Source organism: Cygnus olor, chromosome 3 (genome assembly GCF_009769625.2).
Source record: "Cygnus olor isolate bCygOlo1 chromosome 3, bCygOlo1.pri.v2, whole genome shotgun sequence".
In the NCBI taxonomy this organism is placed as follows: Eukaryota; Metazoa; Chordata; class Aves; order Anseriformes; family Anatidae; genus Cygnus; species Cygnus olor.
Window position 1 is genome coordinate 31,740,935 of NC_049171.1, and position 121,896 is coordinate 31,862,830.

Below are 121,896 nucleotides of genomic sequence, written 5' to 3' on the forward strand. Positions count from 1 at the left end.
CGGGAGCCCTGGGGAGAGAAGAGACGAGGCCGTGCCGTACACCCAACAAAACTGCACCTTGCTCTTTGAATGGTCACTGATTTCCTTTCTGCTCACACTGCCGATTTCGCAAGTACAGTTTCTATTTTGTCCAACTGTAAAAAGCTTAAAATGAAACTCTTCGAAGCGTATCTTTACAATCTAGTCTCTAAGGCATTTTGGTAGTCTTTAAATTGAAAAGTGCTACATTAAGACTAGGTTATTAGTAATAATTACACACTACAATCTTGCAAACCTCTGATTCCTTCATTCCCATCATCAAAGCTCTTTATATCGCAAGGTTTTTATTCATTTAATTGTAGCCTTACATTAAACATGTCCTGCGTTTTATCTAGCTTCAGTTCCTGGAACAATAGCTTATCCTTTCAATTATGTAACTTTCCAGTCCCTTTGTAGCATGAGAGAAAGACGAAAATGCTGAGTATTCAAAATAATTATATTGTTCCAAAGTAAAGAATCGCAGCACACTCTCCTCGAGATTCTTAATAAAGACCTAGCTGTAATTAAGCATTAGTAAGACCTATTAAAACATTAGTCTACTCAGAAAATTGGTATCCTCACAAAAGTTCATATCTTTGTTCTCCACTTTGATCACTGTAATATTAGATGTTTTCTATGCAAATTAACTGAATTTTCTTTCTGAAATGTCGCCCCCCTTTCAGCTTCCCATGATTAACTATAGCTTTGGCTTTCCAGTCAAAGTCAGTTTTGTCTCCTGTCTGCAGCTCCGTGCAATTTAAAACTGCCTCCTCACTTGGCCACTTTCACTGAGCTCTTAAACTTGGACAGTCTGCGACATCTCCCCTTGGATATCTCACCACGGAGTTAAAGGAGGAAAACCCAAACTCCTCATCTTTCAAATTCTCAAACTCTTTCACTCTCTGCTACTGTTGACGTGCCACTGTCACTGTGTCCCCCTGGACACTACACAGGGTTTATTTTTCTCCTTTCCAAACACCCACGCTACATGTAAAACCAGCAGCATCTCTTTCTCAAACATATTGCAGACTGGTGCTTTGCACACTGCCGCCTCATACAGCAGTGAATCCTACTGTAATTCTTTTCTCTTGATTCCTTTTACCTGTATTGCTCCTTCCAATCTACTGAAAAAGAGAGGAAAGACAATGTGTTTCTGAGCCAGCAGCCCAGCTGTCCCACCCTGCTAAAATTCTTCATGACTCCACCCTCTGAATCTGCTGCTGAATCTGAGGTGTTACACCTCACAGATGAGGCTTTGTATGATTTCACCTTGCCCTACTTTTCTGACTTTGTCACAGAACACATTGCCCTTATGCTTTTCATTCAAATACTCCCAGCTTTGAAGGTTCTCTTCTCTGCTGTGCCCACAAAAGACTGTTATCTTTTTTGCACATCATGCCTCATACATTCTGCTCTCAACCTGCAGTGAGATTGTGATTATGCTTAAAACCCTCCTCAAGACTTCGAATCATAGAATCACCTAGGTTGGAGAAGACCTCCAGGATCATCAAGTCCAACCATCACCCCAACCTACCGAGTTCTATCACTAAACCATCTCCCTTAATGCCACTTCACTGCTTTCTGCCGACTACATGCATAGCCCCCAAGAAGTCAGTCCATTAATGCATTAATAGCCAAGACACACTGAACGTCATTTTTTAAAATTATTGTTATTGTACTTACAGATTCAGCTTTAGTTACTATTTAGAAGCACAAAGCTGTGGTTTCTGTAACTACAGCATTGTGATTATTCATCTCACCATCACTGTGTTCATATTCCATCTGCTCCTTCATTCTTACAACTTGTTCTGAGTTTCATTTTAAACTCTTTGGGGCACAGATGATGTGTTTTGTGTATCCCAAGTCTTTACAATTCTAGGGATCTTGTTCCCAATTGAAGTTTCTAGGTGTCATCATATATGAAATTATATTGAGGGGGAAAAACAGTAACAGTTATTATGTTCCAGAGTAACAAAATAAGGCAAAATTAATAGTATCAAACAGGACTGATGTCTGAAGTGTGTTTCTGGACAAAAAGAAGTAAAGCTGATTCCTATTATTCTTATTAATCCCTAATACAAAATTCTAGGGTAAGTGATGTCCCACAGGTGCATTTGTACTGGTGGGCAAAGAAGTACCTGGGGCAGACGGACACACTACTGTACAGTGCTAAGCATATTTTGGTAGTACACTTCCAAGTGACTTGTTCCAAGTGTGATCATCCTTTCAGATGTGTCAAGATACTTTATATAATGTCAGTCAGCAGACCAAGCAATGCTGAAGCTATGTTATGTTATGTTTAAAGAGCTAGCATTTTTATGTGTTTTTAAAACATGAGATTGCTCTGTCTAGGTTCTGTGTCAAGCTGTTTACATCAGTGGACAACTTTCACAGAAGAGAGAAATGCACAGCCCAGCATGGAGCTCAGCATCCCATGAGAAGGAACAGGTTGTGACCAGTGGGCTGTCCTGCAGCATGCCTAAAGGGAGCAAGTCCTTAGGCAAAGACCATCTCTTGCAGCTTTGTCTGATGGGTATTTCAGGAATTAAAATAGTACTGAAAAAGCACAAATGGGATCTAAAGCTGTAGTAGAGCTGTAGCAGGCTGGAAGAGTGGTCTAGAGCCATATAACCACCAAAACCAAATGGACGGGCACTTGATGGTGCAGGAGAGCCCATACTGCCACAAGGGTCACATGTCAATGAGTACCATAAAAGGCAGGAGATAATCAAATCCATCACTGAATATGGCAAACCAATTTGGTTTTCTGTCAGGTGAAGTAGTGATGTCCGATGGTTTTAGCTTCTGAGGGCTCATGTGCATCAGTTGCTGTTAGAAGATGGGGCAGAAACCATGTGAGTCTCTTTGCATCTGGTCCCCTGAATTGAGGACTTGTCTGTTCTTATGTAGAAGCATTGGATTTACACCTGGGATAACTTTCCAATACTTTCCAAGATGTTATAAAAAGAAACAAAATGTCTTGGGTGAACTTTTGGCAAGTATGACTCTTCGAATGGGAATCAAGATTAGGGTTTAGAGACTGTATGGTTAGCTGGGATGGGCCCATTACATGTGCAAAAGGCTGCATGGAGGAGAAAGGTGCTCTGAAATGTTGATGTGCCGGAGTCAAAACCACCCCTGGAAGGGCAGCAAAAGGGGGATGCTGGGAGCCTGCAGCATCACTTGTGTGCTCCTGGGGTAGGGTATGAGGTAGATGTGGCACATTGCCACATCAGACCGCATGCTCTTACAACTATGTCCGTTTCACAAGGCTTCCTCTTGCCTTTGGTCTTAAGGAAGTGATCTCTATGCTACATGAGGGGATCATAGTCTGGACCAATACAGCCTTTCTTCCCCTTCCTAGCCTGCTTAATCATCTTGTTAATTGTGATAACATTTTGAGTTGATGTCCCACTGAAATAAAGGACAATTCACACCCCTTTCTTTTTATGACGTTAGTTTAAAGTGATGCATTAACTATTAGGATTTCCAACTGTTTATTAATCCCAATTAGTAAAAATAAACTCAGAGGTGTCATAACTCACCACTTTCTTTAGGTAAAAATATATACAACTTCTTGGTTTATAAGACCTTTTGTCCTAACTTTGTACTTTACTTTTAATAGGTGACAACTCTTTTCATGTTAGCCACATAAAATGGTGGCTACAGGAGAAGCATTAACACAGAGAGATCTCAAGAGGCTTTTTTACAGCTAAGGCTGAACAATAGGTTGGCTTCCAGATGTTGTTGAAGGCTTAGTACTAATCAAGTCATATCAAGACCATGCATTATCAAACACATCAATCAATATTGAAGACAGGAATTTTGTCAAAGCTTGTGCACAGATTATTTTTTAAAATAATTTCAATTTGTATAATTTTCCCTTTTTACAGAGCTGCTCTGGTTTTTGGTTGAACAGTTGGGAACAATTTTCCAGGCACATTATGCCTTATTTTTAAAACTAATCCCTGTGCTTTTTCTTCCAATGATTTTGCACATAAATGGTAATGTAAACAGGGATTTTCCACCACTGCCTGCAATTAAGCAGAGCACAATTTATAGGGAAAGGTCTTCTTTATTAGAGAAACAGATATAGTTGAAGAAAAGTTAGCTGGACAAGCTGTTCTGCTTGTAAGTCATTTTTTAGGTGATTAGAGATTAGAGGATTTGGGGAGCCCTGAAAGGAGACCTTGCCTAGCAAACAAGCTTTGGAGAGGGTTTAATGAGGGGAGAAGACTCTGGAGGTGTTATGGAAAGGAGTTGATGTTTGTTCTTCCCATGTACAAAATGAGCTTCTAAACCTCCCTAATCTCTCTAGAGTGCAGATGCTGTTTTGTGAGCTTTCCATTTTAACTATAGCCCGGTAACATTTTCTGCTAGCTGTTGTTCAGCTTAGTAAGGTCTGACCTTTTCTTTCAGATGAAAGCTGCAGCCAATCTAACTCTAAAAACGGATGGCAATTTACTTCAGTGCTATAACATACACCAGAATATAACATCTTAATAGCCAAATGTCCATAGAACACAATTATTTATGGTAACTAAAATTATATTTTGAAGGTGGTTCAGAGTATAGTCTTATTGGGATCCTCTTTATGAAAAAATTTTTGTCTTGGTGTGTTCTGTTCAGAAATGTGAGAGTTGTTCAACCATGTCCTGTCACTTGTTATCAAGTGAGATATTGCATAGAAGTGACAATTGTAAAAAGACAGGAAAATTATCAGCTTACCATAACTTTCTAGGGACAATAATATTTCCTTTTCCCCAAAGACACCCCGTTGCTCCTTGTGCCAGGGGCTGTTTCACCAGGGCCGTGGGAGGATGACAGGCCCAGCTGGGCACAGAAGCCTCTCCCACACCCCCAGGTCCCTAGGAGAGCCTTGCAGCACCAGCAGCAGGCTGTGAGGGCACCACAGGAGCTGCCCACAGGTCTCCTTCCAGATAGGAAGATGTCTCTTCAGCGGTACCTTTGTCCCAGCATTAATTATTTAGCTGTGTGCTGTCAATCCGGCTAGTGATGCCTCAGCCAAATCCCCAGTGAACGAGAAAGAAAGATGACACTTTCTCTTCTGTGTCCCTGGTGGACAATTCCATGTTGTGATGTATCAGCCCAGTATTTGCCTCTGCTATGTTTTCTTGTAGCCAAATGGTGCAGATTAACTCTGCAACTTGTGATGTGTGGAGTTACCCTGAGAGGAATAAGGAGGGTGCCAGTCTTGGTCGAGACTTTTTGCTTTCCCCCACACAATCCCTCTTTGGGGAAATTAGCTGAAGCTGATGAAGAGACACATGTGTGGTTTTGGATCTCTCTGCATCACCTGTGTATAGAGGGAAAAGGAGTACAACCCTGCCTGAACCCACAGCAGGAGGCAGCAGGCACGTGGTCCTCTTCCTCTGGCATCCTGCCTGTGGCAGTGGGTACATCTCTCAGCCACGTCCCTCCCAGTTCCTGCTTTATCACCTCTTTGGGACTGGGCGTGTTTCTGGCCCTGTGGTTGTTTTACTCGGGTCATCGATGTACCTATGCTGTTAAAGCAGCTAAGAAATGCTTAAAGGCTTGGCAACATAATGGTGAGCAAGGTTCAATTGTTAATGGGACCCAAATCCATTAACAGGGCCAGACCTAAATGCAGGACTATGTTTATTTGTAAAAAGGGTGTTTGGCCTTGCCCTCCTGGTGAAATCACATTTTATATTTACCATGCAGATCTAAGTAATGACACAGATCTCAAGGCAAGGGTGAAATAGTGCAAGTTTGATTTTCAGAAAGAAGTGCTCTACCTTCTGATGCTATTTGTTGCCATACTGGACAATGTTTTGGGGTTTCCATTAGCCATTACAAATCAGGGCAAAAACCACAGGACACATTCAAGGAAGCTGCAGGAATGAAAGAGGGGTCACAGCATCAACATTTTAGTCCAAATTTCATCTTTACCCTCCTCCTCTGCAACATCTGTGTGTCAAATGCAGCGGTTTGGTGTTCAGTCATCTTTGCTCAAAAGTGCCCAAACACTTTCAGATTTGAAAAATTACTTGCTTTTAATTTCTGAAACTATTTGGATAAGCTGTGATAGATCTGAAGTGATTTCAAATTATAAAGATGATTCAAACTTTGAAAGCATTCTAAAGCACACTTTAATAAATCTTTCCATTTCCTCTCCCGACTCCCTAAGCCCCCAGGGCCGGTGCGATAACCATTCCTTTCTCCAGCCTGCTTCACCCTTCAATGAAGCAGATTAATTTAATAACCTCGACATAGGGAATTTCGTATCTCTGTAATCCCTGGAAGTTGGAGCCCTCCACACATACACCCAAGACACTGGCAAATTGCAAGTTCCTTCAGAAGTGGAGCAAAAGAAAGGCCACGGGACGTCGCCACACACCCCCCTAGCTCCTGTGGGGTCTCTGCTGCTGCGGGCACTCAGCCGTGTGGATGGGGACTCAGATCCAAAGGTGCAGCACTCCCAGATGGACTGAAATGTGCAGGGGAGCTGAAGATGTTCAAGCACTGTGAGCATGTCCTTTGGACTTCATACTGCAATGGGAAAATAATTGAATTAGTCTGAGGCTTGGCTGATGCTGACATTTTCAGTGAGAGGACTCAGCTTGTAAGCCTCTGCAACCTTCAATCCTCACTGACATGAAATAATAGTTTGCTGCTTGCAGTATCTTATTCACTTAAAATTTCAGATACACTGTCTGAAGTATCTTGGGATCAAAAACACTCCCTAGATAAGCATAAGCTGCTAATATAGAAGGATGCTATTTGCTTTTTTGTGATGCCCTTTTCTCCACTCTCACTTTAAAATGAGTTTTGTGCTGGTGAAAAGCACCAGACTGACAGCTTTATAGGCTGCAGCTCTTATCCACATAACAAGTAGATTGCAAACAATGGGACTCTTGCTGTGCTTCTTCCCAAGCTAACCAAGCAAGGGCTTACCAGGCAGGGGCTGTCTTGCTGGACAAAAGTGAGTTTAATGCAACGCTCGTTCAATTTATGATCAGTTAGCAGAGGGTGTTAATTGGTATTGTAAAGTAAGCAGTAAGTTACCTGGAGACTGGAGTTAGAGCATATTAATGCTGAGGAGGGAAGCACCAGCACAATATTAGTCTCACCCAATTGTAAATATCCTCAGTATACAGATGAACTACTTATCCAGAATTCCTGCATAGTTCACAGGAAAACAAACAAACAAACAAACAAACAAAAACCCTCACAAAACAACAACAACAACAACAAGAACAAAACAAGAACATTCAGAATGACTTTTCTCAGGTAAATTGGATTATACAGGCCTCATTTCCCCATTTCTATGTAGATATCTACTTTGCAAGCACCTGAATTTGGATGGATGAATTCCATCCCAAATGACCTTCAGAAGGCCAGAAAACTAGCTGTTCCAGTCTAGACCAAATTCAAAGCTATGATTTAAATGGAAAAGAGAAAAAAAAAAAAAAAAGCACGCTCTGATTAAACTCTAATTTTGAAAGTTGTTCATAGTCCACTTGACATGCTAAAATGCCACTTCAGAATGGTTAATAATAATAATGATAATAAGCAAAAAGAAATATATTTTTCAGATGGAGTGCCATGTTTCGTGAATCTTAAAATGTCCCAAAACAGTTGCTATTAGTATTTCTTATTTTAATAATAAAACACTGCAGAGCGCCAGAAACATTCATGCAACTTCACTGAGAGATAAAATTGACAGGCCCTGACTCAAGAGCTTAAAATATTAATGAGACTGAACATAGGAATCAATTGCAATAAATGAGTGGATAAAGTAGGGCATGGAATAAAGTTCACAGCAGAATAATGGCATGAGAGAAGCATTTTGTGGTGGCTATACTTCTTTCGTTCCTCTTTGGCTCCTCCAGCTACTACTTCACACAAAGGGAGAAGGTAATAGAAAAAAGTCAAAGGACTTGCCCAGGAAGAAGTACCAGAATTGGGACTAGAAACCACAGTTCACCAGACCTACCTCAAATCACTGTACTGAATTACTCTCTGTGGAGTTCACAATAGTGGAACAAATAGAAGTCTGAAAGCACAGTAAGGTAAACTGTTCATCGCTCCTCTCTCTGTTCAAAGAGGTTAAAGCAACTTCAATAGAATTTCACTTAAATATTTGCATCCTGGTGGACAAATTTCAGTCCAGTGTAATTGGAAATGGCAGTTGAAAAACCTTGGTAAAAAGGTTTCAGTTGAGAAGGCTAACAGAAATCAGTAAAAACTGGCAAGACTAATGCAAGACTGTTTTACCTCCCGTCCCCACAGTAATTTTCCAACCCAACTATTGAATTTCTCAGCATATTCATTAGGTATCTCCTGAGGGACGCTGTGAAAGCTGGCATTCAGCTGCTCCAAAGGAGCTCTTATTGTTTGAACCAAGGAGAAACATGCGGCTCATGAACCCAAACCAAGCTTTTTTATTACTTTTTTTCCTTCTGAAATCTTTTTGAGATCTTTTGGACAATGTTTTTCTCATTTCAGAATTATGGATCAAATTTGCCTCAGGCTGCAATAGACAGTGGTTCCAATATGTTCTGTGAGAAGATGATTGATGAGGTGTCTGGGAGACCACACACTGAATTATGCAAGATCATCCAACCCTTCCCCAGTTAATTAAGACATCTTCTGGGCTGACCGGTCAATAAAACCCTTCACACACCATGGCAACCCTCTCCTCAGGTCTTTAAGAAAAACATCAGCGTTTGTGACCCTTTTATACTGGTAGCCTTTGAAGTGACCTAAAGTCATTATTAAAGGAATAAACACATGCCCTTCAGTCAGGGGTGACCATGTAGGGTTATGTGCATGGCTTCAATCAAAAGATGCACAAGAGACTGTGTGATAAGCCAGAGCAATTTTTTATAACTTTATTAGCAAGACGTGCACAGCAAGTGGCAAAGAGGGTAATAGTTGTGGCTGAAGAGACAATATGCAAACTGGGGATATTAAATGAACGAAACCATACGCCTTAAACAGATGGTGCAACCACCAAAATTCTTACAGGTAGGTCTACAACTTAAGGTTTGTCCTGACAGACTTATCTAGGGCAATTGCTCCTTTATTAAGGGCATGGAGGGAAGGACCTTGTGACACTTTATTTTGTGCTTTAGATTGATGTTTCTGAGTGTCATCAAGTGCTGCAGGAGAACCAGAGTATATCTAGCAGAACATTCAGGAGGAAAAGACACTCTGTGCTAGTGAGAAATTGTGTTTTGGGGGAGTCTAACTAAGGCCACAGTGCAATGAATGTGGAGGGAATTGATGGGTGAAGACGAGTGACAGGATGAACAGAGATGATGTGACTAAGGTATAGAGCACGTATATATACTTTACTTCCATATATCACATAGAAAACTGATTGTTTCTATGAAGCAGCAGAAATAGTTGTGCCTACATCTCTCAAAGAGCAAGTGAACTGGAATAATACATTGCTCTGCAGAATGAATTCTTTCAGCATGTTACAGAGAAGTTGTGAATAATGTTTTACCATCTGGAATCATATTTCTCCATATCTTAAATGTTAAAATGAAATTAATCAGTGAAATCTGAAATCAAAGCAGTCCACATTGCACAGCATTTCCTGTTGCTAGGCATCACTTGGTCATACTGCAATGGGAGGTGTTGTTTTGTTTCCAGCATCAGAAAAACGTGGTGAGATTTTCCCACCTTGTAAACATTTAATAAGGCAGTAGAACAAGCAAGCAGATGATGAAAAGAAGGCTGGATGGATCCATCATCCTTTTAAACCCCCAAAGAAAGCAATAACCCAAGCTGGGGAAACAGACTGTTTTCCATGATCATGTTTGTGCCTTTGTGCTACTGGTTTTGTTCTCAGGCTGGCAGGTTGGCTCCTATCTGCTTAACCTGGGCTTGAGCCCAGTAGCCTGGATTTCACTGTAGTATGTACTGCAGAAAATCATCGAGTTCCAACCTCAAAGCTACAGGAAATGTGGAAGCCACCTTTTTCTTGAAAGCTCAAAAATCATTCACCCTGACGGCTTTCAAACTGAAAATGGCTGGCTCTAGGTGCCAGCTACCAGTTCCTTCTCTCTTTTTCTCATCAGTAAAGGATGTTTTAGTACCATCTTTTCTCTTAGCTAATAACACTGTAATTGAGTCTTCTGTCAAGTGTCTGTTGGATAAACCAAATTCTTTGAGCTCTGTATGACTATCACTAAAAGTCTTTTGCTGTGGCTTCAAAATAGTCAAAATATCATCTCCAGCATTTTAACATCCTTGAAAAAAAAAAGGGCATTGAAAGTAGGACTCAGATAATCTAAATGCAGTTGACTAAAACCAAGGTGTCGAGTCTAAAATGATAGTTGGGGCTCTACCTCCAGTCAATGAAGAGAGACAGACAGTGCCAGGAGGCAGCTTATCCCAGCTCACTTAGGCACCTAGGATGGGGTGGTTGCCCCACGAAGGTGTCTAACTGAATACATAGGACGTCTGAACAGCTATACGCCTGTCTTTTAAATGGTGAGTGCTAGGTGAGATGGGTGACACCACAAATTCACGTAGCAGTCAGAGGAGATATCACCTCCCACTCATTCTTTACTTCCACTAATAATACACCCATCAGCTGAAGTAGCTTTTTCCACTCGGAATTTATATTCAGTTTCTCCTTTGCTGTGAGCCCTAAATCCATTTTTAGAGGCACATTTACAGCATGAGTTCTCACATTTTGTAAATAGGCCCATGCACTCCCGGCTTATGGATGTGTTATTTTTTATTTTTTATTTTTTTCATTCAGTTGCTACAGATATGCACGCTGTGTGAAGACCAGTTTGTCAGACAGGTCTGTCCTTACAGCTCTCACCAGCATGCCCCTGTGATGTTACATATGTATGTGTAGCAACACTTGATGCTGGGGTGAGCTCTGGAAATGCATCGTATAGTAGGACTTAGGGTGTTGTTAACAAAATTCACAGTGATGTATCCTGCTTTGGAGAGATCACAGAGTAAAACAAATTGCCTGTTGATCACTCCTTACAAATGATACAGCTTCCCATGTTGCTTTAGTTCTGAGGAGAAGGAGGCAAAGGAGCACACCTCAGGGAATGAGTTGGAAACTTGTCTTACACCAGTGCAGCACTTTGAAAGCAGACCACTATCACAGGCATGTGGGAGAGGATTTGAAGGAGAAAGGGACAGAGTACTCTCAGATCTGTTTGAACAATGACTACAGTAGGATGGCTTTTCTTAATCCTAGGCTTTGTACAGCAAGATTGCAGATGTTACAGTCTTGTCCGGACAAAGCAGCTGGAGAAATGACTCCAGCTGCTTTCACATAATCCTAGCAGTTTAAGCAGAAAATACCAAAAGTTTCTGATGTTAAAAATACACTCTGTGTACAAATAAGTCGGCTTGCAGAACTGTGGCTCTTTCTAAATGCTAGCGAGGACTAATGTTAATCAGACTGCAGCTCTTCACAGACAATGCTGAAAAAGCTCCTGCATTACCACACCAAAGTGAAGCTCATTTTGGTAGAAGAAATTTAACTAAAAATGTGTAAAAATGCTACTTCTTAAATCCACATTCTCAGATCTCTTTATCAGACATCATCACACTCGACAGTGATAATGTCAAAGCTAGAAAGAACACTGCTGAAAAATTTTCATGATTTGCAAGAGCAGTTCCCTCCTCCCTGGAAGGACTAAAGCTAGTCAGATGAACCTGAATCTATTGGAGCAACAGAAAGGTCAATTTGTACCTGACTTTTATCTTTCAGGAAGAGGATAGTTTTGTAGTGGGACTTCATGACAGTAGCTCTTTTGAGCATGTTACAAAATCACTTTTAAAAAAACTGCCTGTGTTTTGAAATCAGATTTGCCACTGGGGAAGTGTTTTGCTGTTAATTGGAAAGATGTTGTTGTAGAATTGAAGCAAAACTGAATTTAACTGAAAAGAAATCAATTTTGAATCATTAGTTCCTGTGTGTTCTTCAATGGGATCAGAAACACTGTTGTTTACATAAATGGCCAAATTGAGAAGCTAGAAATCTGAGCTATAATAATTTAATCCACCGTTTAATATTGCATTTAGCTCTAGCTTGTTGCTAGTCTTCATGGCTCTGTTGGTGCTTAATAATATTAGTGATAATAATAATAATAATAATAATAATAATAATAATAATAATAATATGGACAAACTACTGTTCTCTAAAAAAAAGGCTCTTTCTGCCCAAAAGAGGGTGAACTTGCCCAGGGGGCCCATTGGGAACATGCCTGGAAACCTGCTGCCTGACATGGGCCAAAACAGTTCATAGAATCATAGGATCGCAAAACGGTTTGGGTTGGAAGGGACCTTAAAGATCATCTAATTCCACCCCCCCTGCCATGGGCAGGGATGCCACCCACTAGATCAGGTTGCCCAAAGCCCCATCCAGCCTGGCCTTGAACACCTCCAGGGATGGGGCATCCACAGCTTCTCTGGGCAACCTGTGCCAGGGCCTCACCTCCCTCTGAGTAAAAATTTCTTCCTTATATCTAATCTAAATCTACCCTCCTTAAGTTTAAAACCATTACCCCGTGTCCTATCACTACACTTCCTGACAAAGAGTCCCTCTCCAGCTTTCTTGTAGGCCCCCTTTAGGTGCTGGGAAGATGCTATAAGGTCTTCCTGGAGCCTTCTCTTCTCCAGTCTGAACAGCCCCAGGTCTCTCAGCCTGTCCTCATAGGAGAGGTGCTCCAGCCCTTTGGTCATTCTCATGGCCCTCGTCTGGACTTGTTCTAATACTTCCATGTCCTTCTTGTGCTGGGGGCCCCAGGGCTGAACATAGCACTCCAGCTGGGGTCTCACGAGAGCAGAGCAGAGGGGGACAATCACCTCCCTCAACCTACTGGACAGGCTTCTTCTGATGCATCTCTCCACCCAGCCTGTATTTGTGCTTGGGATTGCCCTGACCCAGATGCAGAACCTTGCAATTGGCCTTGTTGAACCTCATGAGGTTCATATGGGCCCACCTCTCAAGCCTGCCTAGGTCCCTCTGGATGGCATCCCTTCCCTCCAACGTGTTGACCACATCGCACAGCTTGGTGTCATCATCAAACTTGCTGAGGGGACACTCAATCCCACTGTCCATGTTACTGACAAAGATGTTAACTTGTGCCAGTCCCAATACTGACACCCGAGAAACACCACTTGTCACTAACCTACGCTTGGACATCGAGCCATTGACCACAACTCTTTGAGTGTGGCCATCCAGCCAATTCCTTACCCACTGAGTGGTCCATCCATCAAATTCACTTCTATCCAATTTAGAGACAGGAATGTTGTGAGGGACAGTGTCAAAAGCTTTGCACAAGTCCAGGCAGATAGCATCAGTTGCTTTTCCCCTATCCACTGTGGTTGTAAGTCCATTATAGAAGGCCACCAAATTTTGTTGTGTGAAGTGTGCTAATAAGTATACAACAGAGATGGTCCCCTGGAGGGTGTCAAAGTCCCTTGTGTGCCTGGTCTGGTTTGATCTGGTAATGTATGTGCAGTCTGGAGGAGCTGAGAAGAAAGATTTTTCCCTTCTGAGCAAAACTAGATGAAAGACCAGATACAAAACCTGCTCACTGAGGAAATTTGGGTTCTACTTCTACTTCTATTGGCATCTGTTCAGACTTGCAGGATACAAATCTTCAATTAAGCCTGTCATTAATGAGCTAGTGATATGGAAATTCTTAGTTATTTGTAACAGAGAACTATACACAGAAACTTTGTAGTTAGAATATAGAGATGTTAAGGTTTATGTAAGTGGAGCTTTGGGGATGCTGAATAATGTTATCAGGCAGTATCCTATCCCTCTTGTTCTATATTCTAGTTGTGGAGCACAAGAGAGTTATATTTAGTTTTGATAAGGTGCTATTTAAAAGACTGTTTTAGTGGCTCCATCGTTTGTTTCTTAAAAATTAAATTCTGTTTCTATTTTAACAAAGAAAAAAATAGTGAAATAGTATTGACAAAGCAAATATCCCTAGGGAAGCATCTGACTGAAATTCCAGATGGAACCGAGACAGGAAAAATGCAGCTGTCCAAGTCTTAGACAAAGGGCCCTGATATGCAGAGATATTCTCATCTTTGCAGATATTTTCAGATTTCACATTTTTCACATATTCTCTGTTCACCTGTACAGTTTTATTTGCGCCAGAAAGCCCAGGCACAGAGCAGAGCAGCTATTGTACCAACACATAACAAAAAGATGATGCTTGTCCCAAGAGGCTGAGGATAAGAACTAAAATGTATGCATTTCAGCAGAACTTAATGAGATAAACCAGAGATGCATACTTTTCCTTGCAAACACTTCCTTAGGGATGTAAAGTTGGCCAACACAAACACCTAACTGTAAGGTTCTCCTGTAAAGGTTCACGAACCAGCTGTCTTCTTACCTAAAGGGAACAGTTTGCAAGACATACTTCTGGCTCCAACAATGCTTCCACAAACATCACAGAGTTTGGCCCCTTTCCACTTCAAAACCCTTGCTGTGACAGAAATATGGTCCTCGTGATCTACATCAACTGGCTATTAAGCATATGCCAATACCTTATATGAAGAGCCCAAAGATACTATGAAAGAAATACTCATCAGGATTGAGGAAGTACTCTTAGTACACTTGCCAGTTAACAACTGCTGGTTTATTTCTCCTTCTTCTCAGGAAACAGAGCTCTAGGGTGGCATTTGGCATTACTCATCCTCTGATAAGTGAGTGCTTGCAGCAGCAAGCCCACCCGGGCTGGGCAACCCTTCTGCTGTTAATTCAGGGGACAGGGTGCCGCCTTGCTGAAAAGCCTAAAAAATTTCCTTCACCAACTGCTTTTCCTTGAAAAACTCCCACCCAACTCATCAGCTCATGGCTTTGGAGCAGCCCACAGTCCAGAGGGATGTTGTGTTCAAGGGCTCATGAAACTGGTGGGAAACAATTGTATTTTACAATACTTTTCTGCTTGCCTTTGGAAGAGTTGCACATGATGAATGCCTTTTGTGTAAAACAAAGGAGTGGCACCACTAAATTGCTGAACGAAAAGGGTTTTGGGTACTGACACAGAATTATACCCCTGCCAGAAACAAGTGATATGCCATTTCAAGCAGTTTGATAGACATCATCTATAAACACTCCAGCACCTATAGAATCAGAGAATCACTTCTTGTTAGAGCTCCACACCAGGATCAGCCTTTTTCTGCTGGTAGCCAGCAAATATATACTTATGTATTTCTTTTCTCTAAATTTGTTTTTACCCAATTAGTTACTTCCTATATGACAGGCTAAGGATTATATATATTTCTTTCTTATTAAATCTATGCATTCACTTGTCAGGTGGATCAACAACAAAAAAGGTTATGCGTGTACAGTAATTGGTCTACACATGTAGGTCATGCCCCTGATTTGCTTCTGAATCTAGATTTTACTTCAAATATTTTTCTCAAGTTCCTTTGTGCTTTTTTCTGCTACCTGCTGTAAGAGTTAAACACTCAAATATCTTGCGATTTAGTCTGTGAACAGACGGGTTAGAATAAAGGAAAGCATTGAGAGAGACCAAATGAGCCAGCTTTCTGTCACTCTTTTCAGGCTGATTACAAGTCTCACACTGTGCTGTGCCCCCTCGGAGTATTTTACAAAAGATTTAAAATCTGTTGAAAAGGTAAATGAAATTCATCTAGGAAAAAAAATAAAAAAGATTTTTCTGACAGTCTTTGTTCTACCCAGATAAGGGGCTGCTGCTGTATCATTTACAGTCCTGGCGCACAGCAAAGCTTGTTGACATTCAGGATGGCGTTAATACAGTGTCACTGCACTTGGGAGACATCCCAGCCCACTCTACGCTCTTGTCATGTCCGAGTTGCCCTCCGCTCCAAATGCCTGCCACTGTTTTGTGGGAAGAATAAAAAAAAAGAGTTTTTCCAGCCTTTCCACAAACCATATAGGTTATTCTCTGGGAAGTCTCGTTAAGAATAAGAATTTAACCATCTTTCACTCGCTAGAGTTTATGACTAGGAAATAGGAGTGATTAAAAACTGTGTTAATATTATTTCAATCACTCATTTCTTTTAATCTTCTGCACATCAGAGATAGAATTGCTTTTCTTGAAGAACAAAGCATTCAAATACATATTTTCTATTTCCCCCCACTGTGTTAATGAAGCCGGGCAGGTTTTAGGGAAATCAAATTAGTCTCCTCTTTAAATATTCATTAATTTAAACAGGATGAGTGGAAAATTGGTCACTATCTATTCAGTAAATAACAGTCTCAAATTGGCTATATCCTTTTGATTGCTATGACCTTTTTAAAATAACATCAATTTCGTTATGTAGTGAAACATCGCATTGATACAATCACACTCGGGGCCATTAGTACAATTATTCTTCAGCTGTTTTCAGTAGGGCTCCTGCTCGAAAACTGATACCTTGATATGACCTTGTGCATACTTTGCAAATGCATTGAGTGATATTTCCCTGACTGTCAAACCAATAGCAGTTCTCAGGGAGCCTGCAGCCATAAATACTGCAAAACTCAAAACAAAAAAATGTAAATTTTTTGAGAAAATGTACTCTAAATCCTGTTTTTGATGAAACAGACACCTGGATGTGCAAGTGAGGGTCTTTGCTGTTATGTGGTTGCTTTTGAAAATGCCACTTACATGGCATATACCTATGTTACGGACCTGTCATATTTCTATTCCAGATTTCCTAGACAGAAGTTCATGAGGAAGCGCATGGAGTTGGCTGTGGCCAGGGTGTACCTGCCCTGACGCACATCTGCTCGAGTGACCAGTAAAGTAAGCTTGAGGTCTCCTCCATTATGTGGGCTTGCTGAGGAGGTACCGATCATCTGTCTAACACATGAGCTGTACGTCTGACGTCTTTCAAGTGCGTCCACCAAAGAGTTGAGCTGTGTATGTATAAGGGACATTGATCAGGACTTTGCGTAGGTTCTGAGAGGCTCCTGTCCTTAACTGACCACTGGAAATGTAGAAATCCAGGTGTCTTGAGTCTTCTTTTCCCACCCACGTGAAATTTTCTGGTTGGAAAAAGGAAATATCATGGAGAACCTTGAGAACAGCACTCTTACATACTATATGTAAAGTCAAGGAGACATTTGTGATAAGAATGAAAGATAAGCACACACAAACACCAAAAAGTCCTACAGCTGTCGTGCAGGATAATATCTTTGGAGTAATTTATAAACTAGTTCTCTGCAGTGATGCATATACTGCATGGTGTAGCTTACTGTGGTCTCCTCGGAAGTAAGAGTGAATGGGAGGCAAGGGGCAAGTGCAGGAACAAGAATCAGGGGAGGCAGGAACTGCAAAAAAATTAAACAAAACAAACAAACAAACAAAAAAACAAAACACCCCACAACTTCCCCACAAAAAAAAAAAAAAAAAGAAAAAACAAACAAACAAAAAAAAACACCACTGTGTTGAGTAATCAGGAAAGGTTTCCCAGAGCATGATATGATCATGTAGGGCTTCTCTAAATATGATCATGTAGGGCTTCTCTGAATGTTTGACAGTTGACTGTTCGTCAACAGTCCTTTAAGAAGCATTGCCATGAGGTTTGACACTGATCTAGGAGTTTCAGTGTGGCTGTGGGTTCCCCCATCACCTATAAGTTCCAATGCTATCTGTACTGGCAATGCTGCTCTCTCCTGCCACCTCATTTCTCAGAATCACAGAATCACAATCAGAACGGTTGAGGTGGGAAGAGACCTCTGGTGGTCAGCTGGTCCAACCCTTCTGATCAAGCAGGGACACCTAGAGGACATTGCTCAGGACCATGTTTTCCCTTAGCATGTCTATAGAGATTTCATGAATTATCTTATTCACCATTTTGTCCCAGAAATGAGTTTAAATTGGCTTTTATTTGATCCTAAAGTCCCTTTCAAATTTGCAGCTGTCCCAAATACAGCTCCCTCGCCCTTTCACTGCTGCAAAAATAATCTGTTTTCATCTTCACATCACATAGTGCCTGGTCAGGGAAGATTCTGAGCAATAGCATGAATCCCACTCTCAATTTGCAATTATTCTGTGGAATTTTTCTTAGTCATTTATTTATTGATCAATGGCTGCTTTTGTGTGATGATGAAGGCAACTGCCCAGTATGTTAAAATGAAAGTTCAGAAGACAAGTGAGAAACACATATGTAAATCACAAAAATAATCCTACTTCCTAATCTTTACAGGAATACACTTCTTCAATTGTAAAAAGAAAGAAGACAGGAATGCATCAGCTGAATTATTTATTTACAAAGTTAATACAAAACTTATTACAAAGTTTCCTATTCTATTTGTTGTACATATGATAGCCAACTACATACATACCTTATAGCAAATTGTACATAGCCAATGTACAATTACATATGTCTACATCTGCTTCTTTGAGCTACTGTGTATGAATGTGAACCTTCTTCAACAACTTTGAACAACTCCCATGTTCCTAAAAGTAAAAAATATCAATAAAATAATAAAACTAATCTTCCCCAAGTTGAGTCTGTTTTGCTCATGACTGTAATTGGTGAGCAATTTCCCCATCCTTATCTCAGCCCACAAGGGTTTTTTTTTCATTTTCTCCCCCCTGTCCTGTTGAGAAAGGAGAGTGAGAGAGCATCTGACAGTCAGCCAAGGTCAACCCACCACAGCGGAATATAGAAAAAATACATCAACTTTCACTCCCCTTGGTATTCACCCCAGAGAAATAATTAAAAATATACTTTTTTTTTTTTTTTTTTTTTTTTTTGCACATGACATTACTAATCCTTTGCTTCTTTTTCCCTACCTGCTTTCCTAGAGAGGCAGTGGATCTACGCATATTTGGTTCCTCCCTCACTAATGTTATCTGTGCTTACTGTTTTATCGATGAAGATCAGGAGCCTGGCAAAGCTCTAAGCCTTGACCTTCTGTCCCAAGGAGGGAGCGCTGTGGTGAAATGATGGGGAACTTGAAAGCAAATGAAGGTTTCCCAGGGATTGTTGGTAAACCAGGGGGACACTTCCTTGCCACAAGCAAAAAGCAATTATCCAGTCTGGAACTCAGGTGAATGTAGCAGCATTTTTGTTTGTTTTGCTTTACTGGGTCAAAACACGTAACAAAACCTCTTTTCTTGTCACTAGAGGTTTTCCATGTAATAGGCTGTCCACATAATTGTAGATAATATGTTGATGCTTTAGGAGTTTGTGGCAATTTAGGACACTGTATTGCTGCCATACATAGCACAAACATGATCTAGGTGACTTTTCTCTGTTCAATATTTCTTCGCAGGTCATATTTTTAGCCACCTCAACATTCTTTTTGCTCCACACATTCCTCAAAGTGTGAGTGAGGTACATTGATCGTATGTTGTCATCTCTTTCTCCCATCACTCCTAGTTCCAAACGTCTTCTCACTGGGTTGGCCAGTACGTTGGAAAAGATGTTTTTGCCCCACTTGATGAGGGAGATGCTATTTCTTCCAAAGAGTCCTTGACCTTCAGAAAGACTCCCAAGGTCTTGAAGCTGAGTCTTTGCTGTTGACACCAGTTGTGTAATCCATCGTCAACCTGCAGGATCCAGCCACTCTGCCTCAAGCCTTTCCCCTCACTGACAGGGCTGAGCAGATAGGCCCCTGAGCCCTTGGCAACGACTTCTGGAGCCACGAAGTCACACTTGATATGTTCCATGTTTCCCCTGGTATCACTGGTGCCCCCAGGGATGAGCAGCAGGGTGTAACAGCCCCAGAGCCAACAGGCCCTGACAGCCTCTCCACAGCACCCCATATCCAGGCCCCTAGCAAGCAGCCAACCTCCCAGCAAGCCTCCCCAGCAAACCTCCTCAAATGAACTTGTCTTCAGCTTTACCTCCAAATAGCTCCCAGGAGCCCCCAAAGATCCCAGAAGTTCTCAGATCTTGAAGCTGAGCCCAGGCCCTGCTGTTGGCGGCCTCTGTTAGCTATGTACAGCTCCTGCTTTGGCTCCCTGGCAATACTGTACACAGGCATAAGGGCAAGGGATTTGCACACCTGTGGTCTATGGAGCAGTAGGAGCTCTCTCCAATCCCCGCCCATCCCACCAGATGGCATGGGCAGTGCTGTGAGGACCTGCAACCTCACGGAGTGACCCAGGCTTGGCTGGCCAGCCCAGCTCTGGCCTACAACAGAGGAAGAGCCAGGCTGCATATGAAAAGAGAAGAGATTTTGTTTTGTTTTATTACCCTCTTCTTTCTTTTTTTTTTTTTTTCTTTTCATGACCTTTTTTGAATATAACACCCACACACCCCAGTAACGTTTTATTTTGAAAGGTTGGCAGGCTTTGCTGGTACTTGGCTAAAGGGAAAAGATACACAGGGGGCCGGGAAGTTGGGGGGAAGAGGATGAGGGGCTTCAGCAACAAGCTCATGTGCCATCATGTCCATCATGGATCTTCATCTTGTCCAAACATAGGTGAGAAGCTGCTGCCTTTGAGGCCTGATTGAAATCAGACAAGAAAACCAAAAAACTGTGAAGACCATGACCTTTCTGCTTGACAGAATCAAAAGGACAGTAGAATAAAAATAAAATAAATAAATAAATAAATAAAATCCACACAACATAGTTCAGAGTTCTGAAAAGAAGAAACAAACTGGAAAAGCGTGCAGGGGAAAGTTTTGGACTCACAGCACTTAAGTACAGGCTCAGTTTTGGATATATCAGTATCCCGCTGGTCTCAGATGGTCTTATTTGTGAACTGAAACACATGCACTCAAGTGCTCAGCATAGCCTGTGTGCTTCTCTTAACACCTGGAGACATCTCAAGCAAACAAAAATGCAATCAGTGGCATTTTTACAGCCCACACCAAGGCTTTTAAAAGGTAATGATTTTGAAAAGCTGGATGCAGAAGGCCCCAGGCTGGCTGGGGAGAGTGAGCTGCTGTTTTGTGAATGAGGTACGATAGTGGCTCATGATTCAGACATAAGCAGCTGAAGAGATGACCTTATTTTTACGTTGAAAAAAACTTTATCAGATGTGACTAATTGGAGGCTGGTGGCAGGGGAGAGCTTCGAGGCACAATAATTGTTTTTGTCTGATCAGAAGGATCAAAAGAGAATTCCTTAGAGAGCTAAATTCAAAAATGAGATTCCTGCGGTATGTAGATCTTAAGATTGATTTTTTCTGGACATGCCTGGACAAGGAGAAAAGAGCTGAATATGATTAAATGCAATCTTGCTGCCAAGGAGCTGAAGAATTTGTTCTCTTTATTACATGCTTTGTTCTATATAATGGTCACATTTCCATTTGCCTGCTCAACAGTTACACTTTAAAAAAAGATGCATCTATTTTGTTCCTTCAGGAACAGAGACCGTGCTATCTGGCTGTGAAGTGTCTCTGAGTATAGGAAGTTCAGGGTTTCAAGACCATATTGACCCTTTGCCTTATGGCTGAGGACACATAAAGACCTAAACACGGAGCCTCTCCTGTGGCGCTGTGGCATGCAAGCAGTAGGCCCTCAGTACTGAAGCTGAGGAGCAGGAGACCTTTGGGAAGCCCAGCACAGCCAGCTGCCACCACCAGCCTGCACGGCTCGTCCTCTGAAGCCTGTCACCTCAGGACTTGGGCCAGGGCATGGCTGAGCAGTCAGTGCCCTGGCTGAGCACTTCTGACTGGGGAAAAAGAGAAGATGCTGCTCTTGCCTTTATGTCCACACCTGACTGCACATGCTGGCATTTCCAAAATAGGTCTTCTCTCTTTTTTTTTTTTTTTTTTTTCTTTTTCCTGAATACTTCAAATCGTAATGCTACCAAACACAATATGAAGGGAATGAATTTGCAGTGATGCAGCATTGTACAAAACGCCCTTGAGAAACACATCCTAAGGAAACTTTTTGAGTATTATCTAGCCTCACAGGAGAAAAGCCCCAAGGAGGGGCAGATCCTGGTGCACACACCTGGGGCCTTCAGAGCAGGATGTGTCCCCTGCCCAGCAAGCACAGCTGGGATTCACTTCTTTAGGTTGTGCTTCAAAGTCTCCTGTTTTTGTCAGCTATGATGAGGTCCCACCAGGCAGGGACATAAAAACTGGTAAAGTGGGTGAAGCCAGTGATGCACCAAGAAATTCCTGGTCCTTTCTCTTGAAGACCAATATGACTTGATGCAGGAAGAAGAGAGATTTGAAAGGGCATTACTTCTACAAGGTTTCCTTCCCAGCACTCCTACTCTAGTAGCGCTCTTCCACCACCTTGAGAAAGGGATGCAGAATCCCTACCTGCATGAAGCACATACTTCAACAGAGTGTTTCTTTCTGAAAACTGTTCTCAGATCTTCCAACATGAAGGCAGTTGCTTTGAGTGGCTGAACCTGCAAACCTCACTCAGGATCCACTTTTCACAGGTGCCCAGATCCTGTGCAGCCCTTCAGAGCTGCTCCATCCCAGGCACACACCTGCTTTGCTCTGGGGCTATTCAGAGAAACAAGCATACTTCTCATAGTCTGTTTCTTTCATCCCTCTGTTGTTTCTGTCTCCGAACTCCTCCTTCTCAATGGATGCACAGCCTGCTCACACTGTATTGCTGAAAGGAACTGCTGAGATTCCCTCCTTACTTCTTATTTATCTCCCCCACAAAACATGATACAGATCTATGAAAGACGGTCTCCTTCTCAGTGTCCTCTTGGCATGCTAGTTACAAAGTAGTCTTCAGTGCTGAAGATATTTCCATTGTCATTGCAGGCTTTTCTAGAGGAATATCATATTAATGCCAGTGCTGGATCTTTGCATTCTTCTCTACTGCTGGTCTTATTACCTATTTCTGCCAGCTAAGAGCAGAAGAGCCAGCACCACTCTCTGTGGCTGCCCTTCCTCTTTTGAGACATTGCGCTCTGCGTGAGCCTTACATAAGGTGCATTTTTGTGTGCTGCTTAGCCAGGCACTCTATCTTCTTTGGCATTCAGTACCTTGGTACATTTTTCTTCAGCTGAACTAACAGGTTTTGTAAATTGATGAACTACAAATACCAGTGTTTTCAGCTGTGGAGTGAATCCCAGAATAGAGAATCAGTATTTTTCCATTAAAAAAAAAAAAAATAATTAAAATCTGATTTTCAAAGATGAAGAAAAGATTTGGAAAATATAGTAATTTATTAGAATAAAATGCTCTTTTTTTGTTCCACGTTATGGCATACAATTCTCTGTTGTTTTAGTACTGCAATCAATGACCAAAAATAGGTCAGGTCCCAAACTACGTATGACTGAAATGTTAAAAAATCAGAATAAAAGGGAGAAGAGGGAGGGAGGGAGGAAGGAAGATACCACTATTTGCCTTCCTTTCTAGCTCTGGTTTGACTAAATTCAGACTAAAAGATTTAAGTTTTCCTAATGCCCCACAAGAAGTAAAAGTATTCTAAAATAAGAATTGTACAGGTTGGGCTTTCACATAGTTACTAGGTCACAGGAGTCACGGTATCAGAAGAGAAGGAATTTATCCTTTGGCTGATCTGCAGGAAGGAGAAAAATGTTATCCCATTTCACAGACAAAGAACAGAAACATAACAGCCTAAACTCTGTGTTGTCTCACTGCAAGCTTCTAATGCAGATAGCTGTGTTAGAAGCAGTACTGTTCCCTTTAGCATCATAGAGAGAAACAGGCACCTCCAGAGAACAGTTTCGTGAGGCAGAAGTCACGCTACCTACATGAATATGCTCAGCATTGACAACTCCAGTTCTCCCACAGTCACAGATGAGAATCCCAAAACCACAAACTGGCTTAAATCGGAAGATTTAAGAAAATGCTCTCTGGGGCTGTTCTATTTTCTGTGGCTGTTAGGTAGAGGTGCTTCACAGCTTTTTCTTAACCATAAGGTCCAAAAAGTCTGCTTTTAGTATAATTTTAAGACTCTTGAGTAATCTCACATCTCTCGATGTTTTTTTAAGGAAGAAATGATGCAGCTCTCACAAGATTCATACTAAAGATGGTGAGCTGGCAACCGTAGATGGAGATCTGGCAACTTTATATCTCCGCTCTCCAAATGATAGATTTGAAATACCACTTTCTTCAGCAGGGCTTTCCTTGCCTGACTGAAAAATTTTCTGTTGTTGTTTCGTGTACACAGCCTGACCAACAAAGTGGTAATTCATGGCTGGCCGACTGGTATCAGATGCTCGTCCCGCTACATGTCCCTGCCAAGGCTCCTCGCACAATTCACTCTATTGAAAAGCCAGCTCATTTCCACTTGCAGCCAGCTCTATTCATATTCCTCTCAGAGTTAGTGACAATAAATATTATAAAATCACACAAATCCAGATGGTGTGGGTTGGAGTTGCCAGCTGTTCTGCCACTTGTGAATTGCCTCTCTTGTCCTGTAGCTTGGCTTTCACAGAAAGCATATCATCAGTTTCCTGTGGTCTCATTGCATTTCTTTACAAGCCATCCATCACCCACTCATCCTGAGATATTTTCAACTTTCACTGTAGATATATGAGACAGAGAGGAAAAGCAAATTGGGGCAGAAAATCAGCCACAGAAACTAAGGATTATTTTAATAGAGATCTTAACCTCCCATTAGCCAAGAGCATCCCAGTTTTCACCTGTGAAAAGAGACCACTTGAGGGGTTCAAATGATTTTTACTAATTCTGTTTTGCAGAAGACACACCTAAAAGAGAAACAAAGCTTCTCTAATCTTTCTGGTACTTATCACTGCAAAATCAAGAAGAAACTAGTGTCGAATGCAAACAGAAACTGAAATACTGCCATGACCTGTGTGAAGAGAGTTGCGTAAATGCTAGCCATTCGGATGATTATATTGTTTTAGCGTTGAGATTTCACTCTGTGTTATTATGCTTTGAGCCTGGGGTGGTGCCTGTAGGCTGGAGGCAGTCTCCAGCCGAGTGAGGTTACCCTCCAAATGGCCTCCAGATTTAGGAGAAAGGCTACAGCATAGCCATGGCTGGCAGTGCTGTCATTAGCATAGATGTGAACACAGATATGTGACTGCCATTGGTCTTGGTCCTCATATTGGCTGTCTTCCGAGTTTTCTTAAAAAGGGATGTGTGGATGCTCAGAGCTGCTGCTGTGGCTGGTGCCATGGTTTGGGGCCATGGTGGTGGGACAAAGGTGTTTGAGGAGGGAAGAAGACCCTTCAGAGTCCTCCAGACGGGTGTCTGAGGCCTGAAGTGTCTTACCAGCAGTCTGTCTCATTACATTTGCACATTACATATTTTAAGCTACTGTTTCACTTGTCGAGCCACAAAATCAAAAAATAACGATGTTTTTTGTTATTGCAGGTCCAGTCAAGCGATGAGCCCGATCACCCATCTCAGCAAAGAGCAAGGCCAGGTGCAGGCACGGCTGCAGCGTAGCTCAGGCAACGAGGAGAGCCTGAGCTTAACCACAGCTCCTGAGTGAAGCTGGGGAGGCCCCAGGCAGGCACCTCACAGCTTTCTCTCCCACTGCTCACAACAGTCTGATCCCTGACTACAGGGCTGTGGCAGATTGGAGCTGCCCTTAGCACAGGCACCCATACCCCTGGTGGGATACTGCAGAGCCTGGTGGGGCACCCAGGACCCTGAGCTCAAGTTGGACCCAAAAAAAATCAAGAATTGCAAGTAGAGGCAGTTGCTCCACTAGGGCCTACATGAGTGATAGCTGGCCCTTGAGGAAATCCTGCTCAGGATGGACTCAGGACTTTTTAATAACGCTTTTAGTTCACATTACAGGAAGGTGAAATTAGATTCACAGAACCATAAATGCATCAGGAATCTGAATGCAACATAAGCCTCTTCAGAAACATTCATCATTTCTACTTATCTCCAAGTCAGTGACATTTAGTCAGTTCTGGCTGAGTAAAACGAGGAGGAGAGTGCCCCCCTCCAGTCTGTACATAGCCCATCTCACAATAGCATGAAAGCTCCCCTTCTCATCCCTAAGTCATTATTTGAACAGCATCCTCAGGTCAGAAAACCTCCAATACAACAGGCTCCTTTCTGTGCCTTTTCTGTCAGCATCCCACCGTACAGATCACTGTAACATTTCACTAATTCCCATCTGCCTCCTGACACTGGAATTTTACCACTGGAGCCTGCACAGAATTGGGACATCAGGCTTCCAGAAAGTGTTTGACTTAACAGGTAAGACAATTTAGAGTTGGGCAGACACAGAACTGGAGCTGGCATGACATTTTTTAATTTTGTGTTTTTATTTCATACTGAAGCAGTCAGCTAGCATTCATTCACCAAAATCCTACTTTCCGCTTTGCTCTTAGGCTACTCACATTGAAAGACTGCGATTTATATAATCTCCCAAATTATTTCTGACAAGGTAAATTTACTCAGTGTAAATGGAAAAGTCGCTGGCACAACATTCACTCCGCCTCTGATTTTAGTAGACAATTTCCACAGCAATCACAGAATGGTTTGGGTTGGAAGGGACCTTAAAGACCATCTAGTTCCAACCCCCCTGCCATGGGCAGGGACACCTCCCACCAGACCAGGTTGCCCAAAGCCCCATCCAGCCTGGCCTTGAACACCTCCAGGGATGGGGCATCCACAGCTTCTCTGGGCAGCCTGTGCCAGGGCCTCACCACCCTCTGAGTGAAGAATTTCTTCCCAACATCCAATCTAAATCTCCCCTCTTTTGGTTTAAAACCATTCCCCCTTGTCCTGTCATTATCTGATTGAACAAAAAGTCACTCTCCATCTTTTTTATAAGGCCCCTTTAAGGGGGACTTTAAGGCTGCAATAAGGTCACCCCACAGCCTTCTCTCCTCCAGGCTGAACATCCCCAGCTCTCAGCCTTTCTTCATAGGAAGTGCTCCAGCCCTCTGATAGTCTTTGTGGCCCTCCTCTGCACCTGCTCTAACAGCCCCACATCCTTCTTGTGCTGGGGGCCCTAGACCTGGATGCAGCACTCCAGGTGGGGCCTCATGGGGTCAGAGCAGAGGGGCACAATCCCCTCCCTCCACCTGCTGGCCACCCCTCTGTTGGTGCAGCCCAGGACGCAGTTGGCCTTCTGGGCTGCAAGCACACACAGCTGGCTCATGTCAGGCTTTTTGTCCACCAGAATCCCCAAGTCCTTCTCTGCAGGGCTGCTCTCAATGAGTTCTTCTCCCATCCTGTCCTCATGTCTGGGATTGCCCTGGCCCAGGTGCAGCACCCTGCACTTGGCCTTGTACCTCATTTGGCTCACATGGGCCCACTTCTCAAGCTCGTCCAGGTCCCACTGGATGGCATCACTTCCTCCGGTTGTATCAAACAGAGGACTCAGCCTCTCTCCAGCAAAAATCCTTGAACTACACTGTGACTTTTATTATATAAATTTATCATCATTCTGAGTCTATATAAAAAGCTCTTTGTAAAGTCCTGGCCAAACTCTGCCTTGAATTTTCTTGGTAGGATGCTTGTTATCTCAGTAGCAGTGCAGCAAATGAGTCAGCAGACAATGTGCCACTGGGCATGTTACTTAATCATTCGCATCTGCTGCCTTTGGGGACACATCCGAAAGAGGCATCAGTGTTCTCGGTCATGCCCCAGGGAGGCACTTACCCTCTGTGAGTGTGACTCAGCAACATTTCTTAATTATCTGCGAGTTGCAGGAGATTTCAAGATTGAATTTTTGTCAGCAGCATTTTATCCAAAGCGGCGAAAAGCTTCTAAAAAAACACTACTGGGACGTATTCTTACTAGCTTTATGGCACTTGGCCTTCATTATCATAAACAAACTCTGATACCTGCGTAGTCTTTTGGAGAATTTCATGTAAAGCCACAGCAAGGCTCACTGCCATCACCTACACACACATCCTTAAAAGCAATGGCACTCCCCACCTAGGCTTGACCTGAGCTGGGCTCTTTATTTCCCTCACTGCTCCTCACTGTCAGCAAGGCTGAGCTGCATTGGCACATGGGTCGCAGGTTTGTTGTCAACTCATTGGGGGAACACAGCTTGGTGCCAGGTGTCTGCACATTTAGGGTTGGGATAATAGCAATGGACTTGTAAATATTGGCACCTGTTGAGGATGGAGGCCCCAGAAGCAGCTGGCAATACACCTATGGGCCATTACCCACCATTGGAAAAGTGCAACCTGGAGAACTGGGAAGAGACTGCTTTTGCTTTAGGAAATGCAGTAGCATCTGAACAAGGAAAGAAACAATGAAAAACAGGGAGAGGCTCCTGATGCGATCTGGAAAATTAGTGTCCCTGTTTGCCTCTCTCAACCTCTAGCCCAAGGTGGAGGGCTGAAAAATGCCTCAAAAGTCAATCACCTGATAAAAACCTTGAGGGTGGGGAAAAGAAAGGAGATGACCACCTCAGATTCAGCTGAGCCCATGAAGGACCATGGCCATCAGTGCCATTACATGTGCCAGCACCATGGTGTTGGGCACCCACATGGGGCATGATCGCCGAGCAGTGACAGCTGTGAGCACCTGGTGACAGTGGCAGGACGAGCAAGAACCAACCACCAGCATGGGGGATGCTCTTGATGCATGTCAGCACAGCAAAGGTTTGTTTTCCAGTTTAAATTGTTAAAAACTCCATTATCACTGTGTCCTTACTATAAAAGTAAAAAACTTCACAGCATCTTACCTTTAAAATTAAGTGGTGAAAAGCAGGGTTCGTAATAACGTTTTCAAAACTGACTAACGAACGAGGCTGCTCCTGACTGAGGTTCCTCTAGATGCAGACAAACCCTTCATAGGCTTCCTGGGGGCACTCGTTAACTTAGTACCAGCATTAGGTGGCTTGCAGTTTTGGAAAGATCCTGCTATATTTCTGCATTTTCAGTTAACTAAATAATACATATTTGCCTCAAAGTAACCGAGGGCCACGTGCAGGGCTGAAGGTCCCCACTCCTAGTTCTAAGGAGCAGCCTAAGGCCCTAATTTCAGCTGCCAGTTTTGGAGCTGAAAATTTGAAGCTTCCTTGTTTAAGCTTTCAAAGGAAATTGGAAAAGTGAGAATGTGAGGTTTTTTTTTTTTTCCCCTATTTCTATTCTGAAATTTGAAACAGCTGCCACAAAATGTTTATAACCATACATAGTGTTCAATAAATGTCTAAACCTGGAAGGAACTACGCATGAATTATGTCTGATTTATACATTAAATAAAAATAGAAAGAACCAGTTGAATTTTAAATGTTCTTCCTACACTCGGTAAGTCTTGAAATTATGATGTCTATAGAATATTGCCTGCAAAAATGTCTAGTGGTGTGCATATACTACATGAAAACATTTTAAAAGCATTCCAAGAGTTGATCAGATAGGGCAAATGCTTGGGCATAATTAAACCTTCATAAATCAGCTTTTTATGGGGAGAATTCTTGGAAAATAATTTTATTTTTAAGCTCACCCCATAATATGCAGACTAACATTAACCACAAAGAAAGGTCTGAGCTGCAAGTAATTGCTGTTGGGCAGGTACCCACGCTCCGTAAAGGCTCAGAGAGCATAGCTGAGCCTGCAGGAGTCAAGCCCCAGCGGTGAGGCTCAACAACCTCTGCCCAGCCCCTGACCCTGACCACGGCTCGCAGATCCCAGCTCATCTCCTTATGAGAAAATGAGGGGACTTTGATCACAGCTGCTTTGGAGTGGTGGGAGCAGAGACTACGACCCCAGGCTGCGGTTGAATGGCTCTCTGTGCCAGCCAGGTGTGACAGCACAGGAACAAAACTGGGGACTATGACAGCTGTAAACCCCCCTTACGGGAGCTGAAGTATAACTTCCACACAGGGTACAAATGAGCCAACAAAGTCATGCTGGAGCTCTGACTACTACCACTGATCCACCATAGAAGATAATGCAAAGCTAGTGTTTAAAAAGCTGCGTCATTATAGATCATTATAGTCCAAAAATACTTTCCTAAATACTTCTGCTGCTTCTCTGGAGGATTAGTTTTAAACTGCAGCTACCCTCTAATCACACTTACTGGTTCCACTTTGAAGCAGTAATACTTGGCCTCTTAGACCTCAGGGAGTGAAGACATTTAATATCTTGTCTTCCAGTTTACTGCTCAGCCCAGACAAATGTAGCAGAATAAATTCATTAAAATGTAATTTTAAGAAGATAATTCCCCGGTTTTGTTAGCTAAATCACATTTTTGCAATTAACGTGATCATTATAAGCATTTTTAGGCCTTTCTCAAGATCATCTGCATATACCAAAATAAAATATCCTCATTTTCAGTTTATGGCACAGCTCCATTAGAAAAATATTCTGACAAAACAACAAAATCAAAACAAAACATTGTCGTGTAACACAAAAAAGGGAGACAGTTGTTCCAAAGGCACGGACAGACGTGGCTTTGGTGCATGCCCCTTTGACCCAGGGAGGCACTAGGGAAGGTGTGGGGTGTAGGCCCATACCCCCCTTGCGTCACTCACTCCAGAGCTGGTTTGTATTAATTTACCTAAAGGCAGCTAGCTTTGGGACATCACTTTATGCTCTTACCTTTGTACTGCCCCCCAGGGAAACTTTTCAGAGGTAGCTCTGATGTCCATGAGGGCCAGTGGTCGGTCACACGGGACTGATCTTTTTACTGCAGACATGCTCAAAAGCCCAAGTTGCTGGTAAAACAAGCAGCAGCATAACAACCTAGCATCTATACACAGGCCATAAGCCTTCGGTTGTAAAGTTTATGTTTCAAGGGTACAGAGGGTAACTGCCTGCCCATCTTTACAAATGAGCAGACCAACCATCCCAACTGCCTCGGCGTTTCAGTCCGCTTTCAGCTGTGACTGTGCTGTGACTGAATTTTGGGGGGAAATCAAGAGGTAAACAATGCACTGGCATAGGGTAGCATTGGTTACCTACCCCTCTGGAGGGTGATACGTCAACATGGGAGTTAATATATCCATGTTAACTCCAAGCCTCATTAGATTCAGACCTTGCATGAAGCTCTCCTTCCACAGACGGAGCACCTGCCTTCTCTTTGTGTTAGTGTGTTCCTGGCATGACAAGCTTATAGTCTCTGACACGTGGAGGTTCAGAGCATCCACCGATCCCCCTTCTAGGAGGAAACAGATACAGGGCTGTGGAAGCGTGATGCAGGCTGTGAGCTGGCCCCCACACGTGCCCTTCGTCCCACATAGGGGTTTACAGTGCCTAAAGGAAGCTGCCACACAGGAAGACAGCAACTTGGAGAACAAGGTGGAAAGCTCCCTGCTCTGGAGGGCTGCTGGATGTTTTACCTTTTAATCTTGCAAAAATGCTCTCAAAACAATGTTGCCCTATTATGTCTGTTTCTTTAATTAGAAAGAAAAAAAAAATCCCACAATTTTTAGTAAAGCACACTCGGGGCCTTTCCTTGTTCCTCTGTGGTTCCATGGTGGTTTTGCCACTGACAACAAAAAAGGAGGATCAGAGCCTTTAATGCCCTACTTTTAAGTGCTAATACATTTACAGAAGACTATACAAACAAGCGCTGCACGGCAATTACACATATTAGATGTACACAGTATTTGTACATGTTGCTAAAACAATGCTGCTAAATGAAGAAGCTTTATTAGTTTAGAGATTTTTGGCTGCTGTTATTAAAAATATATTTACCTGAAAGGAAATCCAAGTATTTCATCTTACAAACAAATGACCAAAAATATAGCAGTAAGCAACATAAACTATTGCTTTTTATGTTTATACAATATTTTTTTTGGCATAACACTGCCATACAGTTACAGAATTATAAAATATATCTTTATAGTGCATTACAAACCCAGAAACTGGTTACCACTCCTACCACATACATATGGTATTGGTACTACCAAACATGCACGGCATTCTGTGATCAAACACTGCAAAGGAATACAGAGAAGAGAGCAGGACCATTCATAAAAACTGACACGTAGCTGTTTCAGTTCTCAAGTAAAAAATGTTGGGTTTTGTTTCTTTTTTTTTTTTTAATCAATTATCACACTTTTTTTCTTAGAATACCTTTTAACAATGAAGCACACAATAGTTCCAAATTGTATCAGTGCAAACCTATACCCAATCTTCGGTCTCTGAACTCAAACTGCTGAAAGTACAAACAACCGAGGGATAGGTTAAGACACAGAAAGAGGAACAACTAATGATCGGCAAACATGCTTCGGCAGGTCCCCAAAATAAAAATGCCATAACCTGTTTTACTGCAAAACAATAAATTTCACAGTTAGCCACAGCAGTAAATACATTCAGTATATTTCACAATAAACTTCAGTTGATGAATACACCACCAGACTTGTAAGCGTGGTAGAATTAAAAAGTGCCAAGTTCCTAAGAAGTAAGAGACTTCTTTCAGAACAATTTGCCAATTCTCACATTTGTTATTTTACAGCAAACAGCTTTATGCTTCTGAAAATAAATATAAAAGTGATTATAAGCGTAAAGCCACGGGAGGCCTCCCTTTAATTGATCTCTATAGCTTTTGAGCGGTAGTTTAAGAGTCCACTACATATGGCATGTATTAGATATATTCTTTAAAATAAACTCTTGCTTTCCCTGATGGTCTTAAGTAGGTATACTTAAGAATGTGGCATGTAAAAGGAACACAGATCCCATGAAAATAAATAATTCACAGGCAATACAGAGCGCAGAGATATTACAGAGACACAATTTACATTCCTCTTGGAGGACTGCATTTAAATACCTGTGAGCAGCGAATCTACTATTACAGCCCTGACTGCGATGTGAAGAGAGCAGGGAGTCCGTGCTTAGACCTTTTAGTCCCATCCTTCATTTTCAAGCTCCCTTCTCCAGCAGGAATGCCATTTGAGCAGTTACTTGTATTCAACTGGAATTGGAACTAGGGGACATGCATTAAAATAAGTTACTGAAATACGGAATGAGAAGCTTGGTTCCCAGCACACCTCAGACAGGATTTTTGTCTTCTACATAATCACAATGTTACACTGATTTACACTGGCCCAGATAGATGCTCTTACTACTTGTCTCCAAATCCAGTGTTACCTCACTCAGATGTGGGCTAGAACGTTTTGCCTTTGATCTTGCTTTCACACTGACAGAGATAAAAAGCAATCATTTTTGCATTTGGAATCTGACTTCTAATACTTTATATAGAACAATTTATGTGTAAAAACTTTATTCAGAAGGGACACGTAAGATAATACTGTCATCAGCATAGAACAAGTGACTAAATTTTCTGCCTAAGCAGGTATCTTAGTATTACAATATCCCAAGGCTTTTAAGAACAGGAAATGGATTAGTGTTCATCTTTCAGTAATTGTGTTCAAACGCACTAGCAATTCCTGAATAAACAAATTTGAGACAAAAAAGAGATTACTTTTTGCAAACAAAACTAAACTAAAATGCGGAGCTCATAGCCAACAGGGATTGCTGATGCTGAAAAAATGCGTGAGCTTAAAAATGGAAAAACACATGGAGAAAAAAAACTTTAACTGTTCTTTCACACAACCTGTTGGTGGCCACTGTTGGTGACAGGATACAAGGCTAGATATATCTTTGGTTCCGATCCATAATGATAGTTCTTAAGCTAACATACACCATTAACATGATTTTGTCACAGTTTTATTGATAGAGAAACTTCATACATTTATTTGCATCTTATTCATAAATACTGCTTCTGTCAAGGAAATTTAGTAAATTACCTATAAAAGTATAATAAGGGATAAAAAAATAAGGGATACATTTTCAAACATATGTATCTCACCATTATTTGTGATCAGTTTTGCATTACTGTATTTATTATCACTTGCTTTTTAATAAGAAGAGACAATATTGTAGACAATATTGTAGAGGAAAGTACTTTCCATTTCTATAAACATTTTGACTAAGATTATTTTTTCTAAATACTGTGGTATCATCTTGGGTGATACCTTGTCTAAGAGGACTCGCCTTTCCTCCATAAACATGGTTAGAAATTGTCTACAGGAATTAGGTTTGTATCACAAATATGATCACAAAAGGCTGTTACCAAGTGGTCTGTAACAGTACTTCTACCTTTTGGTTCTCTACATGGTCTTTACTACTCCCCCCTGTTTCTCAGCCACTGAACAAATCACTACCATCACAAATTTCAGGAAAAGAAAGGTACACAAAATAATTCAATTAAACAGATATAAATAAGTTTTATTTTAAAAAACAAACAAGAGCTGATTTCCATTTAAATATATTAAATCTCCCTTGACTTACCTTATTGGATCATCCATCAAAATTATACAAAGCTTATAGTGTCTGTAAACTTTCTGGCTCTAGTACAGGTACAGTACAACTGTAGATTGTTAGAATCATCCTGGAATAATTAAAGGAGGCTTACACTAGGTTACGTGAAATATTAACCATGATTATACAAATACCTAATGCATCAGACTGCTGTAAACTTAGGAGTAGGAAACTGAGGAGCTGACCAAGCCAAAGAACAGCTCCCAAAGGCTTACTGAAAATATTTTTAGCATCCTTCAGATTCACACCTTTAAATACGAGCAATAGACACCAGAAGCTTGGTTCTGCTCCTAGACACGTGCACATGCTAACTGCTCTTCTTATCTGAACAGCCTGCAGTGCATACCTCACGTACCCAAGCTTTTAGCCTCTATGCCAACCCATCCACAGGTACTGAGGCACAGTTACGTCCTGGCTAGTAGGGTACAGAGCTGTAACTAATCTTAAAGTGCTGTATTTTTGCATGATTTGTACAATTGCCCTCATCTGCACATGTGCACTCACTAGCAGTTTGTCAAGTTGCACATTCAGACACCCTCACTGTGGGATAGGTAAAATCAAATTCACAGGTGTATGAATGTGCACACTTCTCCCTCAGCATCAGAGGCTGTTCAGATGTACTTGTTGGGAAAGAACCCCTATATGGGAGGTCCCATTCAATTAATACATGACTAGCTCAGATTCTGGTAAAACATTGGGCCAAAATGCATCGTTATAGAGGTACGCAGAAATCCCTGAATACTTAAGTGCACAGCAAGACAAAAAAAAAAAAAACAACAAATTTAATAATGAGGAATTGTCCTGACTTTCTTTGCACACATTAATTTTCTGAAGTAATGGTTAAATAATTAAGAACTGGTATTTATGGGAACACTTGAAAACCTGAAAGCCTTAAAAACTAAAGAAACTAAAGATACCTTAAAAACCACAGAAAACAGGGTGCTTCTAGCTGCTAAGGACATCATCCTGTACTAAAAGGCATATAGTGCACTCACTTGATCCCCACAAATCTCCATGTCACTGTACACTGTGCAACTGCTCTGCAATGAATCCTTCTTTCAAGCAGTTGCAAAATCAGGAAAAACAACTCCTCCATGAAAATAATGGTAAACACTCACATTTTACACAGAATTTCTTAGTTAAAGTTGAAGTGTCCCATGGGAGTAATTCTGTTGATATAGCTATAAGACAAAGGTTACAGAAAGCAGGAGGCCACCAGAAATAAAAAACTTCTCTTATCCCAAAGTTCTTCATGGCTAATTGACATGTCACTGCTATTCTCACTTCTATAAAAAGCGACAGGATTATCCTAAATTGGGGATATTTGAAAAAAATTTTTTTAAGTTAATAAGGATACAGGTTTCAAAGTTCTCAACTGTATTTTAAGACCCACTGGGCCCTTAATGCAAACAGCCCTGCCAGGTGAAAACAAACAAACAAACAAAAATAAATAAATAGACAAGCAAACAAAAAAAAAGAAGTAATTTCTTAGATTAAGTACGCAATTACGAGTGGACAACCAGCAAGCATATATAGGTGAATGCTGTGTCACAATAACATACTGCAGAGAAATATTTTGGATGTGCATCCCAAGAGCTTTCTGGTTTAAGAGCTATAGATTTCTCTTTCTGTTGTTGTTCAGTAGTCAAAAGACGGAAAATCTCCTGAGATCATCTATGTTCAATCAAATTAGAATATAAATATAACACCCTAGTGTCCCCTATTCCAGTTGAACACTATGTAATTTTTAAAAAAATGTTTAACCTCAGTATTAAAGTCTAGAAATTGAAGGTTCTGTATAACTAGCTACCTTACAGTTATGGTCTTCATACACACTGTAAATTTTCCCTATGCCATTCAAGAAATAACTATGTTAAACAATGCTGTTAAGTTGGCAAGGTTAGGCACTCAAGATTTACAAAGTCAGAGGCAGAACATAAAGCTGTCCTCCCTGCGTGTATGCACGGGGTTAGAGTCTTTAACTACATGGACCAATTTTATCTAAGCATTTCCTGTCCCCTTCTTCTCAGAAGGTCAGGGCCAAACATGAAAGCGTTTCAAGCCCAGGGGAATTGGAAGATAATTCTCAGCACCAGCCTTTGTTGAAACAGTGGCTGTGGGGAAATTCTCTGGGACATTTCCATTCAGACAGACTTAATGCCTGTTTGAGCAACCTGGGCCACCCTTAAAAAATAAAACAAAAAACAACTCACAAACATACGTGTACATATGTCCCTTTCCTTATAAGACAGCACAGAAAAGGAGGAATGTGACTTTCCTCTTCCCTGCCTTTTTTTTGGATGGAAAGAGTTTAGTTTTTGTCCATAGGTACCCCGATCTCTAACTGCAACTCTGTGTGACCCCAAGAAACAATACTACCCAGGGAAAGCAAGGAGCGATGTACTGCCGTAATGGGAACTAGCGACACAGAAAAATATAAGACATTTCGTCTATGCTTTGAAACCCCTGAAGACTTTGTCATTTTGAGTTACAAGACTTGAATCAAGTCTTGCAGCACTCTGACACTCGAACTATAGTCAGGTACTTGCTTTATAATATTTCATCAAAAATACATTAAAGGCAGTGGATTATATATACATTTTAAAATAGAAAATACATATAGAAGTTTTAGACTACTTTAGGACTGTAGAAAGCGTGAGTTCTACCTGCATTATTTTTTAATTCATACCATTAACTTGCTGGGTAGTGTCTTGCTAGATTGAATGGCATGAAGTCAGAAGAGGATGCTCAGGGAAAGCAGATGGTCCTGAAGTAAACAACATTGGGAAAGATCTTAATTGGGAAATTCCTGTCTGTTGGGCTCTAGTCATGCTAGCAGGCTGGCTTTTCTCAGGTTTCAGCCTATTCTGAAAATAACATTAAGCAGTGTGAAAGACCTCTGATAGAGCAAAGGGAGGAATGAGACAGCTGGAATTCCCTTCTCTCACAGACCAGCATCTGTGGGTTCAGCATTGTACAGACCTCAACCAAAACCGGCCAAGAAATGTCCAAATTTAGTTAAGATCCAGCCGGACAGGCCTGGTGATGGTCTCTCTGATGGCTTTGATGCTTAAGCAGTGCTTTGCTGTGAAGACACTGCTTTTGAGCTGTTGGTGGTTGATTTCCAGGGAAAGAGGCTTCACAGGTGCCAAAGCCAGCTGGGTGAGCTGATAACAGAGTGCTTTCACACTGAGACCACAGCTAAAAACGATTCCAGCTCATACCTCAAATTAGCAGAAGTGGCAAATGAGTCATGAGAAAACTTCAAAGGGACTAAAAGAAGTTTAAAGTGCATCTTCCCTTGTACCCAAAAGCTGTGGATACAGTTTCACTGTAAGTTAAACTTCTATTTGATGTAAAGGATACCCAGCTGCATAGGATATTTTGCTATCTATTACCTAGTGTCCCAGACAAGGGTGCTAATCTACGGTAAAATGCTGTGCAAATACTGCCATTAACATAAATATAGTTTCCCCCCCCCCAAATTTTAAAGTCTGCTAGGGAAAAGCTTTGCTCTTCAAAGAATTTCTAGCCATTTCATAAAAAGAAATAAAAATTTAAAGCAACGTAAAAGGAATATCAGGATTTTTAAGTTTCAAGACTTTCTAGTACGTTTTAGGTAGAAAAAAAATAAAGGATGAATGTAATGGAGTATCTATTTTTTTCCTATGCAATCTGTCTGGAAAAGATAATGAATTCCTAGGCTCTGAACTTACACAATCATTTTAAATAACCATACTTGATTTTCATCTGATAAACTGAGATTGAAAAAGGTAAAATTCATTAACCTAACAAAAGTCTAATCTGATGCATTCACAACAAGCAAAGTCTCATGAACACTTTATACTAGATCTGATGTAAATGTTATGCAAAATGAAAAAGTGATGAATAATTTACTTCATTCATTACGAAACAACGATTTTTAACCTCAGACTCATGAGTTGAGATCATCCTTAGTTTTTATGGTGGTCTCCACTGAAAGCGTATCCTTATCAAGGTTATCTTGTACATCTGCTGACATGCTATTTGAGCAATTCTCAGTGTCACATAAATCTTTCTCTACAACACTTGGATGATTTCCGGAGTCATTGTCCATACTTTCATCATCTCTATTTGAATGAGAAGCATCCTCCTTTTTGTCTGAAGTATCATGAATTTCTTCTGGTTTTGAAAGCTGACTAGTATCAGTATCACTGTTCTTTTCACTGCTGTTTTGCTTAAGAGCATCACAGTTCATTTCTTGTTCATCCTGCTCATTTTCTTCTCCACTTTTCGTGAGTTCTACCTTTCTTTCTTCAGTTACTTTACTAGTTGAGCTTCCGCTTGTGGATGTACTCTTAGGCTCCTTCAGTTTCTTATGCTTAGAAATGTAACTACTGTGAACAGAAACAGGAGATGCTGGTTTTTTATTTGTTTTGCTTCCCTCTGACTTCTGCTTTTTTGGGGGTCCCCAGATAAAATGCTCTGATGGTGTATAATGTTGCTGGGCAAATCTCAGGAGTTTTCTCCTTTCTCTTCGGTCTCTAATAGTATACACAAAATATTCTAGAGCACTTTGCTTAATATTAGGAATGGTATCTTCGACAAGAGCTTCATGGAGAATAAATTTTACCAGGGGAGATTTGAAACTCTCATATCCAAGTTCACCAAGACTTTTCAGAATTCGAGTGATTCTCAAGTAGTTGTGTTGAGACCTTTGGAAGAAAAGGTTGAAACAATTCCATTGAACCAGAAAAGAAAATCCTTACAGATACAGAACTGAAACGCAATTCCTCACCCATTTTTAATCATTCAAGACATGTACTTCAAGCTTTCTGTACTTTAATTTCTCACAGCTGATGAAGCTTGCTAGTACCTTCTTTGTGAGGATGTTGCAAGTGAAAATTAGTGTCTGCAAAAGGCATTGAGGCAGTAGATGAAAGAAAAGGACTGCGTACCAATTTTGATTCCTTCTACTGTATATATTTGTCCAAGGAGAAAGCACAGTCATTTTTATAAAACATGTTTCTTGTAGTGTATTATAGTCATACAGCTACAGAACATGATTCACTAGACTTCACTTAAGCCATCTAAAAGCTGTGTCTCCAGTCTAAGCTAGCTACCTACATTACTTAGACAGTCAGTCCTGAGAGGAAAAACGGGCACCCCTGCAGAGCAAGTCCTTCTATCATAACATATATCTAAGATAAATGGAATGAGTTATCTTCTGGAAGTTTTTCTGAAGTACTATTTCTTCATAAAGCATGCCTAGGTGAATAGTGAAACCTAAATGTCTAAATTTCAGATGGCCAAAATTAAGTAAAGAGAGTCTCGGTTCCTGATTTAAAGTAGCATAGCTGCTCACTGGTATTATAGTGAGCAGCTACACAGCAGTGTGTATATATTTATATATATGCACATATACACACACACACACATATACACTCACACATCATTACTGTATATTATAATAACATAGCAATTACAATGTAAGAATGTGCAGTGAGTGACACTTGGGCCTCCTGAAACTCTTTTTTATCTATGGCCTGAGTCTGAGCACATACCTGTCAATTAGCTCATAATATTCGAGTGAAATCGGTGTTTACATTATTTTCATTATTCATTCACATTTAGCCATTGGCAATTCTACCTTAAGAAACAAGTTTTTGTTTGGACAAAACAAAATATTGCAAGACAACAATCTTTAGCTCTGCAGTCAGAGGTATTACAAAAGTGATTACAAGATTTGAAAAGAAATTTTGATATATCTGCATTGGACAAAAATCCAGTGCAAACTTACACTCCCCACAATGCCAAAGGAAGATGACAGATGGCATTTTGCTGAAAGCTGGGGGTAAAGTTTGACTTAATAAATGTCTAAACCCCTCCAGTTAGGCACTGCTGTTAAAAAATATTAAATCCAACACGTATCATGTTTTGAGAAGGGAGGGAAATCTTTATTACTTAGCTTTCATACAGCTGTGGAGAATTTGATTTTTCTCAAGAAGAAACATGATTACAAAATAAGCATCTCATTCCTCATAATTGAGGAGCAGTGCTTTGGGATCAAGTGACAATGCACTCAGTAGCAAGACAGACCAATTAGTTTGGAATTGTGTTCTTCTTCAGCACCATTTGAAGTTGTAAGTGTGGGGAATTCACTGATATCATTTAGACTGCTAACGGGTGAGAAGCACAATCAAAAAAAGGGGAAGGAGGAACATACAGATACAGACACAAACCAGTTACAGACTATTTCTATTCTTTGGAATATACATCTTCCCTTTCTCTAGGAAACAAAAGGCTAAAGAGATTCTATGGCAATTCTAGAGTGTTGAGTGGATGTCATTACTTACTCATTCAAATGCTGAAATCTTTCTTGCCAGTTAGCAGCTCGGGCTACGTTTCCAGTTTTATCAATTAGCTTTATTCCAAAAAACTCCAACATCATTTTGTAAGCCAAAAGGAATCTTCTAATTGCTTCTTTTGTTTTCTTGAACTCCTAATAAACAAAGAATACATCCAAGATTCTTAGTGGCACTGAAGCAAGTACTTCTGCATTGCACAGAACATCTCTACATAACAAAAAGTAGTTACGTATCAATATTAATGTGATGGTTTGTTTTAAGCTCAACTTGTATTACCTCAATTTCATATGTAGTTAATTCTTTAGCATAGAAGTTCAGACCTTGTTCCCTCAGTGGGAAAAGCCTGTTAAAAGGAAAAAAAAAGCATTACAGCTTACAGCATATAAACACTTAATCAATGCGATGCTTTGAAACAGAAATAGGTAGTAAGTGACCAACCACTGTATGTAAGTGTGGTTATGTTCCAGTTTTTCATAGTCTCCTTTCCATTTATTTAGGACTTCTTCAATGTAAACCCCTGCATAAAAATAATTTGAAAACTGTTAGGTAGCCATCAACATCAGTTTTCAGCTACATGAAGAAAGTACATGCCATATTAACATAACGACAGAATAGAAACTTTTTTTCTTTCACATCCTATGTAAAAGGTCTATTGCAAACACTAATTTTAAATTAAAAATAAATTAGTTACTGAAACTTAATTAAAGACAAGAGTTTTATCAAATTTTAATACAAACAAAATCAACTGACTGATACCATGTTACTTACCAGCAGAGGGTATGCAACAGTAACCTCTGTAAAATACACTTTTCTGAACATCTCATGTCCTAGATTCCTTTACCACACATTGACAAACCACTTACCCAAAATACCAGAACACAGTCACCTGCCATTTCCTTAACACAAGAAAGCTCTGCATGTATATTGCCTTAGAATTACACAGCCTCAACACTTTAATAGATCCTTCATTCCAGGAATCTTTCCAGCTGTAAGTAATATTAAGATTTGAAAATCTTTTGCAATTATCTGCGGCCAAGAGAATTGATGTATTATTTACTGCTACAAGTTCGACCTTGGGGCCTCGGATGAAGCTCAACAAATGGGAATTTCAACTTTTAGTAGTCTCAAAACAGTTGTGGAGTTTAGTCAGTTTCTCTTGGAAAGACAGTAGTAGAAAAAGGAGACAAAGCACACACACAAAAGAAATCATTCTTTGCACTGAGACCACTCAGTCATGGGCCAGGACATCTCTTTTCCAGGCACTGTACAAATACACAAGAGGAGGTTACTTGCTCCAAAAGCTACACAATCTCTTTTCAGGAACACACAGCATTAGCCTATTTCTACTCAGAAACCAACAGTATTTTACCACCGCAGCACGGCCTCTCCCAAAGTCAAACAGCACAGTGGCGGCCCAAAAAGCCCAAAGCCCCAGGTAAATAGTCTCCTACTGCATACGAGATCTCTTTCCCAGCCCAGTGAAAATTTCTACCTCAGTCCCAATGACAAGAGCTCACTCGGTGCTTTTCTTCATGCAATGGAGAAAGAAGCCAGTCAAAGGGCTTGCTAAGAACACGGGGTTTACAGTGCATGCAAGGCTGGAAAAGGACCCGACTAAGAGGATCTCCTGCCGTCACCATACTGTGCACAACTTTTACAGTAGCTACATTTCAAGTATCAGGTAACTAGCTGCTAAATTTCAGGGACAAGTCAGAAGTGCACAGGAAGTCCGTAGGTCATGGAATTAAACTTCAGATCTAAGATTGCACTAAAATGTCTTTTTTTTTTTTAATAACATTCCCCACTACTGCAGTCCATAACTTGGTAGCTTAGACACCTCTGAACACTCTCACAGACCCGAGTTAGGTCAAGGCGGTGGCTAATCTTTGCCATTCTCAGTAAAAAACATCTGCACAGCCAGAGCTCACAGCCATCAACACTTCAGCTTCTGCAGCTTATCAGCTACTTTTGACACCACCAACCATGATTTTCTCCCAAAAGAGAAAATTTTAAGACCAGTTTTAGTTTTTACAAGTTTCAGTCATCGAAGCTGGTGGAGGGCTTGCCTCCTGTCTCTTCTCCTGGCTAACCCTCCGGAATACCTCCTTCCTTTTTTGCCTTTTAAAGGATCCCCCTTGCCCCAAACCTTTTCTGGCTTTCAGTTTCAGGTTCACATGGTCCTCAGTACCTTTATCTTTCTTTCAGTACCTGTTCTCTGTGTAATGGCTCATGAATTTGCTTTCTCTGTTACTAGGAACTCACAGATTCAATTCTTCTTGCCAAGCTAAAAACAGTCTTTAATATTTGCTTGTGGATATCTAGATAAAGCTCAAGATAATTAAAACAAAAGTCTTATCTTTCCTTTGCGTTACCTGATTTATCTTCTTGATTGCTGAGTTTATTATCACTATCCTGGCTATAAGCAGCTGTCATTTCCAACCTTCCAAGCTATATTGATGTCTTTACACCATTTTGTATAACATTCCAGCTTTCCATCAGAATTTTGACGTTTTGCATCTCAACATCCTTTTTCCCAGCCTTGAAAAGCACACTGTTGACACACTTATATCTACCCTGAATACTGCTGCTAAGATCATGTTTCTAGACTACACCTTTTTTTTTTTTTTTTTTAAACATTGGCTTTTTTTGCTTTGCGTTCTTTCATTGTGAAGCCCTTTTCCGTAACACCAAAGAAAAACTATGTGCCTTCATTTTCAAAGTCTTTTGTGACCCGCCCCATCCTACCTTGTCACAACCCATGTGCTGCCATGAGATTGATGCCTGCCTCTGGCCAGCCCTCAACCGCAGCCTCCACTTCGCACTTCTTCTGTATTCAAATATGCACTTTTGTATTTCCTCCCAAGCTGTTCTCACGCCGAGAGGATCTGTCTGCAAACACCCTCAAAGTAACCTCCGCCTCATTCTTTCAAAACTCTCAAAAGAGTATTTTTTGATTGCAATTTTTTTTTGTCAATGGCTAAGCTCTCATGTGCTGAGACTCCGGTCTATCATTGTAACCAGTACTGTTCTATTGTCCCCTTCTGCTTCTCCATCTGTCTGCAGTCAAAGCATGAGAGACAAGAGGATAGCAAACTCTCTAGAGCCGGGTTTGTCATCTTTCAGCTCTTTCTGTATTCATGCAGAACCTTGCATGTGAGAGTCCTGCTTCATTAGCAGGACCACCAGGGGCTTTGATTATTATAACAATGATAATAAAATAATTTCTCACACATGAGGAAGTGACAGTGCATTCATTTTCCCCTCACATAGTGCTAGGAATAACACCCTGATCCCTGCCACTCCTTTTCGAGCTGCAGGAGTTTGCAAAGCATGGTGGAACGACTTTATCTTTGTTTAATAAAAGGCAGTGCCACTACACTAGATCAGTCGTGTAAACAACACCTTATACTACATCATTCTGAAAAACACACAAGAAAAGCACCACCTCTCTACAGCAGAAGCTAACTTTGGCTTAAGCATAACTTGCTTATCAACATGTTAGTTGATAAGCAACAGAGGTTTAAATCACACTAAATATAGCCATACACCTCTAATTTGTCAGCACAGTAATTATCACTACAGTTTCACTTTGTTACTATTACTGTTGAACATTCCTCTGTTATCACTACTATTGTCCCAGATTACTCACCATCAGGTTTAAAAGGGATTTTATTTTTGTAAAAGCGGAGATTGCACAAGTCATTTTGGTATCGAAGATCCTTAAAGTTCTGCTGAAAGAAAGAAAACAGGACATTATCAACCTACAAAACAAAACAAAACACACAAACAAAAACAAACAAAACAAAACAAACAAACAAAAAAAAAAAACCACGCTACTGAGAATACCCACAAAGTAACATTCTGCTCTCTGAACAATTTGAGGACAAAAATATTTCAGCATTTTAGGAAAACTGGAAGTCACATGCATAAAGATTCAGCCCAGGTAAAACACTTTAAGGATGTGCCAGTCCCTTCTGCCTGGTGCCTTCTACCAATACAGAGCAGCAAGCATAGCAGCACCCAGACTTTGGTCTCAAGGAACTTCCAAAAGACAAATAATATGAAGTCCAAACTTTATCCACCCTTATCAGCATTCAAGGCACAAATCTTTTCCTGGGCTCCTGCCATTATTCCCAGGCTTACACACCTCATGTGCTTGCATTTACATCTAGGATGAGAAGATGTTTCACCCCTCTCCTGCTAGTTTCACCCCTCTCCCACTTAAATACATTGGACCCTCGCAACAGCTTTTTGATTACACTAATTCCTCGTATTTATTAGGCACCATAAAGTTTAGGAATGTTTAGGTTGTGTGCTGCTCTCTACTAAATCGGGAATTTTAAAGCATAAAATATTCTTACTGGATACTGGTGTCGGTACTTGTATAAATCTCTTGCTGCATAGAAGCTTCTCTTTGGCTTGGCTGTCAGCTCAGTTCCATCACCACTCTGAAACATTTAAAAAGTAGATAATAACCATAAACAAACAGACTAAATACTGAAACCTGTGTAATATTAAAATAATTATTTTTCATAATGGATTTCAGCAATGTAAACATATACAAGTGCATGTATTTGCCTACTGCCTGGTCAAACATCAGGCATCTCCCTGCTGAATACTTGCCACCACATACTTTAAACCTAAATCAAAAGAACCAACCAACCAACAACAACAAAACTCAACGAAACCCAAAAGCATGGCTATGAGGTGTCCTTCCAATGAGGCTGAATTTTATTTAAACCGACAAGTTTACTGTCATTTCTAAATGTAAGACTTTGAAGTTAACCAGAAAGTGCCAACAGACGATAAAATAAGTAATTGAACATGAAAGTACAGAGACACTACTAACTTTGGAAACCATACTATTTGCAAATAGTATGTCATGTGCTTATTGTCTTAACTGCTATCACTAACGTCCTGTGGAAGAAAATGAATAGTCATTGACAAGCTAATTTGCAGTTTAAATACCTTCTTGAACCATTTTCCATTATTCATTTCTCAGAACTTAAGTTTAAATCCTAGCACGAAGTACCACTAAACACCAAAAAAAACCACTCGCATAGAGAAAATATACTTGTAGGAGACCTTGTACCGAACCCCAGCCGTTTGGGAGCTATGACCTGAAACAACCAGAGCGTATCAAGGGCAATGGAAATAATCCCACTGACTCGACAGCACACTTGAAAAGCCTGCACTTATTGAGGAAAATGAAGTACTAGTCTACAGAGAATTCAGCTTGCTAGCGACCACTTTATGTTCTTCAAAATTTCTTTACCCCTGTACTGTAACTAAGAGTTTTGTATTTGGTAATTCACTAAAATAAGTCTCTACTCTAAAACCAACGACCAAATTTGGGCACCCCTTGCAATACGCATGTAATAGGTTAAAGTGAAGTCTAAAAGGGGGAAGTTCCCTATGACTGCACTGGACATTTCCCTTTATAGTTGCACATCCTGCTGCTTATTAACACGACGTTATTGGCAAACAAGCATCTGTCCTGCATCCTTTCACGAGGCTAACTTCGACCACACCTACAGGCAAAGCAGGCTGACCTGAGCAAGCCATACCTCCTGCGTGTGGTACCTGACACCATCAGGCATTAGCGATCTATCGCCATGCATCAAGCAGAAGAGGATAAAACACTCATACCTATTCAATTTTGCACAATGGCAGTGTCTGAACCAAATACAAATGCAGTACGTCCAGCAGACTAACACCTGGACCCAGCTCGTACTCCCTGCCTTCAATCCTAACTCCAGTAAAATTATTGCCAAAGCAGCCCTTTAAACGCTTTAGGGCCAACATTTTTGGCAGAGCAACCCTTTATATGCTTTAGGGCCAACATTTTTGGCAAAGCAAGCTTTTATATGCTTTAGGGTCAGCAATTTTGGCAAAGCGACCCTAGAGGGCCAGCATCTTGAGAGCTCCCTAGAAGGCTGCCCCTCGCTAGCAGCCACCCCCGCTGCCCTGCCCGGCCTCAAGCTCTTTAACCCACAAAATTCAGAGGCTGCCGAGGCCTGCCCTCCCTCCCAGAGCCGCCTGGCAGAAGGACGGGCAGGGCAGAGCCCTTCCCCTGCGGCCCCGGGGGGCGAAGCGGGGCGGGCGGTACCTGCTCGGGGCCGGCGGCGTCGGCCTCGGCCCGCTCCCCTTCCTCCGGGGGCTCCTCGGGCCGGCCGTCAGCGGCGGGCGGCTCGGCCGGCTCCGCGGCGCCTCCCGCGGCCGCGCACACCCCTTCCAGGGGCCGCGGGTCCCCGGCGGGCTCCGCCGGCTCGGGCTCCGAGTCGGTCTCCCAGGTGGAGTCGCAGTCCTCCACCGTGGTGGGCTCCTTGAAGCTGACGCCGCTCAGCAGGCTGCCCATCGGGCAGGGCGAGGCGAAGGCAGGGCCCGCCGCCGCCTCCCGGGGGCCGAGGGCTGGGAGCGGCCGCCGGCTGCCTACGGCTGCGGCATGGCGGGGCGGGGAGGCGGCGGCATGGCGGCGGCCGCGGCTGCTCCGCTGCCGCCCGGCCACAGCCCACGGGCGGGCGCGGGGCGGAGCTGCGGGGCCCGGGCTTTCCACGGCTCCGAGGGCCCGGGCCCGCGGGGAGGTGCGGTGCTGCGGGGGGCTGGCCTCCCCCGGGAGGGGAGGGAAGCCGGGGGAGACGGCGCTCATCCAGAAGATGGCAGTCCCCTACCCACCCCCCCCCCGGCACCCCGCTCCTCACGGTGGGGAGGCGCTGCGAGCACACGGGAGGGTGGTGGGGAGGAAGGAGAGGTGCTGGAGCTGGTGAGGGGCCTGGAGCACAAGTCCTGTGAGGAATGGCTGAGGGAGCTGGGGTTGTTCAGTCTGGGGAACAGGAGGCTCAGGGGAGACCTTATTGCTCTCTACAGCTACCTGAAAGGAAGGTGTGGGGAGCTGGGGGTCGGCCTCTTCTCACAGGTAACTAGTGATAGGACTAAAGGGAATGGTCTCAAGTTGTGCCAGGGGAGGTTCAGTTTGGAAATGAGGAGACATTTCTTCTCAGAAAGAGCAGTCAGGCATTGGAAGGGGTTGCCCAGGGAGGTGGTGGAGTCACCGTCCCTGGGGGTGTTTAAGGAAAGGTTGGATGTGGTGCTTAGGGACATGGTTTGATATTGGTGGTAGGGGGATGGTTGGACTGATGATCTTGGAGGTCTTTTCCAGCCTTTATGGTTCTATACCTGTGGAGATGGGACTGGAGGGGGCAACAGTGGGGTGCCCAGCCAATTTCAGCTGCTTCTAAAATCCCCCCACGTTTGGGGGAGAAGCTGGCATGCCAGTCAAAGGCGGATTTGGCAGGAACAATGGCAGCGTATTCTGTATTTGCCTAGAGCGTGTCTTTGGGATAGAAGCACTGCCTGGAATAAAGACCTGATGAAGGCTTAGCACATTGTTTCCAGTGGCTGCTCGCACCCTCAGGATTAACGATGTGTTCTTCATTTCCAACCAGAATTATCTGGCTTCAGTTCACACTCATGGAACTCTGCCTTCCCTGAAGACAGCTCTCTGGTGTCCAGTATATTGACTGCTCCTATAGAGATGCACAACAATCAAGCCATCTCAAGTCTTCTTGATAAACCTCACCAGTTTCAGCTTCTCACTGTAGATTACTTCCCCTGTTCCCTCACTCATTTTTGTGCCTTTTCTTCTGCTACTGCCTCAGTGTTTTATCATCCTCATAAAAGTGCAGGTACCAACATTTCAATTGCATTTCAGGATCATCAGTGTAGAGGTGAAATCATCTATGTAGTCTTGTTTCCTAGTATGCTCTTTATTAACTTAAAGATTGCTTTAACTTGGGATGCCAGAGCATTGTGTTTATGTGCTCTCACACACAAAACCTTCTTCAGGTCCGTTCCAAGTGTATGACCTGTACACGTAGACACAAAGCAAAGCAAACTACTGGAAATACCGTAGTTGTCAGGCCTTGTTTGGGCAAGCATATTTGTAGTTGCAGTTCACCCAGATGCAGATAAAGCTGTAAGGCCAACCTACAAGCCTGTCCTACAGCTCAGTCTGCCTCAGAAGCCCAGGCTTCTGCCTCCCTCCCACCACCGCCTGCCCACTTCTCCTCTCCTAACCTTCGTGAAGCACCTTGAGTCCTTCCAACACCCCTTAGTCACTGTCATGCCAGCTGCTGCTTTCTGCAAGATGTCTGGAACCAATTTGTCTTGACCGCCTGCTGATTTGCCACTTCCACTGACCAACATCAGCTGGTTCCAGCATAGCCCAGCTCTGCTTCCCTTCCTGTTACAGCTTTTATCAATACTCCCCTAGATTGACTGAGTTTATATTAGGGACAACAGAGCATCAAAAGCCTGCCTTGCATATTCATCAAAAACGAGGTGAAGATTTTGATCATCTTTAGCTTGCATGGCAATTAATTCTACCAAAAAGAAAAAAAAGGTAAGGAAGCTCTCTCTTGTGCAAATAATTGCACCTTATTATAGAAAGCTCAGTTATACCCAAAGAGCAAAGCTGTCAGGCAAATCTCATCACAGAATTTTAGGAGGATTTTTTAAGGATCTTGAACTCAGGCCACCAATAAGGATTGGGAGTCAAATTAATTGACTTGGGAGAGTCAAATTAATTGCTATGGAAGAATGTGCAGCAAACAAGACTGCTTTGACTTGCTTACAGTAACCATGCCATTGAGGTGATGTGTTGGAGTTTCATGAAGTACTGGGGTATATTTTTAGAGTTTCTTAAGGGTTATTAGCTGGGTATACCATATTGTTTGCAGTCGACACAAGAGGTGCCAGAAGTGAGGCTGGCTGAAGCCTGATCACCTGGTGGTGGAGCACCAGGGTTGAACATATTTTCCGAGCCAACCAGAGATGTCGTAAGGCATTAGTCACTGCTATAAATGCGTTATTATCAGCAGGTAGGCTAAAAGAGCTCTCAAATTAGAAACTGAATTGAGTGATTGTTGGTATGGCACTCAAAAAAAAAAAAAAAAGTAGTGGCATGATTTTGAAGTGGCATCTTCCAAATGTTTCAAATACCTATCCAAATTATTTCTGTTTTAGCTGGAGTCAACTCTCACTCAATTAATTCTCATTCTTTAGCTTATCATTGGATAGTGGCTAGTTTCTAAGTGAGCTTGTTCAGAAAAGGAAGATTGAACAGCTCTTATGTACTTTAACATCCAACAAGAATCACTAGCTGGACAAAGATGGCATCTGGTTTGGGACCTGGCTGTACTGTCACGCAGCTGAATGAGAAATAAAAGTTTTTTTCCCTGAATGAGTCATTTCCTATTTTTGTCATCAGTTACTCGCAACTGTCTCTCAGCTGCCCAGAGAGATGTGGTTTGAAGTCTTTGAGATAACAATACTCTGAGCTTTGGATGTGGTGGGGCAGATCTGTACTTTGCCAGGTTTGTACATTTTTCCCCTGATTAATGTTTTTCATTTCATTTTCAGCTGAAACTTTCACAGTTTCAGCTTATTGCTGGTTCCAGTTGTGAACTACAGGCAGACAGGATTCATGAAAAAAATTCAGCACCTTACATAGCTTCTTAGGGCGGTACGTGAGAGCTTAAACAGATCCTCACGGAACATATCTTTATAAAAAAATAATAATTTCAGTTATCTCACAGTCGTAATTGGCAGTCATTTTAAGAAGGTGGTGAATTTTTGGCACTTGAGTTCACCAAAGTATTCCAGTACAAGAGTAGATTGCTAAGTGCTAAAACCAGGGAGACCTGTTTCAATCAAGCAGTCTGAGTTCAGCATAACACAGGCCAGAGAAGTGCTTATCCTAGCTATTTTCGAAGAAAGACAGGAGACCTGGAGAACTGCAGGCTGCTATTACATCAAATACTGACTTTCATAAACTGATAAAGAGACATGCATATCCTGGTTATACACCTTTATATAAATTTTTGAACAGCATGGATTAGTCTTTTTTTCTTTTGTGAGGACACAGTTTGTAAGGAAGTCAAAATGGAGATACCACATCGTTTTCTGGAAGCTAATGCTGTATGTATATCATCGTGATAACTGTACAATTTTATTAAAAAAAATAAATATTAGATAATTCTAACACTTCTTGGGAGTATGTTTTAAACAGGATACCAGAATGGTCAATTAACAACTGCGGAGAGTCTTACTGATCTAATATCAAGGTGATATAAAGATGGGAGGGATTATATAGCCTTAAAAGGTATGGGAAGAATCCACTTTGATAAATGGAAGATGGGGGCAAAATAAATAACATGGGTAAGATGAAACTTACTTGAGATAATATAAGACAACTCATAGTGTACTTAAACATACAAAGGTAGATTTTAGAAATGCAGGAAGGCAGCAGTACAGCAGAAATATTTGGGAGTTACAGTATTATTAACATAAGCTTGGACAGGGGTCTGGATATATTTGGACTCCAACAAGTATTTGGCAAGGGTCCGAAGCCAGACAGGTATGACAATGGCTTGTATGCAACAGATGGAGTTGAATGGTATTTTAATGGGGTTTGTTAACTTTTCGGCTTGTCTTTGAAAGGAACTGGGCACTTTCATAGAATATCTGACCATGGTGAATTTTTATTCTCTTCTTTAGTTCAGTAGAGCCCCAGATTGCTAAATGCAAGCCTAATGTAGTATCTAATTTATGAAGTTCATTATTTTTATCTAGTGAATGCCATTGGAAATGAGTATCTATATGGAAACTCAAAAGTCATATTGTGTATTTGCATAAATCTGTTTATTGAAATGTGAAATTAAGTCACAGAGAATTAAGATTTCACATAGATCATGCTAGACATTACAGATCAGCGTAATTAGTAAGTTCACTAAAGCCAATGGAGTATCTTCCATTTTTTGTTGGGTTATGATTACAACCTTGATGACCTTAACTATAGCCCTGTTTATTACAATGTCTTGTACTAGGACTCTATAAAAGTTCACAGCCAAGGTAAGCCAAGAACAAATTAATAAAAGAGTATCTTACCGTAAGACAGTCTAGGAGGTTGGAGAAGCAGTGCCAGTCTAGTCCTTACTCCTATAAGATTGTGCTCAGTTTCTTCCCAGACTGGCCTTTTAAACATGACATGAGAATGCAGCCAGTTTCTTGAGAGGAAATGAACCTAGCTGTGGGATGCAACGTGGCTAAACAAGCAGCTGGGCAGCAACCTCTGATTTATAGCCAGGGTCCCGCATAACCCTCGTGGTGGGCTGAAACCAGCTGCCTGGGCACACTCAGCTTTCCTACAGCAGGGCAGGAATGCAGTGCTTCAGCAAGTCAGCTGCCTGACACCCGTCAAGAAATGGTATTTCCTTGCCAGAAATTCACGCTGGGGTAGGTGATGCCATTCAGGTTTGCGGAAGGGCTTCTGGACTGCAGTTTGGAAAGCCAGTCATTTTGGCTGTGGAGCCTAGAAAGGGACTGTGCTCTCTGGAAGAGCCACCAGGAGTCTGATTCAGGTGCCCAAACATGGGTGCCCAATGTGACGGAGATCCCCTGGTGTATCCAGCTGCTGCTGCAGAAATGCAGGGGAGCTTCACGTGTCCTTTGGCAGAGCTGCCAGCCCCATGCAGACATCCTGGTTACTCTAGACATCTCAGAGGGCATGATACGCCTACAGGGGGTGAACTGTGCCTATAGGTGACTGGCTGCTTGTTTGAAACGCTTTTAAAGCTGCATTGACTAGAGCTCCACTGGTTCTAATGAAGAGTCTAATAAGAAAGTTGCCTTCTCCTGGGTCTTTGAATGACTAGCCAGCCTTTGGCTCTATAAGCAACAGAGAGTTATGAAAGGGCAGAAGGAGATCATGGCGTCACACATTGCTGATGTTGTTACTCTGTGCTTTATTTCCTCACCTAAACACAGCAGAGGTTGTGTGGAGCCTCTTCCTCAACCCATCACGAGGAAACAATAACTCCTGTTCTGCTTTGCTTGAGTTAAAGGTCCGGACTTCCATTCAACATAAAGCAAGGGCAGCTACTGTGAGTGCAGCCAGCAGTCCCAATGTACAGACGTGGCAAATTTGGCCCACCTCTGGCATCAGGAAGAGAGGCATGCAGTGCACAAACAGTGGCACTTATTGTCACTAAACCATTATTTCAAGATAACCAACTCTGCTTCTTAACCGAGTTTTTGGATGTGACTTTGTGAATGTATGCAGTCGGGATGGTGCAGCGTAGCTATTTCAAAGCGCTAATTGACGTCAAGCCTGATGTGACTCATGGACCGCATCGGATCCCTACAAGATTAAAAAAAAATGTCCGTGTTAAATGATAGACATTTGTGCAGTTCTGTACTTTGCTTCCGGGAGGACAGTTGTGGATCTCACGCGGTTCACCAAGGACAGTCTGAAGACACCTACCATCACTGATCTCCGGCAATCTCCGCAGCAGCTAGTCCCAGCCGGAGGCTGGCATGAGGCCACATAACACAAGTGGGACACGACTGCAGGCAACGGCTCTGCCACCACCTGCCTTTCATCCTTTCCTGTATCATGCTTCACGTGTCATCTGTAGGAAACCTATGTAAATAAATAAGCCAGTGAAGAAGTTAATCAGGGATGCAATTTTTAATTAGGTCACTGATGCTCTACGGGGCTTTTAGCTTGCTATTAAGGCAAATATGCATGGGGTGAGATATAAAGGCAAACAAACAAAACCAGAGTCAGAAACCAACAACAATACTGTCTTTCATTTTCTTATCACAGGCCCAGTGATTTTTACACTTGTCTGGGCTAATTCACTCAGCTAAACTATTCTGCACAGCATTAAAGTACAGGCCCAGCTCCCCAGCTGCGTGGGGCAGAGTAGTTTTCAGTGTTGACCCTGCCTGGCACTCTTTGGTGGCACCTCAGTGATGTGACCCTTCCCCATCCCCGCCGACCTCTGGGTTATTTGTGGCGGGGAGGCAGGAGGGAGCAGACTGCACAGCTGATGAATTCAACTGCTTTGGAGTGAAGAGGAGCAGCGAACAGCCCACAGTTTATGACACGAAGCTTATTTAGGATGGGACTGAAGCATGCGACACCTCACAAATGTCAGCTTCACAGAAAACCCTGTAAGCAGTTGGTATACACAGATACAGTTTCTGGAATTAAAGGATTTTTTTATTATTTTTTTTTTATTTATTTATTTTACTTATTGCCCCTGTTGTGTTCTCTATCACAGGCTTCTTTAAATCACCTCAGGACAGCCTTACCATAGCACTGTTATGTACTTCTAGTGTGAAGAAACCATGTTAGTAGAGCCTGTAAAAGACCCCCACCCTTTTATCTCCTTGGTGCCACCAATGAAATATATTCTTGTCACCCAAATAGGGCATGCAAGCTGGCAAGTTTAAAGAACTGTGATAGTACAGCAGGTGACACTGAAGAGCTAGCAAGGCATAGGGAAAATCTTATCCTGAAAGGGAGGAGCTGAGTTATGCTTTGGCAAGTACTCCTAACTAATGTTCACTTTAGGAATCTGGTACAGCGATCAAAATCTTCTGAACGTAGTGAACATGCGCAGTACTCCAAAATTAGCTTGCTTTCCTTTTGTAACAGCTTGAACCCACCTTGCAGCTTGCAGCCTTTGATGTGCTTGGGAAAAACATCACTAATTCTTTCACATCAGGGTTTGACCAGGCTGAATGAACCAGTGGCATCCAAATGGGTTCCCTTCTGTCCAGAATAGAGAGATGAGTAAGTAAGCACACTATTGTCCTTTTGCATGTGGCAAAGTGAGCCAGCAAAATATTGGCGGTAATGTGCTTAAAACACTTTGAGTGCTTTGTCCTAGTTTGGTACATCATATCCAGGAGTTTGCTTGCAGCAGAATTTGGGAAAAACAAAACAACAGAAACACAGCTAAAACAAACAAACAAACAAAACATGGTATCTCCGTAATTACCAGTAAAAACTGAACTAGCAGTGGATAAAGCTTTCAAATACATTGTCACCAAAAGGTCATTACAAAGCAAAACACAAATCAGGAAAACAGGCAAGAGAGCATGGTGAAGTTCAGAGCCAGCAGGCAGAGCTGAGGACAGACAGAGAAGGACTGATTTAGGCCAGGGACGGGAAGCAAGGAACAGCTTCCTTGCTGGGTAAATGCAGCTTATTTAGAAGATGGAAGAATCCTCACCAGGCAACTAAGAGCAGCTAAAACAACATACCTGCTTGTTGTCCCAACCTAAAAGAAATCCCCATACTCATCCTGCAACAAAAATGTATGACTAACAAACCAGAGGAAATTTTTACTGTATTAAATTGGTGTAAAAAGGGATATATAGAGATATATGTATATAAATACTTTTTTTTTCCCCCCTCCAAGAGCATTAAAATGATGGCGTTTTCTGGCTTGTGATGCTTTGTGGCAATGTTGCTTTGTAATGGAAGGCTACAGGTTAAGATCAGGAGATAACGCTAACATTGCAAGGAACCCAATAAAAAATGTGATACATGGCTTCTTCAAAAGAACCAGTATGAAAACAAAATAAAGATTGCCAGACATGCTTGAGCAGTAATTTTGAGTCTGTTGTATGTAAAAAAAACATTCATTGTTCTGGATGTTTTTTTAGAGAAGCTGGCTGCAACTTTGACACTAGCAGTTCAATCCCATGCAGGTGTTTGCAGTTGCTAGGAATGTAAGAGGTGTCCTGCTTCTGCTCCAGACAGAAATGTTTAAGTTTTGCATTATATTTCCATTAAATTTGTCACCTTCTAACACCACTCATAGCTGGCCATAACCTGTGAAAAAAATCCGTAGGTCTGAGAGTGTGCCAGAAAAAACACAACATCCCATTAGGACTAAAGAGATAGAGTAGGAACAACCCTTCTCAGCACCGCTGTTCGAACAGACACAGCGGTGGGACATGTATCTGACAGCTTTGGTGTGTTCTTTCATTTACATTACAAAGGAGTGTTTGTGGCAGAAAGTAGGTGTGAGGAGTATTCATTATTCCTTTAAGGAGCCTGAGAGTTCAGTAAGTTAATATACCACAGGCTATCGGTGCCATCAACCATCCGCCAAGACATAAATTAAACCTTGTTCCAGCATCAGTATTTCTTGATGCAGTCACAAGTTTTGATGGGATTAGAGCTCAGATCATGTGACGAAATTTAGTGATGGTTGATGTGTTTGTGAGACATTTTGAGACAGGAAGATGTCAGGAAATTAATAAAACTTGTGAGAGAAATCATGATTAGCATACTGGGTATGAAGATGATGGAAAATGAGAAGTGATTCAATCTGACAAAAACAAACAACAACTTGAAAGGAGTCCTCAAGTACATCTCTGTCATTTGTCTCAGATACAGAAAGAAGAAGTAGGCTTCTCATGCAGCATTGGACACCTACAGCAGGTGTGCTTCTCACTGGTTGCTCAGAGGTCCTTTACAGTCAGTGGAGAAAAATTGGGACTTTTATGTCACGATTCACTTAATCCTAACAAAGACATTTAAATAAGGCCTGAGGAAGTGCCTCTTTCTTTGTCTTCTTTATTTGCTCACATGTGGACATCTACACTGAGGCTATCTAAAGTTGCCCAAGAAGGTATCTGTCTCGAGTACTTCTACACATTTCAGTTTTCTAGGCTGGGACCATTCTGATGACTGGCTGCCTGGTGAGTGACTGCCCACATCATCTCATTCAAAGGACCCTTGCAAAACTCGGTCCCACGGGAGGGCAGCTCCGGGCTGCAGTGACGTTGTGCAGAAGTCCCAGTGCAACTCTCAGCACCCAGTTTGGCTGCAATAAAGTAGCTGGAAGTCTCCACAGACTCTCTCATGGGGAATGAAGGAAGAGGGACATTCTCCCAGCAAGACAGTCGGAACTGTAGCTGAAGTTTGGTGCTTTGAGAGTGCATCTATGTTAGTGTTTTACCCTGGATCAGAAGAGTGCTTTTAAAGCTAACTTCCTAGCCCTTCCACCTGCTGGGCTGTGGTTCACATTATGGTTCACACAGTCTCAAATCACATGAACATATTTTTTTTAGATAAAACAAACTGGAAGATGAAGGCCAGGAGTGCACCTAATATACTCTAGATGCAACAGGCACTCAGCCCGTGGAAGCAGACAAGACTAGCCTAAAGAAGAAAAAAAAAAAATCTCTAAAATGTTTATGGTGTGCGTGCCAGGTCCTCAGCACTGACAATTTTGCTCTACAGGTCTGCTATCAGTTTTCTCTACCTGCTAATATAACTTAAAGTGAAGAAGGACCTAGAAGAGCCCCTTGCTCCATTATCCATTGGAGGAGTTTAGGAAGACAAGATAGCTAAGCTAGCAGTCTTAAAAGTGAATGAAAAGAATAGCCAACAAATGGACTTTACTTTTACAAAATACAGTGCTTAAAGAAAGGAAACATCCATTAAACAAGGGCGGAAACAAGTCCTGCACAAGACCTGCAGTAGTGAATTTACTGAGAATGCAAAATGCCTGCTGATTACTCTTCCAGGTCTCCAGAGTTAGTGTATCTGTCTGAGATGGTTAGTAAATTCAAAATGCAGCTACCTGTGGGATTTTGTTTATAGCAGTACTGCTTCAGGACTTCATCTGAACATAAATTGTTGCAAGCTAACCATGATATTATTACCCACAGATTAATATGGCTGCAAAAGAACAACACAAGCTACAAAGCAAAACACGAAGACCATTTCCAGCACTATTGACCTGCCAATTACTTCAGTAAGGAATAATATTGCACACCTGACAATAAAGTATTACCACCACTACCAGAATCCCAACACTTTAGGTTAAATCTGTGAATTACAAGATAGCACCAGAAGCTGATGAGAAGCACCACCAAACAGGGTTCTACCATAATGACCTGAACCACACTGAAGTACACTTAAAGACAGTCCTGAATTTCTGTTGGTTTTGCGTTAGACCTTTGGAAAAAGCAGACCCAGCGTGGTACTTCATTGGCAGACTGCCTGAGAATACCAAGTGCTGTATGGTTTGAGTGTGTTACCAACACCTTTTGCACCACAGATCCAAAACACAGCACCATATAGACTGCTATAAAGAAAGCTAACTCCTTGCCAGCTAGACCCACGACTTTGTCCAAATTGTCCCACTGACCTTGTCACCCAGGAACTGACTGCCTCAGGGCAGATTCCTGTGTCATATCTCCTAATAGTTGATTACCCTTAAGAGAAGACAAAATCATGCTCAAAGCCTGCACCAGTAGGACAGTCTTAGTTGTGTAGGGATGCCTCAGAACCCGAGCGAGCAGTCCTTGCAGCAAGGCTGGCAACATCTGTCCCAGAGGAGGAGGAGAAAGAGGAGGTGCCCTCCTTCACTCTCCTCACAAAGTGGCTCTGGGAGGAGAAGAGGGAGGTGTGGTTGCTAATTGTCTCAACAAGATGGTTCTTCAGAGACAGGGAGGACATCAATTCAGGGGCCAAATACCAGACTGGGCTCGAGGCCAGTGCTTTTATCATAGGTTTCCGAGGGAAGGCAAAACAAAGTGATAACACAGAAAACAACAAAAGCTGAAAGGAACCATTAGCAAGCCCTGAAACTTAACGGCAACAAGAAAGCGAGCAAGTAGTGGAGCAGGTCAGGGAACAAATATGTCAATATTGAGACCAGCAGCAGCAAGTACCAGCCTGCCAAGCACCAGCTAAACAGCTCTATCAGCTATAAATGCTAACACACGCCAATCAAATCTGTCTTTATCTTGAACCCCTTGAAGCATGCTGGGCACCAAAGGGGACTAATTGTGGGTTGGCTCCTGCCAAGCACCCCCAAAGCTGTTTGCTCATTCCCCTCCTCCAGTAGGGAGAAAATAGGAAGAAGAAAAGTGACACAGCTTGTGAGTTGAGATAAAGACAGCTTAATAGGTAAAAGAAAAGAAAAACTGAAGTGAAACTAGAGAAATTGCTCACCACCTCCCACAGGCAGACTGATGTCCAACCAGTCTCTGAACGAGGGCCACCTTTGAAGTCCCACCACCCCTTCTTCTCTCTCTACCCCAGTTTTTCTCCCTGGGCATGGTGCTATGCAGTATGGGACATCTCTCTGATCAGTTCATGTCAGCTGTCCCAGCTGTGTCCCTTCACAGCTTCTTGCCCACCTGCAGCCTATTTGCTGCAGGGGCTGAGTGGGAAATAGAGAAACCCTGATGCTGTGCAAATAACTGCTCAGCAGTAGCCCACTGCTGTGCTACCAACACTGCTTTAGTCACAAATCCAAACACGGCACCATATGGAGCCCTAGTGAGGAAACTCAGCTCCATCCCAGCCAGACCACCACACCTTGGAGCAACAGCTCCAAGTGATCATAACAAGAACTGCTTCATATGACTTCTAAGAGTGCCTTCTCTGCTTCACAAGCTTTAAGGTTTTCCTCATGCAATGTATTTGCATACCTCTGAAGAAGTTACAAAACCCTTTAGCCTTTCTATATACAAGTGGACACTTTGATTCTCAGGAAGAAAAAATATGTATATATATACTGTGCATACCTTGCTCTTTAATAATTCCATTTAAAACAACTAGATTTGACATGTTTCTGTAGTTCTTATTTGTTAAGACTAGCAAACTGTTTCAACCCTTCATATGGTTAAAATGGAGTTTTCCTGAGAATGCTACTCTCAATAAAATTTTAGCAAATCTGTTACATAAAAAGTATCAGAATACCTTTTACTTAAAAAAATAATTAAGTATATTGGAACCAGGATATCAGCTGTTTTATTTTTTCTTTGTTTTGTTTTGTTTTCCTGTAAAATTGGTGTATTATGGAAAAAAATGCATGTAGAATAAGTTCAGTGCTACACTTAAAAATTCAAATTTTTTACACTGATTTTTCTGAGATATCAGGAAACCACCACAATGACTAAATGCAGTGTGCTACTAGGAACCACAGCTTTTTATTTTTGCATATGGTACATAAAATTAAAGAGACACAATTCAATACATCCCTTAATAGCTAATGTTCTTTAAAACATGAAATTTAAAAGTTGTGATCTTTGTTTAAAAGTATTCCTACTTCCACTCCAATAAAAAAAAAAAGACGTTAATGCAATCGCAGCTTCTCTATGTGGCAACAAACCAACACAGACAATTCTGGTCCTCTGTGGATGTCTGCATATAACGTGGTTTCGTGCACTGATGTAATGCTGCTTCTTCATTCGCTAACACTTCCCATTCATTTGCAAAGGAGGTGTATGCAAAAATAAATAAATAAATATATATATATATCTTCTATTGTAAGCATTTATTTTCTCCAAGAATGGAGAAGGCCAGCAGAGCTAAGCAATACAACAGAATAGAGAAAATCATACAGCTTAGATGTGAACAAAAACTTACATCCATGCCTACCTTTCATAGAGCAACGTCACTCTTATTCTCCTCGCAAATGAACCTCTTTTTGCTTGTATTAAAGCAACTTGCTTGTCCCAGTCAAGGACTTATTGTACATGCCCATGTACAAAGACATAGCAAGCCACTTGCCTGACGTTGAGTAACTCATGTGGGATCTCAGCCCATGTAAGTACTACTGCAAGCGTATGCAATTACAGCACCCACAAAACTAGCTCTAAGTTAAGACAAAACGCAACCAAGTGATGTGAAAACTGAACACAGAGTGTGTGGCAGAGTGGATGGGATTGGTAACGCTGAGAAAATGGTGTGTCTTCACTGTGGTGAGCTGCACGGACAAGGTGCGGGACTCAGGGATGGATCACTTGGTTTCTTGGTCCCAGGGTTGACTTCAGGTGCCAGCAAAGGTCTGCGAGCTGCCATCATCTGGCCTGTCCAATACTACAGCATGTGAAATGCACATCCACACCACAGCCCTGCCTTGTGAGCACAAACCAGAGTGTCTGGCAGCAGAGCTGGTCCCTGCCTCTCCAGCTGCTGGTGGGTTTGTTGTCAAGGCAAAAGCTTTCCACCTGGGCTGACACCAGCACACTGTACAGAAAGCACACAGTGTATGCGTGCTAGCAATGCCCACACCAGTGTCCCCTGATGGGCAGCTCCTGCTGTACCTGCTCCCTGCAAAGCTGAGTCTGTGGGTACAAAGCACAGAGACAGCACTCAGTTTCTGTGACACGCATGACAAGACCTTAAAAATAAGAATACGTCAGTGACAGTGTTTAGATGTTAAGCATTTAAGTGTTTACTTGCGCTGTGTCTCCAAGCTCCAAGAGAGTCAGTGGGAAATCTAACCAACAGGCTCCATTATAGTAGAGCTATATGTAGCAGAGTGTATATAACGACAACCTAACCAATGCAGCTCAGGAAGCCTAAAAATGGTTTGATTCACTGCAGAGTAGACACTTGATGGCCATCTAGCTGAGGCCCTCTGTGCTCACTGAAATGGGAGTACACAGCAGTAGCAAAATCTGTAGTCACCTGCACTAAGGCATCAGCCTTAAACTGGATCCTACTCACCCAGCCAGTGAATTTTTGACAGCTATGCTCTATAAGACAAAAAAGGAACAAGCATCGTTGTCTAGGTTTTACTTTCATGGCAGTAAATTGGTTTGGTGGATTGTGGCAACTGAAGCAGTGAGTTATTCACATAGAAAAACACATTGTAAATAGGTATCGCACAAGAAAATAACGCTTTTCCTTACTTATTAGAAATGTTACAAAATATTCCCCCTTTTCTTTTATGACAGCACAATGACAGTCTCGTGTTATGTCATCTCTCTCCATTGACATGATCCAAAGTCATAAAACCTCAAAAATTCAAGTGCAGTTAGACAATTGCTAAGCTACGGCTAGCATCAGCCTGACTGCATTCCCCTATGCATCTATATCCATCTGCTATTTTCCTTCTTCTACGCCAAGATTATCCATCATCTGGGGCAAGGGAATGCCTTTTATTTTGTGGCTGTTCGGGACTAAGGAATGGGTGCTACAAGAATACAAATCACCAGGAGCACGGTGTCTGTGATGATTTATGCGGCCCTGCTAGCTTGCCTCTTCTGCAGAAGACCTGAAATCCTTGCATACTTTTTATGAAGAGGCACGTTGCTTTTCTTTTCTAACACTTGCACCTCCAGTAGCTGGTGAAAATGATTCAGGATAATGAATCTTTTAAGCTTTACTGCCGAGCATCAGCATACCCAGCAGGAGCTAGGACCACTCATTATTTTCTTTAGATTAGACACAGGTGGTGTCAGGTGCTTTTGTCAACCAAAACCAGTGAAAGTAAATTGGTGAGAAACCAGTCTGTTTGGTGGAGAGATAAGCATGGAGTAAACCAGGGGTAGGTTTTGTTCATGGGTGGAGCAGTTAGGCCAGGAGAAGGGCTGAGACCAGAAGAAGAGCTGGCACTTTCATTGCAGGAGCTTTCTGCTGGTATTTGTAAGTAATTACATCAGTAATTCTATGAGAGGGAATCTCGGAGACATAAGCTCGCAATAATGAAAGTGCAGTAGCTATGGTTACTGAGCAAATGGAGAGAAAGCAGAGCTGAACCGCAGCTCTGGGCACTGTACACAATTTTAACACCAAAAGCCCAGTTTTAGCTCTCCAAAATACAACTACAAGAACAGCCACCCACGTTCCCCTTCACAGTATGTGTCTGTATATATATATATATATATATATGTGTATGCGTGTGTTTATGTGCATGTGTGTGTGTGTATATATATATATATATATCTGTCTGCACGTATATATATATCTACAGTAGGATGAGGGGAAGACAGAGAGAAGAGAAAAAGGTGTCAGCTTGTAGACCATCATACAGCTATGAAGTTCATCATGGAAGTTCATCAGAGGAAACAATCCTGTGTGTTCAGTCAGACAGCCCAGGGCCAACACCCTGGGACTTTCCCCAGGAAATTTCTGCTGCCACGAAGAGGAAAGGCTGTCTTCATTATCCCCTGAGGATTTCTAAAGAGAAACAAGTAGCTCACTGTAAGGCAACTATGTTTGCATTGCAGGCTTAGTGCAACCCTTCCAGGAATGCTCAGGTTAACCTGAAGGCTAATGAGTGTAAGTCCTGCTAAAGCACAGCAGCAATGTGGAAGTTGGCAAATGCCACAAACCCCCCCTGAGAAAATGGGTATTTAAGCAATTACTCCACATTGAACTTCACATAAGATTGCTTCACGTGGCCGTTGACCTAACCAGCTGGTGGTTTTGCAGCGTGGTGGGGACAGTGTGGTGGGCTGTAGCCCTGCCCACGCGGTAGGTGTCGCAGTGGAGTTTACCTGCTGCACGCGTTCCCAAGCCCTTCACACCCACAGTCAACAACAGCCTGGCCACATCCACCCCCAAGCATGGATTTGGGCCTGGCTACACCTGCACAGCTGCGTTCACACCTTCACTGACAGTCTTAAAGCCGTACCTATGCTGCCCAGAAAGCGTGCTGTCCTCAGCATCTATGAGCACATCCCGTTCCTCAGTTTGTACCTACAAATCTATTTGTCAAAAGGAAAAAAAACAAAAAAGTCTGTGTGTTTTCATCCACCTGTTTCCAAGAAATGGCAGAGATTAGTCTTCTATTTTTTTTTCCTTCTGTAAACTCCTTCTAGACATTAGAGGTGCACTTCAGTGTACACAGGACTATGTGGTGTGACGCTGGAGCCATGAGACGTGGTGCTCCTTTGGACCAGAAGCAAGAAGCCAGACATGCCTAGAGCAGCAGATACCTGTGCTGTACAAGTGACTCGAGTCAAAACACATTTGCCTCATGGGCAAGATGGATACAGTTTTAATAGTTACTTTAAGGATATAACACTTAGATTGTTTGGATCATGAAGATAAAACGTTATATATTTAGTTTTAGGGCAGTAGTTTTCCAAAGAAGACTTCTGTTTCTACCTTCGTTCAGCACAATACAGTCTGAACTCAATTTAATACAAGCAAAATTATGGGAATTCAATCCCAATTTCTTTCCAACAATGAAAATAATACTTCTTTTATTCACACCAATATACAGACCCCCTGCACTCATACAGAAAGTAATTTTTCTTCTATGTTATAAGTAATATTAAATCAAACTGACGATTTAAGAACAGAACCCAAAGTGAAAAAAAAAAAAAAAAAAAAAAAACACATTCAAAAGCCACTGGTAAGGAGCTTCATCTTAACCACTAGAGCCCAGGAAAAATGAATCATAGAAACCCTCTCATCTTGAGAAATTTATGCATCCTATAATCCCCAAAGGGAACAATTGCATCTGATAAAAATCTTTAGACCAAAATTAGAAAGTAATAATAAAACTGACAGAACTGCCTGAAATACATATTTTAGCAGAATGTTATTAGAAAGTCAGCATAAAGTGCCTCTTAATCATACTCATCATGTATCTATTGGCCGTAAATCCAAGCGACTCTGGTTTTATATACCCCCATAGACTTTATTTTATTGCCTACTTGCTTAGTAAATTTAAACTAGGTATATGGGCATAGTGTCTAGAGTGTCACCTGGAAAAGGTAACTTTCTATCACTCATTACAAGCCTGCTTTAAAGCATCCAGTGCTTGGAGCCAAAGCCATGAGTTTGCAAAGCTCAAATTACTGGTCAAACCATTAAAAACATCCATCATCAGAGTATTTTTTAATCTCAGTGCAGTCATCCTAATAACTCCGCCTTGAAGTTCACCCAGAAGTTTTAACCAGTGGCAGTCGAGATCCTTAGAGAGAATTGATAAACCTTCAATCCTTGTCATGTCCACTTTTCAACAGAGTATCTATGAATATGAGCTAAACAGAAGGCCCAGGCAATACTTCCAGGCAATGACTTTGCAATACAGTGTGTAAAAATCACAGTGAACAAATCAAATGGTGATTGATGTGCTATACAAGGGCTAATTACAGGCAAATTCTAGGAATTATATCTTTGCTAATTTCCACATTATTTTCCAGGAGAGGCTGCCAACTAAAAAGCCTACTACAGGATACCAGTTGGCATACAAGTGATAAGGAAGAGGCTTTGCAATTATATTTAGTACATTAAACTTTTCAGTTACTAGCAATTCAAGCAAATGCTTTAGAAGTTAAGAATCTCTAAATCCCATAATCTCCTGAACCTTCCAGTTCCCCCAGGAAAAGGGGATAAACCTGGACTTCTCCCAGTCCCACTGGCTAAGGCATGAATAGCATTAATATTGCCAGAGCAGGATGTGAGGAAACATGCAACACTTTCCATCAGGCACCGTGAAGTCCCACGTCAGATGTCACAAGAGTTTCCAAGCTATTGCACAGTGCTTTAACAGACAAAAGGAGAAATTAATTCAGTGTTTAAAAATTAAACATTCAAGCTCCCATTGTAATTAGTACTAAAACAGGATGGAGAATTTAAATAAAGTTCGACAATAGGCTTTTACACTGCACACAGTGCATTATTTTAAAAAGACAGTTATTATTTCAGATGTTCAAAAACTTCTGACAAGGGACTAATTCATAACACCGGATTACTGGCCTTAGCAAAATGGACACTATTGTCTCTTAAAGTCTAAATTATTGTGGAATCTCAGATGCATTTTGTTGTCTGCTTTCAACTATATTTAACACCGCTTTATTTTTTAAAAATACAGCTTTGAAAGTGAGATGACAAGAACTAAATTTATTTGGTCTAAAGGGATAAGAATTAAAGGAAACAGCAAGATAACCGTATAAATATTCACACACAAAATAACGAAAGGAAGAGAAATATTTCCAATGGGAATAGTTGTAATAGTGTAAAGGGCTAAAGCAGAATCAGTTTAAGCTCTGTATTAGGAAAAAGTGGTTTTGAAGACACCAAGGATGGCTGGACAGAAAGGAAACTTTGTGACCGCTTTTTAAGTGAATCAAATGATTCTCTTCCTTCCCTCCCTCCTAGGCAGCTAAAGAGATTTTTTTTATTTATTTATTTATTTCAGGCCTAATTGGTTGGGTTTTTCCATCTGATTTTCAGAGTCGGAGAAAAAGAGAAATAGATGGCCTTTGTGTCTGTTCATGAGTCACAAAAATTATTGGGAATGTTGAAAGACCACAGGATTAGAAAGTCTCGGGAGCTTCTGTCCTCCAGTTTCACCCACTTCAAGGATACCAATAGAGGAGACAGCTTAGCTTCTAGCTAACTTGCAAAAGGGTGTGCAGACAGATGAGGAAGATCATGAAAACACTGGTACTCACCAACGTACCTGGGCAGTGCAGGACACTGTTAACCTACCTGGGAGAAGGCACACTGCACTTCAGAGGTGTTGAGGTGCTATTGTAGAGGAGGTTTTGAGAAAACAGATAAACACGGGACGTGACTATCAATTCAGTCACCAGGTGATGGGTAGGTGTTCAAGAAGGGATGATATTCTAAGGAATTAAGTTCTTGCTTATATAGAAACATCTGCAGCTAGCCCTCACAGCATTTATTTGCATTTTGTGAGATGATCAGGATTTTGCCCACATATATGACTAAAAATTAATAACTGTGTCATTCTCTCATAACAGCAATACAATAAAGATCAGTTACGTTATTAACCTCTGGAAAAGCAATGTCCTTCCCTTCCCCACTACATCCACTGCAAGAGTATAGTGCCTCCCCTTTGGCAGTTGTAGATAAGTAATGCTGAAAAAAACCCTGAAATGGACTGCAAGCACAAAAGACGGGCTTCTCTGTTTAGACAATGCTATAATGTCCATTCAGCTCCCTCCAAAATGCAAGAGAAGATCAATGCTGCCCTGTAAAAGACAGAGAGAGACCTTCCATGCACTTCCCACTGAAACATATAAAAAAAATCTCCAAGTCATGGAAAACAAAAAAAATCTCATGTTTGATGGAAAGAAATAAAAAGAAATAAAAACTATATAAATAAAAAGTAAAAGCACTTTAAGCTAGAGACTAGTCCTTGAGCTCTAAAGTATGTTTCTGACAGATAAAATTCATGTTTGTTTTGTCTGAATAACATATTATTGGAAGGTCCATAGAAAAAAATAAAATACTGTATACATTGATTGAGTTTTTCTGAGTCTCCTATCTTCTCAGAAAGGTTGAGAAGATGTAAGTGTGAATTGAAGAAGAAGAAAAAAAAAAAAGAGGGAAGATCTAGGGAAAAGAAAAGAGAAAGGAAGGGGAAAATAAAAGAAAAAATGTAAAGGAAAAAGAAACAGACTGCAACTCCATGAAAATGTGTCTCCTAACTTGAGTCCTCTGCCATTGTTTTGTTATATTGGTGTTAGTTTTATTTATTTATTTTTTTATTAATATGTATATCTGTTAAAAAAAAAAAAAAGTTATGTTGAAAGTTACGCTGTCCCCCTTGTAGCCCACCTCGGCTGGTGGTTTCTGCCTAGTGCCAGCGACCTGCGAGAACACTTCTGGGCACACCGTATCCTTGTACTCCTTTCACAGGCAGCCAAACCCATTGAAAATACCACTGAAGGCTGCTCAAAGGAAGAGGGAGCCTGATAAACTCTGCCGTGCCGGCTGGGTGGCTGGCAGCAGGTAACCTCCAGCAGGAGATCGGTGACAACCACCAAGTGGACAAGGTGCACCTAGCGTCACAGCAGTTTCTGTGCCGATTCGGATCACCGGTGTCTCAGCATCCAGAGATCTGTATTAGTTTCAGAAAACAGACCGGGAGCCTCATGCAATTAAGCTGTCAAGTTCCTGTACAGAGACAGAGATCAAACCAACAGCGAGTGCCTGGGGATTTTATGCTCCTCTTCTCCTACTTCCTTAACTGCTTGAAGCGTGACTTTTTGCTAGCGTTTTTTTTTCTTTATTTCTTAAGGAATTTCTGCTTCCCAGTAAGCAGAGATGAGGACTGCATGGCAAATTGTTGCCTATTCACAAGAGAGAAAAGGAGTCATTCAATTAAAAATAAATAAATAAATAAAACCTGGTTCTGCTTCCTTACCTACGTTATTTAATAAAATATTTGTTCTGAACTGCAACCTTTAAACAAGGGAGAAAAAAAACATCTTGCTTTTCAGAGACAGCCAAAACAGTTAAATGGTGGCTGAGATGGAGCAATAAACTTATATTAAAGCAGCAAATCAGTTTGTGTTCGTAATTCATCCCAACTCACTGTCCTGCCTTTTATAATGGTCATACCACGACTGCACACTGAAATCTGTGGACAAAGCTAACATTATACATGCTCTCTGAAGATTTTGGAGGCCAAAAATCTAAGCATCATGCAACTTCCTTCATATTGAATAAGTTTTTTTTTTGGCATGTTTGGACAGTCATTAGAATTACCAGGAATTGACTGATTTCCACAGGCTTTGGACTGGGCCAAGGCTCCCTTGGTCAGGCCATAACGCAGATGACTCTGCTTCCAACGCAAGCTTACAGTAAGCACAAGCAATGAGGCTTTGCATCTAAACCCACACAGCTTTCTACGGCGTGTAACGCGAATTGCTCCCACATGAAGATGCTACTTCCAAGTCGTGTTATCAAGAAATATTCTCCGCCTTTGGCGTAATTGTTCAGTAATATGCATTTTGTGTATGGAATAAAACAGAAATGCTGACAGGCTGGCTTTTATGGCTGCTGACACCATCTTTCTGAGCATAGCTGTGCAAGTTGTGCTGACACAAACCTTCTCCTCGAGAACAGCTGCTGTTGCCTGCTGCTTTGGCGAGGGGACGGGGGTGTTTCTTTTCTCTCTTTCTTTGCCTCCCGTGGAGGACTCCAAAGTGCCGGCTGTGCTGACAGGGCTGAAGTATCCACCAACGCCTAGTTATGCCACAGATGTGAATGTGTAAAAGAGAAAGTCAGTTCCCTTTCCGGCTTCATTCTCCATTTTTCTTTCAGATGATTAAATAATCCCACACTCAGCAATATTTGGATAAGATGGACAGCCATTAAAAGTGCTCCAGTAGAAGCTGATTAAAGCATTACGCCTATTCTTCTAAACTTGTAAGCGCTCGGGATGGGCAAAATTCCCACAAAGACTCAGATATCAGGCACCATTTACTTGAATGTTAGTGAGCACATTCACAGAAGACAAGTGCAGCTAGAGGGTAAAGCATCAGCTTCTTGGGCTCAGCATTTCGGGGCATAGCCACCGTGTAAGTGCTTCAGAAGATACTCAAGGAGCCTCTCAGCTCCTTATTCAGCACTGATAATTAAGAGCTCATGTCTCTCGTTCATCAACACAGCGCTTAAGGATATGCTTAAAAGTGTTTTGCTGATTTAGGGCCTCAGCAACATCTCTGCAAGGATCTGAATGCCCACAGCTCCTCCTTGAAAGGAAAAGTGCATTTGGGTCCTGGAGGAACTGATGTGCTTTGCAAAGTCTTTCCTAACAGTAAACACAATAGAAAGTTCATTCCTTAATTTGGATACCCTACAGCAATTATTGCCAAGTCATGCCTGGGTCAATACAGTAGGCATACTTGAAATTCAAGATTTTCCTGAGTTGTGAATGCTCTTTTATTATTCCTACAGTTGCTTTAACACTGTGCAAGGTTGATCTTCTGACTTTCTATCCACCCTGCTACTTACAAAGGTGTTTCAAGCTCACAGATTTGTCAATGGAGCAAGCCTTCACAGGTGTGAAGGCTTGAATTGTGGCACTCACCAACAGTTTGGTTGTTTAGCCTGAGCAAGAGCTAAGAGCTCCTTAAAGACAAATAAAAAATAATAATAATAAAAAGTCATGGTAACACTGTTGCACAATCACAACTTACAATGAAAACAAACAAACAAACAATACCTGTACTGTAAGATACAGCAATACCAGGATGCTAAACCCAAGACAACCATGTCTTCCCACTGGTTGCAACAGAAGTTGTATGTCAGCAGACATCAGACATACTCAGATTTTGTTTTCCCACTGTTCATACCACAGAGATGATTAAATGCTGAATAACTTAATACCTGCCCTGTGCTGCAGACAGAAATCAACAAACTCATGTTGCTTAGCTCAGCTGTACACAGACAGAAAACCCGGGCAGAGGGATGAATGGACCTCGTTCTCACCAACAAGACGGGTACTGGAAGAATATGAACTGCCCACTGTAGGACAAGATCAGGTGTATGACCAGCTAAGGAACCTAAAGGTGCACATTTTATGAATCTGTAAAATGTTGCAGTGCCAGACCAGCTAGGATTTCCCTGTAATGCCAGCTACCAAGACTTGCCTCGTCTTGACCCTTTGTTGCAAGAACCAATGAAAGTGAAATGATCCAAAGCTCCCCAGCATCCTGAATGTATTGCCTAAATAAATAAATTTGGATAGAAGAAATAATCTTAGATTTAAACAAAATGAAAATGAGAAATAAAGTATCCCCCAAATCTCCAGGGTTTAGAATTGCTTGCAACCTTCAAACAAAAGATTTCCCTTTCCTGCACCGAAGGAATGATGTGGAGTCCCGTGCCATTCTTAAAAAGCCATCTAAGATGGTCTGATTTTATCATCTTGTCTTTAGCTGCCTTTTCTCAAACATTTCCTCCAGAACACAGTGGGGCAGAGAAGTTACTCATAGGGTGACAAAAATAACTTGAAAAGGGGTAGCAAAATGAAAGATGCAAACACAGCCAGCCTCTGTCAGCTGCGCAACTTGGGGTCAGAGAAAAATGCAAACAGCTTTGTGCTTCCGTCAGGCTTGAAGGCCTCACCTCTCCCAACCTCCAAAACCAGGGAACACGACAGACGAAATAAAAAGTTTATGAAACCTACAGGCTGATCAGCACCAAGACTGTGGTAACCAGTTGCAGGCACATTAGGAGGATTTTACAAAAGCAAGCCCTGTCCGTTATGCAAGCTATTGTAAAAATTTCTGCCTCAAAAAACCCTCCCAAAATAGGCCAAATCTGCTGAAATTCATGGACTAGCTAGCTGCAAAAACATTTCAGACTGCCTTAACTGTCTATCACCTCTATCCTAAATGAACAGGGAGATTAGGCAGAGTACAGCATTCGCCTTGAATTAAAGCAGAAAAATAACTTCCTTTTTCAGCAACATGGCCCTGAAGTAGGAAATGACAGTCAGAAAACTAGAATATCCTGAGGTGGAACGGACCCACAAAGATCATCAAATCCAACTCCTGGGTCCACACAGGACCACCCCAAAACCAAACCCTGTGTCTGAGAGTGTTGTCCAAATGCTTCTTGAATCCCATCAGTATCAGTGCCATGACCACTGCCCTGGGGAGCCTGTCCCAGTGCCCGAACACCCTCTGGGTGCAGAACCTTTCCCTCACACCCAGCCTGACCCTCCCCGTCCCAGCTCCATGCCGTTCCCTTGGGTCCTGTCGCTGTCCCCAGAGAGCAGAGCTCAGCGCCTGCCCCTCCGCTCCCCTCGAGGGAGCTGCAGGCCGCCATGAGGCCTCCCCTCAGCCTGCTCTGCTCTGGGCTGAACAAACCAAGGGACCTCAGCTGCTACTCATAGGTCTTACTCTCTAGACCCTTCAACATCTTTGTAGCCCTCCTCTGGAACTCTGTAAGAGTTATATCCTCACTCATGAAGACCTAACCTTTACCACTACATCATTATCTCCAACTATTTTCAGTTTTTCCTCAAGGCAGCATTAGAAAGGTATTTCGTGTATTGAAGCCAAAGGACATCCTGCACGGAAGCAGGGCTGTGCAGCTGGACAGCCACAGGGCAGGCAGGATGGGTGGTGCAGGGTGTCATAACACAGATCCTCCTTCTGAATGACCCTGCAAAAGACCGAGGAAAACACGAGGAATACCCCATGGTTTGATAAATGCTATCAACATTGCAGAGCTGTCCCTGAAACATTGCTCCGAAGAAGGATCACGTGCAAAGCAAGCCTTCCAATTTGTTTTTTTTTAGAAGACAAGAATTCTGAGAATATCTTGATTTGATGCAGGTGGTTTGAGCAACACATACGTGGAGCCCGTGGAGAGACCGTTGTGACACATTAACTCTCAGGCTAATCAGGCTGTTATTCTTTGCTGTCCCCAGCATCTGCCTTTGATGGTGTAGGGTCCAGACCAACATGATACAACCATGTTCTTGGCAGATGACCTGGCACTCTCAAAAGTGATCAATAGCTGGTTGTCACTGGACCAGTGTGGGAGGATTAGTGCTTCATCAAGGGGGGAGTCCACACAAAAGGACTTAGAATAGGTATAGATGGTACTTTCCAGACAATTACAAGTTTTCTCTGCACTTGCTGGATTCAAGCCTGTGTCAAGTGAAAGGTCTAGCAAGTCCTTTCTTCTAAAAAGGTCTTATCTTTTGCTGCCTTTTCATTATATATATATGCACATTGTCCACCTTTTCCCTTTTGAGTCCTCTTGTGCAGGATTTCATGCTGTCTCCTCTCCTGTGAAATCAGATGCTGGGACAGCACAGCAACCAGTAAGCTCTGTCCTTACCCAGGTTTGGGCTTCTCTTCTTCTCCCAAGACTTCTCTCTAGTCAAGCCATCCTCAGATTGCTTCTGCTAAGTCTTTCCATGAGCTCATTTCTAGTTGCTGGCAACCATACCAACTTCAGCCCCTTCCTGGACAGCCACCTTCTTCTTCACCTTATTTCTTTGAGTTGTTTAGTCCCTTGACAACAAAATCCAAGATGTGGAAGACAGATCAGCTGAGGGTTGGCACCAATTTCCCATTGTTGGGGTCAGACAAGCTCCTTGGAGCCAGAGCTGCAGAAAAAAAGCAATACACAACCACAGAACAGAATAGCCCTGTCTCTTGAATGTTGATCTCCATAGGACTGACAGCATCAGCAGGCATTACACTGGTCCTTTTGGCTCTCTGAAAAGTTCTCCTCTACTTCCTTTTCTGCACAAGATCTACTCTTCTCTTTTTTTCACCACCTCCTTTCCCACAAGAAAAGTGGATCCAAAGCATAACTGGATGCTTCTATACTTAAGAAATGAGAAACAGGTTTAATTAGGAAAATAGACTCTCAAGCAAGGTGCATGTTACGGTCTTCAGATTATAAAGCTAACATCAATTCCATATACAAGCAATGGAATGAAGTTGGTCAGAACATGGGAAGTTAGAGGGGGTGGGCAGCACACGCAGGTTGGGATTTTTCTGGTTTTGTAGAAGATGTCAATATTTCAATAACTGCTTTCATTTTGGAACCTGGTGGATCAGAGACATTCATTTCAGTCTCCCACATCCCGGTTGAGTTCCAGCACCTGTGCTGCAGATTTGCCCCTCACTGTCCATGCACAAGTCACAGTCTGGATGCAAGCACAGTTATCAGAAGCCCATTCAAGTAGAGAATATTTCCACAAAAGGGTTTTATTTTCAACAAACTGTCAAGTACTTGTCTATGCATAAACCCTGTATGTTATTATTAAAACAGGTTGTGAATTTAAAATACAATTAAAAAAAAATCAAAATCAAATTATTTTTGGAAAATCCTGTTACATTTACACACATTTTCCAGAACCAGGTCATGTATAGGTAAGTCCTAGAAGCCAGCTAACAAAAAAGCCAGTGGTTCCTGCTTGAAGAAAAACGAAGCTTCCTTCCCCTGCATGCACTTTTGGTGTCTCGGTCTAAATTCAGCCCTTAAATACCATGCTAGATAGCTAAGGCAGGTGAACCAGTCCTGCTGGTGATGTTCATACACATTCACCGTTCTTTCAAGTTAACCTGAAGTGAAATGGAACCAGACACTTGAATTGTTTCTTCAAAGTTCAGGAGGGGGAAACAGTGGGAGGGGAGTGCTTCAAGGACACACAGGTCTAGCCTATAACACCTGCTCTACCAGGATTTTGCTCTTAATAAACCTCAGATCACACAACCCATGACTCAGTCTCACATCCCTGCAGAACTAGAAAAGAACGTTAAAACAGCAATACTAAAAAGCCTGTGAAGGCCTCATGAGAAATCTTTGCATGCTATGGGACTCCTGACTCAAATGGACCAAAGCGAGACCCTTATTTCCTCCTTTTTTCCCATAGGAGAGGCCTCCCTTTGCTAGACACAAATACAGATTAGAGAGGGAAGGAGGGGAATAAAACCAGCCTAATGCTGCCTAAGACAAGGCCAGCAATATCAAATAGATCAAAAAGATGTCATGGTGAACCATAACAATGCTGCTGAGAAGTCCAAAGAAGAAAAAAAAACAAAACAATGCAACCAAATAATAATAATAATAATAATAATAATAATAATAATAAAAACACCCACGGCAACCAAGGAACCACTATAAACTTTCATGCACCTAAAATCCAAATATATTTTTCAAACTGCTCACACTGTATTACAGGTGATGATTACAGTACAGTTCCTCTCATTTTAGATTGAAATGAAAAACAGAAATTGCATTTTTGTTAAAATAATCAAAATAAACCTTGCTTTAAAATCGTTTGACAAGACCACGATGTGAAGTGGGAACTTGTACATTCCTCTGTAGGCCATTAGCTTACTTGCTGTAAGCAATGCATTTGAGATATTTTCAGATATCGTTACAGCCTGAAAATGTACTCAAAGAAACCAAATATTGGTATACATATTTTCAAGCCCTAACCAATACATTTCATTTCCCACCTCAGCATTTCCACAAATTTGTTCTATTGTATGTATCCAAAACATCAGATTTGCTCCTCAAAGACTTAAAAACTACTCAGCCCAAGTCTCTGAGCCGGACCACTTCCTTTTTATTGCCAAGAATCTGGAGTTTCTTCTCTGGTTGCCAGTAATTACTCGGTTCCTGTACACAAAGATGTAAATCCTTGCTGTTCTCCATTCAGATTTGTCTTTGAAGATTCTTTGTGGGCTTCACTGGGGAACTTTCCATTCAGTTTGTTGCTGGAGTTTCCTGGACTGACAGTTCAAACATCAACTTCAATTTGTCTTTAAAACTCCTCACTTTTAATCCTTTTCCTCCCCCACTTGGAAGAGCTCAGCAGTTCATAGAAAAATCTTACCAGATATTTTCCATTCACTTTCTTTTGTCCTCAGTTTTGGTCGTGCTCCCTCCCTATCCTGAGACACGCACAGTGTGCACTGAGCTCCCACAGCTCTAAGCAATTCTCTGAGCTAGAGGGCAACAAAGCCCCACTGAGAAGTGTTCAGGCTGACATACGTACATCTCTGCAGGAAAAACAAACATCGGGTAAGGTATAGGTCAGCACACATTGGCAGAATAAGGTTTGCCGCTAGAAGAAACAGAAAAGAGATCTGCGTTAGCAACAGAGTTCCTCTCCCAGGGTTTAGTATCACCAAGTCTCCCTTGGTTGGGATACTTGTTGAAACTTTCAGAGGGCTTGAAAACTTCAGCAAGAGAAGGGTGATGTTCCAAGTGCAAAGCAGGTGCTGAACACCCCCAGGACAGGCCTTTTCTGGAGCCAGAGGCACTATGATGGTCGTCAGAAGGGCCAGGCCCTGAGGAACCAGCCCGACAGACCTCCAGACACAAACCTGACTACTCAGCAAGGAGCAGATCTGTCTGGTCACTCCTCATAAACCTGTACCCTCTGACTCACACCCGCTCTGAGTGGCACCAGAGACAACCAGTTTTGTCACGTCTAATTTCAAGGGCTGCATGCTATGCACAATTACCCCTAGGCAATAAAACATTATCTATTTCAATTTAGATTTGATCTGCTCTTCCATGCAATCTGCACATAAAGGACATTGTAGCATTTCATCAATTGCACATATTGAAGCTGCAAGATCTTAATTAGTGGCTCCATTAATGTCAATGCAGTGAGTGTGGTCACAGCTACGAAGACAAAAAGATAAGAAAAATCTATCACTGTCCGTGATTCATCCGCACTCTGTGAACTAAGCATTAGATTATGGCATCTCAACATCCTCACCAAAACTGTTTGCAAGGTAGGCAAGTTGCAGGTTGGAAATGAGGAGACATTTCTTCCCAGAAAGAGCAGTCAGGCATTGGAACGGGTTGCCTGGGGAGGTGGTGGAGTCACTGTCCCTGGGGGTGTTTAATGATTCTGTGATTCTATAAAGCTAAACTACCTACAGAATTCATAGTCATACAGAGCCATCTATTTCTAGCCAAGGAGAACAAGAATTTCACAGATCCTGAAATTATTCCATTTGTCAACATCAACCTATCCTTGTCCCATCAGCAGAGTTATCTCTGCAGCATTTTTTCAGAACACCTGAGCCAGTGGGAGCTTTAGGATGTGCAGAAATAACTCGAGAAAGGCAGCCTTCAAATGATGCAGAGCCCAGAAGTCAGCTGGTGACGGTGCTCATTTCACAGCAGCAGCATCATTAAGATTGGAAAAGACCTCCAAGATCATCTGGTCCAACCATCCCCCTACCACCAAGGTCACCCACTGAACCATGTCCCTAAGCACCACGTCCAACCTTTCCTCAAACACCCCCAGGGACGGTGACTCCACCACCTCCCTGGGCAACCCGTCCCAATGCCTGACTGCTCTTTCTGAGAAAAAATGCCTCCTCATTCCCAACCTAAACCTCCCCTGGCACAACTTGAGGCCATTCCCTCTAGTCCTGTCACCGGTTATCTGTGAGAAGAGGCTGACCCCCAGCTCAGGTTTCAGGTAGCTGTAGAGAGCAATAAGGTCTCCCCTGAGCCTCCTCTTCTCCAGACTAAACAACCCCAGCTCCCTCAGCCCTTCCTCACAGGACTTGTGCTCCAGGCCCTTCACCAGCTTCGTAGCCCTTCTCTGGACATGCTCCAAGGCCTCGATGTCCTTCTGGTACTGAGGGGCCCAAAATTGAACACAGCACACGAGGTGCGGCCTCACCAGCAGAGTACAGGGGGACGATCACCTCCCTGGTCCTGCTAGCTACACTATTCCTGATACAAGCCAGGATCTCGTTGGCCTTCTTGGCCACCTGGGCACACTGCCAGCTCATGTTCAGGCAAGCATCAACCAACACCCCCAGATCCTTTTCCTCTGCACAGCTTTCCAGCCACTCTGCCCCAAGCCTGTAGCGTTACATTGGGTTGTTGCGACCAAAGTGCAGGACCTGGCAGCACTTAGCCACGTTGAACCTCATCCCATTGGCCTCTGCCCATCAAAAAACTCTTCCCTGACCGGGAATCGAACCCGGGCTGCGGCGGTGAAAGCGCCAAATCCTAACCACTAGACCACCAGGGAGGGATATGATGCATAAATAAGGATCTGAAAAGGTAGGTAAAATGTTGACTTGTTTTCAGCTTTACATCTGGTGAAGTGGAAGTTATTCCTGCTGACATAAGCAATAAAGCAGGGGTGGCTTGGACCCTACCATAGTCTAAGAGAATGCCCAGGGTTTCAGAAAGCGGGGTGAGGCTGGCCTGGAGCTGCCTTCTGTGCTGCAATGTACCTCTGTACCCCAGCTACCTGGGTATGACTGCACAAACTGCCCTGTATGTCCATGCTCAAAACCACCACTAGAAGAGGTGCTGCAAGCCTGCTTGGAGCTGGTGGGAGGATGGCATCACACCAAAAGCACAAGAGGGAGCTTTTAGCAGCCTTTATGATAATGCTGCACTAGGTCTTGCAGTAAGCACGTCCTTTGTTCTTCCCCAGTAGTATAACCGAGCAGTACCATCTCTCTGAATCACTGTGAAAGGCTGCAACATAATGAGACAAACCAGATTGTGATTTTATGATTTTAGGAAACATGCTTCATTGCAAAAAGAAATACTCTTCTTTCTGTTTCTTTGCTTACTGTACCCTCCCTGGTGAGAAGGCATCGTCTTCTTTTGCAAAAGAGAAAATGAAGTGCAGAGACTGTCCAAAGCCAGGATTAGTCCCTCTCTCTGCAGTATTATTTCAACACCTTAATAACAGGATGGAGGCAGCAACAAAAATTTCCTGTTAACTGCAGCAGGAACAAAACTATTTCCTCCCGTGGAGTGGAGTGAGTGTTGCAAGTGTAAGGCTTATGCAACACAGCCTCATTCAAATCTCCCTTTTGGAGAGTGAAATGAGATGTAATTTAGCCATCACGTTACACTCTCTAAAATAAGCAAGCCCTCAACTCTTCCGAGATACTTTGTAGACACAGACTGCACTGGTTAGTTAAACTTTGCTCATTATATGAAGCAATTGCTACAGAAGCCTATTTTCCATTTAATTCAGGCTAACAAAGCAAAATAAGGAAATAAAAGCCTAACTGTAGCTAAGTAGGTCTTGGATAGAGCCCAGGGCTGACAAGAAGCGAAGTTTCACACAAGAATAAAAGAAGCTTCAGCTTCTGCATTCTGTTTATTAGAAGTGCTTTTTTAAGAGACTCAGTGTGCAAGGAGGTTTATAAAAAGGAAAACCTAAGTTGGGAGGAAGCAAGAATTGAAGCAAAAGCGTTTGTTCAGATGTTAACTAAGTTAATCTATTTTAAACTGTAATACGCTTTAATGAATGCTATTATACATTCATCTGCTTTTTGCATATAAATGCATATTAATATTAGATGTTCCACACCTGTTTACATTTTGTAAAAGGACAGTTACTTTTACATGGTTTTTTATCTCAATTATAGCAGAGAAATTTCAGATCTAGAACCCGCTCATTTGAGGGGCAGTTATGACTGAAGTCCACATAATGTCTTTTTCTTCCCCTCTTTCATTCAAAGCAAACTTTCTTTTCCTTTGAATTTAAAACAGAGGTCTTCAAAGTACAATAGCTTGCGATAGCACTTTAAATTCTCATGCACAGAATTAGAATCACTGACAGTGAAATTTACTGCATAAAAGAAATCCTCAACTTTTGTATAAGCATCAAGGACAATTGTTGCCCTCTTTCACTGTATTATCAAGGAAGTGTTTGTACTGAAAAGGAACAGGGTTATCATTTTCCTCTCTCTGGATAAGAAGTCACCTCTTTCCCCTTCATCTCTCCTTTCCCTCACTAGCAGCACTTTCAAACTTAAAAAAGTCATGTTTCACCTGTGTTAAGTTTGGATATTGTAATTTTCACTAGCTCCTACACCGAACAATAAGGAAATATAATAAGTAATAACTACCTTCTTCCTCCTCATTCAAAATCAATCAGTCGATTGAGCATGTTGAGCTTAACATGTAAGAATGATACTCTCCTGAGCAGTGCCAAGAATAACATGGAGAAAGTCAGTTTTGCATCTTGGCACACGTTAAGGAGAAAAAGCCCATGCCTACAAACAAAGATTTCCCACAGATGACTTGCTGTGGTAGCTCTCCAAATTACATCTCTGTGGACCCAATCCAAAACTCATTACAGGCAACAGGGTTTTGAAAAAGCCCTGTATGTTTCTTCACAATGGGAAAGCTCTGTGTGTAATCGATTGACTGGAAAGAATCTTCGACTCTTTCAAGTATGAGATTAACAAGAGAAAAGGACATTTTGCTTGCCTTTGGCTTGGCAACTGATACCTGGGAAAAAAAAAAAAAACACACAAAAAAACCTTATGATCTAGGAGTAACACAATTTATACAATGCTCGGCCTTGTGCAAATACATCAGAGGATACCATTACAATTAAAGGTGTGGAGGCAGCAAAATTACTGGTAGCTCCCCATGTCCAACACAATTTGCCCGCTAGACTTCACAAACAAAGCTTTCAAAGAAACAGAAGCATGAATGGATTTCAATTAATCAAGAATGTTAATTAAAGCAATTTTATCTGAATTTATCTTAGCACCATACCTCCAATTGCTTTCAAACAGCATTGACAGAATAATACCAAATAAAATACAAAAATATACAAATTCCTGTGATTTTGCCTTCTTATTGTATTAGGATTTGATGGTCTATTTAGCGTAAACTCTGTTCTAGTCCTTCAAAAAGTGGCCATATGTGAAGGAATTACCATTTTAGGCAACAGCATCACAGTGGTGGAGTAAGCTGTTACTCAGCTGATTCAGATAAAAGCTGGTTTGCTTGTTTAATTTTCAGCTGGGTCAAGCCACTGAGCTAGCTCGCTGTTTAAACAAACATCAGTATCAGCACAAGTTAAAGGACAGGAAAGAGTGGCCAGGGAAGAATGCATGAGAAAAGCTCCAACACTCCCAGCTTACACTGATAAAATCAAAGATGGAATTTCACCATTAGACAACAAATAGGTAATGCTAAATACAGAGAAGTTTTTCTGTTTGACACAAAATAATGGTTCCAAACCTAAAGCAAATCTAAATAAAATAATAGTAATAAAAACACACACAAATTCAGGATGCTACTTCCTTTGAAGGGGAGGTCTCTCCTCAGCAACACAGCCTACAAGCAGTGTTGCCATACAGTGGAGGATGTAGCTGTGTGCTCCATCACCCTTGGAGATCTCTCTCTGCCAAGGGAACCATGTGTGTTAGGAAATACTACCCTCTATCGTTTGACTAGCCTGAACAGCTCATTTCTCCTTAAAACAATCATTTTGTAAGATTAACCTTACTTGTAACATCACTATACAAATCGTGAGTTAAAACCCCACAAACCCGAAAAAGTGGTACTTGTTACTGCACAGCCAGACCTCAACTCATGAACATACTCCTTGGCTACAGCACTAAGACTCCATGACGCTGTTTTCCCCTCCAATTCCTTTTTCCAAATAATTGTTTCAAATCATGTACCCTTTTTAAATCATGTACTTTTTTTTTTGAGATCTACCTAATGGTTTGAATTCTTTTTTGTCCATTTTGTAGAAAATCCTTACACGATCTTCTACCATTTTGCTGTTCTCTTTCTACCTCCATCACTTTCTGAACCCTGATATTTAAACTCTCTAGAACATCTCTTATACCAGAGATTTTTATTTAAATACCTTTGCTAAAAAACTGAAGCAGCAGGATCTTTAGACTTAAGAATGCTATCACAAAAGGAGCTAGAAGGTGATCTTTGAACTTATCCGCATTATGAAAAATTTCTTAGAAAGCACAAAAGATGTCCCTTCCAATAAAGAAATAAAAAAAAGTGGCGGAATAATATTCTTTCTGCCAAAGTCACTGCTTAAGAATAGCTGTAAAATTACATTTCATGAGGATTTAGACTGTGCCAGTAGGGTATTAGATTTAAAAGGATAAAAAATGTTTAAGCTTATTCTGCATTTAAAGTGAGAAGCCCTACTTAGCTAATGGGAAATAGAAAGAAACAAGGAAGAAGAGAAAGAGAGATTGCACAAAGAATAATATAGTCTGGATAGCAAGTAGCAGACAAAAGCAAGTAGAGAATGTAAGGTAAATACTCTTGCATCTTTAATTCAGTTAATTTAGAGATGGAGCTAATCATTGTTGACACCTCAATTTCTTTGAAAAGAAACTGAAACTTGAAGTCCCCCAGAACTTCTTTACCTTCAGGCATTCCTAGTTCTTTTGGGTAGGAAAACATGAACTGAATCTTAGAACACAAGACACAAACATTTAAGGAGGATTTCCATTAAATAGACTTCTGATGCATGAACCTGAAAGTGTCTCCACTGTAACTTGTATGTATCACTACCTATGAACAAATGGCAGAATAGGTCTGTTTTATCTCATATTTAAGTATGAAGGTATTGTAACGTATTATTTCTACTATTTAAGTTTCCCTCACACCAGGAGGGCAGATAAGGCATATCTGCAAGGCCCTTCTTATTATGGGTTCGAACCTCAGTCAGAATGCAAGACACTGACGGCATGATATAATGCTGTCACTTGTTTACTGACACTGTAACATAAAATAAGAAATACAGGCTGTCAGAAATACAACGAACATGGAGTTCACAATATTCCATCCTTGCCCTCCGGATGATTTCCGAGGCAGGGAGAGTAAACAGCCTTCTCCCAGCCTTCTAAGTTTCCACAGCTGAGAGTGTAGGATGTTTACAGTACCTGTCACTCAGAACTCTTGAAAGCAGACCAAATGTCAGCAGACTTAGTACAGACTTCATCACTGACTGCAGGAAACATGTAGGCATCAAGTAAAAGGAGGAAAAAAAACTCATACCCATGACTATTTTACACCATACGAATCCTGAACAAAATTAAGTCCTTTGTGCATATGTAAGAAAGAAGATCATGATAAAGCTGAGCTGCAGCATCTCCCGAGGACAGCCACTCTCATTGCCACAGTTGTATTACAAGGCTTCCTGCCGGTTCACTCCAGAGTGCTCCTGAATCTCTTCAAGTTGTGCCTGCAGAAAAGAGAGAATTCAACATTTTAATGAGTGCACATGAATACACTAACAAAAAAAAAAAAAAAAAGACTCAGGTAGAAAAGACTATTTGCATTCCACAAGTAAAAGCTATCATGTAATTTATCTAAAGGACTGAAAGCTTTTAACACAATTTAAGAGCAGTATCCTACAGTGCTGGCTTAGAGGAATACACACAATATCTAGCTCATTTTTAATTATCAGAGGAACGATGGGTTTAGGGTGTCTTTGAGTACCGTGAGGAAAAGGATACATTTAAAGATTATGGCTTGATAAGCTTCAGTCTCCAATTATACAGTAACAGATGATTGTAACAGCAGTCTAGATATGTTTGAAATGATACATTCCTCTCAGAAACAGATAAAGTATTCAGTTTCTTTAGATATATCATCTCTAGGAGAAAGAGAAAAGGAAAAAAATAATAAAGAAATAAAACCCAAGATAATCTAATCATACATAGCAAAAAGTTTTGCTCACGTAGAATAAAAGCCAAAACCCCCAGAAGAGGGTAAAAATCCACTTAAACAGGTTTTAGTACAACATAAGAAACACTTCGCAAGAAGATTATTAATAGTCTCTGCTTTAAAAAAATAAAGCATGTGCAAAACCAGATGTGCAAGTAACTGGGGACCTGAATCACCTCACAGAACCAGAACAACCTAAGTTAAGAAAAGTTCATTTGCTACTGAAAAGGCAGAGGAGCTTTATCTGAGCACCTAATCCACAGAAGGGGTTGCCCCAATACTGGTGCTGTTCTCACCAAGCCGTTCCTTTCACGGCACAGTATATTAAAAAGTTTTCTGAAGAAACAGCTTACCTTTGGGCTCAATGTATGTTTTAGTTGGAATAAGTTACTGTTCATGTACAAGTTTCTCCTCTACCACGAGCTGCATCTCATTCCAGTACTTCTGGAAATCAGGTCACATATCTAAGAGCCCTGTTCCTGCAGTCACAAAACCCCCGTTGGCTTTGGTCAAGACAAAGAACTACAGCAGCAGGAGAGAGAAAGAGGGGGACGATGTAATTGCATGCCCCACTTTTTAATTCACAGGAAGGCACAGGAGATGCACAGGAACCTGAAAAGCTGAAATAATAAATCAGAAGGTACAGATCACCTTCAACTTCCAGTCTGCTACAAAGTAATAGGAACTGCAGCTAAGCATTTCTGACCAAGGAACTGCAAGAATGACAAAGTTTCCTCCTCAGGCTGTCCCTGATGAATAAACAAGTTCTCTGGTCAGCAGCTAAGTTTCCTTACGCTAGTGCTACGCTCAGAAGATGCAGCTTCTCCTAAAAACTCCACTCAAAAAGTGCTGTCTAGGGCCAGGCCTTACATTTCCCATTCACGGCTTTCCAGCTGAAGTATGATTTACGGAAGGGACTCCAACCCTTGACAAGAGAGAGCAGAAAATACAATACCGTTGTGGTTTCACACTGAAATTACCACGGCGCTCTCATCCTTTGGCAGACAGGCATCTGATACTTCTATTGTTAACAGATCCTATTTTGATCCGCTAAGGGCTATGATGAAATTCTTCTTTATATATTACTCAAGTGATGAATCATATCATCATCTTGATTTGCATCTTTTATTACTGTTGGTTAGAACTTCTACTTGCTATTGTTTTATTTTCCCTGTACAATTCAAACTTTGGGTCTTAAAATCAGACAACTTTGAAAATAAATACATAGAAATTATATGGAAACTTAAAAACTATTTACATTTCCCTCTCAGCACTATCTCCCTAAGACCAAAAAAACACAACCATGTAAAATACAGAGAGCAAAAATATATTTGCTAAAGAGAAAGCAGTAGGGAAAAAAAAAAAAAGAACTGCTTTGGCTTTTTTTTTCAGGAAGAAAAATCTGCTTTCAAAATATGCCTATGAACTACTGTAGCTACGAGCTTCGAGCTTATCTCGAAGAAAATTTATGAGAGCCAGCGAACATACTGTCTGCACACAAAGAAAAAAAACTTATCAAGGCAAATGATGCAGTGACAAGGAAATACTCAAACAGGTGAAGAAAAAGCAAACCTGAAATTCAGAACAAGAAATATCAGAAAAAATGCTAAGCAATATATTATTGTCTGATATTGTTATGGACTGCCACAATCCCTTCTGAAATTTGCTGTATGTTCTCCTTCAGCATCTAAATGAGTGATACAAGTGATTCAGGACTTTCAAGTCAGTTTTGCATATACGTTTCAGATATGCTGCCCACCAGATATTCATAACAACTGCAAGCAACCTGAGGAAATCTTCTGATAAACACCACATTTATACTCCACACAAAGCAACTCCTACTCTGAAGGGATTACATTCAAAACGTGTGACAGGAGAACATGGCAGCAATTAAATGATCACATTAAACACAGGTCCACTACTTCTACAGCTTCCCTATCACCTGCCTTTGACTTCTGAGCCACTTCAGGTGGCTATTTCATTTTAATCGATACTTATGAAGTCTGAATAATGCTTGTAAGGCGAGGTACTTGGGGAAGGGCAGAAAGTTAAGTACATCATGCCCCTTTGCCAAAGGGGTGGGCGTTTACCACATGTTAGGCACAGTTCCTCGCTTACATCTAAACAGCCAGCAGCAAAGAAAACCAGCTTTCATTGCAAAGCAGGCCCTTCCATAGCTGTCTGAGAAGGAAAAAAAATGGTGATTTGCCAGCCAAGTCCTGCACGGGGCTATGCTGGAATTCGGCAGCTAAGGGCAGGCACTACTGGTACAGCCAGCCACGTGGGTGAGCATGGTCTCAGCAAAGCTATTACAACGTAAGAACAAACTGCTGCAGTGAAGCCTTTTACCCCAGGTCTCAAAGAGGCAAGGAGCTAATGAAACTCTGTTTGGCTGACCCCAGAACCTGCTCTCCTTCCCTTGGCTGCCCTACACTCAAAGGATAGGACTGTAAAAGGTAATACAGAGAGTTATGAAGGAAGTGGCTGCTGAAAGAATGTGACAATGACAAGGAAAACCACCCCAAAACCCAACTGAAGCAGTGCCCCGCTGTCACCTGGAAGAGATCCGGAATTGCACAATACAGGCCACACCGTAAAGGGACTGCCATTGCTCGCTCACTTTATTTCACAATGAAGCATGAGATGGAAGTACTGAAAAAAAACACCCCTATTGTATTCCCTGTCTAGCAAGTTAGACATTTAATTGCTTGTGAAGACAAGAAGTTGGGTGCCAACATACACAAATTACTCACTGCTCACTTTACAGAATATTTGTTAAAATCAAGAACCACTTGATTATAACACCCGACAGTACACGACCTGAAAATACGACCCTCCGTTTGGAAACAGGGAGAGAGTTCTTTCTTTCCTGCGTGAGGTATAACACCCTTACAGCCTGACAAATGAATTGACGTCTGCTACTTTTCATGCATTTGTTACCACTAAAATGGGGAAAAGAGTCACTGAACATTGCAGATATTATGGCATTAGCTAAACTAATGAGGCACTATTTACATGGTAAGCCCCCTTATACCTCTATTTACAAATGAAAGCTTGAAATGGCGTCCAAAACCACTCAAAATTCATCTATAATGCACACAAGGAAGGTTGATTTGACCACAGACAGGTGGCCTGATCCATCTGAAGTGGCACATACGAGGATCAAAATACTCAGGCTGAATTCCCATCCTGGATACAGAGAGCTTAAAAAGAAGCAGTCCCAGTCAAAGCTTCAAGGTGTTTAAAACCCTTGCTTGCCCAGTGGAATATTGCAGAAAGACTGCGTGGCTTTTACTTTTGGAGATATTTCCCAAATTGCCTCTTCTACTGATCCCTCCAGTCACCAAAAAGCAGCTAGCAACACCATGACATAACAGTCATGTGCATTTGAAGCAAGAATTAAGATTTGGAAGGAGTAGACAAATCAGTAGGCATCCTTCATGCTTAGCTGGAGTCTAGTGGATCCCCCTTTCCTATGTCTCCATCCTTTCATGGCCAGAAGAAAAGCCTGACATGGCTATGAAGACTACAAACTGCTCACCTCCTTTTTCTCCTTCTACATGAAGCATTTCCCTCCAAATTGCCAAGATTTTTTTATTATTTTTTTTTTTCCCACCTGCCTCCTCCTGGAAGTGTGTCCAGCAACTTCTGTTCCTGGTAATATTATTCAATTGCTTAAAGATCACATCAATGAATTCTTGTTTTCTCCCCATTCAGAGCATTCTGCATTACATTTTGGAAGTGTGTATGTATATATCTGGATATGTAAAGAGAAGCCCCAGGATCTCTAAAGGGGAAGACAGAAAATGGAGATGCACCTCAGAGATCTCCTTTAGCAACTGCGAGTGCCCAAGGCTTCAAAGGAAGAAAACTATCCCATTCATTTCCCTCTCAAAATAGTCACTTCACAGCACTTTGAAGAAAAGTGGGGCAGGACTCCTCCATGCAACTGCTACAGGACACACAAAATTAAAAACAAACCTGAAACTAAAGTTCTGAATACATTTTTAAACTAGCTTCAAAAAAAACAACAAAAAAAAACACATTTTCAGCAGTTTTAAACTATTTTTCTCCCTTCAAGAGTCAGAAATAAGGTAGTGGGAAAATAGCAGCCAGCAAACAGAGCCATGTTTTTTCTAAGTTTACTGAAATACAGAAGAAAGCAGACTGTAAATAGGTAATTGCCTCATCTCCGACCAGAACACGTTTGAAACACAATTTAAGCATACAAACTGCCACCAGATGTCAGTACAACCTAGAGAATTGATGGTTCAAGCTTCTGCACCAGGCTGGCATGGATATTTATTGCAAAGCCCCAACTGCTAGGGTGCACAGATCCAGCGTGGACATCAGCCCTGAATGGAAAGTCGAACAAAATAGAAAATCTCACTTCAACGTTGAGAAACAGCCCTCGGGGCTTATCAGATAGGCTCATTTGCTTGTTAACAGTGCAGGCAAAAATACAAAAATGAAAATACAAACCTGTAAGGACAGAGATCAGTTTCTCTGGGTGCAGGACGCTAACAAGCAGCTTTAGATTCAGCCACCTCTGATTAAGGTTCAATCCCCTGCTCCCTCACACCTTGGCCATGGCACTCATCTCTGCCCCCCACTTCCACGTCCAGGCTGTTCCCACATAGCTTTAGTCTCCTGAGATACAGCTGCTAAGCATTGGTGAGTATTTAGCAACAAGGTTGCTACGCTAAATAAAACTTTTCTGTGAAACGAGGATTAGCACGGTTGTCCTTGTGCTACAGCGGAAACTCCTCCCGTTCTGCAATTTTTGACAAGAGTTCAAGTGTTCACGAGTGTCTCTGGTTGAGATGGTTTTACTCAGAAAATTTTGATAACAGAGTTTTCCTCATTTCTTCATGTAAATAAGTATCAAAATTTGCATTTCCTTGCTGGTACAGATTGGTTTCAGCAAGACGGACATGGCACAAAACCATTTTTTGCTGCATGACTTCCAAATGCAATTACACACTTTGCTGTTAAAAGACACCAATTAGAAAAGTTTCAAAGCCTACTTGCACAAAGTGCAGGACTTGTTCTAGACCATTAGTGCAAAGATTAAAAACTATGAAAAAATGAAACCACTCCCCCATCCCAAATGTGACCTGCAACATTATTTAGTCTTAGCAAGAATTTGCAGCTTTGCTAGTTATAGATAGAGCCTTCTTTCTCACTGCTATTAATGTCTTACTCTAAAGAAAAAACGTTTTAGAGAGCACCAGAACTCACAGAAACCAAAGAAAACTGCTAAGTGATAAAAAAAAAATCTAAACAAGGTCATTTTTGCTTAACACAGAACCAAGCAAAATGGTTTTGGATGTTGGTGAGATCTTCGATTGTTCAGTATTTTGTTTTGCTTACTAGCATATTTTTTACAACAAATATACACTAACCTATGGATTTTTACATTAGGAAAACTTAATGTCTAATTAATTTCTTAGATACATGAATAATGTAAGAAATTGGCTTTGTAGTTTCAATACAGGCTTATTGCATGATATAACAAAAACATGTTCATTTTTATTACCAAATGCAGTCAACTCAGTACACATAAAAAGCAGTCTACTGTAAAAAAAAAAAATCAAAAAAAACACAAAGAATTAAAGGAAATTATGTTACAAAAATAACAGAAAAAGAACTTTTTAGATTGATGGCTAGGAAGAGGATTGAGTAAAAAATCTCTGTTATGACTCAGTGGCTTTAACAAAACTCTGAGGTTTCAACTGAAATTTTTAAGTCTACCTCCCTCTTTGATTTCTTTTGTATGGTTTTGTAAGTTGAATAAAGTTAGAAGAGCTGCAGAAATAAATACATGACAAAGCTTTTTTGGAGCAGTTATGTTTTCTTAACATGGATGTTGTACAATCTGGATGTTAATAAGGAAAAAATAAAAATCACAAAGGTGGACAGCATTCTGTAAGATTTACCTTGTATAATTCTGACAGGAAGGCGAAGAACCTACCTGGAAGTAAAGCAGCAGCATCCCCCCAAAAATGAATTTGAAGTAAACTGCTTCACAGAAAGCCCCCAAACTACTTGACATGTAATACCCAAAGAACACCTCTATTTTCATACCTAAACTAAGCTCTGGAACCTCCCCGATTCAGATGAGCTCTGCAGTCTCAGAAGCTCCTCTCTGAGCAGTCTGATCATGGACTTAGGAGGGAAGGCAAGGTCTTTTGCAAACCTGACTAAGTGCTTAATTAAATATAAAACCTACAAGCAAGTTTCACCTTGCTTTTGAATTTCATCAGAAAACCTTTGCACAATTCCTATTTTGTTCCGTACAACTGCAAGTCTTTGTCAGGTTAAAACAAGAGGTAATTTATATGTACTCTCTAAACTGGAATTTTTAATTCACGAGCCTTGGCTCTAATTGTAACAAAGACCCTTGAGGCTCATAGTTTCTCTGTTAGCCTCTCTCCCTCAAATTCTCTACAAGTAAACACTTGTTCTTCTACAAGTCATCCCCCCCAACCAAAGCTGCAAAAAAACAAACAAAAATGCCTCTGTTTTACACGTGCTGCTTGCCCATTCCCACTCTGATATGCTCAGGTGACAAATGCTGTTCCAGCCACTTTTTCTTCAGGAAATATCAAGAACATTACCAGCATCAAGAGTACATGACTCAACAGCCAGCTTTCACACTATGCCAGAAAAACAAAAGAGCTGGTCCTTTTCCCCAGAAGATCTAACGTCTTTTAAAACCCAAAGTTTTAAGAAGGTAAAAAGGATTTTCAGCTTGGGTAACAACAAAACTGCAAAGCTGCACTTAAAAGTTACTTAAGATGTCACATCAGCAGCAAAATTTGGGTAGAGAGAAACTAACAATTACTATTTAGTGCAACTTCATTTCTTATACGTTTACAGATTTATCTTTAAATGAAAAGTTCCCCTTTGAGCAAAGGTGCTGCCCTCTACACTACCTAAAGCACACTCAGCTATAGCCTCTAACTCGATTTCTCTACACCCACAGGCAGCTAGCTCTGCTATTGAATGAGCTGCGGAAAATGGCATTCAATCTGTGAGGCTTTGAGACAGGCTGGCCTTTCAGTAGTGACAAGGCAGTATTTGCATGACAGAGCAGATGGAGTATGATGGATGCATTTTTTTCCTCTACCGAAAAAAGTTCTAGATAAAGATGCTTTTGAGAAAGAGAGATTGCCAACCTGAAATTTTGTCATTTTTATGTGGACAAGTAGATTCATAACACATACAGATGAGGTTTGGCACATCGTTTGAGAGACTTACACCAACAGGGGCAAGAAGAACTGACCCTATGAGAGTGCTACTAAAATTCACAGAGCAAGAGCTGAATAATACAGAAAGCATTCCTACTACTAACACTTATGGATACTGTAGCCATGCTAAAATATATTTGTTTTTTATTATATCCTTTTTTAAGGATTCACAAGCAAGTTTTAGAGACAAGTATGCGTTTACCATTATTAGGTAATTTCCATGTTTTGGCTATTTTTTCCCACACCTTAAATCCTTCAGTCTTCTCGCCTCTTCATTCACTTCCTGGATTTTCATTTAATCTCTGAGCATAGTAGTTGCCTCAAGTTCCACTTTTCTATTTCCATCCTAGATCTTCTTCAGGTTAGCTCAGCTAACAGTGTTCTTGCCAAGGCCAGAGATATTTGCACTATTCCATCCTTACGCATTTTGAGCTGTCAATCATCCTTTCTTTGACAGCCCAGACCTAGCCTGCTTTATATATGTAGTCTTCTCCTTCTTCCCTATCAGAAGGCCTTCCATTTGTTTTTAAAGTGGAGATCCTGCAAAGGTCATCTGGACGTCTAATCTTTGGATAATCTACTTTGCAATTAAAAAAAATTGTCACCTTTGTGAACATGGTCCAGAGAAGTGCCTCTACTCCAAATCTGTCTCTGTACATATGAAATCTTTCTTCATCTCTCCATCACTGCTCAAGAAAAATAGGCCTGCCAACTCAAACACCTCATCAATACAGAAACTCTACAGACCCAGCCAACCACCCAGTCTTGCATATTCCTTATGCACAAAAGCTAAGTTGCAGCCCTTTCAACTGCTCCTGACATTTCTGCCTCATCCAGGGTCTCTTCCTCTTCCAGATTCACTTTTACGCAATACTCTCTAAATTAAGGAAAGGCAAAAGTCTTGCTGTGACTGTAACACATTCAGAACGCTCCTGCCAGTAAAAACAGCCTGAGAAGTCACTGAGAAGTGTCCTTTATATCCTCTTACAGCTACCCTTTCTCACTGAAACTAACAGCAACTACTGCCATGGTCTAGGCCTGTCACGGTCCATGCTCATCTTTCCCCCTGCTCCACCTCCAGTCACCACACGATGCCAGCCTCTGCCCCCCACGTTAGTTTCTATCAAGCTGCATTTGTGCTTTTCCTCAACCCTGCATCTGAACAGAAGTGCGAGGTAGAGCTCCAGAGCCTCCCTTCATAGTGCTGGTGCGAGAGGCCTCTGGCACCCCTGGCTCACCGGGCCCACCGCCATCGCCCTGCCGCTGCCACCCATGGCCGCACCAGGGAGCTCACAGAGACCACCCTGCGTCCAAAATGCACACAGGGATGGTCACGTTTTACACCAAGCTGACTGCATATAAAATCATTCAACTTGACAGTAAAAGCAACTCTCATTTTAGGCTCAGGCTGCCAAACTAGTAAGACCAATGAAAATTAAGAGCAGCAATAGGTATCATTTGAAGCAGCAACCCTTAAACTGAGAAAAGGATTTCAACTCCCTACTTTAACATAAGGATTGTAGCAAAACTCACCTGGACTTATTTTATATTCTCCTAAACAGGCTGTAGGTTTAAAACTTCTTTATTAGTATTTCGGTGAGGCTCATCACTACGGTATGTGAGCAACCGAAGAAGATCAAGTTGCTCATCTGTATTAAACAACAGTTGCTGCGAGATGAAAACAAGCAGGGCTTCAGTTCTACAGAAACCCAGCTGAGGTTTCTGTTTGGCAAAGACAATGTGTTTGCAGCGAGACTTGGATCCAGATCCCATTTGATCTGGTTCTTCCCGCTGCATAGATTTCAGGTACGCTCAATAGCTCCGCGTCCCTCACCCCACCGCCTGCAACACAACGCTCGGCACGCCGTGTGCAGTTAGAAGAGGATTAAGTGTCACATTTCAATTTCATCCGACCCCACTTTTTGTTTCCTCACCCCTTCCCTGAATTAGCAGCTTGCTGCTGCGGCAGGCGACAAACACATGGCTTCTCCCACTCATTAACATCACGGCCACGCCGTGGCAGGGATCCAAGCCCGTTTTTCCTGCAGAGGATACAGCTTTTGGGGATGTGAACAATCTCGAGTGAGAGCTCATACGCATCAGCCCATTTCCTCTGTTGGAAGGGAGTCTCCCGGCTAGCTCTCTGAACAAACACAGCCCTGGAGCCAGCCCGCGGACGGTGTTTACACAAACGGCACTGTCACCGATAGAGTCTGATACCCTGCAACAAAAAAGTTTGAAGCAAAAAAAAAGAAAAAAAAATTCCATGAAAAAGTAGTAAATTGTGCATTAGTCAAATGTTGATGCATTTTTAGTCATTTCAAACAGCGGCTTCTTTAAAAACCACATCTATTTTACTGTGGTTAAAGTAAATCTTATGCTGAACAAAGGAACTGAAAGGTACCAATTTAGCAACAGTTCTCTATTTCCATCCCCACCTCTCCTCCTCTTGCTGCCTAGCTTACACACAGACAAATGCAAGGCCCAAGTAGTGCCAGTATAAAATAAAGGAATGCTTTATTACTGTGGCTTGGGGATTTTTTAAATTTTTTTTATTTTTTTAATGCTGAAACAATATTTTCACTAAGTTTGGGCAAACTGAAGACAGGGGTAGCTGAAGTATTTATTTTACAAAGATTCGGTGTCACCTGTAGGTCTTCATACATATACTTTGACAATGATACTTAATTAGCATCGACCTTCCACCACTTAACTTGCTGTGAAATATTAGCCTATTTTTAATTTTATTTATTTTAAGGAAGTGGAACAATACAGCGAGCATCAAAAATAGTACATCAAATAGTACACGCTGTACCCCACGCTTATACAAATAAATACAGACAACTATAATCCAGGAGTAGGATATATAAATATAAACTCTAAGCTTCACGGAGTTCATGAGAATTATAACTTTTGGAAAACCCGGTCAGTCCACTTGGTAATTGAAGAGTTTGCAGTCTCTTAGCTACTAACCCAGGGAAGTAGCAGAAAGGTGGTCTCAGCATGCTTTTTGCCTACGATCCAAACTTGTAACATCATAAGGTCAATTTACAATAGGAGGCAAGCAGGCATACGAGAAATACACATCACGGTTGCTGTTGTTTCCCCCTCTCCCCCAGTGCTGTCACCCAGCTGCTGTCTATGGCAGCCCCAGCTGCCACTCAGAGGCAGCACAGGCATTCAGGGTGCATCTGAGCAGCAGGAAGGGAGAAACTCGAGGGTCAGCAGCAGAAGATAAGGGCAGAGACAGGCCCTGGCATAAGATTTTTCATACGTTAATGGCCTGGCAATGGAAAAAATATTTTTTTAAAAAATTCCGTGCCTACTCCCGCATAGAAGCTGCTAAATTGCATCCTGTTGCCCTAGTCAGGGCCATGAATCACCGTGTTAACCTGGACTGGTGCCACTCACCTCCGCAGCTCAGCTTCTCCCTGGTACAAAAATTAGTGGGCTACTTCTCAGAAAAAGCAATTTGCAAGAAATCCCTTCTAGACCCAGCCATCCAGTGGAGAAAAGCTTAGTTTGCTTTTCCAAGTTCTTACAACACCAGGAAATCTTAGAAGCACCAAAGGGAAAAAAAAATTAAACATAAAACTCAAGTGACTGCCTACAGCCCTCTCTGTGGCCTTCCTGGCTGAAGATGAGAGCAAGCAGCTAGTATTTCAGATTGCTCGATGGAAGTGACCTCTCCAACTACCACACCATATTAACTTCCTGACCAAGCTCAGTGAAAGCCTGCCAAGTATTACAGGGAGAAGAAAGGGATGTGAGCAGCTCGGGCACTTCCTTTCTGGAGGTATTTTTGACCAGCGCTGAAAATCTATGGATCTTATCTGAAGAACTGGCGCATTACATGGGGTTCAGCAACATCCCAATTTTAGCCTATGCACTGAGCACAAACCAGAGAGCATGGGCCACACAGGCTGTTTGCTAGAAGGTCACGCAAAATAACCAGAGAGCCTGTATTTGCCTTGCGGTGAGATGAAAAAGCAATGATGCCTACTTTCTCACCTATCCTGACACATATTTCCAGCTAGAAATACCCTATTCTCTCTTCTAGGTTGCAGCTACTGACACTTGACTGCTCACAGCCCAGGCAGGCATCACAAGCTGCACTGAAGCCATTGCCAAACAGCATCAAAAACAATTCTGTTGTACCCGTTAGCCATTTCAGCAGAGGTCAAAAAAAAAACAAATTTAAGAAGCACGATAACATATACACCCTCTTCATAATAGAAAATCTGTCCTGGTGCCGCTCATTCTGGTGCCAGGAAACTTTGTTTGAGAGCCCAGCAACACGACACCTCCCACCAACACAGTGGTAATGTCAAGAGATGCTAAAACGGGAACTGCAGATGAAGTTGAAAGTTAAATTAGGTTCGGATTTTAATTTTTAAAACAATAAGACCCTCCATTTTGAAAATGATAAATGTGAAACAGAAGACTGAACGATGTTCAGTTTTCTATCACATCTTCATCTTCTTTAAAAAGGTAGACAATTAAATCAGCAACATTTACAGCAACAGTAATTTCCCAGACAAGATTTGAAAACATATACCCTGTCTTCCAAAATGTAAATATTGTATTAATATTAACTTTAAGGTGACTGGAAACTGAAAATGAGAGCTGAAACAAATCATAGCAGAAAAAAAACAACACAATATATATCAGCCTACAAGAATGACTGCATTAATGGTACGTTAGTTACTTTTTTGGTCAGCTCAAAGAAATTTCTACCAGCTGACAGTTCTTTCTTAAGAGAAGAAAACTGGTTGCAGCCAATTAAAGCAAAAATACTAGCAACAAAAGGCAAAAAGTTGGCAACATGCAATTAAAACAGATCTGATTTATTGCTTACAATGAAATCTACACGATTTATACCTTCAGATGTCCTTTACAGTAAGGAACTGGAATCCAATGCAAACTATTTCTCAATGTATGATGTATGTCACAACCCCGCTTTAGTTCATGATGCAATTTTTAGCACATGCTGTTTCCACTCACATACTTCACACGACAGAACAGATTTGCTGCAGCCACGAAACATCTTCAGAAAGCTAAAAATTCCTTACTTTTAAAGCAAAAATACTGTTTCCATACATTAGAAGTTGAAATACCCAAGTTTTATTATGAGCTACCAAATCTCTAGGAACAAAGACACTTCACCAGCATCTGAAACAGCAGTCTACAGATGCAGTTAGGAGGATTTGCTGCTTCTACAGCTTTCTTGGAGGAGAAAGTATCTTTGTGTGTAACACTTCTGTAACTCAACACACCTAGCAAGTATAGTCTGCCACCTGTTTAGAAAGCCTCCTTCTGTCAGAGAAGCATTGACGATGATATGGCAAAGTACAGCCACCCATCTCCCAAGACACCAGACAGCAAGTGCCAGAAGTCTGAGGGACTTAAAAGCACCAGGTACTTCTCCTATAAACATTTTAAATCTATTTTAACTAAGATGAATGAATATACTTAGACACTGAAGTTGAGAGAAGAGAAGACCAAGCTTTTCTAAACCAAGGTGAACCACATGCACCTGAAGGTGAGTACCCAGACAGGAATACATGAGCTTCAGACGCACGGTGCAAGCACCTTCACGAATAGCAAACAGGCAGCTGGCAATGGAAAAAAAACACATAACCACACACAGAAGTAGTACACATGCTTAGATCTGGGTCCAGCTGACACTACTGCAAGGAGGATGTTTTCCATGCCTTTAATTTTTGCTTCCAGCTTTTTTGCATCTATCCTAATGAGAAACAATTGCCCCTTCTTCCCCCCCAACACACTTCTGCTTGCTGAACTGGGGGCTGAACCAGTATCAAACCGGCCGTGTTGACATAGGATACAGGTCGTTCTGAAGTAAGGCTGTCCTCAGAAGCAACAACTGCAAAATGCCTTAGGCTAAAACAAGTTCAGTTCCAAATTTTAATTATTCAAACTCTCTACTGAAACATTTACATTCTTCTTTTCTTAAAGCTACCGGTTGGTTTCATTCCATTTAGGTAAGATGTGGAAAACCTACACAACTTCCTATTGAGGAGAAGAAACGCTTGGACCAGAAAACCTGCACATTATTTTTGGTATGAGTTCACGGATTTTTTACAATAAGATTCTCAACTCTGTACACATCAACGGGGAAGGAAGCATAACAGGAAAAAATAAGTCTTTAAGCTGGTATCTGCAGTTGGTTCCACCCATGAATACAACATCCAACTTTCCAAGACCGCATCAGCTATGTTCATATAAATACATCTTTGTAATAGAAATGAACAAAAGAACAACAAGGCTTCTTTATGGATTTCCTCATAGAAGACATAAAATCCTTCCATGCAGATAGTTGCTATGGTACAGACTTAAGGGGAAAAAAGAGGGGAGACCAGACTTCTTGTTTACAGGTTTCCAATATGCTCCACTTGATCCATCTTGAAATTGAAACCCTTTAGTCTTTGGGCTGTCAGGTGGTAGTGGACAAACACAGTGTTTGCAACTTTACAGAGCTCCCCCATGTTCTGCATACATCTAGAGAAACACATCGATGTGGATCAGTCAGCAGACAGGAGGGACAAGAGAGGTACTAAATCCTGAGACTTACTCAAGGAAAAAAAGACTTATTCAGGGAATTAAATGCCAGATTATCTTTAAATACTGTCAGCACTTGACAACTATGTAACATTGCATTGACCTATAAAAAATATGCTGTTGTGCCAATCCCAATTCTTCTGAGACCTTCTTCATTTTTTTTATCCAGACAGGTACACCTGGCTACTTAAAGAAGAATGAGAGAGAGACATTTAAGGATTCAACTCAAGACCCTTAAACCATATAAAGCCATATAAACTTCTACTACAGTCAATGAAGCCTACAAAAAGATTCAGCTTATCCCACAGCAGACACTTGGGGCATTTATCACATACCTAGACACAGGCATCTGCTACCACTTCGAACACCCTGGGATGTCCCACCTCACTTCTAGAAGCTTCTGTTGTAAACCCTGCAGGTCCCAGGTTGTGTCTGTCCGCACTGTGCAGTTCCTACCAACAGTCCGGAGATCCTGGTTGGCACTAGGTGACCTAAACCCCTGAGGGAGGGTCAGCTGAATTGCTGTCTAGGCCCTACTGACTATATTGACTAACTCTTCACAAGCTGTGAAGAGAGCACAGAAACTTGGTGCAGTAGAAAACCTAATTTCTGCATCACTCATGAGTGGAATGAGTCTCTTATTCTTTTGTCAATTGACAAACTATCACTTTTACAATAGTCTACTCGCTGGTGTTTTTGTTGTATCAGCTAAACTATTTCAATCAATTTTAGCCTTTGCAGTCATTTCTTTACAGTCCAGTCATCTGAAGCAGCAGCCGCATGTACTCTCTTGCCTAGATCCATTACCCACTTTGCCAAATGATCAGACTATAACCTTTTGGCCAAAGTCTTCTATACAGCCTGCCTGCATCAATTTCCTTCATCAACTTTTCTTTAGTGTTGTGCATAAAACCTACTCATATGGCCTGGGTTAGTTTTCCTATTCAGCCAATGACCAGTTTGGTCCTACCATATATTCTGCTTTGACTGAACATGCAGGACGGTGAAGTTGTCACTGGATTATCCAGGGTAACTCCAAGGTTTGGGTACTTAACGACCTAAATTAAGTACCAAGTTCCCTGCACAGTCAGATGCCTTTAAAGACCTCCAGAGGGAGATGCTGTCTAATTTTTGGGATCTGAATCTTACATGTACAGTGCATTTGAAAAGCATCCATCTTACCCGTCCTTACTGGCCACACCAGCATCTTGCACCATCCTACTTTGTGATAAAAATTAAAAAATAAATAGAAGTAGAAACAGGACCTACAAGAGATTTCAGAGTCCATGGCAGTTTTCCTGCTCTCTTTAGACTGCAATTTACTCATTCCCCCACCCATCCCCAATTCTATTATTGATTGCCATCACCTATTACTCTTTCTTCACCTGCTTACTGTTGGAACAAAGTGCAAAAATGCTATTTTCCATCCCCCTGAAGTTTCTTACCACCACAAATACCTAGGAAGCTTAAACAATGTCCCAAAACCATATGCCTTGCACTGCTAGCAAACTGCTGAAACGGTAGCATTTCATCTCTATCCGTGCTATTAGCACTGCAGGAAATCTGAAGAAAAAAAATACATTGGATGCTATTAATACATACTTCTTTGCATTATTCTTTGGTTCTTCCATCTCCTGGGATATGTTTCTAATAGACGATCATTAATCTGCCAGCTGTTAACCCAGAATCCCTTCTGAATGCATTCTGCCTACAGAAATCATATCAGATTTAAACAGAACAACTACCGACTTCTAAACACCGGAGGAAGTATTGTCCCATAACTGTAAAGTTTACAAGCACACATGGTTGTTCTTTCCCATTTATTTAACAAGCATGTGAATGATTCCACTGATGTAGCTATAACCCAGTTCTCACAGCTCAAAGACAAGGGGTGGTGTACAAGGAAACCACCCTGCACTGTGCGCTCCTACAGCTATACTCATCACACACAATGCACCCAGTAGTAGGAATATTTAAGACCGTCACTAGGTTTCCATGGAGAGAGAGCTGAGATCTTGTCTGATTTCATTCCAAATCTACTGAAAACAGAGAAGAGCTTTTGCCAAGGCAATTTTGGCAAGCATTTCCAGCACTATTCTGGCTTGCCAAATTGCATTTGGATTTTGCTGGACTTATTTACTTGTTCAGTAAGCTGGGAGAAGTAGAAACATTTGTTGCTGTAGAGAATCTGGCTTCCTTTGAAGATCTGGAACAACGCTTAAAAGATGAATCAGAGACAGCTTGACTTAGGAATGTGATCTATTAACCTCAGCTCATAGTTGTGTTGTATGTTGACGCACTAGAAGTAATCTATAGCTCAGCTACTTCAGTTTTGAGACCAGACAACTCCATGAACTCTCAAACAACACTTCTAATGTGCTATTTTTATATAGCCAAGTTTTACTCCTTTAAAAAAATACTATCCAACAGAAGCCATACAATGACCTTGAAGATCCTCTTTAGGAATCAAAGAGCACAACCACATTTTACAGGCCAGCATCCTTTGCTGGCTACACGGACACATATCCTAAAGGCCTGATTTTCAGACTATATTAAATACTCATCGTTTCAAAAAAAAATAAAGTTACACTCCTTCAGGACACCTTTAGTTAAAGGCCAATCTCTTGAAAACACTGTCCCCACCCTCGCTCCCCACAGCGCTGGTCAATGCTCTATTTCCACCCTGTCACTCAGGCATGCAAGAATGCTTTTGATCAGATGCTTCAGAGGTACAGCGATGACATATTTCGCCTGACAGAGTAATGCTCAACTCAAGACCCTGAGCAAAAAAATCAAAGCGTTTCAAAAGCGTGATTCGCAGTGCCCGTTTTCAATTTTATAGCCCTGTTTCACCCATGTTCGTCTACTCCTTATTTTCAACTTGCCTCCCCTCATTTTTACCTTCTTTGCCAAGCAAGACATTCCTTTTTCATGCTTCCCTCTGTTCTACCTCCTAACATGACACACCCTAACATGACACACCACCTTGCAATTGACCAGCTATCTTGCTTTCCCTTTTCCAATACAAAAGCTACGCGCTAGGGCACAGCCATGGCCCGGCTATCCTCAAAGCATGTACTGTTGGAAAAAAGTCCAAAATAACACCCAGGCTTACACAGTGTCGTTTTTCCCTTCTAAATCCTCACTGTTATAATGCAGTCACCCTTGAAGCAGAGCATTTCATTTAATTCTCTCTTGTGCCTTTAAAAAAGGCCTACAACAACTCTTGAACCAATTATCCAGGAGGCACCTATACGGCATTTTTCACAAACAAACAGAAAAATAAAGTATAAGTGTAACCCAAATTTCTGATTTCTAGATGCACGTGTATTTTGGTTGCATTCAAGATGAGTGCTACAAGCTTGCTTCCTAAGAGATGTACACAGACTGCTACATGACACCTTCCCATGTTCACTGTACCTTTCCAGTAGTCGGTTCACCTGCAATCTAACAATTAAACAACAATCTAACTATCAAACAACAATCCCTCTTTCCTTCCTCCTCCCCTCCACCCCAAAAAAAAAAAACCCAACACCAAAACCACCAAAAAAGTAAACACAAGATATGGTAAAAAATAAAATAAAAAAAAAAAACAGCATCTAGCTCTCTGCACCTCAGGGAAACATACTACACGATGATGATCCTCCATTGGCAGTTATAGCTTTAAATCTGTTGAGCAATTTTTAATCCCACTGATGCTGGGTTTCTACACCTTTTACTATTTCGATTTTTTCCCCTCAGGATTTTTGGGTTGACAAATCACAATCTTGAAATACATCATAAAGGTCAGCGTTTACATGAGACTACTAATCTGTCTGATTTATAAAGAAATAAAAGGACAACACAGGAGATGAGTCCCATTTCCCAGCATTTCACACTGATTTACTACACTTACATGACTTGGTCCCAGTCCTGCTTCAGTACTTCTTCCCAAAACACACATCAAGCTGACAGCCTATAAAACAGTCACAAACTACTTGCCCAGTACTGGCACAAACTAGTTTCAATCTGTAATCTGGAGTGCTCTTAATTTTACATTAGCACTCCACAGAGTTTCTCACGTTACTCTTCTTTAACTCCTTGGTACATGTTATTTGCATCTTCTAATTTATGTAGTACTTTAATAGCTGTTACACATCCTCCTAGCTTGCTAGAGTGGAAAGAATGACATCAACATCAATCTGACTAAAATCTAGCACTTTAAGCATATACCTGACAAATCTATTGAGTATTTGCATCTTTATGATTCTACCTGGTCACGGAGCACCAGCATTAAAGCTCCTTTTGTTTCTAAGAAAATCTTACTTTCTCTAAATGTCCGGCTGTCCTGCCTCCACCCATGCCTTTTTTTTTTCCACTTTACTAATTTTATACATTGCTTCATTATCCGCTAATTTATATTCATGGAATAACATCTGCCAGTTATCTATTTAGGGATTTCTGGTGGCAGGAGGAAGGGAAAGAGTATTTTTAATAGCAGTTCCTGCCTTTCTTCTGAGACATTTTATCTTTGATATCTCCCTTGATTGTGGATTCTTCAGCAGCTAGTAAGATTTTCATAAGCTATTCCAAAGCGCTCCGCTTTTTCCTGTTCACATTTCATCTTTCACCTCGTGTGGTTCAAAAGTTTTTTACCTTTTGAATAACCTCCTTCAAGAGGAAAAGATTGTATTCATCTAACCCCATGCAGACTTCTAAGCCAAGATACCCACATCCGAGCTAGTTATCCTACACTGATTTTAAAGGTAAACGAGAAGAATAAGCATGGCAACTGGGGACAATTCAACCCATTCCTAAATATATATATATCTAGAATTAATCACATAAATTGCCACATAAAAGGGCATCTCCTTCTTGGTTAAGGCAAGCCTCAAGTGGTCCAGCTCAGCCGTGTTCAACTACAGCACAGCTGTAGGAAGTTCAGCAGCACGAACCCCCTTCACAACTATTTCCTACCAGCTTTCATAAACAATCAGATTCTCACAGCATATTCAAAGGTTAGGATAACAACACAAACACACCGTGGGACAGAGAAACTGCGTTTCCAGCGTTTTTCACGTTAAGTCAACACCATGTTTATATTCAGAATGTTTAATTCCTGTTTGTATAGAAGCTTAATTGCCCAGAAAATAAGAAAGCTACCATTTTTGATGTCCTCTGCCAATCCACAGATACCTGTACTTATGTGACCTGCCAGATGGCTGCTATACCATTTTGAGGGCCACATGTGCTCAAAAAGCCACATATCTGCAGCGTCACCGCGCTGGGCCTAACATAACGAGGCCTGCGGAACATATACAGCCATTTCAAGCGAGTCTGGCCTGTTCCTGGGAAGTATTTGGGACGATGCAGTTGTGTGTGGGAAGCAGCTCTACGAAGAGCTAGGAGAAGGTTTAACGTGATTTATCGGACAGCACTTTGTGCCAACCCTGCAGAGCCAGTGGAGTTACCTCATATTTTAATCCCTGCTGCTCCAAGCTGGGGGGACCATGACGCTCTTGTGCTGTAAGTCCAGGACCAGAGCTGGTTTTGGGAGCTCATGCAGGAGCCAGCATTTATGCTACCTGCATTATCCTTCCCCAAACAGAGCTGGCTGTACCTTCGTGATCCATCTTCCTTCCCTTGCATTACCCAGAAGTTGTAATTACCAGCTGCAGTGTCTCACGGGACATCACTATTTGTAAAAAAATACTAAAACCCCTCACAGAACATATAGTTTCAAGGAGATAGTAAGCACTGTTACAATATGTAGGCTTTCAGCTATTTCACCGCTGTTTAGTTTAAGCTTTTAAAAACTACTCCATATGTTTTGAAAACATTTCAGGATGTTGATGGTGAGCACTTATAGCTATAGCATTAATCACCGCTATGAATCTCAGAGTTGCACCAGATACGCAGAAAGGCTTTAAGAGTACATAGCTTGCAACAATCCACACTGAGGGACTTAACAGTCCATTCCAGCCTCTATACATTAAATTGATGGCATGCTAATAAGATCCTTGCTCTAACCGAACAGTAGCATTTGTCCTTAACGTAAACAGACTAGATATTCTGCTTTTTTACTTTTTTAAATGATTAATCTTCAAGCAAGAGCTTCAGAGGAGCATATATTCCATGGGATAACGTCATCCAGAAGAACAACTAGAGTGCTTGAAACTAATTGCATTAAGAAACTCTAGAACACAGGGCTGATTACCCTGCTTAGCACAGAGCTCTGCTTTCCATCTAAGCAACTGATGGAAAGAGAACGGAGGATCTGCACAGCCCCCTTTGCCTCTGTCTTCCCCTCTTTCTCAAGTCATATCATGTTATCTCCGGCGCTGCTGGTGTGTGCGCATGCCTGCACATATGTACATAAACATACATAAATAATATAAATATATAAAAGAAGTCAGAGTACGTCAGCCTTGTATTACAGAATTCCTTAATACAATTAGTTTTGAGTGTATATACATGTATAAAAACACATAAAGGAACATAAATGATGAGCATGTTCCTATGCCGAATGGCAAAACTGTTTATTGAAGATAAAGAAACGTATTCATCATTCTGCACAGGATAAAGTAGACAGCTTCCCCAGAAATGGCAGCACACGTCAGAAACACAGCTACCGACTCAGCAAAATCAATGATGCAATAAGAAAATACTAATCCTACCTTCTGTGTACTTTGAGAGTGATTAGGGCAAGGAAAAAAAAAGGAATATAAAAATTATTGTAAGAAGATATCTAAGCCTGCAACTTGTAGATGAGCACACAAACTATTCCCACGGGTTTTACTACAATGAAGTAGTTAGGAAGGTGTTGACTGATTAACCTTTGATTTGTGAAATTGAGCAGAAAAGTTTGAAAATGGGTAGAAAATTTTCAAGCCAGTAATGGAGAACAGCATTGCAGGACAATTGTATGTGGGAGTTAATATATACATAGGCTGTGACAGCCTTGAAGACAAAAGAAAGCAGCTTAAGTTGTATTTAAGGAATAAAGGTGAGTCCTGGGAGGAAGACAAAGAAATGAGTGAAGTGGTCAAAGCAAAGTAACAAAAGATCAACAGAAGATCTCAAAAGATCTGAGAGCAAGTTCTTTGACCTTACAGAAGGCAAGAATAAAAACAGGAGCGCAACGAAGAGCCCAGGCAGGCACTGACAGACCAGCTATTGAGTGAAGTACACCTGGATGCCCAGAAGAGACAGCAAAAAACTCTGAGCAATATTCTTCCCTTCAAACTGATATTCTTGCCTTGCTAGGCAGAAGCTCTGGAGCTCATTTGCTTTGCTCTGCATTATCAAAGGAGGTATGTATTAAATCAAAGGGCACACAAAGCTGGGGGGGAGAGGGGAGGGAGTGTGCGGATATGAAAATCTTCAGGAGTAACACAAAACAAAGTTACTGAAAACGTCTCCAGTCTACTCACAAGAAAAAACAAGTGCCAGGGACAGGAAGGTTGAAATGGAGCAAAAGGGTGGTTATCCATATTAAATCAAGAGAAGTATTGTGAAATAAAGTAAGTTACATTTACATCCACAGCTAAAAAGATGCCTCGAGCCATCATCTGGAAAAATGCTACGCCACTGCATGGCACGTGGCTTCCTTCTCATATCCTTTGTTCATTTATTTGTTTCATAATAACTGTTTGAAGGTTTTGGGGAAAAAAAAGAAAAAAACAACTTTATGCAGACTGTTCTGTTATTACATATCAGTGCAAAAAAAAAAAAGGAATGATTTCGTGCATCTTGGTCTGTAAATTACTGCTTAAGGGGAAAAAAAGTTATATGCCCTATTCATCTTAGGGAGCTCCTCCTTTCCAATGCAGATTTCTTGCAGTGCGACACTATTAGTTCATCTTGTCTTACTGTATCTTTAAACCAAAAAAGCACGTTGAGCACAAACGTATATATAATGCCTATTTCACACATCAGTAACAAAGAAAACTCCCTAAGAAGTGGGACTATTAAACACTGTCAATTTTCAGGCAAAGAGTCCAGGCACATATCTGAACAATTTAAGGTTTCAAATGTGGCTTGAGTAGGAACAGCAGCTCAGCACTGAAAGCCTTCCATTCACATCATCAACTGTATTCCCTTCATAACAAGTGCATATGTAGGCAGATGGATTGTGCCTTTTCCAACAGCTGCCCTGTCATTTTCAAGATGATTTCCATAAACAGCATGTATGGGTAAGTAGCATTTTTCAGCTTTCCCATTTTTCCTCCTTCCTCACCGGCAGATAGAACTTCTGAAGAGTTAAAACCAGAACTGCTCAAGCAAGAGCTGCCCTTGGCTTTCAAACAGGTTTGGGTAAGGAAATAGCTTTTTTAAGAATACATCCATTAATTCAATAATGGGGTGGAGAGGGCTCGACTGCACCTACCCAGATCTGGAAGCCAGGGCCTGAAAGCAAGTGCCTGGCTTCCAAGTGAAAAAATAGTGATCTCAACCAGCACAGGGTGCTACGTCGTGAACAGCACCGAGGGTAACACAAAACTGCCTCCTCTGCAGACAGAAAATTAAGGACCGACCACCACGCTAGCACTCTTCTCAAGCTGAATCCTAGCAGGCTTTAAGAAGCGGCTGGCAGAAGAGTGGGCTACTTGTCTGAAGCTGTTTTTCTGGAAGAAAACTCCTCACGTGCAGGCGGCGAGATGAGAGGCTGAACAAATCGGTCCCAACATACTGTTACATTTCCAAAGAGGAAACGCGCTGAACTTTGAGACAGCACGTAATTCAGGAAGAAGGGTAATAGAATGGGTATTGAAAGAATTTCCTGCCAAAGCACGAATATTATCAATATGCAAATCTTCACAGGAGGTACTTAATGCTTTTGATATTAAATACTCTGCCTATGCAAGTTCTCTCCTCTTGCTCAATCCTCTTCTTCAAATATATAGGGAAGCTTTCCAGATGAAGGGGCTATGTTAAGAATCCTCTGCCTAGATAGTGTTTCGCAAGTGCATCCAACTGCCATAAGTTTCATTACAAGGTCACTTAGGAAATTCTATGGGTCGTCAAAAAAGCTAGTTTTAGGGCTAGAAAGGTTGTAAAAGGACACACCTAAAAACTTGGTATTGGACTATACCTCATCTGCTGTCCTGTTTTGTCAACAGAAACACCCATCCCTATCACAAATGTAACCTGACTGTTGTCAGGAATTCCCATTTCTCCCTTGTCATTGACACTGTGAAATTTCAGTGAAACCTTTGTAAATCTACCCTTGGGTCCCGTTTCCTCCTCAGTCATAGTACCAAGTCACTTTTGTGACAATACTCACAGAAGGTTCTCGCTACTTCTACAGCGAATGTAATCCCCATTTCTGACACCTGCCTCGGCCCCTGATCTCAGTATGCTGCTAAGACAGCAATATTTATAAGTTAAATGTTGTGTTCATATGGACTTTTCTTCCTCTGAATTCACTACAAGTTTTGCAGAGTTTTAGGTTTGTATGAAAAGGCTTCTGGAAACCTCTGCCTATTTAACCTGTTTCCTCTGCTGTACTCAACAGGGGAAAAAAAAAAAGAACAAAAAACTTCGTATGCATCTGTCCTAAATTCACTTTTATGTACCATCCTACCAAACTGTCTTCTTTCAGGATATTTATAGCTAGAAAAACAACTGCCTAAGACAACATCTCCTCTGTCTTCCTCCATTTTCATGAAGCTAACAACTCAGCCACCTGGGCACAGACAGCACTCCCTATAATCATGCCTTAAGTCCCTCCCTTTATACCCCTAGGTTTCCTCTCTTCCCATTTGTCCCCCGCCTACCTTATTTGGTTTTCACTTTGCTAACTGGTCTTTAGATTGTAATCCCCTGCCAGGAGATTTTCAATACTACCACGGATGGCAAAGCATGCAAGATGATGTCCAGTGCTATCCCCAGCAGGAGCCATCGAGCACTGCTGAAACGCAATATAACCCAAATCCACGGCAAGCCCACCAAAAGCGGTTTGCAAAGCATGGATTAATGAAGTTCCCTCAAACACAGAACGTTCTCAACCTCGCAGACAGAGCTTTAGGTAGACATGTCAAAGTGTTTTATGGGAGTCCTGAGAGGACAATAGCTCCTTTAAAAAAAATAAAAATCAGAAACTTCAGAGTCCTCGGTTATCTGTATCTTGTGAAATTCAAGGGACGTGTTAATGCCCCCTTGTATTTTTGCATGCACAGGCATACATATTTGAAAAAGAAGGATACTGAGGACAAGAAAAAACAAGTTAGCAACAAAACTCTCTTTACCAAAGGTGTAGGTATTTAACATACATACCAGCAAGATGCCTATCTTCTCTCAAGAGCGAATACACAAGTGCTTTCAGTATCAGCTTGGATCGGTTACGTGCTACAACCTCAGTGCTCTTTAACCTCGGTGCTCTTTTTCTGGTACCGCGGCGGTCACTGTTAGGCCAGAGGTGGCCTAGTACCATCCCAGCCCCATAAATTCTTCTCTCCAGCTACAGTCCTGGGGTCACATTTAAGTTCCGGGGTCCACCCACACGTGAAACTAATTGGCAGGAGCGGAGTCTTCAAATCGTCTTGACTGACTTCTAGAAACGTATGAATCAGCCTTCAGCGCTTCCTCCTCTTCTGTGAGGGGGGAGAGGCGAGGAGAATGAACGGAAAAGGGAGAAGGGGGAGAACTGCTGGGATTGCAAACAACCGAGACACTGCAGCACATGTCAGACAAGAGCCCAATCAAGCAAAATCTCCCTGACCTCCCCCTCGCTTTGCAGGGTTGGCCTCTTCCAGGAAAAAAAAATAAATATATTTTTATCATTTTTTCCATGGTTGCTATAATTGGCGTTATTTCTAGTTTCCAAAAGCCCTGTAAGTGATTGCTTCCTACAAGGCTTAGGATTTCAAATGCTAAATGAACTATTACGGAGATGCTGCGTGTACGCACTGATCTGGTAATCTTGTAACTTCAGCGGAGCCTAGAAAACAAGCCAAGCAACATGTACAGCCAAGCAAGCTGCATGGCAACTCGCTTCTGAAAACTTACAATTAAGCTTGTCGTTAAAAATACAGACTGATTTATTCCCGTTTTACTTTCTATTCAGTTCTTAGCTTTTCACAGCTCCTACGAGAAACTGGATGGCTTCTAGAGATTCAGACAGAGACATCACCAGAAAGATTAAGTCGTATGTAGAAAAGTTTGGCCTAAATTCATATGTCTGTGATAAACCAAATAGAATAGAAGTTTTAAACAGACAACTATGCTTTAGGTGTCAAACATTTCTTGACGTCTGTGGCAGTTGGCAGCTGCAAACATCCGACTGAAAGCCCCATCTGCTGCTTCACAGCTTCCAGTCGAGGATGTTTACAGTCGCTCACTGTCAACAGCAATACACATTCCTCAGCTGTTTACTTTATATTATGAACATGCAGAGGCCTCCAAGCAGGTTAGTTAAGATTGCTACAACTTCTGTTGCTGTGTTGCTACACGCAGACGCACACGGGGCTGTTTTCCTAAGTATTTACTAACAAAATAAAGACAAGTCCGACTTCCAAAGAAACATTTTCAAGGCATATTTACTGTTCGAGTGCTACATTCAGAGAATTACGTTGCCTATTTTACATCTGGGAAGGATTACAATAAGGGCATATGACAAAAAAGCAACTTGTTTCCATTGTTGTATTTGTTTTGTTCTCCAAGGCACGAGAGCAATCCTGTCACGCTTGGTATAAAAGCTGCATTACCACGTAGCCGAGCAAGTTAACTTATCAGCAAAAGGACTGAAGGTACCGGCCGACACCAAAATAGCCCCAAATTCATCCTAAGAATATTTCACCGCACTGCTTGGGATGGCTTTCTGCCCCGCAGCAAAGTGGATGCGAGGGAATTGTCTGATATTAGAAGTTAGTTTATGCAACATTTGCTTCCAAATAAAATCGTGGAAAAAGAAAAACAATACAACCCAGAGGGGATTGTGGGGAAGAGGGAGGAAGTCGTGTAGCAAGCTCTGCAAAGGCTCCAATAAAGTTCAAACATGTTGGAGAAATTCTACAAATCACCTGAGGTAACCAGTCGCTGCCACACCTCACGTGCTCCCAGAACGGCATCGCTTACCGAATGAAAGAGCCAAAAGGATTTGGCACAGCCATGCCCCGGTTGTACAATTCTGCTGTTTGTTTTTCATTCTGTCTCCAGTTTCCTTATTAAGTTAATGATGGGTAAAATTAAAGATTAATCACTCAACTATTTTTCTGAAGTCATACGAAACCACAGCGTGCGAGCGGAGCGATTATATCGCTCTAATTAGAAGGTGTTTTTCCTTGAAACTTTCTCGCCCCCCAATGAAAATACTGCACCGTAAACCAAGCAGGTTATGAACAGACCACAGTTGTTTGCAACGCAGAAGCCTGTGGCGTATTTACTCAAAGTGATAAGTGTGAAGGATCTCTATAAATCACTTTCAAAACTCAGGGTTGTATTTTTTTGTGCTAAGGTTAAGAAAATTAATCTTTTAGGCAGCAGGTGAAAACAAGCCGAATTACGTTGGGGCCTTTCCCTTTATTCAAGACCAACTTTGAGCTATTAAAGCTTCCTAGGGAACCACGTTTTCTCAATGGGTCAAGTCACTAAGGAAACAAAGCAAACTTTATCAGTGCTGCACAACTCTACATTCCAGGAATTCTTAGCACTTGGCATCCATATACCACTCCAGAGCCACGAGATTGACTCTCCCTCTACTTTGCAGAGCTACCAAGGAAAACTATGAAATTCTCAGCGAGGTGCCCAGCTTCACAGAGTTGCCAATATGAGGAGGTCCTTACAGCCCTGTGGGAGGTCTACCAAAGGGCGTGGGGGTAAGAAAGCTTGTTTCCTGTAATGATATTTCTGAAAAGGGAAAAAAAATAATAATAAAAAAAGAATTCCTATCCTGGCAAGTTCCATCAAGTCGTCACATGTCGGCTGAGAAAAATATGAAATCACCCTGCAAGACAATCTACATGGATTGTAAAAACAAACCCAAAAAAGTCCCTGGATGCAAGTCACTGATTGCAGAATGGAAAGATTTGAGTTTAATTACACCCGGTCACAAAACGAAGATCAGCCTCTCATTTGTAAATGTATTGGCCTAATATCTACAACTTAAAAGTGGATGGGGGAGAGGGTGGAGTAAAGAGACTACAAAATCCTACTGCTTTGAATTAATTGGATGAAGGACACGATGTCAGCAACAATGCGCAATGTCACTCCATGTATGGCTTCCTTTCGGCTTTTAAAAGACATCAAACAGATTATATCTGTATGAAAGTCAAGGCAAGGTCACTCTAAAACTGTGATGTGAGGCATTTTATCACTCAGTATGGACCGTTAGGCAAGAGAATGCCATCAGCTATCTTTAGTGCACTATTTTTTAATTTGTACATTTCTTGCACGTTAAGAATACATGCGTATTCTTGCAGAAGTATCCAACACTCAAATAGCAATTAACAGGCTTTGATTTATACTAATCCCGATAAAGTTTTCAACAAATACAAGTTAAATAACAGAAAGCAACTTTCCAATAGGCTGGCACACTTTTCACTGTCTTCATGAATTTACACTTCAAGTCACAGAAGAAGAAAGGTGCAAACTGGTGGAGTTTAAGAATTAAAAAAAAAATCCACCTGTTTTTCTCTCAACTCTCCTGAAATACCCAAGCAAGGTGAAACAAATTAATAGTGAAAAAGACGGGGAAAAAAAAACACACAACAGAAAAAAGTGCCAACCAAAACAAGACTTTCCAAGCACTGTTAGAAATCAAAACCAGCGCTTTTATTTTCTATCGCCTTCCATACAGATGAAGTGATTTTCAAACTCAGACGGGTAAATTAGTTTTTAATCATATTTGAATAACACTGAAATGCCAACAGACAAAAATGCAAATTGAAAGCTGCATAAAACTTGAAAAATCTTGACTTACAACCAATTGTTTTCTTAACTTGTTTTGTAATATGCACTTTCAAATTTGCCTGTCAAAAACCTTATTTAAGATCATCATTAAATATGGAAAAAAAATCATTCCTCCTCTTCCTGTCGCTGACAGCACTGGAAGATTAAGCACATATTACTTATATGAACTCAAGTTCACAGCTGTTATGATACAGCATGAGTATCTCCAACTGTTGCTGATGAATCTACTTCTTCCAACTGCATTTGAGCTCCCTGTGAACTGCCAAAAGAAGCAGGCTCCCCCTGCACTCAGCAATGAGACAGCAGCAGTTGCAGACAAGCAGTCGAAATTATGCACCAAATGAGACAGAGAACATCCAAACGTTTGGAAAAGAGATGTCAAAATTAGAGTTTGGTAGACGTATGAACAAATATAGTGCATCTTCTTGGATGCACTTCCTCAGTGCCTCATCATTTTCAGCATTTAATCCAGCTCATCTAGGTGCATGAATACAATTGGGCATTACACGTCTCGGAAAAAACGCGAACCTCAGCAGAAGTATGTCGGGAGAAAGAACAAGAACTTACTTCTTGGACACCAACTGATCCTGCTTCTGTTCCCCTGATACCCACAGATCCGGGGAGAACGACATTCTTCGGCTGCTGAAGACTGCTCCTCAAATTTCCAGGAATCTGCATCACGCACATTAACAGAAGTTATTGTAATTCCAGAAGTTCAGTAGTTCAGATCACAGAGTTCTCATTATGAGGACTGTCTGCAAAAAGTCAGATAGCTTTTAACAACCATTATTAAAACCATGTCCTTTTCTGATATAGTCATTTAAAACCTAGATTGTGTTTAAAGTGACACATTACTCTTGAGTGCAGCTGTCTCTCAATTAGAGGAGATAAAGGTTAACTGCCTAGGTAGTGCAAGCACTCAGGAACTATACTGAAGAAGTTACAATTTCTCACCAGAGAGAGACATAATAACTTCTCCATTTATTATTTCAAGAAATACACAGATAATAGAGCCAACACCAACCATACAATAAATCTGAGATTGAGCATCACTTCAGAGAAGCAAAATCCCCAGACTCCTCCTAGTTAAGTTGTTAACACAGGGAAGGAATTAATTCACTTGTTCGTTTCTGGAGGAAAAGGGACAGAGAGAATCCCTTTGCAGACAGATGGATGAACACAAGACAGAACCAGATTATTAGGAGAATAACAAAGAGAAGATTCAGAAAAGAAGAGCATAGGCAGAACACAATAAGGGGTACTAAAATAAATGAGTCTGTAGAAGGAAAAGGATACACACCTGACAGCTCTGAAATCTCAGTTACAAACATACAACAAAAGTAAAGAAATGCAGTCAGTAGGGCTTGTTAACTGGAATGCGTATCATCAAAATACTGCATTTATCGATTTGCGCCCCTTAGGCCTTTTGAAGGCACTCGAACCAGCCCTGTACGTGGCCACATTAAATGAGCATTCATAAATACGCTTTGTCAATCAACCAGCTCCAGCAAGGAGTGCAAATTAAGTGGGGATATCAGCAATATTTATGCGTTGCTCCAGGATCAGCGTACAATTACTGACTGCTCTACACTTCAGTGTCATCAGGGCATCGCTGTGAAACCCACAGACCTTAAGTACTGAGGTGCCAACAGGTAGAAAAGAAGGTGAAACAGGCTCACCTTCCCCTTTACACCACTGGGCAGAAGCGACCAACTCCCGGGTTGCTCAGAGCATTAACGCACGTGTCAACAGAGAAGAGTGCCGGCTACGGGGCCACCGCAGAGTAGGCGGCCAGCTGAAGTTATGCTAAGTTTGTGTCTCTGTATCAGCTTCCAGCGAGGAGCACTAAGCTTGTGGTTTTCTATTTCAGAGGAATGCTACGTACATATACAACAAGCAGCGTACTGGGCCACCGCAAGAATGAAGAGCGTGTCTTAGACAAGGAAACAGCCCCCAGCGGCAATAACTCCTTCACGTGAGCATTTGGGAGAAGCACTGCCCAGCAGCCTGCAATGTTTCCCAAGTTTAGCAGGGACCTTTTACTGAGATTTAACAGGGTAGCTGTAACGCAGTTTATTCAGCCTCACTGTCCCTATTCAAAGGAAAGGCCAGATGGCCGTGCAAGGGAGGTCCTGCAGAAGGCAAGGCACTCTTGCAGGAGTAACAAGTCCTGCAGGGGACACCCTGTAGGAGTGGGGGGTCCACGTCAGAGAACCCCTCTTTTGGGGTGAATATACATTCGGGTTGACCAGAACAACCTTCAAATGCAAAACTCTGCCCCAGCATCCCCAAAAAAACTTTTAAAAACAAATATGAACAGGACGGAAGAGGAGGGAGCCTTCCCTTGCAAAACCAGGGAAGGCCTCTGTTCTCCTCCCATCGCTACTGCTCTCGTACGGAGCTCAAACACAGCTAGGACATAAAGACTCCCAGCATAATTAGCACAATCATAACGTTTGCCCTTCATCTCCAGCACATCACAATGAATACATCCCCTGACCGCCAGGCTATTTTTACTCCATGTGCTACATAGTGAACTGCACAAGCCCCACACTGCAGAAGAGCCTGCAAGGCTTCAGCTTACACATTTTTTTTTTTAAACCTATGAAGTTGTGCAATGCTCTGATTGCTCTCCTCTCCTGAAGGTACCTGAACGTTACCAGAAATCTGTACTAGATGCAAGAGAACTTCTGGATAGTAAATTAAGCTACACATACACTAAAAATGTGCAGAAAGCAACCTTGTCGACACTACCATGTGCTACAGTAACTTAGAAAATGATTATTCATAGCACTATGCAAGTAAAACAAAAATAACATTTAAGGAACAAAACTAGAGTTTACGTGCAGCAAACGCATTAAACCTTTGCAGATCAGGTGCAACAAACCTACTCAAAACCTACTTCATTTATTTTCAACAGCTTCCCCTTCCCCTGGGTATGTACAAGCAGGCTTATGGCACGAGGGAACAGAATGAGGCTGAACATCACCTTCAAGGCAGTGAAACACTTGTTCCCACAGTTGGTAATTAAATTCTCCAACCTATTGGACAAAATGCTGACACCACGCTGGCAGGGTCACAAACCTGAAATTCTGTTCACGTTACACTTCCAGATTCCTCTTAAGCCTGTACTCTCCTCAGTGTGAGAAGTCCTTTCCTCCCGGCTTTCCAGAAGCAGGAGGCAAACCAGACTAACATGCACGTTGAAGAAAATGCCCACCAAGTTAAGACAACGAGCAATTCAGTCACACGAAGAGATGAGAGGGCATTAGGCTGACCACTTAAGGCAGCAGACAGAGCTTACCAGCACAAAAGTCCTAGCTAAGGGCCTGTGCAAGGAACAACCTGCTCAGGGAAACCCCACGCAGATATCAGCACTGCCACGCACACTAGGAAGGGAGGAAAAAGCAAGGTGACCCCCAGCTTGGAGTGACTCGGGGTGGAAGGAATGGGCTGTGAAGGAAGAGGGCACACAGAGAAGAAACACCTCCGCCAGCTTCAGGCACTGGGAGCTTGAACCCTTCCCTCTGCCCCTCTCCAAAACTTCCAGTCCAAATCACAAACAGCTACTCTCAATGTTAGCCCTACACAGCCTTCCACAGATGCAAACAAGCGGTTAAGCTGTGTCTCGTTTTTTATCAGCAGAAATAATTGCCTACAGGTTATAGAAATAGACATAGAAAAGCGGTCAGGAGGACACCTACTAAAAGCTTTCTTAACCAGAAACTTTCCTGATGTTTATTAGCGCAGAAAATCCCCAGTGAATAAATATAGCTTTGTCGTCAGCTAAAAATCAGAGCTATTAGAACATATCTTGGCAGCCCCAAGAAAAAGTTTGTCGCTTAGACTCCGAGAAAGTTTATAATCAACTGTCCGCAAAAGCTTTAATTTCGCATGCGTGTCATTGAAGAAAAACACTGAGGCAAGAACAGACTTTTTTTTTCCTCTCCAAACGTATTAATAACTAATCCCCTCCAGATTATGCAAAGCATGTCACATTAGGATGGCTTGGGCTCACCTTGACCAGCAAGTATGTTAAAATGCAACTAAACCCGTCTACACTTGCACTCGAACTCGTGCTTCTTTTACATTTCAAATGCTACAGGGGAAAGGCATCTCTTGGACTAACGCTGATCAAGGCCACACAATCGAACTGTTTTACTCGACATGAACTGTTAGAGGCAAAAAACAGTCTTCACGAAAAATGTAAAAACTTATGTTCTACACACCTGAAATTGCAAGAGGACGGGGAACTTGTCTTTGCCCATTATCTCCGCACCACGTGCGTGGCGTGGCAGGTTCTGCAGTTACAAAAGGTACATTCGTGCACTCCAAGTCCTTGGTGCAGAGGGGTCATGTGCAAGGCGCTGGATGAACAAGCAGGAGCCGAGAATGAGCTTTTCCCGTTTCTGTTAATTTATGGCCCGATGTTACATTCCTTTCATGCAATGCCATAATCTTCAGTGAATGACTTCACGTTATCCTCCTCGGAGTAATCTAGGAATGCAGATAAAAAGAACATCAACCTCACCTTCAGGAGACTCTCCCTCTTAACCCTCAAGGGTTTAGGTGCCTGATAGAGTTTTAGATAGGAGTAAAACTTCAAACGTGCCCGCTTGGCTGCCGTGTAACCCTGTAGGTGCCCACTGCCCTCGGAGCACACAACCTGCTGCCAGCGGGTGCGTGCAGCAGCGCCGAAGCCTTCACAACATTTGCCAGAATCGCCCAACCTGTGCCCAAATCTCCTGCCACTCCTCTGCCGCTGAAACGCAGAAACGTGCTGCTACAAAGCGCGGCTTCCAGCTCTGGCCTTTACCCCAGCAGTAAAACCAGGAGTTTGGGAACGGACTGGCTGCACCAGAAGCCTTTATGCACGACACGAACACCAGGACGAGGAGCACCCAGGTGAGACTCCCCCTCTAGGGCCTGCCTTCGGCCACAAACCAGCTCCTGGTGTTTCACTGCCCCAGCCAAACACACCCTCGTGGCAGCCCCGTGCCCTGTCCCAGCTGCCAAGGACTCGCGTGCTCAAGGCCTGAAGCTACCTCAGGTCCTCCGTCGCCTTCTCCTGTCAGCTGCACACGGTTGGCCGGGCTGTTTATTTTCACTCTGTTTTCTATGGATTCAGCAAAACTCATCACTTGTATCGCCTGCACCTATCGTGCTGCAGTAAACAGCACTCGACAGCAAGAACTGGGCCCCCGCTGCCCCCGGGTCTGGCAGCTCCCCGCCACATCCATCCAGCACCAGGGCTGGGATTAGGATTGGGACCGGGATTAGGACTCCGGCCACTGAAGTAGCACTGAGGAAATGGATTTGGGAACCATGGGAGCAGTGCTGTTGGGGCCCAAACCTGCCGGTAAAGTTAATAACAAAGAGCAAGAGCTAGCAATTTGTTTTCAATGGTACCAGCAAAGAGCTAGTGCCCTGTTAGGAACCACAGATATTGCATTACATTTAACTGTTTTCTGGTCTTTTCCTCACTTTCCATGAAGAACAAGAAATTCAACACAAGGGGTCTCAAAACATGAAAAACACCACTTGTGATATTAAGGTCAGTGGGAAATCCGTCCTTCAGAAAGCGCACATAACAAAATTAACCTTGACTTGGGTCTTTCAATAGCAACCCCATACATCATACTCCAGTTTTTGGTGTGTCCAAGTCTGGGTTAGAACAAAGTTAGGGACATCAGGCACAAAGCAGGTGCTATGCGTGTTAAGCCATTTACTACCTTTGACTTTGAGAGACAAGGTGGTTTGGTCTTGTTGGTTTTGGTTGGTTTTCCTATTTGTTCTGCGTTTTTTTTTTTTTTTTTTTGGGGGGGGGGTATCATTTCGGGCAGGGTGGCTGTTACCTTCTGCAATCGACCCTTTCAAACTCCGGCTTCCACACCAAAGCGGCTGGAGCTGAGAGGAGGAACGCAGAGGAAAGAAGAGCGAGCCATTGTGTTTTGATTCGCAGTAGGCACAGAAGTAACCTTCAAGGTTACCTTGCCCTATTTGAGGCCTCAGGAAGGAGAAAAACAGCGTTTCAGTCATGGAATTTCTTGTCTAACTACAGGCCCCACCCTTCACAACAACTAATGACAGGAAAGCATTTTGATTCAAAACTCTGAAAGTAGTATCCAGCCAGAGGCGAAGGAAAACTTTTTTTTCATTTTCGGGAGAAGAAAAGAAACTCTTGCTCAATAAGTAGCAATTATGCCGCAGAATTTATATGCCGAGCACGGCCGAGCGTAAGAACACCAGATCAGTCAACCATAGCGTTAGCTGCTTTGAGGATGATTAACAGAATGAACTTTCAAAGGTCAATTAAATGTCAACACATTTTAAAGAGATATTCTTCTTAAGGTCGGGCAGCGCGCCGCGGCGCCCGCCAAAACCCGTGAGCGGCTCCGCACGCCCGGCGCTCGCACGGGCAGAGGCAGGGATGCCAACTAATTAATCTTTTTATAGGAAATAAGGGTTATTTGGGTTCCTGGGGCTGCCGGGCCGCCTCTCAGCCGCTGCCTTAGCTGGGGGTGCTCCTCGCCCCTCTCCCCAAAGCGGGGCAAGAGGAGCGTGGGGAGGCTGGAGGTCTCGCCGCTCGCTACGTGAGCAGCAGAAGAGGCTTTCGGAGACGCGATGGAGCTGCCCGGATGTAAAGCTCGGCCGGGGGGGTGTCGCGGCGATGCTCGGGCCGGCAGGGGGGTGGCTCGGGGGGAGCTCCGCCGCGGCACGGGGCAGGGGAAGCCCGGCACGGCACGGCACGGCTCCTGCTCATGGGGGGAGGCAGCGAGAGCCCCCGACCAGCCTGCTGCTGGATGGTTTGGGGGGGAAAAAAAAGCAAGTTTGGGGGAGAAAAAAAAAAAAAGGAAAAACTTAAAGAAAAAAAAAAGAAAAAAGGGGGGGGGGGGAAGGGGGAGAGGAAAAGGAAAAGAGGAAAAAAAGGGGGGAAAAAAGGGGAGAAGGGAAAAAAGTGAGGGGGAAGAATAGGGGAAAAAGGGGGGGGAGAAAAGGGAGGGGAAAAAGGAAAAGGGAAAAAAGGGGAAAAATGAAAAGGGGGGAAAAAGGGAAAAAGAAAAGGGGTTAAAAAAGAAAAGAGGGGGAAAGGGGGGGGAAAGGGGGAGAAAAAAGAAAAGGGGGGAAAGGGGAAAAAGAAAAGGCGAAAAGGAAGGGGAAAAGAAAAGGGGAAAGAAGAGGGAAAAAAGAAAAGGGGAAAGAGGGGAAGACAAGGGGAAAAAAGAGGAGAAAAAAAAGAAAAGGGGAAAAAAGGGGAGAAAAAAGGAAAGGGGAAAAGAGGGAAAGAAGAAAAGGGGAAAAAAGGGGTTAAAAAGGGAAAAAAGGGGGGAAGGTGAAGGGGGGGGGGGGGAAGGAACAGGAGGCAAACCCCCCGAAGTCGCCCCGCGGCACCCCTCACCCCGCCGGCGGCCGCCCCACGCCGCGCCCGCACCTGCAGCCCCTCGCCGCGCTGCCGCTGCCCGGCGCCGTGCCCGCGGCCGCCCCTTACCGCGTCCGAGCCCAACTTTTCCCACTCCGGGCAAAACTTGCGGCTCCGTGCGGCCGCCCCGCTCCCCGCCGCCTCGCGGGGGGCCGGCTGCCGGCCGCGGGGGCGGGGCCGGGCCGGGGGGGGGCCGGGCCGGGCCGGGCCGGGCCGGGCTTTGTCCGCCTCCCCCCCCCCCCCCAGCCGGGCCGGGCCGGGCCGGCCGCGCTCCTCCTCCCCCCGCCATGTTCTTTGTTCCCCCCCCGCCCCGGCCGCAGGTGACCGCCCCCCCCCCTCCCCGTTCAGCCGGAGGGGATTCCGTGCCGCTCCGCCAATGAGCGCAGGGGGAAAGGGGCGGCCCCGGCCAATGAGGCGGCGGGGAGAGGAGAGAGTCCCGCGGGGAGAGCCAATGGGGAGGGACGGCCCCGCCTCCCCGCCCGCGGCTGCATGAGGGGGAGGCAGCGGCAGAGCCCTCAGACCCGACAGAGCCGGGGCCGTGTCGGGTGTGGTGGCTTCGCTGTTGCCCCCGCCGTTACCCGGTTCCTAATAATAAATTGTGTCACCCCGCTCCTAATAAAGTCATCAAATTCACTCACCCTCCCCTGTCCCAGCTCCATGCCGGGTCCTGTCGCTGTCCCCAGCGAGCAGAGCTCAGCGCCTGCCCCTCCGCTCCCCTCGTGAGGGAGCGGCAGGCCGCTATGAGGCCTCCCCTCAGCCTGCTCTGGACAAACCAAGGGACCTCAGCCACTCCTCACACACCTTCCCCTCCAGACCCTTCACCATCTCCATTGCCCTCCTTTGAACGCTCTCTAATAGTGATGAAATTGATCAGATGAAAGCCACAACTGTGAAGTCTTGTTGCCTTTCCCATGACTGTATCACGCTCATTTGGTGATCCACAAATAAACTCCACTCATTCCTGCCCAGTAAGTCATAACTATACACCCAAGCACTGGATGTATTTGTTCTTTAACCTCAGAACATATAACCTTGTTGCTTGTAGATTGAACTTACTTCAAATTATTCCAGTCTTCAAGTTCAGACAAATGTTTTTTTAGGCTCTCCTGATCCTCCTTTCTCCAGACTGTGCCTCCCAGCTCTGTCACTGGGAAACTTCACCAGTGTGCTCTGACATCCGGTGCCAAGGTCATGGATGCAAATGTTAAGCTTTAGGTCTGTCAAATGCCTGATCTTCTGGATCTTCCTGCCGCGAGGGAACGCTCCCTCTGTGACATTGTCCTTCAGCCAGTTTCTTCTTGCATTTTATCCCACTTTCCACTTATTTCCACTTTTTTAATTATGTTTTCCTAATAAATTTGCTCTAAATCCTTAGTGACTAGCAGTGGCAGACCACTGGGCTGCAATTGCTTCCTGCTGAGCTTGACCACCAGCTGTGAGAGGGCACTGGTGGGCAGCCTGTGCTGCTTTCCCCCCATCTTTGAAGAACATCTTATGTGACTCCTGCCCTCAGATGAAGATTGCCATAGTAAGAGTCTCATACTATAAATGTAAGAGTAACAGCAGCTAACACCAGCCAACATGCCGTATGCTACATCTGGGGGACGTGGGAGAGTCATCAGAATTAGAATTCATGAATATAGATTTGGCTGAACTTGGATTTTCTCCTTTTCTCCCATGCAGGACATGGACGTCCTTCCTTCTCACCCTTTTCACCAGAGAGCTGAGTATTATTGCATACACACATGGGGACAAGCATCCTCTGCTGTGTGGCTCAAAACACAGCCTTAGCTTAGATTTTGTTGTTGGTACGGCTACATTTGTGTTTCTCAATTAAGAGATGACTCGTTGAGCGGACTTGCTACCTTCCTGATGCCTGGGCCTTTCAGCACAGAAGTTCAGGCATTATTACTGTTTGTAAGGCTTGTATTTCTGTCATAGCTACGCACAAATTCAGGAACAGAGCCTAGGTCCTAACCCCACCAACCCACAGCTCAAACTGGACGGGACGAAACCTAGCATTTATATGTGGAATAGTTACACAAGGATTCAGCCAAATCTCAGCAGCAGAGCAGAGCAAAAGTATTGGTTCTGCTCAGATGCATAATCCCTCCTGCAATAGCCATTCCCAGCTTCCCGATACAAGGGTAAAATGAGGTGTCCACCGGTCACAACAGACACACAGGTGACTTGCAGCGGCTTTATGAGCTGCCGCTGACTGAGCAGTGGTATTTGGCCGTGTTCCTGCTCATAAACTGTTTCAAACATGAGAACAACATTTCATAAGCCACTCGCGCCGGGGAGGAGGTTTGTGTTAGCATTTCATCTCACCGTTGCTGTGGCTCAGAGCAGGGATGGGCACTGCTGCTCTCCGCAGGCTTTAGCGCCCAGCTGGATGGATGAGAAGGCCAGGTGGGCCCAACCTTGCTGGCGTTGGACGAGCCGAATGTTACTGTTTCACACTTAAAACATCTCAGTAAACATATGAGATTCAATTATGTATTTAAGTTTTGCGGGGTTATATTTACTAGATGTTTTCAGTCACATTTTATTGCTGCAATATCTCTGAGGGAAAGCTGTTACAAGCTGCCAAAGGACATGCCCTCTGAGTTAGGAAGAAAAGTGTCTACTTTGTTACGGGCATGTTTCTCACAAATGCAGTAAGTCAATGGTGTCCTTGTAGTGATTAATAGAGAAGCCATTCAGAGTCCTTGGGGGTGGGGGGGGGGTTGTTTTTTTTTTTTAATTACCAAGATAACTTCCTCATCCAATCCATTGCTCAAAGACATAACAACCGTGTTTTACTCATTCTCATTGCTGTAAGTGAGATGAAGAAGTGTTGATATATTCTCCCCAGAGGTCACCAGAAATACAAACAAGGTTGTGGACCTAATGTATACACACAGGCTGGTGGATAAAGTCGGGGGTTTATTGTACTGTAAGGGAAGCTGAACAGAAGGGAAGGAGATTAAACAAGACATTTGGAAGTAAGAGTTACCTGCCCTGCATGGCAGCTGATCTGCGGCAGAGCTGCAGTGTGGGAGGCTGGGAAGAAGAAAAAGCACAGGCATTTATTGTATTTTTTAATGCAGGACAAACACACTGCAACATTAAGGGTAAAACCAGTGATAATCATGTTGCCCCTTTTGATCCAAACTCATGAAATGTGGCGTCACAGATTATTTCCATCGGAAAGCCAAGGGTAGAGTTGGGAATGTCGCTGACGGAGCTCTGCTTCCTTGTAGAAGAGTATACCTGCTTCAATATTTATTCACCATTCCCAGCTTTCTCCCAGTCTGTTTTCGACCGGAAAGTCGGTCGAAACTCCTCAGGTTTCCCTCAGGCCAGCGTTTTCCACCCTTCCCTTGCAGCTGTGACTGCTCGTCTCTGCCCCTTCTCTCGCTGTTCCAGTCGCAAGCAAACACCCCTCCAAGCTATGTGCTCTGCCCGATGCTCTGCTGCTGAGCAGCATGGCCTGTATAGCCTGAGCTTGTGGGGGGAAACTGGTGTTCCACCAGTGCTCTTACTCCAGAAGTGAATGTGTGTGCTGAAAGAGTCACACAGCTAGGTGCTCCTCCAAGCAGCACACTTCAGCGATGCAAAATGATTTTCTGCCCAGTCCAGCTTTCGGTGCAGCTCCCAACTCTCAGTCTGATGATGTCTAGACCGGGAGGAACTGACGTGGGTTGGCTGCTGGATACGTCTGTAATGAACCTGCTTAGTGCATCAGACTAGGGTTGGGCAGTTCTGCCATTTCATTCCTGATGGAAACAATAATTCAGAAAAAGAAAAAAAAAAAAAAAAAAAAAACAAAACAAAACACACTCTTCCAAATTTCATTTTCTTCTCCATTTAAACAACGTCTCCTCATCTGCAGGATATGTAATATGAGTATGTAATGTTTGGGGGATAGAGGTTAGGTCTTTGCCCTCCACTGTTGTCCTGAGTTCTGGGTGTCTTTGAAAGCACAACAGGCAGCTTTTTCAAGTGGCTGAGCTGGTAAACAGCAGCAAATGTCCAGTTCCACAATTTTATCATGCTCACCATGAGTTACCATCAGGGAGCAGTATACTACGCATCGTATAGCCTTCAGATAAAACATAATCAGAGTAACAGGGTTGTTGTCTTGCATTTTCATCTCTCTGGTGTTCAAAGCAAAATTAAAATAACTTAGAAGATACTACTACACTTCAGAAGTGATTTTTAAACTTCAGGTCTCAACTACAAAAATATTCCTCTTGATGTATCCGACAAGATTCTAGTTAGTGCCTCGGGGGATGCCCATAATATCCCCAGTTACCTTCTTCTCTCTCTGTAATTATTAATACCGTGGTCTCTTCTCTTTCTCTGTAATTATTAATACCATGGTTTAACTCCATCCAACATTGTAAAAGAAGTATATGCTAACAAAAAAGGCCAAAGTTCCCTAACAAAATGGCTAGATAACGATGTACTGACTGTGGAGGCATATGACTGCTCCCCCCGGAAATTTTGGTTGGGCAGTGCAATGATTTTCTTCATGTGCGGAACCAAACTTGAGGTCTGCTCAATTTTACACTGATGTTTTCAACTAGTGGACATTCTGGGGTAAAAATTAACAGGTAGGGCTCACTTCTGCTCCCGCGGACTCACCCTGCTGTTTGATTTGTGGTTCTGTTCCATCAGATACCAGGCTGTCAAGAGCTTGTCCCTAGCCCAAAAAGTCAATGATCTAAACTGCAGAGGGGTGAGGACAGCTGGGCAACGGACACGGATTAGGCAAAGAATACAGGAACATCGAGGCTGTTAGGAATGAAATAAGCAGGAGCCGTCATCCATCAGCTGTCTAGCTGCTGACACTTGTTTTGTCCTGCGCACACTTCCCATTCGTTCTGTTCTGGATAATGAGAGATCCATGCTCTGGTGCATCCAGGAATGACGGTAATATTAAATTTTCCCATTTGAGGACAGAACATTATGAAAACAGT

General features: G+C 42.2%; 1 protein-coding gene, 1 long non-coding RNA gene and 1 other non-coding gene across 7 annotated transcripts; all 3 read right to left on the bottom strand.

Moving 5' to 3' along the window:
- Positions 1-31,292: 31,292 nt before the first annotated feature.
- On the bottom strand, positions 31,293-46,953 carry OGFRL1 (opioid growth factor receptor like 1). Of its 2 annotated transcripts, none has more exons than XM_040552550.1 (7): positions 46,571-46,953; positions 44,823-44,909; positions 44,111-44,189; positions 40,900-40,978; positions 40,738-40,804; positions 40,450-40,595; positions 31,293-38,808 (listed from the first exon to the last, which is right to left on the bottom strand). In XM_040552550.1, exons 1-7 carry the CDS (start codon positions 46,817-46,819, stop codon positions 38,049-38,051), a joined length of 1,467 nt encoding a protein of 488 aa, XP_040408484.1. In that variant the 5' UTR covers positions 46,820-46,953; the 3' UTR covers positions 31,293-38,048. The 2 variants fall into 2 exon arrangements, with proteins under 2 accessions (XP_040408484.1, XP_040408483.1); XM_040552549.1 differs by having other exon boundaries at positions 44,111-44,192.
- A 4,190-nt stretch (positions 46,954-51,143) lies between these two features.
- LOC121067765 lies at positions 51,144-117,099 on the bottom strand. Of its 4 annotated transcripts, XR_005818433.1 has the most exons (7): positions 116,999-117,099; positions 113,739-114,006; positions 110,077-110,181; positions 81,113-81,299; positions 53,977-54,082; positions 52,784-52,942; positions 51,144-52,660 (listed from the first exon to the last, which is right to left on the bottom strand). It is a non-coding gene; the product is annotated as an uncharacterized LOC121067765 (long non-coding RNA). The 4 variants fall into 4 exon arrangements; XR_005818432.1 differs by lacking the exons at positions 51,144-52,660; positions 52,784-52,942; positions 53,977-54,082 and having other exon boundaries at positions 77,969-81,299; XR_005818434.1 differs by lacking the exons at positions 51,144-52,660; positions 52,784-52,942; positions 53,977-54,082 and having other exon boundaries at positions 77,969-81,299; positions 116,942-117,065.
- Positions 76,266-76,337, bottom strand: TRNAE-UUC. The gene has a single exon. It is a non-coding gene; the product is annotated as a tRNA-Glu (tRNA).
- Positions 117,100-121,896: the final 4,797 nt, after the last annotated feature.

Bases quoted from the DNA above. Each gene is read 5' to 3' on its own strand.
- OGFRL1 (XM_040552549.1), bottom strand. From the start codon at position 46,819: ATGGGCAGCCTGCTGAGCGGCGTCAGCTTCAAGGAGCCCACCACGGTG. The intron at 40,979-44,110 runs GTGAGTAATCTG...ATTTTTATGCAG, and splicing joins AATCCCTTTTAAACCTGATG to GGGTTTACATTGAAGAAGTC. The intron at 40,805-40,899 runs GTTGGTCACTTA...TCCTTTTAACAG, and splicing joins AACCACACTTACATACAGTG to GCTTTTCCCACTGAGGGAAC.